The sequence below is a fragment of the Panthera leo genome, chromosome D2 (assembly GCF_018350215.1).
Source record: "Panthera leo isolate Ple1 chromosome D2, P.leo_Ple1_pat1.1, whole genome shotgun sequence".
NCBI lineage: Eukaryota > Metazoa > Chordata > Mammalia > Carnivora > Felidae > Panthera > Panthera leo.
Genome location: NC_056689.1, coordinates 8,487,338 through 8,618,291, shown reverse-complemented (window position 1 = coordinate 8,618,291; position 130,954 = coordinate 8,487,338). Strand labels below are relative to the sequence as shown.

At 45.3% G+C, this 130,954-nt stretch overlaps 2 protein-coding genes across 6 annotated transcripts; both read left to right on the top strand.

The window, feature by feature from the left end:
• The first annotated feature begins 54,011 nt into the window (after positions 1-54,011).
• On the top strand, positions 54,012-105,171 carry LIPA (lipase A, lysosomal acid type). 5 transcript variants are annotated; one of them, XM_042907526.1, is made up of 11 exons: positions 61,898-62,028; positions 65,109-65,220; positions 66,961-67,078; positions 80,043-80,241; positions 81,340-81,449; positions 83,116-83,252; positions 88,603-88,749; positions 89,563-89,634; positions 93,585-93,656; positions 94,389-94,664; positions 105,087-105,171. In XM_042907526.1, exons 2-10 carry the CDS (start codon positions 65,110-65,112, stop codon positions 94,620-94,622), a joined length of 1,200 nt encoding a protein of 399 aa, XP_042763460.1. In that variant the 5' UTR covers positions 61,898-62,028; position 65,109; the 3' UTR covers positions 94,623-94,664; positions 105,087-105,171. The 5 variants fall into 5 exon arrangements, with proteins under 5 accessions (XP_042763456.1, XP_042763460.1, XP_042763458.1 ...); XM_042907524.1 differs by lacking the exon at positions 105,087-105,171 and adding an exon at positions 95,684-95,902; XM_042907522.1 differs by lacking the exons at positions 61,898-62,028; positions 105,087-105,171 and adding an exon at positions 54,012-54,097 and having other exon boundaries at positions 94,389-95,902.
• Positions 105,172-105,544: 373 nt separating this feature from the next.
• CH25H (cholesterol 25-hydroxylase) lies at positions 105,545-107,021 on the top strand. Its single transcript, XM_042907527.1, has one exon. The coding sequence runs from the start codon at positions 105,558-105,560 to the stop codon at positions 106,371-106,373; it is 816 nt and encodes a 271-aa protein (XP_042763461.1). The 5' UTR covers positions 105,545-105,557; the 3' UTR covers positions 106,374-107,021.
• Positions 107,022-130,954: the final 23,933 nt, after the last annotated feature.

Here is a 130,954-nt window from a genome sequence, read left to right as displayed (position 1 = left end):
GCACCGGGCGTCTCTGAGGCTGGGAAATTACACAGAGCACGAGTGAAACCTATTCTCCACGACAGGTAGTTCCATCCTGGAGATAGCATTATTTATGGTAGGCTTTGTATTCATAGGGGTGGGTGCAAGCAACAGCTAGGTTCGTTGACAATCCTCTGCCCTTTTATCGGGACACACAGCCAAAGCTATCCCGATTGGAAACCCTTACTTTTAGGTGTCATTCAGGAGTTACCAGTTCTAGTATGTATTTATAGAAATGCATGTTAGATGTACAAGAACCACTGCAGAAGGAAACTAGGAACATTGTAAGGTTTGTTGTTTGTATTGAATCTGCATTCAAGAAAACTATTGGACAGAGGTGTTTAAATCTTACTATACGGGTAGCAGGTTGGGGCAAGCAGGCTATAGCTGTGTTGTGAAATGCCCGGAACTATTGTTCTACTCTTTGGAAATCTATCCGGCCAGTGGCTTTGTATAATGGGTTCATGACACGATGTACCAGCTGCTCTGGCAGCCGGGGTAGTGTCAGAATATGCACTGTGGATGCAAAATAGAAACTGAAAAAGAAAACCCAACTCTCTCCTGGTAATATTTCTATTTTGAGAAAAATGAAACTGAACTCACTGAAGAGTTGCGATTATTCTGGCTCTTACAACTATTGATGTGTCTGTGTCCAGAATACAGGGTCAGGGCTGTCCATGTCTCAGCCTAGACTAAGGGAGAGTCCTTGTTTGCCGTTCTGAGAGTGGGGAGGGCCACCTGAGTGGCTACATCAAGTGCAAAGTGGTATAATACTCTAGTTCCCATGTTGCCATCAGACACAAGAAGTATCAGCATCCAGCCATCAAAAAGAATGGAATCTTGGGGCGCCTGGGTGGCGTAGTCGGTTAAGCGTCCGACTTCAGCCAGGTCACGATCTCGCGGTCCGTGAGTTTGAGCCCCGCGTCAGGCTCTGGGCTGATGGCTCGGAGCCTGGAGCCTGTTTCCGATTCTGTGTCTCCCTCTCTCTCTGCCCCTCCCCTGTTCATGCTCTGTCTCTCTCTGTCCCAAAAATAAATAAAAAACGTTGAAAAAAAAATTAAAAAAAAAGAAACTGTGAAGCTTAAAAAAAAAAAAAAAAAAAGAATGGAATCTTGGCAATGACATGGATGGAACTAGAGGGTATTATGCTAAGTGAAATAAGTCAGAGAAAGACAAATACCACATGATTTCACTCATATGTGGAATTTAAGAAACACAACAGATGAACGTAGGGGAAGAGAGGAAAAACAAAAGAAGATAAAAACAGAGAGGGAGGCAAGCCATAAGAGGCTCTTAAACACAAAGAACAAACTGAGGGTTGTTGAGGGGAGGTGGATGGCAGATGGGCTAAATGGGGGATGGCCATTAGAGAGGGCACTTGTTGGGATGAGCACTGGGTGTTATATGTAAATGCTGAATCACTAAATTCTACTCTTGAAACCAATATAAAAAAAAAGGAAACTAAAAAAAAAAGTATCAGCATCACCCTGGGATGTGCCACAAATGCAAATTCGCAGGCTCCATCCTGGACAAAACGCATCACAAATTCTAGGAGTGGGGCCAAGCAATCTCCGAGCTAGTAAACCTTCCAGATAGTTCTAATTCATGCTAAAGTCTGAGAACTACATACTGTTTTGACTGTAAGTAAAAATACTAAAAATACTTTTTAATTCCATAAGGCAAAACTCTATAGGTTTTTCTTGAGATTTAAAAAAAAAGAAAAAAAGGCCTTCTTTTTCATTCTATGTCTCTGTAGAGAATGTTTAAGTTTTGTCCACTTCAAAGAGTTGGTAGCTAGTTCAACAGAGGACTGCTAGAGGACTCTTCACACCCCGAATATCCACAATGTACCCTTCTTCCCAAACACAGAACATTCTCAGGCCTTTCCCAAGAGAGTCAGCCCAGAGACAAGGCAACCACTGTGCCCAGCTATACTCAGGGATCTCTCAGTGATGTACCATTGCCCTCAATGGATGGGATGTGACTTCCTGTGGTCTGGTGAGAAAAAAACCTAAAGGACTAGATAAGATTAGATAACTCCTGGGCGCCTGGGGAGCTCAGTCAGTTAAGCGTCCAACTTTGGCTCAGGTCATGATCTTATGGTTCGTGAGTTCGAGTCCCACATTGGGCTCTGTGCTGACAGCTCAGAGCCTGGAGCCTGCTTCAGAATCTGTGTCTCCCTCTCTCTCACACCTCCCCAGCTCACACTCTGTCTTTCTGTCTCTCAAAAATAAATAAATAAACAGTTTAAAAAATTAGAAAAAAAGATTATATAACTGCTGTGTGCTGTGTGCAAATGGTGGAGCCCGATAGCCGTGGTAAACACTCCCAATGGAAGAAAGGGAACACGAAGTGAGCCTAGAGGTGACGAGTCAGAAGCAATGACGTAAGTCTGCTGGACAGGCACTTGGGAGGTTCTCTAAACTGAAAATGGTGGCAGTTTCTTCCTCAGCCCCAGATTCTGCTCCCTGATGGGACCCTTACCATCATTCTCCATATTCCTGGCTCCACCCCCTGGGAGGCTCTTGGTGACATTAACTCTTTTGTCCCCACATCCTCTGCCATGGGCTAGGGTTCTGTTTTCACCTTGTTGGCTCCAGAGACTCCTGTGCTCAAGTGGAACCTTTGCAGATAGTATCCTGTCGTGGACTCTAAGTCTAAAGTTCTCTTTTGTCTAGCAAAAGAGCAGACACAGGATTAAAAAGAGAGATGGCTAATGTCCAGGAAAAAGACAAGAGCCCCAAATAAGGGTCCTTGCCCTATATTTATTCAGATCAGAAGGCTTGCAAACGTGATGGGTGTGTACAAAGAGACAAAGAACCTAGGAACATTAACTTGTGGATGTGAGGGGGAAAAGGGGATTTTGAAGATATACAGTGTTTGGGATTTGGGTCACTATAAAACAAAATCCAGGTGCCGGGCAGATGGGTAGATGGCTGTTAACAGCAGACAGGAGGCACCCTGCCTGTTTATCTTTGCCAGCCTAGGGGATGAGACAGGGAATAACCTCAGGGTTGACAAGACACCTTTTCTTTTGTTAACCATCTCCACTCCGGGCTGCTTTGCCTGCAGCGCAGCGGTCCAAAGTCCAATTCACCAATTTACCTGACCTGGCCCTATTCTCCTATGAAAGCAGCTTTCTGCTGTAGTACCAAACTTGGGGTGCTTTCACCCTGAATCTCTAATCTCGTTATTCCTGTGTGTTGGGCACCTTGGCACCGATTCTATTTCAGGCCTTTGCCTCTCTCTATTTTGGAGGGTTCAGCACCCCCTCCCTATTTTGGGGTGCCTTTGCACCTCCCTATTCTCGGCACCTTTGTGCCTCCCTATTCTTGGAGTGCCAGTCTGGTTACCCAAACTCGGGTGTGAGCATTTTATGACTTTGTGTTTATGCCTTGTTAACCCATTGCTGTAGGCCCCGGGTATTCCTAAGCTTATCCCCCATAGTATCCCTCGAAGGAGAGCATTTATCCAAAGCCACAATGCCTTCAAAGAATGCCTCAAATATCTGTCAGGGTCTGGTTCTGAGAATAAGAAGTTTTAAAAGTCGATTTTCGTGGAAGCATTGGTAGGTGAAAAGAGAGATGAAAAGGCCACACGAAGGTATAGGGGACAGCAGGGGCCATCGGAGGAAACGTGTGGAAATGCTTCTCTGCGTCTGTATCGATTTCTGGTTCTTTTTGCAAATTAGCAGCAGGAGCTTTGCCATGTCTCTGGCCAGCTGCTCTGCTGGGTCTCTTGGAAGCAAAGCCTGTGGCTACTTCAAGGTTTCCAACCAGACTCTGCACCATCCTTCGGACTCCTCCTGCGCTTACTAAAGGGCCGCAGGCAGAGATGCCCGTAACACGCAAGGCCGAGCGACACAGGCTAAAATTGCCGCTCCGTGTCAGGACAGCCTCACATGAACCCTGGCCGCCGCCTTTCTGGGGTTGACCATCTTATCTCAGGTTGAAGTTCGTCCCTCTAGCGGCAGAGAGGGGAAAGCCGCAATGCCGAAAAGCACGCGGCTTGGATGAAGCTCTTCCTGCTTTACCCGGAAGGACAACTGCGTGGTGCGCGCGGTGACAGAGGCACGGTGCAGCAGCGTGAACTGCCGAGGAGCCGCGCCTTTCGTCTGGGTGCATTCTCATTCATCACGTTACTTGATGCCTTTTGGGAGCTCAAGAAGAGTTCGTTGCATGAAAAGTACATTCCTGGACACTTGATGATGAAAGGGACAGCAGAGAGGGACAGGTGGAGGAGAGCGGCCCGAGCAAACGTCCAGGAGATGGTTACACTCTCCAAGATTGGTTGTGATGGACGCCATGACGGATTGGTGAGGAGAGCTACAGAACACGCTGTAGTTGTTGGCAGTGGGGTGAGTGGTGGGTGGTGGGAGTAGAGATGAAGACGTGGAGGAAAACCTGGAAACAGAGACCAGTCGATTATGTGCAGAGATTTTCAAACATTGATCAGTGTGGCTTGTACCCTGTAAGAACGGTGTGCAGAGTGGACACCAGTGGGGTGGTCATGGCACTCTGGCATGACCATCTTTTGTTTCGTTGCATACTTTATTTGACTAAGTGATATATGCTCTGGGTATCAAATTCAAAATTTAAAAATATATATTGTTGCAAGTAAGTCTTCCTCCCACACAGACTCCCAGACAACCCGTTCCCTCTCTAGCAGCTACCCTACACAAAATATACCCTTTCCCAAATATTCTATGCACAATGTGATATGCAGTTTTTCCTTTTTCCCTCCAACCCCTCCTTCCTTCCTTTGAACATGTTAGCACACTGTACGCCTCTTCTGAACTTTTATTTTTCTATTTTTTAATATATCTCAGATAGTGTTCTATATTTTTACATTTAGAACTGCCTTATTTTTCATAATAGCTGCATGCTGTTCCGTATATGAAATATTGAAATTGAATTAATGAGTCCCTAGTGATGGGTCGCGGTCAGTCCTTTATTATTATAAACACAGCTTCCTGAGTATCTATGTATACATGTCTTTGCATGCATGTGCAAATACAGGATAAATTAATGGGGGGAATTGGTGGGGTGAAGATTCACGTATGCTTAACTGCCGTCAGCAAATTCTCTCCACCTACGCAATTTAGAATCTCAGCGGTGATGCATGATGGAGCCGGTTGCCCACATCCATGTCAGTACCTTCTTACAAAAGGTGTTTCTTCTGTTGACCTGAGATGGTCTCTTGCATAGTGTTGGTTTGCTTTGCTCTTAATAAGAGTGCCATTGGCAATCATTTCACATATTTAAGTCATTTTAATTTCCTGACCTTTGCTTATTTTCACAATGAGTTGATTTTTCCTTATTGATCAACAGGAGTTATTTTAACATTAGGGAAGGAAATTCTTTACTTGGTAATGTATTGAAACGGTATTTAAAAAAATTTTTAATGTTTATTTTTGAGAGAGAGACAGAGCATGAGTGGTGGAGGGGCAGACAGAGAGGGAGACACAGAATCGGAAGCAGGCTCCAGGCTCTGAGCTGTCAGCACAGAGCCCGACGCGGGGCTCAGACTCATGAACCACGAGACCATGACCTGAGTGAAGTCGGATGCTTAGCCATCTGAGCCACCCAGGTGCCCCTAAAACAGTATTTTTAAGTCTATCATTGATTTTGACTTTCTGAAGGCCTTTCTTCTATGAAACATGTTTTTAATATGGTTGAATTTCTTAATATTTTTTGCCTTTTGTGTTTTGTTGCATACTTACCACTTCCAGACCCTGAGATTTAAAACATCCTCTCGAGAATTCCTGTAGAAATTGTGTGATTTCTATTTTTTAAACATTTAAAATTGTGACCTGTATGGAATTCATTTTGGAGCTTAACGAGTGAGGAAAGAAGACCAGGCCTCAATGATGTTCCCTCAGCAATGTTGAGTGCCTACTGTACGCGAGGCCGTGTGCAAAGTGCTGGGCAAGAGCTGGGGAACCTGGGTGGGGCAAACTGAGAATACACCAGAATCCCACAGTCTCAAAGCAAGCGCTTGCCCTCAAAGAAGTTTTTGCTCAAAATATCCATAGGACAGAGGCAAAGTGATTCTGAATTTCCAGGTCTGGATGGGAGAATTTGGGAGACCCCATTTGCAAAAGAGCAAAATGAAGAGGCCCAGCCATCGGGCCGGGCTCCCGCGAGCTGCAGCTCTTATGTCTCCCTGTGTCCCCGTTCCCCTCCCCTGCGTGACCACCTAAGCAGGCCTCCTACCCTCCTTCCCTCTTGCTCTCTGTCTTCTCTGTCTGAAGGCCTGAGGCCCAGTCATGGACTCTCTCTAGGGCCTTCTGCTCCTCTGTCATTTCCTTACTGCCCTTCTCAGCCCAAGGAGCAGGGGGCACTGATCTGCCAGGGTCCGAGGGTGGACCGACCAGCGGGCACCCCTTTCCGTTCAGCTCACGGATGAATCTGGACAGTTGCCAACCCACGGCATCAGAGGTGTTTTCAGAGAGTTGGTTTTTTTGGCCATTTTTCTTAGGTTCATGATCAGCTTTTCCTTCTTGGTCGAGGTCCCGTTGATGTTCAAGCCATCCAGGTGGTGGTGGATGGCATCATCCTCGGGCATCCTCTGGTATTGCCAGAAGTTTCTGTAGCACAGGTGGAGTACTTGTCTCTCAGCTGGAGGCAGATCCTTGCTGAATTCCTTCTGGAAGTAATACTCTGCCTTATTGTCCTGCCCCGTTATGCCAGAGAGGCAGACAAGGTCCGAGCAGGCTTGAGGAAGGTTGATATTCAACGCGACGACTTTCTTAAAGTGACGCAGGATGCTTCACCCCCCACAGCTCCTCTTATCTAGCTCCTGGTATACTTCCTTGACCTCTGTGTTTGTCTGCTTTTTGCCCTGTAGCGGCATCCAATCTGCAGATGTTGATAGACATTGTTTGGCATGGACTGCAAAGCCATTTCCCACTTTGTTAACATAAGACGGAGTTTCTGGAAGCCTGCTCATGTGATAATAGACCCAGGCGTAGTTTCCCCAGGTGACCAGACTTCTGATTTTGCTTTGGCGGGCCTGTCCCTTCTGCTTGCTGTGAGTATTCTGGAACCTCCTTGTGCTGGCCTCTGAGGTGTTTAACATAGGCAAACAGATTGTTTTGAATTCTTGGTTTAGAAACTGTAGATGATCACACACTCTGTTTTCCAAATCATCTAAGGAACACTCTCTGTCATATGAATTCCAGGTGAAATGGCATTTCAGTTGTAGTAAGGTATTTTCCGAAGAAGGTTTGGTGATTTCACTGTCAGGGAAGAAAAGCAAACATTTGGGGGATGTGAGTGAACAGATGTACACAGCAACAGGTTTAGGGCCTGGCCATTTGACCACGTCCGAGTGGAATGTCCAGACAAGGCTGGCACTCTGATCTTGGGCTTCCAGTCTCCAGAAATGTGAGAACGAATTTCTGTTGTTGATAAGCTACCCAACCTGTGGTATTTTGTCATAGCCGCTCAATGGATGAAGATGAAGGGATGGCCCAGAAAAAAGGGACACCCCACTTCGATTTGTCTTAGAGAAGCATGTGCACAGAGGTCCTGGAGCCCCTATGGCAAAGGAGGGGATTTCTCTGTAGAAATGCAATTGGAGAATGGTATGGGAGGTGAGTTGTAACATGTAGTGAGGGTTTTTTGTTTCTTTCCTCAAGCATGGAAAACAGGCCGTGACGGCACGAACAGCTAGAAGGCAATGGAGACATGCCTTCCAACAACTGTGAGAAAACAATTTTAAATTTAGAATTCTAAACTTAGCCAAATAATCATTTAAATGTGAAGAAAGTGTGATGACCCTTCCACACCTGGCAACAAGAAATTTATGTTACAGACACTGTTCCTCGGGAAGCTGGGAGGAGATGCCTCATCACAATTAGGAGTAAATCCAGGTAGTAAACAAAGAAATGGGATTTAGGAAACACAGGACCCGATGTAAGAAAAGGTCTTCCATAAGAGGGAGGTGAAGGGAAAACCCCATGTGGGGGAAGGGAAATCTCTATACTTCACCCCCAGGGTAGACAGGAGCAGGTCAAAGGTCGTGTGAGTGATTTCCACAGAAATGTGACAATGAGAGCTTGCCTAAGGCTTGAAAATGTGGAGAGGAAGTTTATTCAACTAGAATGGAACTTGGGGCTGAGATGGTGGTAAGTACTTAGAAACCAAAGTAAAAGAAACAAAGAACGAAACAACTTTTGTTTGTTTGTTTCCTTTAACTTCAGAAAAAATGAACCAAAATACAGGAAAAAGAGAGGGCACTGCAGAACAAGACATGGCTCATTTGTGAACAGGGTTTATGTGGTTGTGATAATCCAAATACTGAAGATCAGTCTAACCCAAGTCACAAAGTGATATTGGGATGGGAGAATGGAGGAGAGGAAAGGTGTGTAGGTGTGTGTGTGTGTGTGTGTGTGTGTGTGTGTGTGTGTTGGTGTTGGGGGGGAATCTATGGTGCAAAACATAGAAAATGACTAAAATTTAAAAAATCGGGAACTTCCAGTGGAAGCATATTATTTAAGTATATGGAGATAAATAGCACAGTTGTTACTAAAATAATTACTGGTTGCCTCAGGTGTGGGAATAAGGTGGGATGGTGGGTGTGGGGACTGCTCTTCCTCCCTGCTTGTAGATCACGGTGACTATTTAAATGGTGTGAATGCATAAATTTGATTATAAAGTAAGGAATCTGGAAGGAAGGAGGGATGGAAGGAGGGAAGAAAGAACGAAGGAAAACAAGGAAGAAATCATGATACATCTATATTTTGCAGCATTATTTGAAAGCCTCAATACTCATGATAGTGAAATTGTTTTAATAGTAATAACACAATATAGTGCTAAGTGAAAAGGTAAGATGAAACTTTGAAAAGACTTTCCCCCAAATCTGTTAATAAAGTACATATATATCCAGTGTTGAAGTATTTTATTTCTGCTTGGTTAGGTGGTATAAGATTGAATTTTTTCCCTTAGACTAACTGGCATTTTCCCAAAGTTCTTTAGTGTGTTCACAGTATCTCTACCCTGAAAACAGTCCTTCATGATTCTAGTTGGTTTTGTTTGTTTGTTTTAAATTTTTTTTAATGTTTATTTATTTTTGAGACAGAGAGAGACAGAGCATGAACGGGGGAGGGGCAGAGAGAGAGGGAGACACAGAATCGGAAGTAGGCTCCAGGCTCTGGGCCATCAGCCCAGAGCCCGACGCGGGGCTGGAACTCACGGAGTGCGAGATCGTGACCCGAGCTGAAGTCGGACGCTTAACCAACTGAGCCACCCAGGCGCCCCAGTTTGTTTATTTTTTTAAGACCACCGAGACCACAAACCAAAGACCACAAGCCAAACAGAAAAGGAAAGCTTGGGTACCAGATGGTTCAAGGCCAATTTCTCTGGAGGCTCCGGGGAACCTCAGAGATGTGGATTCTGGTTTAGTACCCGACTGTGGTTCTTCAGGAAAGAATTCATTAAATTCAGCCCATCCTTTATTAGGGCATCCAGTGCTGAGCTTATAAAGAGTGTGCTTCCCTTAAAAATGATAAAATCAAAAAACCCCAAGCTCCTGACTTTTCCTTTCAAATGAAAAACAGAAAAACAAAAGCTTGTAAGAACATTTCCATCTGGTCTGCATCCTTCACTGATGAAAATTCACCAGCCACAGAATGAAATACCTTTACTCTGCCCCCTTCCCCCAAAGCCTTCTGTACCTTTTCTTCCCCGCTCCAGGCTCTAGCTACTTCTTGCTTAGGATTTCTAAAGTCTTCCCCTGGGGAGAGCCTGTGTGTGTCTGGAAGTACTGCAAAATATAAGACCCCTGAAACAATTATTATCAAGATTTAAGGTATATTAAATATTTAAGCAAACACCGAAATCTGGCACTTAAGAAAAATCCATCTTGAGATTTTCAGAGACACTAGGCACAATTTCAAGACATCAATGCAAGAAAAAAACCTATACCTCATGGTTGGAGGCTGAGTGCTGCCCATCTCTCCTGCAGGGTTCTGGCAAAGGCGGATTTGCTGCTTAGACGTTGGCCTCCGCTCCTCTGGCCAACCTAGGAGTCTTTAGCAAACCCTCCTAGCCTGCATGATTGATTAACTAAGCCTTTCTTCCTATAGCAATGGATCACGCATTCTTGATAGAAAGAATAGAGCGTTTCTGCGTCTCACCAGAGCTTCTGAACCTGCCCTGGGCCACCCGCCCCCCTCTCCCCCTCCCCACCCCCACTGGCACCAAGGAACCAGACCCTCTGTCGAAACTTCTGAGCACCGAAATGACATCTGTAGCTGGCACCATGGCGCCTGCACGTCATCAAGAGATGTTACAGACCACTGCACTCCCTTAACTGATGTAACTGCCCTAACCCCCTTTATAAATCTCTGGGCCAGGCAGAAACGGTGGAGTTGGCCTTTGGGGGGCAAGAGTCCACCTTCTCCCCCGGCCAACAGAATAAAGCTCATATTCCTTTCCATTCAAAACTCGAATCTTAAGGATGGGCTTTTAGAGCAACGTGCGACCAAACTTGTCGGCCACAGCTTGCTGAGGACAAGTCGCTGGGTGCTGCTGCTGACGGGTGCCTTTGTCTGTACTTGCAAATAGGGCGTGGAAGTGTATCCTGGTGAGCACAGCTGACTTCAGCCTTGCTGGTTTCCTGCTGGGGGAAAGGGAGACTTCAGCAGGAGGGCTTTGATCTTTCTGATGGGGGAACTCAACTGGGACGGCATGCTTTGGAGGAAGCACTTTGGAGGAAGCACGTGTAAGGAAGTTTGAGGTGGAGGAAAATTTAATGGAGGGAGGACCCACAGTGTAGCAGTCAGAGAACTAGAAATCTAAGTGACCGCTGCACTTGTGCGGCTTCAGGAGGACTGTGGCCCCAGTAACACCACCACTAGCCGGTACTGACGGAGAAGCTTTGCTCAGGGCTTTGTAGCGCCAGTTTACTGCCTGTGACCGCCATGTGAGAGATGGCCATTTCCCAGATGAATGAAAAAAGACTCGGCATGCTCACGCAACAGGCCCAAGGAGGCAAGTCCAGGTCTGTCAGACTTTTAAACCTCACTCGTTTGATTGTGAGGCTTATGAGCAGAGAGTCTCTTGAGCTAAACTGCATGGTTCACTTACTCGCATGTAAGTTGGTGCAGTCACTGTGGAGAACAGCATGAAGCTTCCTCAAAAAGTTAAAAATTGAATGACCATGTGACCCAGGTATCCTACTTCCGGATGTATATCTGAAGGAATCAAAATCAGGGTCTCCAAGAGATATCTGCACACCTATGTTCATTGCAGTATTATTCATAGTAGGCAAGATATAGAAACAACCTAAGTGTCCATTGTCAATGAATGGATAAAGAAAATGTGATGCGCACACGTGTGTGCATGCGTGCACACACACGCAGTGGAATATTTTTCAGCCATAAGACAGAAAGAAATGTCACCATTTGTGACAACATTGGTGGGCCTTCAGGGCATCTGTGCTAAGTGAAATAAAGAGAGGAAGACCAATACTGTATGAACTCATTTATATGTGGAATCTAAGAAAGCTGAACTCATAAAAGCAGAGAGTGGAATGGTGTTTACCAGAGGCTGGAGGGGTGGAGGGAGTGGGGAGGTGTTGTTTAAGGGTACAGACCTGCAGCCAGGTCAAAAAATATATTCTGGAGACCTAATGCCCAGCATTGTGATTATAGTCAACAACACTGTATTATAGACTCCAAAGTTGCTAAGAGTTGAGGGGGTGAGTTGGTTAAGAAGGTGCTCCCAGAGAGAGGCGGTAAAGACAAAGCCTGCCCAAACGAGGAGAGTTAGCTTATAGTCTGTGTTTCTTTCTGAGCTCCCATCCAGTAGAACCAGGCTTGCTGACCAAACTTGGAAATATAGTGTTTAGATTGAAGGCATTTTTTTTTTTGTGGAATTACCTACCTATCATTATCATTCTAACTGAACTATTGATGATAACTAAGAGTGTATGTGTGTAGACAGAAAGACAGGGAGATGTATAAATATGTATCTTTATAAATAAAGATGCATGTGTAAAAATATATGGATACACAGATATTTATATACATATTTACATCTCAATTGTCTATCATCTATCTATCTATCTATCTATCTATCTATCTATCATCTATCCATCTAACTAATTATTTATCTGTCTCCCTCTCTATCTGTAAATCTGCCTGAAAATCTTTACCTCAGACTCAAGAAATTCTTTCAATAGATTACTGGCCATCCTCACCTGGGGTAATCATAAGTTGGGAGCTAGCAAACTATACCTTGTGGCCCCAATCCATTCCTCTGTCTATTTTTGTATAGCCCTCAGGTTAAGAACACTTAAAAAAATTTTTTTTACAATTTTAAAGAGTTGTAAACACACACACACACACACACACACACACACACACACACACACGTGACAGAGACCATCTACAGCCCACAAAGGCTAAAATATTTACTATCTGGCCCTCTGCAGAAAAAAAGTTGCTGATGCCTATCATAAGTGAATTTAGTAAGTCTAAAATAGAATTTATTTTTCTCCACAAAACTCCTCCTCTTCCTCCTCCTCCTCCTCCTCTTCTTCTTCTTCTTCTTCTTCTTCTTCTTCTTCTAGTCCCTATATTCATGAAAGGCCCCATAATTTATCCAATTAGGCCACCTCATGGATTAGTAAAAATCTGGGGGAGCGTTTCATATTTACTGCCTGCCATATCCAGATTTGCTTAAGGGAAACTTGTTACCATCAGAATACCCTTTTCTCAATGGGATGCCTTCTTCCCTCTTCTCCGTCCTCATCTATGAGCCCCACAATAGCAGCCACTCTTGGTATGTAGGACATGACGTTGTCTTCAGAGTTGATTTCAAGTGGCTGAGAGATGCTGTATTGCAGACGTAGGGATTGTTCCCATGTAGGACTTAACCCCTTTCTTAGTTCTTTCTGAAAGTAGCCTTTTGCTTTCCACACTCCACGGTCTTCGTGTCCATATGAGCTGATGTCGTCAGACAGCAGGTATTCTCACTGGACTCCATAGCTGCCTTTAAAGAATTTAAACCACTATGGAAAACAATATGGAGTTTCCTTAAAACATTAAAAATAAAACTACATGTGATCCAACAATTCCACCTGTGGATATGCATCTGAAGAAAAGGAAGTCACTATGTTGAAGAGATATCTACATCCATTGTTCACTGAAGCATTATTCACAACAGCCAAGACTTGGAAGCAACCTAAGCGTCCATTGCCGGATGAATGAGAAAACAAATGTGGTATATGTATGATGGAATATTATGCAGCCATAAAAAGGGAAATGCTCCCATTTGTGGCAATATGGATGGACCGTGAGGGCATTACAGTATGTAAACTAAGTCAGGGAAAGACAAATACCATATGATCTCACTTCTATGTGGAATCTTAAAAAAAACCCCAAACTCATAGAATAAGAGATCAAATCTGTGGTTACTGGAGGCAGGGGTACAGGAGAGTTGGGTGAAAGTGGTCATAAGTACAAGCCTCCAGCTATAAGACAGATAAATACTGGGGATATAATCTGCAACATGACTACAGTTAACACTATGCAGTGTGGTACTTTGAGAGAAGATCCCCAAAGTTCTCATCACAAAGGCAAAAATTTTATTTATAACTGGATGAGGTGATAGATGTTGACTAAACATTGTGGCAATCATTTCATAGGATGTAGGAATGTCAAATAATTATGCCGTACATCTTAAATAGTGTTGTCAATTATAGCTCAATAAAATTGGAAGAAAATAAAAATAAAGGAACCATATTGAAGAACATTGATGGTACACCTTAGAGTCTGTTCAATTTATTCATTCCCATATGCTTTTGCATTTTGAATTTGTTTGGCTTTCTCCCCAGAGTAGTTCCAGATCTGGAGAACCAGGTAAGCTATTTTTGGTAAGAATTCATCAACGCTTTTAAGTGATTCAGAGCTTTTTCCAGATTTCCTGTGCTGTGTTAAACTTTGCCTGCACTAGAAAGTACATCTCTTACTATGGAATGTGCATCAACCCTCTATTAGTGACCTCTCTACTTTTTTCCTCATGCTGCTTCTGAAGTTTCAAGGCGAAAATAATTTAGGGTATTATTTGTTAAGATTCAGTTCAAAGAGCCTTCTCAGGAACTGGAGGGATTTCTCTGTTGGTTGTCCCTATCATTCTTTGTCGTTTGGCTAGAATCTCTGGTCTCCAACCCAGGGTCATGGCAGGACACTGGTCTTTGCCAGTGCATTTGGAAGTCTGGAATCCTGCCTGAAGATGGGAACCTTCTTCACTCTCATTTCACCCTGTTTTCCACATCCGCCTCTCAGAGAGAAAGTTAATCCCTGGATGTTTCTCCAAAACTGTCCCCCGACCTCATGGCTGCCCAGGGCCGCCTCACACCCTGCATCCATCCTGCTCTAAGAGGGAAGAAGGTGGCTCATATCATAGAAAAGGACAGGGAGGGCAGTGGACAGCCAGGTTTCTGTTCATCCCTAAAGCACTGGACTTTGAAGTGAACATATCACACCAAACAAAATATCATGGCTGGTAAGTTTGGAACAATTCTCATCTCCTCTTCTTTTCAAAATTGCTCCATTTCTAATAATGCAGCTAAAAATGGCAGCTATTTTTCTGGGGGTACATGATCTTCTAGATAACAACTGATCCTTCACGTAAGCCATGTTCTTTGTTTTTTTAATGTTTATTTATTTTTGAGAGAGAGACAGAGACAGAGACAGAGAGAGAGAGAGCAGGGGAGGGGCAGAGAGAGAGGGAGACACAGAATCAGAAGCAGGCTCCAGGCTCTGAGCTGTCAGCACAGAGCCCGATGCAGGGCTCAAACTCACGAACTGTGAGATCATGACCTGAGCTAAGACTGACGCTTAACTGACTGAGCCACTCAGGCACCCCCACATAAGCCATGTTCTTAAGCATATTTTATATGAGTTGCGGTAAAGCAGTTGACAAAAATCTCTTCCATTCTGTCTGTTTCCATTGTATATTCTTTTATAATATATTTGATATAATATACTATTAATTTATTTAGAACATGATTGTGTATTCTTTTAAATGATATTACATGTAATATTTAAAATTAGCATTATTTTATATTATATAGTATAAATATTTATATGTAAATACAGTATTGTTATAGCAATATTTAAATATCGCATATACAATAAAAATGTATCAGAATATTGTGTAGTATTCGTATTATTATCAGAATATATTTTCTATATAATATGTAAAAGTGGACATTCTATCACACATTACATAATATTCTGTTATATATCTATATAATCTGTGTTTTTTTAAGTTTATTTATTGTGAGAAAAGGGAGAGCATGTGCAGGAGACGGGCAGAGAGAGAGGGAGACAGAGAATCCCAAGCAGGATTCACAATCAGCAGAGCCCAACTCGGGGCTGGAACTCACCAACCATGAGATCATGACCTGAGCTGAAATCAAGAGTCAGATGGTTAACTGACTGAGCCACCCAGGCAGCCCTATATTCATATAATTTGTATGTTTGTATCAATGATATATATTCTATGTGCTTCTATTAGTACTTTTCTTAACCTAAACTTTATATTTTTCACAGTTTAATTATATTTTGTGAGATTTCTTGCCTTTTCCAAAGCATGAAGAACTATTTGGGGCCTGTATTTATAAGTCTACTTTTTTTGGGGCTAATATTCCAAACTAACATAATCTAATTATTGAGTCCTCTAGACCTGAAGTAAAATAGGGCGATATTCTAGCTGTGTGTCCTTGGGAAAGTTACTTAACCTCTCTCTGCCTCTGATGCTTATCATATTTGTTTGTATAGGGATTAAATGAAATTAAAAAAAAAAAAAAAAAAGCTTGGTGCCTGGCAAATTGTAAGCCGCTGATCAATGTTAATTCCATTTTATGATTGCATGGCCATTACGCGGGCCTCCTCCAGAGCCCCTGACACACTGAAGCAGAGAGAGAGTTCTCTCCTCAGTCTTGTTTGTAGGCCTTCTGGACACAGTGACGACATCCCAGCTATTCTTGTTTTGGACTTGAGTTTTGGAGTCAGTCTAGCATGGCCTCTCTTGCTTGTCAGAGGTCTTATATAAGGAGACCACAAGCCTTGTCCCCTCTTCTCTCTCTTCCTGTGTAGATGGGACATCACTAGAACTGAGAAAATTAAACCACCCTTGATAATACATACTGCCTGAGAAAGAAACTCAGAAATTACTTTGGTAAGAATCATTCTTTCTCTTGTTGTCACCCTCTTGCTGGTGTCTTGGAGACTCTTGGCCCTGAGCCTGATTTACACAAAGATTTATTCTGACCCAGGAGAGAGGGACTGAAGAAAAGAGGCAGATTTGTAGAACTGGTCCTCAAGACATCACCGTGCCCTCCACTTTTATGCAGTGTTCTGTATTTTCAAGTTAGCTTTGTAATTCAGCTAAGACAGACTGGATCCCTTAAAAACAAAACAAACCAGGGATACTTGGGTGGCTTGGTCGGTTAAGCATCTGACTCTTGATTTCGGCTCAGGTCATGATCTCATGGTTCATGAGATCGAGCCCTGCGTTGGGCTCTGTGCTGAGAGTGTGGAGCCTGCTTGGGATTCTGTCTGTCTGTCTGTCTGTCTGTCTGTCTCTCTGCTCTCTCAAAATAAACAAAACCAAAACAACAAGTGGGGGCATGCTCCCATAGGGAGAGTGGGAAGGGACTGTTATTTGTGTAAAAATGACCATAGAATAAAAGACACTGGGGCGTGGGGGGGTTTCAAACTGCAGTGTCTGCCTTGTTTACCTGGAAGGGATGCATGAATGAAGGGAGGCACCCGCTGCGCCCAGTCACAGCCCCAAACCCAGTCATGGGCAGAAAAGCACCTTCTAAGTGATTTCCTCTGCTTAAAAATAATCATCAATAAGGGATCAATGATGGTTCCCTGTGTTTTGTCTATTTTTTTCTCAAGTGCTGAGGGGAAATTCAGGGAAACTGAACTCGGAAAACATATTGTGTCCATCCATCCATCCATCCGTCCATCCATCCACCCTGCATCCATCATTTCTCTTCATTGTTAATTCAGTCAATATTTACTGAATTTCAACCATGTGTGAAGCATGGTTCTATACCTCTAATATTTGAATAGAATACAAATAAAAGTAAGGATAGCTAGCATTTATTGATCCTTAACCACTCTCTATGAATTCTTTTAATTGTTCTGCATGTACCATTGTATTTCCTCTCTGAAACAGCTTTGTAATATGTCTTGTGATTATCCCCTTTGTAGAGATCAGGAAGCAGACTAAAAGGGATTAAATACCTGCAGAAGATCAATTTGCAAGCGATGGAACTTTGATTCAGTCCCTGTGGTCTGACTCCGGAACCAGAACTGGGGCTAGGGCAGGTGAGTGAGGATCTACGGTGTAAAATTTAAGGAGACGCTCGGTCTCAGGGTGGTATAAACACTGCCCTTGCACGCATGACCTTTAGTGTGAGTGTTTCCTTAAATGATGGGCCCAAGTACATCCACACTCCTCTCACCCTATCTTTTCTGAGCCCTGCCCAGCACCTCCATTTTCAAACACTGCCCTTTGTAGATGAACTTTCTCTCCACAACGATGCTCTGGAATAGAAAGGTCACACTGTGACCTGAGCTGGCAGTGCTGTCACACAAACTTGGAGGTTGAGGGCTGGCGATAACGTGGAAATGAATGAAGTCATAACAAAGCCTTCGTTCACTGCAGTTAGAGGGTTCTTGCTAAAGCACCTGGCATACCTCGGCGGTTTGATAGCCTCTGAGTTGGGATGGGATGTAAATGGATCCCTTGGTAAAACTTAACGTACTTTAAATAAACGGAAGCCTAAAAGGGTAAAATAATTGTCAAGACTAGAATTGGCAGAAATAAAACTAGATCCATGAATTTCTGAGTCCCTGGTTTCACGAAGTGTGTCTGATTATTGGTCGGGGTTCAGTGAGAGAAATGGAGCCCCTGGGAGGTATATATATATGTATATCTTATAGGAATTTGGTTTTATGCAGTTGTGAGATCTGGCTAAACAGCCTCTGTGGGGCTCCTGTCTTCTTGTCTGATGCTGGAGCATAAAGTCCGCATGCGGGCAGTGGAGAAAGGAAGGTGGACGTGACACGGGGAGAAAGGGACAGTCTGGGGCCATGCACTCTGCATCCCCACAGCAATGGACTGGATTCCAAGCCAGCTGTCACTGCTTCCCAATTTCTTCTGGAGGAGAAGCTGGTGTCCTTAGCAAGGAGCTAAGAGCACACTGGCCCAAGACTCGGAGAAGCTGAAGGAGGATCCAGGGCAAGGTGGAAGAGTTGTGGGTCTGGCACACCAAGGGTTTGAGCCAGAAGATTAGCAACAGTGTGCCATGAGCTACAAAAACACCTGCCCTGCCCTTCCAAGCATCACAAGCAAAATGACTTCTTTTCTACCCCCCAAGTCGCATACAAAGATGTGTCCTGAGACACCCTGCCTGGGAACATGCAGAGAAGGAAATTATGGGAAACGGTTCAGTCTAGTCAAGTTGACACATGACAAAGCCCTCACAGTTCACAACTATCCCTCCTTTTTGCCTAACTCAGTCGCTACTATGTGAGCCTGTATGCAGTGCCTCCTAAAACTGAATGCCTTTTCATCTTAGAAAATGTTGAAGAATAAAAGTGCATTTTTGATTTCTGGGATGATGGCAGGAGTCGTAGCACTGGAAGCCAACATATTAGGATTAATGTGACTATAAAGATGAGAAGTCCAACAAAGAGACCCTTAGTAGTTGACCATAACTCTCTCCAAACCAGGAATATAACCAATCATTGAGAGGGGGGGGGGGGGATCTTGTGGAACCTCAGTTTGATCCTTCATATCTTTTAATAGCCCTGTGACATTTTTGATAATCTGGGATGTATACACAGCACTCTGTTTTAATAATGGCATATGCACCATCTCGTGTTGCTGTTAGGACATTGAAAGCCATTCTGTTTTGTAGAACCACTTTGTGTATCTGTGCGACTTCAGTATTACATAAGGAGAAGCTGTTCTGTGAATCAGCGAGTGCCTTTAGGGTGTATTTAGTAAGGGCTTCCATAAGCCAAATTACACTTTCAAATTACAAATGGAGCAAAAATGGACACCAAATGATCATGCCATTGGAAAACAGACCATGTCCATCTTTGTTTTCAATTGGGAAGATTAGCTGGGGTAGGGACGGTTTTCATAACACACCCATGGGTCCAGGCAAAACCTGAGGTAGGACGACCTGTCCACCTTGGAGGAAGCCAGAGTCACAGGTTATCCCACATAACCAGCGGCTTTCATTTCAAGCTGGCCATCTGATTCCAGGTCGCCTTATCCAACCAGTAGCAAACCAGTCAGCAGCCTGAAGCAAAATGGTGTGAGAACAACTTTCTAATGACAGCCATCCTAAATGTCACATGCTATTTGCCCAGGTATCATATGTATGATTTCTTTGCTCCCAGCATAAAATTGACTTTTGACTGAGCTATCCAATGGTGGGTATGAGCCATAAATATGCATCCCAAATTTGATATGTGCCATCTGCAGTATAGCGATAAGTAGCATTTTGGAACTTAGGCACTTGTTGGCAGGAATCAATTTGTGGGTTTGTAAGGTTAGCCAATATTTTAATAGTTTGAGGGTATGAAAAAGTCTGGTTATGTCCTGGTAAGTTCCATGTCCTATTGATCATGGGTCAGGAAGAAACATTCTGATTAGTGATAGATTTATCATGAAACGTAGTATCATTATGTATTATTTCTGAAATATAAGTATAGAGAGAGTGTCAATCAGTGCCTTGTAAAGGGGAAACCCACCAGGGAGGCCCGGATGTACTTGACGTGGGCAAAACTTCACATACCCAACAAGCTGTTTGATTTTGTAGTTCAGCCCCTTGTAGAAAGGAGTTGTCAGCAAAGATAGGTGAAAACAAAGAGAAAATATGCAATCTTCATCATCATCTGGAGAGGAATTTAAGATCTTCTACAGGTGCACAGGAGTAAGAAGACACTTTGGTTTGCTCATTGGTTTCCTGAGTGCTCACCCTCTGTTTCTCTTTCTCTCTGAAAAATAAATAAACATTAAAAAAACATTTAAAGTATGGTTAGTTTTCCCTACCTTCCCAGAGGACTGTGGATGCCAGGCTGAACATTGAAAATGTTTAATTTTTAAAAACAATTTTTATGTTTATTTATTTCGAGAGAGAGAGACAGAGCGTGAGCAGAGAAGAGACAGAGAGAGAGGGAGACACAGAATCCAAAGCAGGCTCCAGACTCTGAGCTGGCAGCACAGAGCCCGATGTGGGGCTCAAACTCACGAACCACAAGATCGTGACCTGAGCCAAAGTCGGACACTTAATCGGCTGAGCCACTCAGGCGCCCCTGAAAATATTTAATTTTTAAAGCTTGTGCTATTGTTGAGTTTTTGCGCAGTAGAAGAAGGACCATTGTCACTTTGGAAGGATTGTGGAAGGCCAAATCTAGGAATAATTTCTCACAACAAAACTTTGGTTACTTTCATGGCTCTTTCAGTTTTTTTTGTGGAAAGGCCTCAATCCATCCAGCGAAAGTATCCACAAACACGAGTAGGAACTTACAGCCTTTGCAAGGAGGCATTTGTGTGAAACCAAGCTGCCAGCCCTCTCCTGAATATGATCCACGCCTTTGGATTGGTTTCAGACGTGGGGGAGGGCAGAATGTGCCTCCCGGATTTTTACTAGGACACAAACAATACAGGATCAGCAGACCTGTTTCTTGTAGTCGTTAAGTTTACTCCATCAAATATATTTTTAATTAGAAGCTTTCAAGCATTTTTGCCCAAATGAGTAGCCTGGTGTAAACCCCGTATTACCTTCCATTGGTTATTTTTGAGTATAAAGACTTTCCCTTCATTAGTAACAAGCCGGTCCCGTGCATTTTTGCAATATCCTCATTCCAGGGCTATGCGAATTTCCTGGTCTGAAAAGACTGGAGTCTATGGACTTTTTTGGCATTGAGGCTGGTATCAAAGTTAACATTTGTTTATTTTGTGCTGCCTGTTTGGCCGCACAGTCTGCCAGATTGCTTCCTTAAATTCTAAGGTCATGTCCTTTGGATGTCCTTCAAGGTGAATTACAACTACCCCCTTTGGCAGGTGGACCACCTCAAGAAGAGTATGATTTCAGGCCCATATTTGATTGGGGAGTTATGGCTTGATAACAGTCCCCTTTCTTTCCAGGTTGCTCCACCGGGAAGGTGGCACCAGAAAAGCATATTTGGAGTCAGTATAAATATTAATTGTCAGGCCTTTTGCCAGTTCAAGAGCACGAGTTAAGTGCTATTAATTCAGCCTTTTGAGCAGAAGTTTTTACTGGAAGGGTTTTTGCGTCAATGGCCTTAATTAAACTGTAGTCTGTCCAGCTTTTCTCTCTCCCTTATCGATGAGGCTACTGCTGTTATGCCCAGTATTCGTGATCCCCAAAGACCACTAGGGAGCCGAGTCCGATGCAAAAGCAAAAGAGCCTTTATTCGAGCTAGCTCAAGCTCAATCCCCTACCTGCACCGATGCAGCGGTGAGATACTGGGGAGAGAGAGCGAGTTTCAAAAAGACAAAGGTTTTATTGGGGCCTAGGGGCAGTTGGTGAGGTAATGGCTGTGGCCTTAGCCGATTGGCTTGGGGAAGGGTCCGAGTCCTGTTAGGCAGGTGAGTGGGAGGGGGGGGTGGGTTACTCAAGGGGAGGAGGTGTGTTCAAGGTGAAGGACACAGAACAAGATGGAGTCGGCTGGCGTAGGCCCGCCCTTTCACTGCCATCAGTAATCCCACTGTCATCTACATTTTCAGTAGGGGAATCTTTGAAGTCTGATCGGGTGGACTAAACAAGATAAAAAATCTGTGAGTGGTCACGGTCTCACCCAGGAGTATGGTGGTCAGGCCCGGGCATCAGGGTATCTGGGTTCAAAGTTGGACAGGTTGTAAGTATTATTTCCGGAGTATCTAAAAGCACAGCCTGGTATTTAGGAAGTGGGCGTCCCACCATCCATTGGTGGCCCTTGGTCTCTAGGACACCCTGGACCTGATGTGAAGTCATACTGTCAGGGGCTTGTCCCGTGGTAAGTTCTGAAGCTTCTTCTCCCAGGAGAGCTGTTGCAGTCACTGCTGGAAGACAGGCCGGCCACCCTTGAGCTACATTGTCAAGTGACTTTGAAAACTAGCGCACGGGTCGTTTCCTTTCCTCACTTCTGGGTAAGAACCCCCAAAGCTTGTCCCTGTGTTTCTGCTACTTGTGAGGTGGAAGGTTTTTCTAAGTTTGGTAAAGCCAAGTTCAGCTTTTAACATTTGAAAGGCCGTCCGCTGGGCTTTAAGTCCCAAGTAAAGCTTCCTCATCAAGGCCTTTAATTCATACAATGGTTTGGCTAAGAGCCCAAATCTGGGAATCTGAGGGCAGAAAAAAATCTGCCATACCTAGGAAAGTACGGGGTTGTTTTTCTTTAGGTTGGGGTACAAGATCTAATATAGCCTTTTTCCTGTCATTAGATGGGGTACGGTGACCTGGTGTTAGCGCATTTCCCAAATATTGTACTTTCTGTTTATATATTTGCACCTTTTGAGGGGAGACGTGATACCCTCTGTCTGCCAAGAAATTAAGTAAAGTTATAGAATTGTTATCAGACATTTCTTTTGTGGGACTACAGATTAAAATATCATCCACATATTGAACTATAGTCCCTTGAGGTAGGGAGATATCACCAAGACATTAAAAAAAATTTTTTTTAACATCTATTCATCTTTGAGAGACAGAACATGAGCAGGGGAGGGGCAGAGAGAGAGGGAGACACAGAATCTGAAGTAGGCTCCAGGCTCTGAGCTGTCAGCACGGCAACATCATGACCTGAGCTTAACTGACTGAGCCACCCAGGCACCCCTTACTTATTGGGCTTTAAGAGCCCATCCTGGGACATCACAACCCCAGACCTGTGGATTTACTTCCTTCCAGATATTAGAAGGGATGTCAGGGTAAGGTTTTAGCTCTCTGGGTGTTAAAGAGTACAAGCCGTCTCCTTCTTTTGTAAGAACCTGCTTCCCAGGTTATACGTTAAGCCGCATCCAAGTAATGGCATGGGACAAGATGGAAGGATTAGAAAAACATGAGTAACTGATTGACTTTGATATTTACAGGTCAAAGGCATTGTCTGACAGCACGATTTAGTTTCCACTTCTATGCCAACAATTTCATGGTTAGAAAGACAAGTAGGGCCAGAGTCCTGAGTAAGAACAGAGTGAGTGGCTCCTGTATCGATAAGAAAGTTGGCAAACTCACCTTCCACATCCAGGGTAACCCGGGGCTCTGATGTCAAAGGGAGTGGGACCAGCCTCAGGGCCACCACGTCATGCCGGACCCCAGGCTCCTGCTCTCCAGCAGGGAAGTGAGTTCCTGTCCTCCCCTGTCTCTGGAGATGAGGACAGTCTCTCTTCCAAAGTCCTTTTTTCTCACAGACAGGACATGGTCCTGGGGGAAAGCATTTTTTCGGACATTCTTTTCTTTGATGTCCAATTTGGCCACACCCATAGCATGGGGCCTTACCTGATCCTTGGTGTGATCCTGGCTTTTTCTTCAGCCCCTGGTTAGTCTGGTGTTGTGGGGAATCCACAATATGGCAGCCAATACTTGAGCCCATATTTTACCCTGAGATTTAGCTCTGCAGTCCTTTTCTTGTTTTAAGACCACATCTCTATCATGAAAGACTCCGGTCACTACTTCTACTAGGCGCTGCGTTGGGGGTTGAGGGCCTACAGCCATTTTAGTCAGTTTTTGGCGGATGTCAGGTGCTTATAAAATTCACCTGTTACTTATAAAATGCATGCTTAGTATAGTTTCCCTTCAGGTGAGGTTGGGTCCAGACCCTGAAATAGAGCTGGATTGTCATCATTTACTTGACTAACTTCCTGAATTTTACCAAAGTTTACAGGTTTAGAGAATTTTTTTTCCATCCCTTCTATTAAACAAGTGATCCTATGACCGCATCTCTCCCTTCCCTGTCTAGCCTCTTGGTAATTCATTCCAGTGTGGTTCAGTATTTGGGACAGCAGCGCCCCCTACAGGATAACCTTTCCTATCTCTTGTTGACAGATTATCCGTGAACTCTTGAGCCCCTGCACAGATAGGGTTCTTCTCCTCAGGGGTGCAACAATGAGTTATTATGTTATATATATTGCCAGATCAAATCAAACATAATAGATAATTGTTGAAAGCCCTCAATAAATTGAGAAGGGTTTTCAGAATATCATCCTAATTGTTGTTTTATCTGAGCTGGTTCTGCCATGGAGAACAGGATGAGGACTCTGATTGTGCCATGTGTTTCTCCATTAGCAACCTCCCTAAGAGGTTGCATTCCAAACTTAGGTGGGATTCCTGGAAGATACGGCGTCCTGCTCCTGATGTGTCCCATCTGGGCTGGGAGCAGAGGGGTCTTGGGGTTTATAAGGAGGAGGGACAGCAACAGAGCCAGTGTCCTCTTTGTCTGGACTGGCCAGTGATTCCTCCAGTAGGAGGAAGGGACCTATTTCGACAGTCATCATCCAGTTTGTCCAGAGGGGGCTTATCAACCTGGTTGGTGGTTAGACACGTTCTGCAAAGGCCTTTAGATTGGGATCCTGATTTAGGGCCATGAAGGTCTGGTCATAGGGCACCTCAGTCCATTTTCCCTGCGTCTTGCAGAAGAGATCTAAGTGATAGATCGTACTGAAGCTTAATGTCCCACTAATGGGCCATTTTCCCTCAACTCCTAGGAGTACTGAGGCCATGCAATGTTACAGAGCAGATCAGTTTTTTTTTGTTCTTAGATCTTGCAATCTGAATTGATTCAAGTGGGTTAAAAGGCATTACAAGGGAGAGTCCTGGGGGACTGAAGGAAAAGATCCCATGCTCCTAGAAAAGTAGGGAAAGTCCATTACCAAAAATCTGCCCCCCCGCCCCCAACTACTGGGTGGTATCTCATGCAGGATATGTCAGAGGTTCCTGGTGTCAAAGAGACCCAAGGTGTCCCTTGAATGAAATTACTATTGACCATCATCCTGCTGTAAAGGGCCTGTAGGAGGGATGCTAGCTAGAACCCCTATGCTTCCCCACCGTATCCTGGGCTACAAATGGGTGCCAGTGAATGGACCAAAATACTATCATTTGCCTTGCCTTGAAGACTTGCCATTTTTAACCCATGAGAAACACTAGAAAAGTTTTACAAAGGGAAATTACCCCATTTTATAATCTAAGTAGTCAGTAGGGCACACTGATGGAAAACAGTAAGGACAGAAATCCATCATGATCTAAGCGACATTCCAACACATGTAGTGTTTACCGCCAGCTTCCCTAGGAAACGGTCCCCGGGTGGGTTTTAATTCAGTCAGGTATGGGTTTCGGCCGGCTCTGAGTGGCGGTCTGGGGGCAGAAGTGGCTAGACCAGGGATGTGGAGGGGATCACATTAGACCAACGAGGAGGAAACCTCACGTGGGAGTCTTAAGATAAGCAGCTGACCTGGTGACTTAGGTGGCTGTCCCTTGCCCAAGACAGACAACTTTATATAAAGGCAGGAGTAAAGAGAGGGCATCAAGTTTTGGGGTCTTATTACCATTCTGGCCAGGGTACTAATTTCCAACCAAAAGGTGGGCTTTCTCCTCCCCGTAGAGTAGCCATGGGCTAGAGGATTGCAGCCTGAGTCAGTGTTCCAATAAGAACATACTCGTTAAAAAGCCCCTGAAGTCAAAGTAAAGGAAGAGAAGAGGAATTACTCACCAAGTTTACACCGAAGCTCAGAGTCCAGATGATAAAACTCAGGCCCCTCCCACAACTGGGTGCCAAACTGATGTGGTCAGAGTCCAGATGATAAAACTCAGGCCCCTCCCACAACTGGGTGCCAAACTGATGTGGTTGGGAGTGGGGTTCTGAAGCCAACGGCCAACAAAGAATTCTTGAGATGTTTTTGGTGCAAAAAGATAGTTTTAATTATAGCATGGGAACAGGACCCAGGGACAGAAAGAGCTACATTATATGTGTGAGGGGTGAGTGATTATGGAAGGTTTTCTATCCTATGGAGGGGAGGGTGATGTTAGGGCTCCAGGAAATTGAGTCTTTAGGTCTCTGGAGGTCTGGCTACTGATAAGATTGCTTTTTTCCTTCTAAATCATTAAGACAGTTGTAAGCTGATGGAGATGAATCCCTCATGGCTGTGATCTCTATCAGCTAACCGTTTGTTTTTCCCTTTCCTTTGTTCTCGGGCAGCAGCCCAGCCGGGATTGCCTGAGGAGTGTCACACGTAGATCCACCTGGGGGTGGTGGTGGGGGTTATGGGATGTTAGCTTGTGATCTGCCCTCAGCTTGCCTTCTGCTCCCTCATCACTAGAACAGATGCACCGCACTGCCTGTTTGCACAGACTCCCCACCGCTGGCTCAGCAGCCCCTGGAGACTCCCCTTAGTTAGGGAGAGCGGTGCACACTCCAGGGGGGGCTGAGAGAACCACACGCCCTCTCCTAAGACTGCTCTCTGCAGTTTCACTGTCTGCACCAAACATGTGCTCCAACTGGACAGGGGGCCAGTTTCCCAGCCGCTCCCTGAACACCCCCCTGAACTTTCTGGCCTCTGGGCTTTGGCTCCTGCCAGCCTCTGCCCCCTCCCCTGGTAGCCGGCCACTGAAAAGCCTCCTGTTCTTCCTGGTCTATGGCACTCGGGCCACACCTCTTTAATAACAACTGCTTCCTGTTGTTCTGGGGCTGGCCTTTCAAGGCCATGTCACAGCTCCTCTGTCTGATGGCACCTTGTCTCAGCCCTCCACCCCCCAGCCAGTGGGCTGCTGCTCCCTGAAACTGCTCTGATAAATCTGTACAGGAATTACTGCCTTATTGCTCTTGGTGATAATAACAGCTACTCTTTCGGAGAGATTATTATGTGCTAGTAGCCGTGCTAATCACCTGGACACTTTGCGAAACTGATGCCTTTCTGGGGCGCCTGGGTGGCTCAGTCGGTTGAGCGTCCGACTTCAGCTCAGGTCATGATCTTGTGGTTCATGAGTTCAAGCCCCGCCTCGGGCTCTGTGCTGACAGCTCAATGCCTGGAGCCTGCTTCGGATTCTGTGTCTCCCTCTCTCTCTGCCCCTCCCCTACTCATGCTCTGTCTCTGTCTCTCTCTCAAAAATAAATAAACATTTAGAGAAACTAAAAATAAAATGATGCCTTTCCATTTTCATGATGCTCAGGAACAGATATATAGGCAGATGAAGGGCCCAGACCTCACACTTTTCTAGGTCCCTCACCAGCAGTGTGGCAGTTCCATTTACACAAGGGTAGGTCAACCAGCCAAAGAGATCTGAAACTTGCATCCGTGGGGTCGCCCCAGGGTCCCAGAAGGGGGAGAGCAAACCCTTTCTGCTGCCCAGAGCAGCATTTCTTTGGAGGGACAGTGTGGGATTGGGCTGCCAGAGTGGTGCCGGCTCACTTGGGAAGACCCATGTTGTTTATCTACACGGGGCACCCGCACAAATGTTTGCTCCCGGCCTACAAAGCCTAGGGATGACCCTGCCTCTAAGGCCAGCCTGGTTATGATTGCCCTTTTATAGATGAGAAGATTGAGGCTTAGGGAAGCTGAGAAATCCTCCCCAAAATCTCCCAGGAGAGCTGAAACTTGCATATTATCTTTGATGCCAGAATGCAAGCTCTTCGCTCACCCACGACACTGTCCTTCTCTTCCTCTACAATTTCAACGTGTGCTCTCTCTCCCCAGGTCTCCTGTGGGCAGAGGCAGTGTGCCGGAGCCCTGTGATTTCCCGGGTCTGCCTGGCACGGCGCCCTGCACGTGATAGCTCGGGAACGGCAGTACTTGGTCGAAAAGCTAGAGCATCCCCCCACAGTTAAAGTCAACCCAGTGAGATTTCCTGATCTCCAGGATTCTTAACTGCTCCATGGTGCTCTGTGCTGGCTGCCATAGCAAACCATCCCCAGCGTGGTCGCTCGAAGCCACGGACATGTATTCACTTAGTTCTAGAGGCCACAAGCCAGAATCAAGGGTGTTGCGGCACCAAACTCCCTCCGAAGCCTCTTGGGGAGAATCCATCCCTGCCTCTCGTAGTGTCTGGTGGCTCCCAGTGTTATTGGACCTGTGGCTGCATTATCTGGTCTCCGCCTCCACTTCCCCATGGTCTCCTTCCCTGTGTGGCCCTGCGTCTTCTCCTTTTCTGTCACAAGGACACTGTCGTTGGATTTAGGGCTTAGCCTAACCGCGAGATAATCTCAAAATCTTTAAGTTGGAGAAAAATAAAACATAGTAGCCCCAGGCACCGCACTCATACTTCATCTCATTCTCACAAACACTGTGCAAAGTCAGGGGTTATTAGTCCCATTTTAAAGATGGGAAATGTGAGACTCTGAGAAGCTGTCCAAAGTTTTAGAGCTAGAAACTCACAAATGTGGCCAGGTTTACGTAGCATAGTCCTCACATCCTTCTCCCTTCCTCCCTCCCTTCCTTCCTTCCTCCCTCCCTCCTTTCCTTCCTTCCTTCCTACCTTCCTTCCTTCCTTCCTTCCTTCCTTCCTTCCTTCCATAAGTATTGAATAACTACTGCATGTGAAGAACCATTCTAGGTGTTGAAGATACAAAAAAACAAAAACAAAAATCTCTGCATGAGGCTGATATTCTAATGGGAGAGACAGACATTAAGCCATCATGTAAAATGCATTGTATTTTGAATGACATTGCTATGGAAAAGTTTTAAAGCAACGTGCGTACCTTGTTTGGACTTTTATTCAAACATATCGACTGTAACAAGACATCTTTCAGATAACAGGGAAATTTGAATATGAACTGGTATGTGATACTGTTAATTTGTTACATCTGAGGATGGCATGGTAGCTATGTTTCTAAAATGTAACTAATTGAAAGACGCAGGCTGAAATATTTGTGGAGAAACCAAGATTGCAAAAATGTGGCTGATGATTGATGTGCGAGGATAGATTCCTACCGAAGGGCCTTTACACTCTTCTAATTGTGTAGATATTCGAAAACTCCCATAATATAAAGTTTTGGATAGGAGTGGCAGGTAAGACATGTAAGAGATGTTGTAAGACCCCAACAGGTAGATGAGGTGTTACAGCAAAGGGTTGCATGAGGCATGGAAGGAGCCATGTGACTCTCTGAATGTTCCAGGCAGAAGTGGGAGACAGGCAGAGCTCTGAGGTGTGAGGGGTGAGGAGGCAGGGCTCCACCCCAAAGAAACTGGGCCAAACCGTAAATAGGAAATGAAAATACGACAGCTATAGCTTCCCCTCAGCTTTATAGATGTTAACAATGTACTTTATTGTGTGTTATGTAACAGGACATTTTCACCCAGTATCACAACACTACGTAAGTTGTGGCATCATTTGAGACCAATCCTTCAGACTTTAAAAAGGAATTGAAATTTTGAATGTAGACATCATGACTCTTCAAAAGCCAAAAACAGTGGCCAATTTTCAAACTAGAAAAGGCCACTGAAGGAGCCTACATGTTTTAACATCTAATAAGGTAAGTGTAATTTGCTAGAATCCACAGAGTCAAAAAGCTCTTTGGGGTCCTTAACATTTGTAAAAGCCTGAGGGATTTTTGAGACCAAAAAATGAGAAAATCACTGTGGATTATCCTCAGCCTTGACAGGTCTGTTTCTTTCTATGACCTCACACGGAGCTATTGTTTTAAGAATTCCAAGGACCAAACCCGTTTCCTGGCTGGGCTTGACCCTTGTAGATCAGCAAGCAGCTTTTCAATGACCTGAGGGACTTTAACCAAAATTAGCTGTTTCCTCCTCAGTGTTTTTTTGTCTGGTGGTTATTTACTTACTTTTTCTTTTTCTCATTTTTTTCTATTTTTCATTTTTTTCACTTCTAAATTCTCCTTCATTATTTTCTTTTTCCTTTCTTCTTGGTTTGTTAGTATTTGTTTGCTTATTTGTTTTTTTTTTGGTCTGGCATTGTGTTTTTGATTCTGCCATAAAGACAAGTTCATCAGGTGAACTTTGAACTGATTCGGACCAAACTCCTCACCAGCTTTTGCCAAATGTAAGGGGACCTCAGGACACCCTGAATTCCAATTGCAGTTGTTATGCCCAGAATTCGTGATCCTCAAATACCGTCAGGGAGCTGAGTCCAATGTAAAAGCAAAAGAGCCTTTATTCGAGCTAGCTCAAGCTCAATCCCCTACCTGCACCGATGCAGTGGTGAGATACTGGGGAGAGAGAGTGAGTTTCAAAAGGACAAAGGTTTTATTGGGGCCTAGGGGCAGTTGGTGAGGTAATGGCTGTGGCCTCAGCCGATTGGCTGTGGAAGGGTCCAAGTCCTGTTAGGCAGGTGAAGGGGGCGTTACTCAAGGGGAGGAGGTGTGGTAAAGGTGAAGGACACAGAACAAGATGGAGTTGGCCGGCGTAGGCCCGCCCTTTCACAGTGAACATCCGACACAGTGACACATTTGAAGGAGTGGAGGCTGAAGAAACACTCTTACTAGGAAGGGTGCTAGTGGAGGGGAGGTGTGTGAGCACCTAGCGACTTCTGGCGGGAAGGAAAAGGGGTGAAGGCCGATGCCATCAGATAGCATCTGCTGTGCAAGCCGTCACCAGAATTATATTGTCCATAGAGATTTAAAGGCAGAAAACCCACTTTTGGGTGCTAGCATGAATATCAAGATTGCGTACTTTGGCTTCAGTGGCAAACACATCTTTTACAATAAGTTGCATACCTTCTGTGGACCCCCCCCCCCCCCCCCCCCCGCCATGCTGCCTCCAGAGCTCTTCCAGGGTCCAAAGTACAACCTGGTGGGATGTATGGAGTCTGGAAGTCATCCAGTATACATTGGTCAATGGATTCCTGCCTTTTGAAGGACAGAAACTCAAAGAGCCCCGGGAGGGGTACTGAGTGGAATATATCCCATTGAGTTCTAGTCAACGGAATGTGACAATCTGCTCGAGAAGTTTCTCATTCTCAATCCCAGCAAGAGAGGAACTTTGGAGCAAATTGGGAAGGCTCCGTGGATTATTGTGGATCATGAATACGAGGAACTAACACCCTGCATGGAGCCGTTTTCCGACTACCAGGGCCCTCGGCAGACTGAATTCGGGGTGTTCGTGGGTTACACGTGGAAAGAGAGACCCAGGACTCACTGACAGGCCAGAAATGCAATGGGGAAGTGGCCACGTATCTGCTCCCGGGTTATAAGAGATCCGAGCCTGAGGGCTATGCCACCACCCTGAAGCCTGAGCCTTCAGCCGATTTAACCAACAGCCGCTGTCCTCACCATCCACCAAGGTACAGCATGGGCTCTTTGCCAGCCACAGGCTGCACAATTTCAGCAGCCAGCCCTTCCCACCCTAACTGAGATTACTCTGAGATCACTCAGAGGAGCCAGGCAGATCCTGAGGAGGCTCAGGGGACAGGGTGCCAGCTCCCTACCCAGCTTGCAGGGAAAGAAGACCCCTGCCCCTCCCCCTCCCCCCGCCCCTCCTGCCCCCACCGCCAACAGTGACCTCTCCACCGGCGTAGATCAGAGCAGGAACTCCTCACTTCTGGGGAGAGCTAGCCTTGGCCGGGCCAGAATGGCAAAGACAGACGAACTGTGTCAGGTTCCCACAGCTTCTGCCTCTGCCACGGTCTCCCAGCACCCCTGCTCCAGGAGCCCAAGCAGGCCTCTGGGCTGCTCCCCACAGAGAGCACCTGGAGGATCCTCCACCCCAGCAAAACCCCCGCTGTGTTTCGGTGGCTTCTCGTCTGCCCACAATGTCAGCGAGGGGGTGGAGACCCGGGGGTGTCCGAAGGGACCTCCACCGCCCAGACAGATGCTTTGCCCTAAGGTGAGACCTTCGCCTCTCCCCACGGCAAGGTCCACTGCTCGCAGGGGACCGCCGGGAGCTTCTCCGGGAAGTCCAAGTTCAAATCTGCAGGCAGAAATCTTTGTCCGAGGTTTTCCAGAACAAAACTCCAAGGAACCTGAAAGCAAAGACAGAGGGAAAGCACTTCCCTCTCACATGGCGGGCAGCTGAGGCAGCGATGCAGAAATGAAACGAGTTTCCAGTGGCCAAGCCACACTCACTACACTTCAGGTGGGGGATGAAGGATCATCGGCTCTATGGAGCCCAATGAGCTGACGTGGGAGACAGGCTAGTGATTCACGCAGACCAACGCCAGAGCAGCTGCGGCAGGCCTGGGCTGCCCAGAACCTTCCAGGACGGCCTCCCCACCCCGGGGCAGAGCTTTGCCTCCAGAACCATGACTGCCTGGGGGACGAGGGGAGTCGCCTGGCCGCTGCAGGCCACGCTCTGCCCACCTAGACCAAACAACAGCCAGGCCCTGAGTGTTTCCCTGGAGCATCAGCCCCTCTCCTGTCCTTCTCTGGCTTCTCTTCTGCCTTGCGGGGGAGGGGAGATGACACTGTGAGGTAACCAAATAAATTCCGGCAAGGACAGCCAGCAGCTACTTGCTGGAGCTTGCTGAAGGCAGTGAGCCACCATCCCTGGCAGAGACTCGAGGCAGCAGGGCACTGGGAACCCTTACTGGGGAAAAGGCAAGACTCCACACCACGCTGGTTGGAGACTGTTGGCCCTGGGAAGCTGGAGGAGGGCTAAGGAGAGCAGGACACCTCATGTGACTGTCCGGGGAGCAAATGTAGCTTTCTGTCGCTGGCCCTGAGTTGGGAGTGTGAATATAGGGAGGAAAACAAAACAGGGGCAGTCACTGATCTAAGTTCTGGTGCCTGTTGCTTTCCTGGATTAAGGGGCCCAAAGTGGTCACCAATTTCAGGTTGCAGATTAATGGAGCCACAAATCAATGAAGACCTATGACTCTGGACACGTCTTCCTCTGGGGAAAATTAACATCCAGAGAACAACCTCTGAAAGCTCTTCCACCTGGAGGAATCCCCATAACCCTTCAGAACCATCCCGGAATAGGGCTGGGGTTCTGCAATTGTCCACTTTTGGGGACACTGGCACATCATGCAGAACCACGTATCGACTGGCCCAAATAGTCTCTTCCTTGGTCAACCGGTCACACGGAACTCCCCACGAGGACGTAAGTAATGACCGAAAAAGAAGAGGGTGTATTAGGAATGTGGGTTGTGGGATCTTGCTCGTGGGACTTATTTTGCCTGTAGGTCCTACAGAGGCTCAGTATCATAGGTGTCTTTCCACTTGATGATGCACGGCTCTTGTGCACACCCAACTTGGTAGTCTGCTGGGTCAGACTACTTCTAATTTATCATGAGTAGCAAGCCATATATAACTTGGGGGTCCCTGGGCAAGCACTCAGTCTCTACTGGAGCCCCAGAAAAGCTAGACACGGTTCCTCATAGGAGAAAGTAATTTGCAGGGGATGTATAGCTGTGTTTTAAGATCCTAAAGCTGTGTTCTGTGATTCTCCCAGCAGAGGCCCCACAGAGCACCCCTACCTGCCCTAGACACCTCGGGCACCATTTAATCTGCTGAGTCACCTGGCAAAAGTCCCGGAGCAGCTCGCCTGCAGCTCAGACCGGTTGCAGATCCTTCTCTTTTGCGGGCCCACTCAAAACCGGCAGCCTTTAGGGTAATTCAGAAAATGGGTCAAAGTAGCAGGTGCGAATGAGGTACATGTCGTCTCCAAACTCCAAGGAGCCCTGCTAGGCTCGGTGCCTCTTTCTCCGTGGTCCTAGAAATGTCATTAAGGTGGCAGACCTCTAACATTTTAAGGGGCTCATTTCCCACCTGCTGATACACAGGTGTCCTACCCAGGAGTCTAGAATGGTTGCAACTCCTGCTTTCCACGTCCACATCAGCATAGTAGTGCCAACACAGTGGGCCAGCGTGATGTCTTGTCAAATGGAAGAATGATCGGTCTCTGCAGGGGCAGTAGTGACAGAGGACTGGAGAATTCTATATCCCTGAGCTTGGGCAGGGAAGGTGGATTTCTGGTCCTACCAGCTCAAAGCAAACTGTTTTTGTGGGTGTTTACCAACACAAATAGATAATGCAGCATTGACCAGATACCCAGCTACATAGCACACGACAGAGAGCATGTTGACTTGCTCTAAAAACGAAAAGACTTCTGGAACAGCAGCTAAATTGGAGTGGCCACCTGAATCAGCTGATAACAGACTGTCACCAAAATTCACCTGCCTTTTGTACAGACACAATTGAGCAATTCTTTCAAAAGGAAGACATCGGCATTATGATTGCACAATAGGGGTGCCTGGGTGACTCAGTTGGTTAAGTATATAACTTCAGCTCAGGTCATGGTGTCATGGTTGGTGATTCTAAGCCGAGCATTGGGGTCTGTGCCAACAGCTCAGAGCCTGGAACCTGTTTCAGATTCTGGGTCTCCTCTCTGCTCCTCCCTGCTTGCACTCTGTCTCTCTTTCTCTCAAAAATAAATAAGCATAAAAAAAAGATTGCACAATAAACGACCAGAATTCAAATCCATCTGTCTGGTTCCAAACTTTAAGGCCGCCCCCCCCACCCCCGGCAACATTAGACCTCAGAGGCTTTCTGGTCACATTCCACCCTCCCCCACGCCCCCCCCCCCTCCCGCCAAGTCTAGACCTGAAGATTCATGACCAGGAATAGTCTCGTTTTTTGGTAAACAAATTAAAAAAAAAAAAAAAAAGATTCATCTTCTTACAAATATTAAGTAGACTGCGAAGTAGTTACCCCAAATAAGACCCAACCCTTCCGCAAACATTGCATGGTTTCTGATGGACATCCAAATGGTAACTGGCTGTCTCGATGGCCGTTTGGTACCTTTATCCTCAGCGGCCACGCTGGGCGCGAGCAGCGGGTGCTGGGACCTTGGGGGGCCAGGTGTCCGCCACTCACCGGCCGCCCCACGGGCCTCGCTCCTCTCGCGCCCAGCCCCGGGGCCTGGCCTGCAGCGTTCGCCGAAGCTGCGGGATGCGCGCAAGCCCCAGCGGAGAACCTGCGCAACGAAAAATTCATTTTCAAGCTGCCCACCAAGGATAAAAAGACCTTAGGCTCCGTGGCCAACCTGCAAACGGCCATCGCAGACCGTGAAGGGCTTGGAGGAAAACGCGAAGGGGTTCACGGTGCTGGGGTACAGCCCAGGCGAGAAGCCACCGCGCGGGGGGTGTGCACACAGAGGAGGCCCAGAATGCTGAAACTCACACGTAACGTGCCATGCCTCGTAGGTAACAGCAGGCCTTCTAGAACAGCGTAGCCCAAACAGGACTGTGCACTCCTTCACCAGGGAACAGAGGCTTCCCAGGGGTGAGGGCGGCGCGCGGGGGCGCGGGCGCGCTCCGCACGCACCCGAGGCCGGTGCGCGCCTCCCTCCGCGGCCACTTCGGAGCCCAGCACATTACTCCAGCTCTGACAACCTGCTAACTGATCGTTTGAAAGGATCACAAGGGCACGCGGTTGCAACCGAGGTGAACACCACTCGGAAGAAAATACAAGTACTGTCACCTGACTGGCTTCATGGTGGAAGTCAGCGCGCAGAAGAAGCCTCATCCATGAAAGTGCTAGGGACTCGGTGCCCTCACTGTACCAGTTGAAGACAGAGACATTGGCCTTCCCAACAGAATGATTCATCTTCGGGGGAAGGGGGTCCCGTTTCCCCAGGAGAAAGAGGGCGCAGGGGTAAGAAATGCCTGGATGACATCACAGCAGCCAGGCCCCTACCCATTCCCCGTGTGCCTATGCAGCCTTCCCTAGAAAGAGCGCTTCAGGACCGGCAGAAACAGTCATGAGGAGATGCAAAGCAAGCGCACAGAACAAGAATTAGCTCAGAGACGGAGTTCAAACGCAGAAGAGCTACACAGTCCAGAGGGGACAGGACAGAGAAGGGATGGAGAGCATTACCACGTACTGTGAGGACAGGAATTGGGCTCCTCTGACTCCCTCCCTACTGAACTGTGGTCATCCTATGGGCTTTGTAACAGCGTTAAGGTCAGTGTCAGATGATGTTGAGGGCAGGAACTTCATGAAATTACACCGAGGAGCCTACAAAAAATGCCCAGATATCTGTCAAAAGATGACTTTCAGGTGTTTGAAAAGTGTAATGTTCGAAAATTGTGTTTAATCATACCGTATTGAACTTACAATTTTTTTAAACGTTTATTTATCTTAGAGAGAGGGCGGGGGCACGAGCGGGGGAGGGCCAGAGAGCGAGGAAGACACAGAATCCGAAGCAGGCTCCAGGCTCCGAGCTGTCAGCACAGAGCCCCACACGGGCTCCAACCCTCCGATTGGGACATCATGGCCTTAACCGACTGAGCCACTCAGGCACCCCTGCACTGTGTTGAGCTTTGGTACCATGGCATGGGTTGCTCTGAGTACCGCTTATAGTAGAGCACTTTCTTTTTTTTCTTTGAGCCAGATGAAAGCAGGTGACCGCTGTTTGCCTTATTCTCACCTTTGTCATATTCTTTATTACATTTCTTCCAGTGAAAGACTTCGTTGTGCCAGGTGTTACGTAAAACGAACTAGGAAGACGTAGCTCTTTTTTTTCAATAAAGAAGGGAACAGTCTGGAGAATTTTAGGCATATTTTCGTAAGGTTATTGAGCTATTGGATGTGAAGAACCTGGGAAGAAGCTCATAGAAAATGCTTACAAAAGTTTATTTCCCTCTCTGCCTTCCCTTAGGAAGAATGTTCTCTTTCTTCTGGTTGGACATAAGGGGTATTTCTACTGAAAGCTGGAGCATGAAGGGTCTGTCTAGGTGACTGGATTTTCCTGGAGGACACTGGGATCTGGGAAACGTCTAAGGTGAAGGAAGTACCTGAGTTTATGCTCTTCCTGTGTTGAGTACATTGACGTAACAGATAAGTTCATTTACCCGACGTTAACATTGGGAAAGGAAATCCATATTTTCAAAAGCTAGAGTTGAATTGCTCTTGCCAATACAGCACTTTAAATTTCCCCCAGAGGGACATACATAACATACAAGTAATAATGACATAGTATCTTCCCTGATTTCTCAGTCCCTTCCCCATTAACAGCTGAACTATTTTACAAGTCTGAGCACAACAGACATTTGAGAACTGGCAACTTAGGAGAAGCCAGCAGAAAAGGTTTGTCTATAGTCAAGCACCCAGGTACATGACCCAGTCACTGGCCCACTCCCTTGGGACACCTACTTTCTTACTTTGTACCAACATGATTTATGGTGATGATGGACAAAAGTCATCTTTTCTTTCTCTCTCTTTCTTTCTTTCTTTCTTTCCTTCCTTCCCTTTCTTTCTTTTTCTTTCTTTCTTTCTTTCTTTCTTTCTTTCTTTCTTTTCTTTCTTTCCTTCCCTTCCTTCCTTTCTTCTTTTTCTTTTTCTTTCTTTCTTTCCTTCCTTCCTTTTTTCTTTTCTTTTCTCCTTCCTTCCTTCCTTCCTTCCTTCCTTCCTTCCTTCCTTCCATTTGGACCAGGAAGAGATGCCTCCCCTACTCTCTACAAGTAGTGTTACAAAGTAGTAAGTGTGCAAAAACTATCATGGCATAATGCAAGACCAGAGACAATTCTTTGCCCTGTTCTATTATTGTGTTAATATTTACTTAAATTATGACTCACAAAATGGTACTCTCACAGATGAAGGAAGCATTGGTAAGACTTAAATTTTTTTTTTAACGTTTATTTATTCTTGAGAGGGAGAGACAGAGCATGAACGGGAGAGGGAGGGATAGAGAGGGAGACACAGAATCCAAAGCAGGCTCTAGGCTCTGAGCTGTCTGCACAGAGCCGGACGCAGGGCTTGAACCCACAAACCATGAGATCACGACCTGAGCTGAAGTCAGAGGCTTAACCAACTGAGCCACCCAGGTGCCCCAGTAACACTTTACATGGCAGAGGAAGTACCTTATTGGCTTCTACAGGATTGTGCAGGTATACCCAACACAATGACTCTAGCAGCATCTCATGAAGGGGAGAAGCCATAAGAATCCCCTGAGATTTATACACGGTAGAAACTGAGGCTCCCTGGACCTGCATTTTTCATGCTCATTAAGAGTATCTTGAGGGAACAAGCCACTGCAGTAATGTGGTTTGTTTTATGCTATCAATCCAGTGCTAATCATGAAATGGTCTTTCATTAAAGAGCTTCTAATTTTATCTAAGGGTCAAATATATAAAGCTCTCTGCTATGAGGACCTGAAACTGCCTGGAAGGTTCAGCTAATTTTATCCCAGCTCTTGCCTTCTCCTTAATAGCATTTGGAGAAATAGCAGTTTCTCTGATCGCACTGCATACACAGCAAAGAGTCAAAATAAGAATATGTGTAACAGTTTTGAGAAAAATCAGCCAATCTTGCAAAATATTATCAGTTGTCTATCGTATGTTCTGAGGGACACTGAAGTCATATGCCGTAGTGAGAGTGCCTAATAAGGTATCGTTTATTTGACCGCTTAATGCTGAGTCCTATATTTTGGCCACAGTAATACTAAGCAGTTGTCTATCTGAACGGCAAGTCACATCTGGCAAACTTGCATTGGTGAACACTTTTGATTTTTTATTTTTATTCTTATATATTTTTAATTTTTGACCCTTTTTGCTGTTTACTTTTAATTTTTAAAGTTTTTAGGTACAGCTAGTCAACATACAGTGTTCTGTTAGTTTCGGGTGTACAACATAGTAATTCAACACTTCCGTACGTCACCCAGTACTCATCAGGACAAGTGCATTCCTCAATCCTCATCACCTGTTTCACTCATCCCCTCAGCTGCCTCCCCTCTGGTAACCATCAGTTTGTTCTCTATAGTTAAAAGTTTGTTTCTTGGTTTGCCTCTCTTATTTTTTCCCCTTTGCTTGTTTGTTTTGCTTCTTAAATTCCACATATGAGTGAAATCAGATGTTATTTGTCTTTCTCTGACTGACTTATTTCACTTAGCATAATACTCCCTAGCTCCATCCAGGTCATTGCAAATGGCAAGATTTCTTTCAAAAAAAGAATCCTAACCCTAATTTTTTTTTTCATTCAACAAATATTTGTTGAGTACCCACTAGGCATACTTAAACAAAACAGAGATCACTGTCTTTGTTTTAATATAATTTATTGTCAAGTTAGCTAACATACAGAGTGTAATGTGTGCTCTTGCCTTCGGGAGTAGAGTCCCATGATTCACTGCTTACACATCACCCAGTGCTCTCCCAACAAGTGCCGTCCTCAGTGCCCATCATCCATTTTCCCCTCCCCCCTGCTCCCCATCAACCCTCAGTTTTCTGTATTTAAGAGTGTCTTATGGTTTGCCTCCCGCTGACCCTAACTTTTTATGGCTGAATAATATTCCATTGTGTAACACACACACACACACACACACACACACACACACACACACACTCATCTTCTTTATCCATTCATCAGTCTATGGACGTTTAGGCTGCCTTCATAATTTGGCTATTGTAAATCATGCTGCTATAAACATAGGGGTGCCTGTATCCCATTGAATTGGTGTTCTTGTATTCTTTGGGTAAATACCCAGTAGTGCAATTGCTGAGTCATAGGGTAGTTCTATTTTTAACTTTCTAAGGACCCTCCATATTGTCTTCCACAGTGGCTGCGCCAGTTTGCATTCCCACCAACAGTGCACGAGGGTTCCCTTTTCTCTTTCTCTTTCCCTTTCTCTTTCCTTTCCCTTTCTCTCCACATCCTCTTCAGCATCTCTTGTTTCTTGTGTTGTTGTAGCCGTTCTGACAGGTGTGAGGTGATATCTCATTGTGATTTTGATTTGCATTTCCCTAATGATGAGTGATGTTGAGCATCTTTTCATGTATCTGTTGGCCATCTGGATATTTTCTTTGGAGAAATGCCTGTTCATGTCTTCTGCCCATTTATTAATTGGATTATTTGTTTTTTGGGTGTTGAGTTTTATAAGTTCTTTATATATTTTGGATACTAAATCTTTATCGGATATATCATTTGCAAATATCTTCTCCCATTCTGTAGGTTTCCATTTAGTTTTGTCATTGTTTCCTTCACTATGCAGAAACTTTTTATTTAGATGGAGTCCCAGTAGTTTATTTTTGCTTTTGTTTCCCTTGCCTCAGGAGACGTATCTAGGAAAAAATTTGCCATGGCCAATGTCAAAGAAGTTCCTGCCTCTGTTCTTTTCTAGGATTTTTATTGTTTCAGGTCTTACATTTAGGTCTTTAATCCATTTTGAATTTATTTTTGTGTGTTTTTGGTGTAAGAAAGTGGTTCAGTTTCTTTCTTTTACATGTTGCTGTCCAGTTTTCCCAGCACCATTTGTTGGAGAGACATTCTTTTTCCCACTGGAAATTCTTTCCTGCATTGTCCAAGATTAATTGGCCATATAGTTGTGGGTTCATTTCTGAGTTTTCTATTCTGTTCTATTGTCTATGTGTCTATCTTTGTGCCAGTACCATACAGTTTTGATTACTACAGCTTTGTGATATAACTTGAGGTCCAGAATTGTGATGCCTCCAGTTTTCTTTTTCTTTAAAATTTTTTTAAATATTTATTTATTTTTGAGAGAGAGAGAGAGACAGAGACAGAGACACAGTGTGAGTGGGGGAGGAACAGAGCCGGGGGGGACACAGATTCCAAAGCAGGCTCCAGGCTCCAAGCTGTCAGCACAGAGCCTGACAGCTCAAACCCGCAAATCGTGAGATCATGACCTGAGCTGAAGTTGGACGCTTAACCAACTGAGCCACCCAGGCACCCCTCCAGTTTTGCTTTCCTTTTGGAAGATTGCTTTGGCTATTTGAGGTCTTTTGTGGTTCCGTACAAATTTTAGGATTGTTCGTTCTAGCTCTGTGAAAAATGCTGCTGGTATTTTGATAGGGACTGCATTAAATGTATAGATTGCTTTGGGTAGTATAGATGTTTTAACAATACCTATTATTCCAATCCATGGTGAACATTTTTAAGTTGTGACAGCTTGTTGTATTTACCTAGACCTGTAGGCACCATCTTTTGAGTTGGCAAACTTTCCTAATGTTTAACACTAGCCCTTGCATATAATGAATGCTCAATATGTGCTAATTGACTCAGTGAACACTTTAAAATGCAAGAGAAATTAAAATAATTCAAGTTCAAATCCTCAACAACAAAAGTATTCTTTCTGTAGCTCTTGGTTATAAAGTTTAAGGTTACTTACAACTTATTAAAAATGCTTTTTCACAGAGGCACCTGGGTGGCTCAGTCAGTTAAGTGTCTGACTTTGGCTCAGGTCATGATCTTGTGGTTCGTGAGCTCGAGCCCCATGTCGGGCTCTGTGCTGACACCTCAGAGCCTAGAGCCTACTTCCTATTCTGTCTCCCTCTCCCTCTCCCTCTTCCCCCTCCCGTTTGTGCTCTGTCTCTCTCAAAAACAAATAAACATTTAAAAAAATTAAAATAAATCTGTGCTCATCAAGTGATTTGTGGTGAATCATAACTTTCTTTGCATGTTTGTTTATTTCCTTTGGAGGGTTGAAGGACAGAAATAACTCCTACCACGGTGAACAGAAAGAATCTCAGAGATTGGGTTGTTTTCCCGAACATAAAACTAACCAAGGATCCGAGAATATTAAACTTGATATCTCTAGTTATTTGGTAGCAATCCATTCAAAGATCTCTTATACAGTCTCTCACAAAATAGAACAGTGCACGGGTAAAGTCCAACACTGAGATCACAACCTCCTTTTGCTTTTCTGGTCTTTCTTTCTAAAGTTGGAAGAATATTTGGACACATGTCAGGTTGGAACAAAAACAATGATCCTTGCATGTAAAAAGCTTAATAAGTTTTTGTCAAGGTTTGAGAGTTCAGAGGCAAAGTCACACCTGGGACAAGTATGGAGAAGTGGAGGAAAGCAGATTATGAAACTGGAGTCTCAGACAGAAGAATTACTCCTAATTCAGTGCCCCTGAATAAACTTGTAGGAAGAAGGTGACCATTGGTGACCATGCCCATGAATTTAAAGAAATGCCACAGCTGGTCTCAGTTTCAGTACCCTCACTCTTGCTAGCAGACAGGACTTAGATTCAGAGCTTCAAACTTTATTTTTTTATTTATTAAAATTTTTTTTAACATTTATTTATTTTTGAGAGACAGAGCGAGACAGAGCATGAGTGGGGGAGGGGCAGAGAGAGGTGAGTACACAGAATGCAAAGCAGGCTCACAACTGTGCTGACAGCTCAGAGCCGACGTGGGGCTCGAATCCGCAAACCACGAGATCATGACCTGATCCGAAGTCGGACGCTCAACCGACTGAGCCACCCAGGAGCCCCTGGAGCTTCAAACTTCAGATCAGCTTCCATCTACCCATCAGTGACCTTTCCCAGCTTTGATTCTGAGAGAAAACAAGCTGAATTGGACCTCCCTTTTATGGTACGAATTGGTTCTGGTGACCTGATCAGGAAAGTTTCTTTGGGGCTTGTCCAAACAATAGCATCATGGGCCAGAATAGGGCCTATTACTTGTCCCTTCCTTCAATTGTGTGAGGGAGAACTCCTGGAATGGTGGATTTTCAAGCTGTTCACGGCTTGTGTCAAGGCAGAAAACTGGAACAAGATCACCAACCTTGTGGCGAGACTGAGCCTGTACCATCTAGCACTGGGGACCAGGCTACACCATCACATATCCATGGATTACTGCTGGATCTAATAGGCTTGCTTTTCACTCTGGACACTTGGGCAAGGGAGTCTTAGAGGTGGCGGAGGACAATTAGGTGGAGGAGAAGGGAAAGTGAAAGCCAGATTGGTCCCAATATCCTGACAGTGATCTCGCTTGGGAAGAACAGTTCCAGCAAGACATGAGATAAGAATTTGTAAAGACCTGTAGGAGTCTCTTGCCTTAGCTGCCAGCAGTGATGGGTCAGCCTTCTTCTGTAAAGTGCAAATGTTCTTGGACTTGTCACTGTCCCCCGAAAGAGATGGTCATTGGGAAGAGAAGACACACTGGTCAAGAGCCCCCTAGAATTTGTAGTGAAGTGTGAGTCAAGGCTTTGGAATTGTTTTCATGAAATTTACCAGAGTAATATAGAAAATATTTTTGATATACAAATGAATTTCTGAATTGGAATCTTATAAAGTGTGCTTCTCAAACACTCATCGTATGAGTCACCTGAGAATCTTGTGGGTATACAGATGAATCAGTAGGTCTGGGGTGGGGTCTCAGATTCTGCATTTCTAACACTCCCAGGGGATGTCAACGTTCTGCCCTTGGGACTGCACTTTGTACGTAACAATGTCATAAAGGTTGGGACAGGCTGGTGACACCAGCAAAATGGAGATAGGAGAAAATCAAGGTGCGCTTGGAAAAGGTAGGACTCAGACAGGAAGAAAAGAACTGAGATGCTGCCACGCTTCCATCATCATGGTGCCAGATAGGGGCCTTAGACTCCTGCAGACGGGGACCAGGACAGAGAGCCTGTAGCGGATGCTGAATGGGGAATGGAGGGACCGAAAGAACCGCTGTGAACAGAGTGCAGACCCAGACCGAGGCCACCGAGGAAAGGGCCACCAGAGACCCAGTCCCATTTAATTCACACCTTGTGGCCTGCATGGTGGTGTGCATGAATTTTTGTTTTGAAGAGCTCATCCAGTCGTGTGTGCTAAATGAGAGCTCACGACGGAATGCCTGCCCGTGGAGGATACAGAGGGCCTACAAGTCCTCGGCACAGTTGTGTGAAAAAAAACCAAGCTCCTCTTTCTGTGATTTCATCTGATTCTAGCTTGGAGGGGCCACAGCAGGGATGGGGGTAAGCGATAGGAAGAGCAGGAGAAGGGGAAAGAGCAGAGCACCGCCCCCTTCTTGAGGCTGGGTTCCGTCTCCAGGCAGGTCTGAGATGAAGGAGTGGGGGATTGACATTGGAATTGGACTGGTCGGTCGTGGCAAGGGTCAGCCCAGCGGACTTTTGAGGGATGGGGAGGTGCATTTCAAACACAGCCCCTTGGAGCGCAGTAATGTGGTTCCCCCCTGTCCCCTCCCAGGCTCGGCCCATCAGACATGAACTAGTACCAATGCACAGGTTTGAACAAGGACAACTAAGAACAGACTGGAAAAGGTGAAGGGTGGGGAAGGCAGAGGCCTTTTCTCTGCACTGCAGGGTGGCTGAACTTGAACTCAACCCTGGAGTTCTCCTGCAGCTCCAACGGATTTATTCCTTTGCAGTGGAGAGCCAGCTTTCTCCCTGCACTCACTGAAGCCTTAAAGTCCCGAGGGCTTTAATTTTCTGGAAGTTCTGACTCACACAGGAAGGGATGGGTTTCAGGAAGGGGTGGAGGGTAAGGAGAGATTCTAGAACACAAATAAGGAGCAAGCCAGCAGATGTAAAGGTGCAGAACATCTTTTAAAGCTAATGTTGCATCTGCTGGTTCCATCTGTAGTTGCTTCCTGAACTGTGTGTAGATCTGTACTCTCTAGAAAAGTGCACATGAATTCTGCAACACCTGCAAAGACGTGATCTTATGCAGTATCATTGTGGGTTTGGCCCTGAATCCCTAGAACTGGCTGGAATTTCGAATTGGCTCTGCCTTCCATGCTGCCAGGGTTCATAATGTAACCAGGATCCTGTGGGAGAACCTGGCACGACTGGCCACTGGGCCCACTGTGGACTTTCCTGGGGCTCAGCCTGCCCCTTTCTCTTCTCCTGAAGGTCTCAGGGATTTGGCCTAGTCCTTGCCTTCTCTAGAAGATTCCTTCTCTGTATTGAAATGAATGGTACAGACTAAAAGCCTAATGCTTACTCTTTCTCTAATAGCTCTCCTGAGGGTTTTTTTTTTAATTTGCCTTGTTTTATAATCACAAATCACTTTTTAAATGATAGTATATTTTTTATTTTTTAATATTTTTTAGACAGAGAGAGAGAGCAAGTGAGCATGCAAGCAGGGGAGAGTTAGAGAGAGGGAGAGAGAGAGAGAGAGAGAGAGAGAGAGAGAGAGAGAGAATCTCAAGCAGACTCCACACTCAGCATGGAACCCCACGTGGGGCTTGATCTCACAACCCTGGGATCGTGACCTGAGCCAAAATCAAAAGTCAGACACCCAACCAAGTGAGCCATCCAGGCGCCCCTAAATTACATTATAGAGCTCCAACAGAAATTTGTGGATTATAATGTGACACGGGATAGAAGACCCTTAGACAAATAGGTGAAAGACATAAGCACAATTTTGTTGTTTCAAAATACTGTGTGAGTGTATAATAGAATGACCACCAACTCCTCAATAATAACCAATATTAAAATAAGACAATGAAAACATTTCTTTTAAGATTTTTTTCTTTTTTTCTTTTTTAATTTTCTTTTTAATTTTTTAAAATTTACATCCAAATTAGTTAGCATATAGTGCAACAATGATTTCAGGAGTAGATTCCTTAGTGCCCTTTACCCATTTAGCTCATCCCCCCTCCCACAACCCCTCCCGTAACCTTCAGTTTGTCCTCCATATTTATGTGTTGTCCCCCTCCCTGTTTTTATGTTATTTTTGTTTCCCTTCCCTTATGTTCATCTGTTTTGTGTCTTAAATTCCTTATATGAGTGAAGTCATATGATTTTTGTCTTTCTCTGACTAATTTATTTAGCACAATACCCTCCAGTTCCATCCACGTAGTTGCAAATGGCAAGATTTCATTCTTTTTGATTGTCGAGTAATACTCCATTGTGTGTGTGTGTGTGTGTGTGTGTGTGTATACACATATATATATATATATATGTATATATGTATATATATATATATATATATATATATATATATATATACATACATACATACCACATCTTTATCCATTCATCCATCGATGGATATTTGGGCTCTTTCCATACTTTGGCTATTGTTGATAGTGGTGCTATAAACATGGGGGTGCACGTGTCCCTTCAAAACAGCACACCTGTATCCCATGGAGAAATGCCTAGTTGTGCAATTGCTGGGTTGTAGGGTAGTTCTATTTTTAGTTTTTTGAGGAACCTCCATACTGTTTTCCAGAGTGGCTGCACCAGCTTGCATTCCCACCAACAATGAAAAACAGATCCTCTTTCTCTTCATCCTCACCAACATCTGTTGTTGCCTGAGTTGTTAACGTGAGCCATTCCGACAGGAGTAAGGTGGTATCTCATTGTGGTTTTGATTTGCATTTCCCTGATGATGAGTGATGTTGAGCATTTTTCATGTGTCGGTTGGCCATCTGGATGTCTTCTTTGGAGAAATGTCTATTCATATCTTTTGCCCATGTCTTCACTGGATTATTTGTTTTTTGGCTGTTGAGTTTGATAAGTTCTTTATAGATGTTGGAAACTAACCCTTTATCTGATGTCATTTGCAAATATCTTCTCCCATTCTGTCAGTTGCCTTTTAGTTTTGCTGATTGTTTCCTTTGCTATGCAGAAGCTTTTTATTTTGATGAGGTCCCAGTTGTTCATTTTTGCTTTTGTTTCCCTTGCCTCCAGAGACGTGTTGAGTAAGAAGTTGCTGCGGCCAAGATCAAAGAGGTTTTTGCCTGCTGTCTCCTCGAGGATTTTGATGGCTTCCTGTCTTACATTTAGGTCTTTCATCCATTTTGAGTTTATTTTTGTGTCTGGTGTAAGAAAGTGGTCCAGGTTCATTCTTCTGCATGTCGCTATTCAGTTTTCCCAGCACCACTTGCTGAAGAGACTGTCTTTATTTCATTGGATATTCTTTCCTGCATTGTCAAAGATGAGTTGGCCATACGTTTGTGGGTCCATTTCTGGGTTCTCTATTCTGTCCCATTGATCTGAGTGTCTGTTCTTGTGCCAGTACCATACTGTCTTGATAGTTACAGCTTTGTAGTATAGCTTGCAGTCTGGGATTGTGATGTCTCCTGCTTTGGTTTTCTTTTTCAAGATCTCTTTGGCTATTTGGGGTCTTTTCTGGTTCCATACAAATTTTAGGATTATTTGTTCTAGCTCTGTGAAGAATGCTGGTGTTATTTTGATAGGGATTGCATTGAATATGTAGATTGCTTTGGATAGTATCGACATTTTAACAATATTTGTTCTTCCTATCCAGGAGCGTGGAATCTTTTTCCATTTTTTTGTGTCTTCAATTTCTTTCATAAGTTTTCTATAGTTTTCAGTGTATAGATTTTTCACCTCTTTGGTTAGATTTATTCCTAGGTATTTTATGGTTTTTTGTGCAACTGTAAATGGGATCGATTCCTTGATCTCTCTTTCTGTTGCTTCATTGTTGGTGTATAGGAATGCAACTGATTTCCGTGTGTTGATTTTATATCCTGAAACTTTGCTGAATTCATGAATCAACTCTAGCAGTTTTTTGGTGGAATCTTTTGGGTTTTCCATATAGAGTACCATGTCATCTGTGAAGAGGGAAAGTTTGACCTCCTCCTGGCCGATTTGGATGGCTTTTATTTCTTCGTGTTGTCTGATTGCAGAGGCTAAGACTTCCAATACTATGTTGAATAACAGTGGTGAGAGTGGACACCCCTGTCTTGTTCCTGACCTTAGGGGGAAAGCTCTCAGTTTTTCCCCACTGAGGATGATATTAGCGTTGGGTCTTCCTTATATGGCTTTTATGATCTTGAGGTATGCTCCTTCTATCCCTACTTTCTTGAGGGTTTTTATCAAGAAAGATGCTGTATTTTGTCAAATGCTTTCTCTGCACCTATTGAGAGGATCCTATGGTTCTTGTCCTTTCTTTTATTGGTGTGATGAATCACGTTAATTGTTTTGCGAATATTGAACCAGCCCTGCATCCCAGGTATAAATCCCACTTGGTCGTGGTGAATAATTTTTTTTAATGTATTGTTGGATCCAGTTGGCTAATATCTTGTTGAGGATTTTTGCATCCATGTTCATCAGGGAAATTGGTCTATAGTTCTCCTTTTTAGTGGGGTCTCTGTCTGGTTTTGGAATCAAGGTAATGCTGACTTCATAGAAAGAATTTGGAAGTTTTCCTTCCATTTCTATTTTTTGGAACACCTTGAAGAGAATAGGTGCTAACTCTTCCTTAAATGTTTGGTAGAATTCCCCTGGAAAGCCATCTGGCCCTGGACTCTTGTTTTTTGGCAGATTTTTGATTACTAATTCGAGTTCCTTACTGGTTATGGGTCTGTTAAAATTTTCTATTTCTTCCTGTTTCAGTTTTGGTAGTGTATATGTTTCTAGGAATTTGTCTATTTCTTCCAGATTGCCCACTTTATTGGCATATAATTGCTCATAATAGTCTTTTATTGTTTTTATTTGTGCTGTGTTGGTTGTGATCTCTCCTCTTTCATTCTTGATTTTATTTATTTGGGTCCTTTCTTTTTTCTTTTTGATCAAACTGGCTAGTGGTTTATCAATTTTGTTAATTCTTTCAAAGAACCAACTTCTGGTTTCATTGATCTGTTCTGTTTTTTGTTTGTTTGTTTGTTTGTTTGTTTCAATAGCATTAATTTCTGCTCTAATCTTTATTATTTCCTGTCTTCTGCTGTTTTTGGGTTTTATTTGCTGTTATTTTTCCAGCTCCTTAAGGTGTAAGTTTAGGTTGTGTATCTGAGATCTTTCTTCCTTCTTTAGGAAGGCCTGGATTGCTATATACTTTCCTCTTATGACTGCCTTTTCTGCATCCCAGAGGTTTTGGGTTGTGGTGTTATCCTTTTCACTGACTTCCATATACTTTTTCTTTTCTTTAAAAAAAATTTTTTTTAATGTTTATTTATTAGTGAGTGAGAGAGAGACAGACAGACAGAGTGTGAGCAGGGGAGGGGCAGAGACAGAGGGAGACACAGAATCCAAAGCAGTCTCCAGGCTCTGAGCTGTCAGCATAGAGACTGACGTGGGGCTCGAACTCACAAACCGTGAGATCATGACCTGAGCCAAAGTCGGACGCTTAACCAACTGAGCCACCCAGGCACCCTGACTTTCATATACTTTTTAATTTCCTCTTTAACTTCTTGGTTAGCCCATTCATTCTTTAGTAGGATGTTCTTCAGTCTCCAAGTATTTGTTACCTTTCCAAATTTTTTCTTGTGGTTGATTTCGAGTTTCACAGCGTTGTGGTCTGAAAATATGCACGGTATGATCTCAATCTTTTTGTACTTACTTAGGGCTGATTTGTGTCCTAGTATATGGTCTATTCTGGAGAACGTTCCATGTGCCCTGGAGAAGAATGTATATTCTGCTGCTTTAGGATGAAATGTTCTGAATATATCTGTTAAGTCCATGTGGTCCAGTGTATCATTCAAAGCCATTGTTTCCTTGTTGATTTTTTTATCAGATGATCTGTCCATTGTTGTGAGTGGAGTGTTGAAGTCTCCTACTGTTATGGTATTACTATCAGTGAGTTTATGTTTGTGATTAATTGATTTATATATGTGGGTGTTCTCACATTTGGTGCATAAATGTTTACAATTGTTAGTTCTTCTTGGTGGATAGACCCCTTGATTATGATATAATGCCCTTCTGCATCTCTTGATACAGTCTTTATTTTAAAGTCTAGATTGTCTGACATAAGTAAGGTTACTCTGGCTTTCTTTGGCGACCATTATCATGATAGATGGTTCTCCATCCCCTTACTTTCAATCTGAAGGTGGCTTTAGGTCTAAAGTGGGTCTCTTGTAAACAGCATATAGATAGATCTTGTTTCCTTATCCATTCTGTTACCCTATGTCTTTTGATTGGAGCATTGAGTCCATTGATGTTTAGAGTGAGCACTAAAAGGTATGAATTTATTGTCATTATGTTGCGTGTAGAGTTGGAGTTTCTGGTGGTGTTCTCTGGTCCTTTCTAATCTTTGTTGCTTTTGGTATTTATTTATTTATTTCTATACACACACACACACACACACATATATATATATATATATATATATATTTTTTTTTTTTTTTTTTTTTTTTTTTTTTTTTTCCATCTTGTCTCTCCTCAGATAGTCCCCCTTAAAATTTCTTGCAGGGCTGGGTTAGTGGTCACAAACTCCTTTCATTTTTGTTTGTCTGGGAAACTTTTTATCTCTCCTTCTATTTTGAATGACAGCCTTGCTGGATAAAGAATTCTTGGCTGCATATTTTTCTGATTCAGCACACTGAATATATCCTGCCACTCCTTTCTGGCATGCCAAGTTTCTGTGGATAGGTCTGCTGCAAACGTGATCTGTCTTCCCTTGTCAGTTAGGGACTTTTTTTCCCTTGCTGCTTTCATGATTCTCTCCTTGCCTGAGTATTTTGTGAATTTGACTATGATATGCCTTGTTGATGGTCAGTTTTTGTTGAATCTAATGGGGGTCCTCTGTGCTTCCTGGATTTTGATATCTGTGTCTTTCCACAGGTTAGGAAAGTTTTCTGCTATGATTTGCTCACATAGCCCTTCTACCCCTGTTTCTGTCTCTTCCTCTTCTGGGACCCCTATGATTCTGATGTTGTTTCCTTTTAATGAGTCACTGATTTCTCTAATTCTTAAATCATGAATTCTTAAATTAATTCTAAGTTAATTCTAAATTAATTCTTAAATTAATTCTAATTCTTAAATTAAGAATTCTTAAATCTAAATCTTAAATCATAAGTTTGTCCTCTATATCGCTGATTCTCTGTTCTGCCTCCTCCATCCTTGCTGCCACTGCATCCATCCATGAATGCAACTCAGTTACAGCATTTTTAATTTCATTCTGGTTATTTTTTACTTCTTTTATCTCTGCGGAAAGGGACTCTAATCTATTTTCGACTCCAGCTAGTATTCTTATTCTCGTGATTCTAAATTCTGGTTCAGACATGTTGCTTGTATCTGTGTTAGTTAAATCCCTGGATGTCGTTTCTTCATGCTTTTTCTTTTGGGGTGAATTCCTTCATTTTGCCATTTTGAAGGGAGAAAAGGAATTAATGAGGCAGAAAAATTTAAATAAAAAAATTAAAATTAAAAAAATATTGAAATTAAAAAATTAAACACACATAGCAATCGAATAAATGATGCTAGATCTTAGGTGTGTTTGGTCTGGGTGTTGAAAGTGGTTTGACAGATTAGAGAAAAAAAAGGGGAGGGGGAGGAAATCGTTTGAGAATTTGAAAAAATGAATACACTGAAGTAGACTACAATGAGATGATGGAAGTAAAATAGAATTTGAAAAAATATACACAAAAGTAAAGAATATAGTAGCAAAAAATTAAAGAAAAATATTTTTAATAAAAATTAAAAATAAAAATGATTTTTTTCTATACTCAAGAAAAAAGAAATGAAAAAGAGAAAAAAGAAAAAAGAAAAAAGGAAATCATTTGAAAATATGAAAATGTGAATACACTGTAGTTGACTAAAATAAACTGATGGAAGTAAAATAGAATTTGAAAAAATTTACATAAAAGCAAAAAGTATAGTAAAAAAATTAAAGAAAAATATTTTTTAATAGAAGTTGAAAGTAAAAATGAAATTTTTCTTTCTGCAATCAAGAAAAAGAAACAAAAAAGAAAAAGAAAAAAAGGAAATCATTTGAAAATTTGAGAAGGTGAATACACTGAAGGAGACTAAAATAAAATGATGGAAGTAAAATAGAATTTGAAAAAATTTACACAAAGTTAAAAAATATAGTAATAAAAATTAAAGAAAAATATTTTTAATAAAAATTAAAAATAAAATTTTCTCTTTCTATATTCAAGAAAAAGAAGTGTAAAAGAGAAGAAAAAGAAAGAAAATTGAATACATGGACCTGCTAAGAGATTGAAGTAGGACTGAAATTATTTTGTTTTCCCCTAGAAGTCAGACTCTGAAGGGCTTTATAGTCCATAAACTAAGCCGGTGGTGAGACTTGTGTTCAAGGAGGGAGGTTGGCCCAGTTGGGCGGGGCTCAGTGTAACCACTCCGCCCTCCACTAGATGGCGCTGCTCGCCTTCTGGGGTGGAGTGTTGCGGCGCTCTTGGGTGCGTATGCGCATGCGCGGCAGAGGTGCAAATGGCGTCAGCCACCTACCCGGTCTGTTCTCCCAGGTCAGCAATCACTCACCCGTCTCCTGTCCTCCGTCTTCAGCTCTCGGCCATGCCCCGCTTTCTCACTGTCCGTGACCAGGCCCCGGGCAGTACCTTTCTCCGGAGTTCTGTCTCAGATGCGGCTGTTTTCCCTGGCCCCTTACTTCTGAAGGACCGCGGCTTTGACCCCTTCCGCCCTCTGCGGGAGGGTCTCAGCCAGCAATGGCCGAATGAGCAATGGCCGAGTGTCGGCCGCACCCAGGAACGCTTGCGGGACCCTGCTGCTGCCGGTGCCCGAGACTGCGGCCGGGTGCCAGCCGCCCCAGAAAAAGTTCGTGAGATGGTGTAGCAAGTGCTTTTCAGGGATTATGGAAAATCACAACACACATCTGGCACCAGGCTTCAGCCTTAAGGACCTTGTCCCCGCCCCAGCGAATGTGGCCGTTTTCTGGGGTCTGCCGGGACCAGGGGGCTTCAACCGTCTCCACCAAGTATCCTTCCAGCAGTGGAACCGCTTTTCCCCGTGTGGCCCGAGAACCTCCCGGACCCCACCCTGCTCCTGGGGATTCGCCCTTCCCATCAGAGCACCGCCAGGTAGGGAGCTGCGGAGTTGCAGCCTTTGCGTCCCCGTTGTTTACAGTCTTAATGGAATTGAAACCCTCTCCTTTCTCCTTTTTCCCTTTTTAGTTTAGTCCCTGCGGCTGTTTCCAATTTTCCACTTTCTCTCCAGCTGCTTTTGAGGAGGGGTGCTTTTCCTGTATTCTCCCCCCCGCCCCCAGTCTCTGTCCTCTCTCCGCTTGCGAAAGCACCTCCCTTCCTGTGCCTTCTCGCTCCCCAAATTCACCTCTCCGCGCCGCATACCTGCTGAATTCTGTGGTTCAGGTTGTGCAGATTGTTGTGTGAATCCTCCAATCAGTTTTCTAGGTGTGTAGGATGGGTTAGTGTTGGTCTGCCTGTGTTTCATGGATGCGAGACGCACAAAAAACTTGCATGCTGTTCCGCCATCTTGGCTCCTCCCCTGAAAACATTTTCAAATCAGTTAAAGCCTAAGTTCTCACAAGGATTTATGAGGTCATGCACGATGGCCTCCCCATGTCCTTACCTTCCTCCTCTGCCTCATTGGCCCCCTGGATGGAACATGCTTGGGGCAGTCAGGCCTCTGCACCTGCCAGGTCTCCGCCTGGAATGCCCCCACCCCCACCCCCACCCACACCCCAACGTCTACAGGGCTAGCTCACCCATTTCCTTTAGGGCTTGGCTCTATTGTCCCTTCTCTGTGATGAAGTAAACAAAAAAAAAGTTTCAAACAGAGGGAGGCAAACAATAAGAGACTCTTAAATACAGAGAACAAACTGACGGTTGATGGGGGGCGGGGGAGAGGGGGAAATGGGGGATGGGCCCTGAGGAGGGCGCTTGTTGGGATGAGCACTGGGTGTTGTATGTAAGTGATGAATCAAGGGAATCTACCCCCAAAACCAAGAGCACACTATACACACTGTATGTTAGCCAACTCGACAATAAGTTATATTAAAAAATAAAAAGACCTGCTGGTGGCTAAACTACTAAGAAGGAATGGAAAGTTGTAATAGAAACCACAAACTTAGAGTCCCCAGATTCGTAAAAGTGATAAACCGCCAGGCTACACCCTGATGTGTATCACAGCTCAAATTTTTCTGACACCAGTTTGCTTCAACTCACACATGGTTTTTAGCAGCTTTATTGAGATGTAATTCACAGACCGTGTTATAACATTCACCCCTTTCAAGTACACAGTTCAGTGGTTTGGCATAGAGTCACTAAATGGTATGGGGTACAACAGTCCCACTATCTGATTTGTTGAATTCCAGAGCAGTTTCATCATCCCCCAAAAAAATCCCGTACCCATGAGCCGTCACTGCCCATATCCGCCTTGCCTTTCCGCCTGCCAGCTGGGAATCTACTTTCTCTTTCTATAAATGGAATTAGACAATATGTGTAACTGTGAACGGCTTCTTCCACTTAGCATGTTTTCAAGGTTTGTCCACACTATAGATGGATATATTACCCGATATCTGTCTATTGTATGGATACATCCCATTTTTATCTACCCATTGGTCAGCTGAAGAACATTTAGGTCATTGCTACTTTTTGGCTACTCTTGTAACTAAACCAAGTGAGAGCTGTCCAGCTGATGAGCAGCTAGCTAATGGAAAAACTGACACAGCGCTTTGGTGGTGAAGCAAGATAGGCTCCTGGTGTGGCTCCAGCGAGGAGAACGGGGAGCTAATGCTCGAAGCTCTGAACTCCCGGAAGGCTAACAAACAGGTGATTTTAAAGGGTGAAAGTTCAGGGTAAGGGTCTCGGCCTCGGATCATGCTGACTGATGAGAGGTTAGGTCAGCTGTAGTATTTTCTTTCTCTGGTCATCTTGTTCCTTTGGGTGTGATTGTGGTGAGGGGGTCGTCCTGCTTCAGGGCCCTGGACCTGCAAAACATTCTTGGCCGACTGCACCAGTGATGTCATCTGTGGGCACAAGGGCCGAAGTGCTACATCCTGTGACTCTTACTAACCTGCAAACTGCCATTATGCTTTTCTCGCAAACTGCACATTGTGTTAACTTCAGGCGGAACAGCAGTCCACAGATTCTTGGGGAGGCAACTTTATATTGTTTCCTGACGCAATTTTACACGGTTCTTTAACCGTAACTAAGGCTGCATGACTCTGGCCAGAGGCAACACCGTAAACTTGTATTTTCCCTAAGTTTACTTTTAGACAGGACACTAGAAATAAATCGTACTTAAATCTCAGAGATATGTCCAGAAAAATCAGATGACCTGATTAAGTCAAAATAAATTAGAACTAACACACACTCTCACACACACACATACACTCACACACACACAATCCCCAAAAGTTAGGGTATAAAATGTTATATATAAAGTATTTCATTCTGGGAAGATATAATCATGTATGCAGGAAATAGATCTGGAGAGATAGATAGTAAATGTTACCAACGTTTTTCTCTTAGTGAGATTATTGTAGATTTTTGTTTATTTTATTCTCATTTTCTGTTTTTTGCTTCAATTAACTTGGGTTACTTGTGGAATTACAAGAATAGTACTTATGTAATAGAAAGAAATAACAACTGATAACGAATGATTACTTACTATTTTCCAGACAAAGTTTAAACACTTCCTATGTATTTTAAAATATAAGACATGGGAATGTATAACTCCTTTAAAAATTCTTAAGAGCCCTAGTAGATGAGGACTCTGATAATCCCCCATTTTACAGCTGAAGAAATTGAGGCAAGGAAAGGCCCCAGAAACAGCTGAAAAGTGAACAAAAATTACTAAAAGATGCACGGTGTCCACCAAGTTACTAAAGCATGAGAAAAATATCAGTTACTCGAAATATTGATTTTGACCAGTGTTTTATTTTAACAATTTGTTGTTGACAGACTCATCTGGAACTGGTGTATCTGGGGTGAGATAGGAGCATGTGAAGTGGAGAAACAGATTTTCTTGAGAAGGGATTGCTTGAACCAAATCTTCGAAGATGGCTAGATGCTCACCAAGTTGGCAGGCTGGGGGTACAGGATATGGGACCGGCGAAGGCATATCATAGATGAGATATAGAAGATATAAGGTTTTTTACATTTTTTAAGAGAAGCCAGAGTGATAGATTTTTATGCAAGCTCCTTTGATTTTTCATTGGCATCCACTAATTCAAATTTCTAGAACATTCTATGTTCTATACCAGCTATGTTGGCAGATGAAACATATCTGCAGGCTTTTGGATCTGACCTCTGGACTAGGCACCATGCCAAGTTACTGAGGCACCGAAGGCTTGGACTCATTCATTTTAGTGCCCTCAGCTGGGGATGGTCTTTAGTAGGTATCTACAAATGTCACTAATTGGATTCGAAGGTAGTTGTGTGCTGGGAATCAATGGCTCCTTGTAAAATCGTTTCCAGAAATTCTTCTGGTGCTGGAATGTGCCACTGCCAGCCACCATTTGCTTTTTGTGCTGGAACTAACTGGAAAGCCCAAAAGAGGAAAAGGAAGAGGCAGAGCTCGATTCTGCCCTCTCAGGTCAAAGCCTGGGGCGTCCCGGATTCCTAAACTCCATCGATTCTCCGTGACAGCTCCTTCCCCTCACCCCCAAAGCTACTTCATTTGGTAGTATCCACTGCCTACCAATAAGCATCTTCTCAGAGACAGAACAAAACAAGATATGTTTAAACGCCCTCCTTTTGGGACGTGGGACAGTCACTAGAATTTATTGAGCACAGAGAAGTGGAGTCCCCTGGAACCTTCAGCCCTGAAACTTGTGTAGGGATAAAAGGTGGAGAAAACAGGGCCAAAGGCCTGTGAGACCCTAAGGCCCTAAGCACCAGATGGGACAGGACCTCCCTGTGTGAGTCCCAAATGTAGAACCAGTTTTCTGGGGGAACTTCTGCCACCTATTGTCCATGAAGGGAGAGACACCATTCTGAGTTCTAAGGGCTGAAGACTCAGCCTATCTTTCTCCATATGGTACCTAGACTCTTGACCACAGGCTAGGAGAGCTGGGCTAGGAGAGTTGGGCCTTCCTGCTCTGAGGTTCCAGTTCCCCACCTCCTCGCCTCCTGCACTCTACTCTGAGGGAAGGGGCCGGTGTTGTCTACTTCTGAATCCTGGACGCCCAGGAGGGCACCTGGCCTTCAGAAAGACAACGAGAACGGGTTACTGTTAAGTGCTAAGTGGTTAATGATTCAAGAAGTTAGTTTCTGTAAACTGTTTAGTATCTGGCACATAGCAAGATCTCAGTGAATCGACGCTCTTCAGTTTTTTAAACAGGTCCAGTTGAGGTACAACTGATGAAGGTTAGGCTGCACACATTTAAAGTGTACATTTTGATGAGTTTTGACATATGTGCATGGCTGTGAAACCCTCACCACAATCAAAATAATAAATACATCCATTCCCTCTAAAAGTTTGCTTGTGCCCTTTTGGAATCCAACCTCTTCTCTTCTCCAAAAGATACTCCCCTGTCAAGCAACCAGTAATAGTCTTTCTGTCACTGTGGATTAATTCACATTTTCTAGAATTTTCTACAAAGGAAATCATACAGTGTGTACTGTTTTTGTCTTCTTTCCCTCAACGTAATTATTTTAAGAGCCATACATGTTGCTACGTGTATCAATATTTCATTATTTTTTAATGTTTATTTATTTTGAGAGAGAGAGAGAGAGAGAGAGGGAGGGAGGGAGAGAGAGAGGGAGGGAGGGAGAGAGAGAGAATGAGCAGGGGAGGGGCAGAGAGAGACGGAGAGAGAGAGAATCCCAAGCAGGTCCCGAGCTGTTAGCACAGAGCCTGACTCGTGCTTGAACTCCTGATATGTGAGATCATGACCTGAGCCCAAACCAAGAGTTGGATGCTACTTCTCATCCATGTCTGCACTTTTTAATTTTAGCCATTCTGGTGGGTAGAATAGTGGTGTCTCATCATGACTATAATTTGCATTTCCCTGATGACTAATGATGGTGAGCATATTTTCACGTGTTTATTTGCCATCTACGTATCTACTTTGGTGGCACGTCCAAACCTTTCGCCCATTTTTTTTTTTTTTTTTTTTTTAATTTTTTTTTTTCAACGTTTTTTATTTATTTTTGGGACAGAGAGAGACAGAGCATGAACGGGGGAGGGTCAGAGATAGAGGGAGACACAGAATCGGAAACAGGCTCCAGGCTCCGAGCCATCAGCCCAGAGCCTGACGCGGGGCTCGAACTCACGGACCGCGAGATCGTGACCTGGCTGAAGTCGGACGCTCAACCGACTGCGCCACCCAGGCGCCCCCCTTTCGCCCATTTTTGACTGGGTTTTTAGTCCTGTTACTAAATTGTAACAAGTATACCTTATCATTTTTATAAAGTCTTAAAAACAGTGTATTGAGGTGTAATTCATGTACCACACAAGTCATTCTTTGCAATGTACAATTAAATGACTTTCAGTTTATCCACAGAGTTGTGCAACGAACGCCACAATTAATTTTAGAACCTTTTCATCACAGCAAAAAGAAAGCCACAACCTTTAGCCGTCAACCCACATTCTCCCAATCCCTGCCCCCACCAGCCCGAGGCAACCACTAATCTGCTTCCTGTTGGGATAGACTTGCCGATTCTGGACATTTCATGTAAACGGAGTTATTTTCCCTTTTTGGTGCGTGTGACTGGCTTTTATCCCTCAGCATGTGTACAGGGTTCATCCATGTCATAGCATGCATTAGACATTCATTTTTTTTATTATGCAATATTATTCCAGCGTAGAGATAGATCACATTTACCCATTCATCAGCTGGTAGGCATTGCGCTGTCTCTACCTTTTGGCTGCTCTGAGGGATACTTCTATGAACATTTGTGGATGGTTTTTACGTGAGCACGAGTTTGCATTTCCCTCGGGTGTATACACGGGATGGGAATTGCTAGGTCATATGGCAACTGTATGTTTATTGAGCCTTTTGAAGAACTACAGGCTGTTTTCTGAGGCAGCCGTCCATCTTATATCTCAGCCTGCCTTGTGTTCTCCACATCCTCTTCCACGTGTATTATTATCTTTCTTTCTTTCTTTAAGTCTCTTTTAAGGTTATTTGTATTTATCTTGAGAGAGAGAGAGTGAGCATGAGCGGGAGAGGGCCTGAGAGAGAGGGGGAGAGAGAATCCCAAGCAGCTCCGCACTGTCAGCAAGAAGTCTGATGTGGGGCTCGATCCCACGAATCGCGAGATCGTGACCTGAGTTGAAATCCAGAGTTGGTCACTTAACCAACTGAGCCACCCAGGTACCCCTCTGTCTTTTTTATTATAGTCATCCTAGTGGATATGAAGCAGAATCTCACTGCGGTTATGAAGTATTTTTTGAAATAGAAAAAGTTTTTTATTTTGAAGAAGTCCAGTTTGTTAATTTTTTTCCCTTCATGGGTTGTGCTTTTTATGTTCTGTTTAAGAAATCCTTTTGGCAAACCCAATATTTTCTCTGATCTCCCCATAAATTTCAAATTTATGGTGATGGTTCATTTTGAGTTAATTTTTTAAAAGTTTATTTATGTTGAGAAAGAGAGAGAGAGAGCATGAGCAGGAGGGGCAGAGAGAGGGAGAGAGAGAGAATCCCAAGCAGGCTCTGCACTGCCAGCATAGCCCAAGTGGGGCTCAAACTCACGAATTGTCATATCGTGATCTGAGCCAAAACCAAAAGTCAGACATTTAACCAACTGAGCCACCCGGGTGCCCCAAGTTAATTTTTGTATACGCTGTGAGGTAAGGGTGGAAGTTAACTGCTGTGCGTGGAGCCATCCAGTTGTTCCCACACCATTTGTCAAAAAGATGATTCCTTCCCACCGTACTGTCTTGTGAAAATCAACTGAGGGTCTCTTTCAGGACTCTTACTTTTAAGCAGGCTTACTTAGGGATAATTTTGCCCCATGCTGAGGCAATAATATCCTTCTGAGTCTACTAAGTGTCTTTTATATTATAAGGTTTTTCCCTTCTGGTCTGGTATCGCCTGAACTAGTCTCAATCCTTTGTAAACTTGGGGGATTTTCCCATTTGTTCCTCTCAGGTGTCTTTTTCCCTGGTCTAGTGTAGTTTCTTCACATACAGACTCTGGGTAATACTCAGCCCAGGACTTGAGAGGAACCCTTGGTAGATTACTGGAGTGCTCGTGCTCTCTCTCTCTCTCTCTCTCTCTCTCTCTCTCTCTCTCTCTCTCTTTCACACACACACACACACACACACACACACACACACACACACACCACCTTGTACCTGCTGTCTTCTGTAAAGCTTTCTCTTTATACTAAATGTATGGGTCATCTGCCAGTCACTGTGGCTTACAATGGCCCAAAGCAGAAAGTGGGGAAAATCCTCCCTTACTTGGATGAAGGGGCTTCGTGGTTGGATATTTGTTTGTTTGTTTGTTTGTTTATGGATGAAAAACCTGGACTTAATTTGCCTGGGCTGCGTCTCGGACCGCTTTACCCTCTACTTTGTGACTTGAGGCGATATATTGAACCTTTCTAACCCTCCATTTACCCACTTGTAAAATGGAGTTTTGGAGGTAGTTTTGACAGTTGAAGGAGATACTCTGTGTAAAGGGCTTAGCACAACATCTGACACAGAAATATTGCTAAATGTGATGCTCATTCTTCAGTGCTCAAGTGTGGGCCAGTCATCTCTCTCTCGACTCGGTCTCACATCCAACAGGATTCTCCAAACTCACTGTCGTCTCAGTTTTTTCTAAAAAAGTTTATTTATTTATTTTGAGAGAGACAGAGTGCAAGCGGAGGAGGGGGAGCAGAGGAGGGAGAGAGGATCTGGAGCAGGCTCTATGTTGACAGCATAGAGCACGATACGGGTCTTGAACTCGTGAACCGTGAGACCATGACCTGAGGTGAAATGAGACACTTACCTGACTGAGCCACCCAGGTGCCCTCTTCTCAGCTTTCGTATCTTCTGAGTCTCTATGTTATTTTTTGTTATTTATGCTTCCTCTCTGGGAGACCTCATACAGCCTCAGGGCTTTAAACACCATTATAAGCAAATTATTCCGACGTTAAATCTCCAGCCTGGAACTTGACTTTGAACACTGGATGTGTACATGCCAGTGCTGATCTTTGCCAGTTTGTCTCTGGATCCATTCTCTGTCCGTCCTCTGCTCTGTGTCTTGGAGGGTGAGGGGTCTGATCCCTGCAGCCTGCATTTCTTAGGGTCCTCGGTCAGCCAGCGTCAGGTTGCATTTGACCCTAAGGAGGGACTAGTGGGAGACCGGAGGGCGGGAGCCAGGGAAAGCCGCAGGATGTGTGGTTCTCCTCTCTCGGCCGTGGAAGTGTCTCTGGCAGAGACTACTGCTCGACGCAGGAACCTCCGGTCTCTGGTACCACTGTCTTCCCCCGATAATGCCTCAGCCTTGCCTGCTGTCACTGGTCTCTGCGGGGCTTGTGCAAACCCTGTTTGGCTTCCTGGAAATTCCGCCACCTGTGTAACCATTTCTTCTGTTTGGGATCCCTAGAGTGAGTTCTGGTTGCCGGCAGAGCCTTGGCGGAGAGAATTCTCTAACGAGTGTCTCAAAATCAACACATCTAGAACAAACACTTGATTTTCCTCCCAAGCTGCTCTTCTCGGTGCTTCCTCCATTTGAATTCATGGCACTTTCTCCATTTGAATCTGAGTATTTTTCTCCACCTCCACTGCTCCCACTGCCCCAGTCCAAGCCATCATTAACTCTCGCTTGGACTATTGCAGTAGCCTTCCAATTTGTCTCCCTGTTTCCATAGTTGACCCTAGCCGACAGAGTGGTCTTTCTAAACTATAAACCAGAGTATGTTGCCTTTCTTTGGAAAACCTTCCACTGGCTTCTTCTCTAAAATTGTCCTGCAGGGCACCCAGCTACTTCTAAGACTTTGTGTTCTACCACTCTCTACTACCCCATTTGTTCTTCTTAGAACCCTTCAGGATATTCTGCCTCATGGCCTTTGCACGTGCTATTCTCTCACCCCAGAATGGTCTTTCTCCAATATCCACATGGTTCTTAGTCACCTTCCTGTTTGTGTTCAGTGGTCACTTCATCAGAGTCCTTTTCTGATTACCTTACATATAACATAGCATCTTCCTTTATTGTCTCTTTACTGTTTTATTGTTCTTTGTAGAACTTTCTAGTACTTTATATTATATATTTATTTATGGTGTCTCTTTCCGTTGGAATGTAAGCAGGAGAACAGGGACCTTATTTGGTTGGCGGCTACACTGCAGTGTCTTAATGGTTGGCAGTTTAGAAATAAAAATAAAATGTACAGCAAGATTGCTTTGCATCAGACACATTGTTTAGCGCTTTATACTGAACATATCATTTCTTTTCACTTAGAGAGCCCATAGCCTTATGGCAGGTGCAGAGGGTGCCAACCCTGCAGGAGCTCCTTTGGCAGGGCTCAGGCAGCCTCCGCTGTCTGATGATGTCCCTGGGCTACTGCTGGGTCTGGGAGGCGGGGCCTCCGCCCCGCTGGGGCCCGCCCACAGCGCATGCTCTGCGGGTCCGGATGCTCGGAAGCACAGGGCAGGGCGGGGTCTCTGCCGCACTTCCCGAAGGCCCGCGGCTCCGATTGGCTGTGCACAAAGCTTAAGCTGGGGAGGGGGGGAGCGCCTGCCCTCGCGTCTGGCCCTCCAGGTGCCCGGCTCCACGTGCTGGCACTGCGGCTCTGGACAGCTGCAGGGGAGGATCAGTGCAGGTGAGTGGGGCTCTGGCTGCGCCGCCAGGTGAGGTGCGGCAGCCCCTGCCTCCATGTGCGCCGCCGCACTCCCCCCGCCCCCCCCCCCCCCTTCTCGCCGTGAGCCTCTGCAGGCTGGCGGGACCCCCTGCTCTTGGCGCCTGGAGCATCCCACCTGGAGCACCTTGTCTGGAGCATCTGCGGGTGCCCCTTCTACGGGCGGCGCGGTCCAGGTTTCAGGGTGGGGGGTCCCCCTGAAGTTGCCCGCCCTTCTCCGGGAGCCCTTCGATTTCCTGGACGCGAGCGGCCGCCGATCAGCAAAGCCGTCCGGAACCCGCGGACTGCGGTGACAGTCGGGACTCCTGATTCCCAGCTACCCCCTTTCCCCTGGTCAAGCTTCCCTCTAAACCCGTTGCCACTTTGCTTCCGGTACGTAACCTAGGTGCAATCCCAGCCTCTCTCGAAAGAAGATTTAACGGTACCCCCCAGATTTGCGCAGAGTAGTTCACACAGGTCTGCAGCGCTGCCGGCGGTTGTCTGGCGCGTAGCGCAAGTTTAAATGGGAACCGAAATTATTGGTGGTGGTGGTGTCATTATTAGAAAGCAAAATGGAAGGCCGCTTTGCGGTTTTTCTTTTCTCCAGCCACTGAACTTTTGGACCACTCCCTATCCCGTATTCCAATCTGAACTGTGCATCCAATATTTGCCTGGCATCTCTTCAGGCCCTAGGGGTTCAAAGTTGAGTCAGACGCCAGCTTTGCACATGGGCTGGGGTGAAATGAGGGCCAGCCGAGCACATACTTGGATTGTTACAATGTAGAAAGACCCGAGATAAAAGTTGCTAAGAAAACCCAGGAAAGCACACAGAATCCAGCCTGGATGGGGGCTTTTTCTCCATTTAAGCTTCTCAATCATCAGCCTTCCGGGAATCCCTTGACTCCTAGGTTGAGAAGCTTGCTTAATGTTGTGTCGGAAGGAAAAATTACCTGGGTGATAGATCCTGTCGCCCTCCTGGAGCCTCTCCGTGGACAGCTGGCCCAGGTTCTGTAGGGCAGGACTGAGTGCAAACAGTCTGCTGCCAGATGATTCTTTGTTTTAAATTGTGGGCACAACTTTTCCGTTTCCTTTTCAATCTACACCCCATTCCCTAGTAAAAATGGATTTTGGGGAGGTTGAATTTATGGCTCGGGACGAGGCAGCCCTTCCCAACCACCACAAAGAAGTCTACACTTGTGAGTAAAGGCCAGTGAGTTTGCTTTGGCGGTGCAGATTCAAGGTAACATGACTTTTTTGTAGATGTTCAGGGGTCACTGCTGGTTGGATACTAAGTGCAGTGCTTGCTTTGGCAGAATTCACTATTTGTAATCTCCTGAGAACCAATGCCCTAAGATTTGTGGATTACTCAGTTAAGCACAAGTCTCAAAAACAGCCGTATTATTGACATACAATAACAAGACTTTTTTAAGTGAACAATTTAGAAATTTTGACATATGCATACACCTGCAAAACCATCGGTAAATTCAGTATAGTGAACCTGTCCATCACCCTTCTCGTGCATACCCCTTTGCAGTCTTTTCCTCCTTTCCCTTTTCTTCTCAGGCAGCCAGCCCTAGATCTGCTTGTAGAGTTTTCTATAAATAGACTCAGATGTATTTATTCTTCTTGTGTTTTGGTCTTGCTTTCATTCACCATAATTAGTTTGAGATTCATCCGTGTTACTGTGTGTTCATTCCTTTTTATTGCTGAGTAGTATGTATATATCATGTTCGTGTCCTATCCATAACCATTCACCCATTTTGGACATTTGCGCTTTTCGAGTTTTTGTTTATTACACACAAAGCTGTTTTAAACATTTTTATACAAGTCTTTGAATAGGTATACATGCATGCATCTTTTTTTTTTTTTTAAGTGATTATATTTTTAAAAATGTAGGATGCCTAGGCTGTAGTTCCTGCTTTGCTTCTAATCATCCAGGTTCCTTGGGGAGACTCACTTTACTTTGCCTTTAACATCCATCCCCGAGGTCTTTGCTGTGCTGGCAGAAGCTAGATCATCTTTGTTGGTGTTCTGGAGGGTCTCAGAAGGAGAAAGGGATGTTCTTCTATCCTGTTTCTCTTGCAGGCTTCCTTTTCATTTCAGCTTTTTCCTTGGATGACCTATTTGTTTTATTTATTTTTTAAAAATTTATTATTATTTTTTAACTGAAGTATGGTTGACACAATGGGCCATTCATTTCAGGTGTACAACATAGTGTTTCAACATCTTTGTGTGTTATGCTATGCTCACCATAAATGTAGCTACCGTCTGTCACCATGTAATTCTATTCCAGTACCCTTGAGGACATTCCCTACCCTGTACGTTTCATCCCTGTAATCTATTCATTCCATAACTGGAAGCCGGTATCTCCCTCTCCGCTTCACCCATTTTGCCTGACCTCCCACCTGACAGCCACTAGTTCTCTGTTTTTATGGGTTTGTTTCTGCTTTTTGTTTGTTTATTCATTTGTTTTTTAGATTGCACTTATACGTGGAATCATGTGGTTTTTGTCTTTCTCAATCTGGCTTATTTCACTTAGCAGAACATTTGGGTGACAAATTCGAATCCCGATGTGTAATTTTGGGCAAGAACGGAAATAAGTAGACAGTGGGAGGCATGCACTAATACTGCACTTAAAAATGAGAACTTAAAAATGTTAAATCATTATTAGAAGGGAAAAGGTGGGAGGTTAACCGGTTCTGAAATTTTGTGGATCTTCCCTTTTTTTTCAGCCTATTATCCTCTAAGTCCTCTTCTCTGTTATTTCTCTGGAACAATTTGTTGAACCTTGTGGTGAGAGGGTGAGTGGGTGTGCTGGGCTCCAAAGGTCACATGGTAACCTTGTGGAGGATGGCAGGTAGAGAGGTTTCTTAGTAAAAAAAATAATAATTCCTCACTTTTTTCTGTTTCCAGATAGGGCCGGAGTCCTTTGTCTCGTGTTTGCCCCTGAACCTGACTTTGACTTGCCCCTAAGCCTGGTTCAGAACTTTTTATGGGAGCATTAATCTACCAGCATAATTTGTGCAGTGAAATTCAGACAAATAACAATAGACTACTTTATACAGAATGAAAATGCAGCTCCTGGGGTTGGTGTTCTATTTGGTCCTTGGGACCTGGCAGTGCGAGGCGTTCAAAGGGAAGCTGGCAGCTGTGGATCCCGAAACAAATATGAATGTGGTAAGTTTCTCAAAATCTCAAATATGCTTCAACATTTTTTAAAAAGTTTTATTTATTTTGAGAGAGACAGAGACAGCATGAGTAGGAGAGGGGCAGAGAGAGACGGAGAGAGAAAATCACGAGCAGGCTCCACACTGTCAGCGCAGAGCCCGACGCAGGGCTCAAACTCACGAAACTGAGATCGTGACCTGTGCCAAAACCAAGAGTCCGACACTTAACTGACTGAGCCACCCAGGCGCCCCTGAAAGATGCTTTTAAAATGCATGTGACGGGGGGCGCCTGGGTGGCTCAGTCGGTTAAGCGTCCGACTTCAGCTCAGGTCACGATCTCGCGGTCCGTGAGTTAGAGCCCCGCGTCGGGCTCTGGGCTGATGGCTCGGAGCCTGGAGCCTGCTTCCGATTCTGTGTCCCCCTCTCTCTCTGCCCCTCCCCCGTTCATGCTCTGTCTCTCTCTGTCTCAAAAATAAAAATAAAACGTTAAAAAAAAATTAAAAAAAAAATAAAATGCATGTGACAAAGGTCAGTTATTTTCTGAGATTCGGTTAAGTGGGCCACATGAAGCCACCAACTCACCTCTTTGAAGGATGAAAACGTATTAAAACTTTGCAAGAATGCTACTCCCGAGTGCTGCTGTTACAACACAGTGAACAAGAAGTGTGATTAGCAGTGTCCAGGGAGCACAGTTCAATATAAAAATCAAAATGTCTGAAAAAAAAGTTTTGTTAGAACAAATAAGCAAAAACAATTTGTGGAGTAATTAATACTTCAAATTTGAAATTAACGTTTCAAGGTTATTAATCTTAAGGAAACAATAAAACCTGGAACTATCTCATTTAGGCCTAAAACATTGGGAAAATACAAATGACTAGAGACAGTGGCTACTTTAAAATAGATGAAGCAGAGACCCAGCTGAAGAATCAAGACACCACGGTTAGAAGCTAATAAATCCAAAGTGAGTCAAGAGAATGTAACTTGATCAGGGTCTTAGGGTCAAGTTTTAGTTCTTGTCCCCAATTTTTTCTTATTCCTCCCCTCCTTTAATTTTTTTTTTTCTGTAAAAATGAAAGAATTAAATTCTTTCAGATACTTGCAGAGGAAAGGATAGTGAGCATTTACTTACGTTAAATCTAGATAATTGAATTATCCATATTCTACTGAGCTCCTGGTTAAGAGTTTCTCCATGGACTGTTCCTTATGGAGAAGTGAATTTGATCACAATCTCCTGCTTTTCATCTTTTCTTGACCTCCAACTCCACCTTGCCATTCTGTATTTTACTAGTGTAATTTCATTAGTTCATTGATAAAAACAGATTAATGCTACGCTTTGTTTCCCAGGAAGGGACCTCTGAAAATAAGGATATTTTATGCGTGCAGATCACAATATTAGCTGGCATATTTAGAAAACAAATGAAGAATGTTTACTTGTACCTGGGAGCCAGGATGGAAACAAAGAGGCCCAACGTGGTGGTGAAATTAGACATGTGTGGTGTAGAACATGTTAGAATGTTGAAACCAAGGTTAATCAAACACCTGTGAGTAGAAGGTATGCATAAGACCAGTGGAGGATTTACTCTTGCGTGGGGGGTGCTACTAGGTTGAGCACACTAAAATGTCACTAATAACTACCTGATTTCTTAAAGCCTGGAGAATGCCTGCTGACATTTTGTCTTCTTTGCCTGTTAATGTGGGAGATCTTGTCAGATTCTGTGCACAGAAATTCCATTATTCTTTTTCTCTGTAGACTGAAATGATCTCTTACTGGGGATTCCCTAGTGAGGAACACTACGTTGAGACAAAAGACGGCTATATTCTCTGCCTTCACCGAATCCCTCATGGGAGGAAGAATCGTGCTGACAAAGGTATGGGTGTCTCCTGTGGTGAGGCAGGAAAGCTCTGGAAAGTACCTACACTGCTGGAATTTGGCTGGTTTTTGTGTCCGTAATCAAGTTGAGATTTAACCTGAAAACATTGAAATGGGGTTATTTTTAGGCTAAAGTACTGAACATGTTACATTTATGCAAGGCATATGAAAATACTGTCTTTGAAGAAGTAAAGACAGGTTATGTAATTTCACATTTTGCTTAACGATTTGAAGGTCAGTTTTGTTTGATGATATGTGAAATCTTTGCTTTCCTTGTTTTAAGGAAGCATCTTATTAGTGAAATGTCTTGAGCATTAAGTAAATCGCTTTTGCTGTTTGAATATTGATTTTTTTGAATGGGCAATATATTCACATAGTTCAAAACTTAGAGTAAAAAGACATATAGTGAAATACCTCCCTCCCTCCTCACCCTTCACCTCCCTAGTTTTGTGTGTATTCTTCCAAAATCTCTTTAATTTCTTTAGCTCTAAAACAAAATTTCTTTAGAAATGGATACAGACATAGGTGACTATTTTTCCCTGCTTCCGATTTAATACAAAAGGTGGTATATAGTGTCAATTCTTCTGTTACTTGAATTTTTTACTTAATATTATGCAGATAGTTCCATATAATGCATAGAATACTTCACCACTCAGGGCACCTGGGGGGCTCAGTCGGTTAAATGTCCAACTCTTCGTCTCGGCTCAGGTCATGCTCCCATGGTTCGTGAGCTTGAGCCCTGTGTCTGGCTCTGCACTGACAGTGTGGAGTCTGCTTGGGATTCTGTCTTTCCCTCTCTCTCTGCCCTCCCTTGCTCATGCTCTCCCTCCCTCCCTCCCCCCTCCTCAAATAAATAAATAAACTTAAAAAAAGAGAATACTTCACAGACACTTGGTATTCCGCATAGTTTTTCCATGATTTATTTTACAGGTGTCCTAGTAATGGGCATTTGGGGTATTTCTAGTCCTTTTGGTAGAAGGAAGATACTGCTGCTTAATACAACCTTGTACGTGTGCAAGTTTGTTTGTAAGATACATTTCCAGAGATAGAATTTTTGAGTCAGAGGATATGTACATTTATGATTTTGATAGATACTGTTAAATCTCTTTTCAGGCAATCTTGTTCCGGTAATTATTCTCACTAGCAAGATATGAAAGTTCTTATAGTTTTGGAGATACGTATGTCTATATCTTCCCATAGCGAAAGTGCCATTTCCATGAGATGAATGAATTTCTTTCTAGGCAGGCTATTTGAAATTGTGAAACATATGTCAGAATGAAGATTGATCCCAATGCAATCATCCCTCCCGATGTACCTTATTCTTTAACATTTTGTTTCTAAAGATTTTCCTTGGGGGCGCCTGGGTGGCTTGGTCGGTTAAGCGTCCGACTTTGGCTCAGGTCATGATCTCACGGTCCGTGAGTTCGAGCCCCACGTCGGGCTCTGTGCTGACAGCTCAGAGCCTGAAGCCTGTTTCAGATTCTGTGTCTCCCTCTCTCTCTGCTTCTCCCCTGTTCATGCTCTGTCTCTCTCTGTCTCAAAAATAAATAAACGCTAAAAAAAAAAAGATTTTCCTTGGACAACTAAGGTTGAGATTAAGGTAATTTGATGACTCAGTGTTCTTCAATTACAATTTTATATGAGCAGAAGGGCCTTTTTGCCTCAATTCCTTCCCAAATTATTCAAAGCAAACTTAAAAACCTGTGTTACATGACCTTTGTATCATTGTTTGTTTTTTTTCTTAATATAATCTGGTCTATTTTCCCCTGCCCCCCAGATTGTAACTATAATAAGGGATTTTATAACACTTAAGTGGCTGGGACAGCCAGTGCTGTTTTTGAAATTTCATTTCTCATTTTTTTTTAAATGTTTATTTATTTTGAGACAGAGTCGGGGAGGGGCAGAGAGAGAGAGAGAGAAAGAGGGAGAATCTCAAGCAGACTCTGTGTTGCCAGGGCAGATCCTGACATGGGGCTCAGTTCCATGAACTGTGAGATCATGACCTGAGCCGAAATCAAGAGTCAAGAAATCAAGATGACGTCAAGATGCTTAACTACCTGAGCCACCTAGGTGCCCCTCCTTTCTCATTCTTGAGGTTTTTATGATTTATAGATTCATGTTCATACTATTAAGCTTCCTTTTTATAAGTACGTTACAAAAATGTGTAGTGAGCTGAAGTGAGGGCTTACATTTCTTTTTCTGCTCAAAACACGCAAAATGTATATTTTATTCCAGAACAAACATATGATCTTAGTTTCCTTGTTTTTTTTTTTTTTTCTTTTTTGGTAAACCCTTTGATTTCAGATCCCATATAAAGAAGAATATGTACTGATCATTACTCTCTTAAAAGTGATTGGGTAACTAGTATAATTAATAATGCGAATCATTGTTAGAGCACCTGGGTGGCTCAGTTGGTTGAGTGTCTTGACTTCAGCTCAGGCCATGATCTTGTGGTTCACGGGTTCGAGCCCTGCATGGGGCTCTGTGCTGACAGCTCAGAGACTGGATCCTGTTTCGGATACTGTGTCTCCCTTTTTCTCTGCCCCTCCCCAACTCTCACTCTGTCTGTCTCTCAAAAATAAATAAGCATTAAAAAAAAAATGTTAATCGTCGTTAAAAGATGCAGGGAACCTCAGTGAAAACATGCTTGGGGAATGCTTCTCCTCTTTTCTCCATCGCCCACCCCTGGAATTCACGCCACAGTTAGAACAGATGGTGCCCCCACCCACGTGTGCGAGCACCAGCACTATGGTGCGGGGCTGTGCCCTGACAGGTGAGGAAGCGAACAGGAGCCTAGATGTGCTCCCCGGTGGCAGGAAGGAGTCAGGGCAGCTGAGCGTGAGATCTCTGTCAGCGGCGAGGTCCGTGTGGGCGTCCGCCTCCGTGCGCCTTGGAATCTCCGTCCGCAGGAACAGTTGATTGACTGTGATGGTCCCAGTGTTCCTCTTTGTCACTCTGGTTCCGTGGGTTATAGTCCACACTCTTTTTTTTTTTTTTGGCAGGGGTGCATGGTGTGCAGCAGGGGGTGGGTACTCGTGGACTTTGGAATGGGGAACACAGAGGGAAAGCATTCTCAGTGTGGCCACACCGCTAGGTCCACACCCTCTTCCTCTGTAGGCATCAGTGAGCGCTGCGTAGACCCTTCTCTGACGGTGTGCACACCCGTGGTCCAGAGCAGGGACTCCTCATTGTCCCCTCAGCATCCTCAGGAGCAGTCTCGTCAGTGGTGTTACTTCGGCTCATTTAAGCCAAATAGACAAAGAAAGAATTCCTAAGAGCCCTTCCCACCCAGCGTGGAACTTATCCTCTTATTCAGGCCACCCCCCTCCTGACCTCCTCCCCTATTCATAAGATCATCGTCCTCCTGCCCTGGAAATGCAGAATCCTTCTCGAGTCCGGTGCTCCGGTGGCCGACCCCACGTTACCTGGCTTCAGTCCATCCCTGTCTTCTCTTGGCCAGGCCACCACCCTCCGTGTGCTCTTGTGACCATTCAGCTGGGTGCCTGAGAGAAGCTCAGAACCCGAGGGAGGCTTTGCTTTCATTTTTGAGGCTTCCCGTGTATTAGAGGAAGGAAGAATTTCAAAACCAGTCTATGGAAACTGCTGATCTTTTAAGAAATTAATACTTTTAATACGTACAAAAATAACACCTGGCATCTGTACCAATTACAGGGCGTTGCAAGATGCATTAAAACAACATCTCTTCATTTATTGGGGATGAAGTGAGACCGTCCCTCTTGCCCTTTTCAGTGTGGTTTTTCTCCATTCTTGTGCTGTCCGGAAGTGCTGCACAAGTTGAGTGAGAGCTGTATGGGCAGCGTGTTCGGGTCCTGTTTGAGTGGCCCACCTGCAGATTTGTTGGGGGGGGGGGTGCTGTGTGATCACGTGGCCTGGCCACACCTCTCCTCTTCCTGCTAGCTGTGCTTGTCCATCTTGTGTAGTTTTGCAGGGTAAGAACCCAGCGGTTGTTGTATGGTACCGGCCATTCAGCAATCTTCAGGGACCTAATAAATGAAGCTATGTACCTTTCCTTGATATTCTTTCTCTCTGTTGTCTGTACCACTCATACAGCAGAGGAAATTGGAAGCTTCCCACGGGTATGTGCAGAGACCTTCGTGATTTGGCACATCAGTGATTACAGTTCTGAACTGTGGTGTCTGTGGTGTCAGTGTCTACTTAGAATGGGGTGGCATACCTCTTTCATGACGTTTATGAGGAGTGCTTAAGCACCATCCGGGTTTATTCGTCATCTAAGAAAAACATCCATCATTTTTTTTAAGTTGATTTATTTATTTTAAGAGAGAGAGAGAGTGTATGCACATGTGCGGAGGAGGGGCAGAGAGAGAGAGGGAAGGAGAGAATCCCAAGCAGGCTCTGCACTGACTTATTTGTGTACTTCTTCCTGCCCCCCCCCCCCCCCCCGCCCCATGCCCCTTTGCTCCCTGCAGCCGCTCCTTGAAGGCAGGGGCTGTGTCTCTGTCTTCTTTGTATCTCTCAGCACGGTGGGTGGCACTGTGTTCCCTGCATGGTCAGCCTGAGTGAGGGTTATATGAGGGCAGTCTTCAGGATTGGGGTTCTTAACTGGACTAAGACAATGCACCTTCTGTGTAGTGACATAAAATAGAGCCCTGTGTACACACAGATACTACATACATTTGTAGAGAGTTGATGGACCCACTAAGATGACCCTGTTTACACATTTACCTGTGTCGTCAAACTCCTACTAACTAGTCAGCTTGGAACACACATTTAGAAACAGACTGAGGGTTTTGAACAAACTGAGGGTTGACGGGTGTGGGAGGTCGGGGGGCGGGGTGGGGAAAATGGGTGATGGGCACTGAGGAGGGCGCCTGTTGGGGTGAACACTGGGTGTTCTAGCTGGTGAGGAATCACAGGAATCTACTCCCAAAGCCAAGAGCACACTATACACACTGTATGTGAGCTAAGTTGATAATAAATTATGTATATAAAAAAATAAAACTCTCATACAATCCAAAACAAAAACAAAAAAGAAAGAAAGCTCTTAGTGGCCTGGTGAGCATGTGTGTGATGCTTCCCAGTGTTAAGCAAACTTCTCCATCAAGTGTTGTACTTCCCCTGCTTTGCGCTAACTCCAAAAAGGAATTGAAAGTCATCCTGAATAGGGAAGTGATTCTGGTTTCGTGTGCTCAGCCGTATCTCCGACAGTCATGGGATGTTAGCACTAGAAGGATCTCAGAGTCCTTTCTGAGCCGGAGATTTGGAGAGTTTGCATGTGTAACATACTCCCTGGTGGATTCCAAAGTAAAGTCCTTGAGTTCTGGAACCTGTGTCTAGATGAGCACCCTCATTTTACTGGGTGAGACAGCCAGCTTGAGAGAGAAAGGGAAAGAGGTTGGCTTTAAGGCAAAAACTAGTGGCCTAGCCAGTCTGACTCCAGAGTCTGCGATTTGAACTAGAAGATGCAGTCTTATGTAATAAGCATTGACCAAGTTGTTCCCATGATGTTGATTTTATTTGACTAAAACAAGGAAATACATATTGTCTTGCCTAAAATACATCAAACAGCAATGGCTACAAGGCAGACTTCTTGCCAAATTGGGAAATAAATTGTTCAGTAAATCAGTTGTCAAATAAAGCAACAATAGTGGGTTGTTTCCGATATACATGCATGTCTATCCGTAAATATACGCATACACATACATGTATATGATATATAGGTATCTGTTGGCCTAATGAGGGCAGTGGTGTTCTGTGATCTGAGTAATGGTCTTCAGGCATTTTGAACTTCACCTTGGCAAAGACTCCAGGGCTTGCCCCTTAAGCTTTTTAAGTCATAATTGAAAATTCACAACCTGGCTTGGGAAGTAGGTCTTTGGACAGAAAGGCCGCTGGCCTGTGTTTTCCTTTGCTTATTTTAGGATTCTGATCATTTCTGGATTTTCCATTCTTTCCTTCTCTGCAGTTCCTAGAGGAGCTGTCTTTTTGAATAAATGCTGTGCTCTGACATGTCCCCAGAGGTCCCGTCGGGCTGAGATGCAGCTCCTTGCCTCCTGGTGGCATGGAGCAGGTGCAGGGTCATTCCTGGGTGCCGGACTTGACGGCACCAGCTGGCTGAACTCATGGCCAGGTTCATTTGGCTCTGATGGTGCATCAGGTGCAGGACTGTGTTCGGACCCTTGACCTAATGGAGAAGCACAAGCCAGTGTCAGCTGCACGCTGACTCCTGTGTGCAGGGTGGGGCTGGAGCCGAGAGTCAGGGTGGAAAGGACTAGGGTGTGCTGCCAGAACCTCTGTCTCCTGCGGTGCTCCCCGTTGTCCTCCCGGCTAGCCCATCTTACCCGCTGTCCGTTGTCATCCTCAGTGTCAGTTCTTCAGGGAGCATCCCCGGCCGCTCACCCTGGGCCAGCTCCTGCTGCATGTTCTCTTTGCTCTCTGGGTGTTTCCTTCCTAGCACTTAGGACGCTAAGGCTGAAGCTCCTCTTGATTATTCGATCATCACTCCAGCCAAGTCTCTCCAGGAGCTCCTCTGGGCCTGGGCCCTCCTGGGATGGGGTTGAGCAGAGCATCGACAGTCGGGGCCACACTGGTGAGGGATTCCGTACTCCTGAGCTCAGACAGCCGCAGACACGAGTGTAGGCCTTCCGGTGGTGGGTAGAATTAGGGGCATCTTGGGCAGAACCAGTGGAGCTGTGGCTTCTGTTTTCAATGAAAAAAAAAATCCTTCTGGATTCAATGGTAGTCTCTGATGTCTGCTTCCTCTGTACCCAGTCCTCCCTGATGGGGAAGGTGCTGTAGGCCGAATGTTTATATCCCCCCGGAATGCAGGTGTTGAGTCCTAACCCCCGTGTAGTGGCGTCTGCAGGTGGGGCCTTCGGGAGGTGACTCGGGCCTGAGGGCAGAGCCTTCCAGAATGGAATTAGTGCCCTTATCAGAAGGAGACCCCAGAGCTCCCTTGTCTGCCTTCTGCCAGGACACAGTGAACAGACAGCCGTCTGTGAACCAGGAGGTGCCTCACAAGGCACCAGGTCTGCCAACACCTTGATCTTGGACCTCGCAGCCTGCAGAAGCATGAGCTAGAGTTTCCTGTGTTCACAAAGCCATCCAGTCTGTGGTATTGATACAGCAGCCTGAATGGACGCACGCACAATGCATTCCGGAGAACAAGGACAGGAGAAGGATGTGTATTTCAGGATGTGTTTGCTGCGTGCAGGAGGTCCTTAAAGGAGAGCACGATAGAGAAAAGCGTATCTGGGGGTCAGAGTCAGCGTCTCTGGCCAGTTGCCCTCTGTTGTGCACTTGTCTCTCTGGGCCCCTCTGTTCCTTCTGTTAGTTGAGAATTTTGGACTACAGCTATGTACTTGCCCAGGGTCGGGCCAACTGTAAGGCTCCATGAACTGGAGCGTGGAGATACCACCGTGCGAAGCCTTTCGAAGGGCAGCCAGGGTAGCAGAGGCAGGGAGGGCAGAAGGCAGTTTGCGTGGAGGTGAGGCACACTTTGCCCTCACATGACCTGAGGTTGGTTCCTGGTTCCACCGCGTACTAATCGTGTGTCCTGTCCTGGGGCACTCATTCCTTCTCTCTAGGCCCCAGAGCCCCCATCCGTAAGGTGAGAAGAGTGACGTGTATGGCCCAGTGCCACCCTGGGCACGTAGAAAACTAATCAAGGTGGTGCCTGGGAGGTGCACATGGCGTGCGGGCACGTAGTAGGTTTTCTTTCTTTGCCTCGTTTATTCCTTCGTTATTGCATTTATTCATCAGATTTGTCACGAGTGAGGACCACAAGCCAGACTCCACATTGGGTGCTGGGGACGGGGTGGTGGGCAGGACCACCAGGTCTCTGGCTTCATGTTGCTCGGGGACCAGAGTGGCTGTGGCCGGTGTGTGTGTGTGTGTGTGTGTGGGGGGGGGGTTTGGTTCTCTTTCCTGTCTGTGATCTGAGGGCTGTTGTGTTCCCTCCTGCAGAGGCCACTCCTCTTCAGCAGGGAGGCTGAAATGTGAGCACGGCGACCTGGACCGTGGCAAGGGGTGTGCACCCTTCCAGGTGTGTCTTGGGGACGGGCTAGGTTCTCCTGTGGGTTCTCAAGCAAAGAGATCTCCTGCAGTGCGTACCTCTGTTACACATGAGGAAACCAGGAGTTATAGGGTTCGATGAATTTGCCTGTGGCAAAGACAGGATTGACGGGGCTTAGGGCCGAGTTTCTACCCACTGCGGTGATGTCCCCGATAAAGCCACAGTGGGGAGAGTGCTCTGTTTAGGTAAGCTGTGCAATAAATGCCTGGAGATAGGTGCCTCCTTCTTATTCTCTCCAGGGGCCATAAGTGTCGTGACTCCGGCTTCCCACGGATGTTATTTGCTCATCTTGCTTTGGGCTGTGTTTTGAGGCCAACTCTTCCAACCAGAATTAGACTACAGAAATTCACTCAGGAGCCCTTGCTTTGGATCAGTGGAGGTCTGCTCTTAATGATTCTTGGGAAGGAGGCCCTAGAACTCCCTCCAGGAGCCTGTCAGATGTCAAGCAGGGCTCTGCACACCTGGCCTGTCTCCAGGCTGGGCCGGCCTGGTAGAGCGATGGGCGGCACGTTCCCCTTCGGATGACTCCTCCTTGAACCCAGCTGTGGTTGGGCTCCTGAGAAGAGCTGATGTCAGACTGACCAAGAAGAGCTGAGGGAGCTTGTGGAAAATAAGTACTTCCAGGCTGTGCCCCTGGAGTTCTGGATCCCCTACCTCAGAAGTTGGGCCACAAATATGTGTGTTTTTTAAATGTTCCAGGTAGTTTTGATGTGCATGCATTCAGTTTGGGGAAATAGTGCGTGGCTTGCTTGGAAGGGGCTGGGTACAAAGGGAATACTGGAAAAAAATTTAAAAAAAATTTATTTATTTTTGACAGACAGACACAGAATGTGAGCAGGGCAGGGGCAGAGAGACAGGGAGACACAGAATCTGAAGCAGGTTCCAGGCTCTGAGCTGTCAGCACAGAGCCTGATGTGGGGCTTGAACTCACGAACTGGGAGATCAGGACCTGAGCCGAAGTCGGATGCTTAACTGACTGGGCCACCCAGGCGCCCTGAAAGGGAATACTTTCAAGCACATCTCTTCTCCCCTACCTCTTTAGTTATTAATGAAGGATTTTTTTGGAGTAGTGGTTAAAAGCAGGGGCTTTGGAATGAGACCAGGAAGGCCACCCAACCTGGAGGGATGTGCCCCCTATAAAGCCCTTCACGTCTGGGTCAGACAGGGCATTGACCTTCACCTGCTTTGTGTCTGCCTCCTGAGGGAGCCACCTGTGTGTGCCCCGTGGTCCTGTCTGGCTGCGGCCTGGGACAGTGTCACTTCTACAAATCCAGGGTCCCTTTTCTTCTCCAGAACCCTCTGTGGGGTGGTCTGTGTCTCACTCAGGAGCTGGCAAACACGTTCCTGCCCCTGGCCACGTCACTCTCTTTCCTGTGGGGTTCCCTGGGTGCTGATCGGGCTTTTTCACACTGGCCTAGAAGGTAACTGTGGGACTGTCTCCTGGGCTGGACTGGAGCCTCTTGGGGGCAGGGAGCGGGGCTTACCCTCCTTTGTGTCCCCCACAGCTGGCGCAGTGGCTGAAATATCATAGGTGCCGGGAAGGGTTTATACAAGATGTGGAGCCTGAGCACACGCTTCAGCGGGCCGTCGGCCTTTCTGGCTTCGAGCTCACCTCCTGAGAGAGTGCTAGCGGCTTCTCGATGCCTCTGGGAATCCAGGAGTTATTTACCGGTAGTGTTTAAAGAGTTTTCTGGTATGCCTTCAGTCTGCCATTCCCACATTTCTCCTCCAAAGCTCCTATAGGTTAGGGAGGGAAATACAATGCACAGAGACTTCAGGGGGATTTTAAACGCTCCCCACTTAAACGTTCCCCAGGGGTGCCTGGCTGGCTCAGTCAGTTAAACGTACGGCTCTTGATATAAGCTCAGGTCATATAAGCTCACGGTTTGTGGGTCTGAGCCCTGCATCCGGCTCTGGGCTGACAGCTCAGAGCCTGCATGGGATTCTCTCTCCCCCTCTTTCTGCCCCTCCCGTTAGCTATGTCTCTCTCAAAAATAAATAAAAATATTAAAAAAATGTTCCCCAGTGTAGAAAACCTGCCTGGTCCCCACAGGCTGACCCCTGCCACCCCTTCCAGCCTCAGTCCTGGCTGCCCTGCCCCCCCCCCCCCCCCCCCCCCCCCGCCCCCCAGCTCTGCCTTCCCATCTAGATCATTCCTGCCTTTCTCAGTGCTGGGCCCTGAGGAGTCAGCTAAGCAGACACAGGTTTTCCACCAGGTGTCTGAAGAAGCACAGGTTGGGGGAAACAGCAGGAGTTTGGCCACCTGCCATGCTTCTGGCCCCACCAGACCCTCTGTCCCCAGGGGAGACCGCTCCAGTGGCAGACCATGGTTATGTGTAATTGCCTCTCGGAGCACAGTGGTCCTGCCCGGCTCATGCCCGTGTGCTGTCAGACTCTTGCCTCCGTCAGCCTGACTTGCTGACTTCGCTTAAGGCCAAAAAGTCTTACTCCTCACAGCCCAGCCCCAAAGCACCTTCGATGGGAGAGAAGTGACCTAACGTGCGGAAGGGACTCGTCAGCACCCTGGTGTGGCTCCTGGGGGTCCCTCACACAGAGACTCAACAGTCACCGCGGAGCGATGACGCCTCTTGTCACCGTCTCCGCAAGGCAGCCTGCTTAGGAGCGGGTGTCATTTAAAACACATTTCATCAGCTACAACTTAATGATGAGTTGATCTCAGTAATCCTTATCACATCCCTGAGGTTTATGTGAACTTTTTATTTTTACGATGACTCTTATTTCCACAACTGGATTCTGATCTTCTTCACCAAAGGCGGGGAGCCAGTTCCGCAGATTCTGTACGTACCACACTGCCTTGTCCGAAGCACTTTCACAGTCAGTTAGCGTTGGTCACGTAGCACTAAAATGAACATTCGCAGGCAAGGAAGTACTCATAAGGCTGCCCCAATCCTGATCTGTTTCGCTCTTTTGTCTCCCCGCTGGTAGAAGGTCACCGATGTGGCCCTGGCAGTTCAGAGGGCTACTGTGTGTGATTAGAAAGTCACAGGAGTCGTTTCGGACCTTCACTTGATGGCTGTCCCACTGTCTTTACAAATAAGGGGAGCAGCACCCACCTGGCATGGCTCCAGGGGTACTGTTCATGCTGTAGAGAATTTGGACGGTGCCTCCTGGGGTTGTCTATACAGCCCACCTTGCATCATCAGACGGACAGCCACTTCAATTAAAAAAAATTTTTAATGTTTATCTTTGAGACAGAGAGAGACAGAGACTGAGCGTGAGTGGGGGAGGGGGCAGAGGGAGAGGGAGACACAGAATCCGCAGCAGGCTCCGAGCTGTCATCGCAGAGCCTGACGCGGGGCTCCAACCCATGAGTTGTGAGATCATGACCTGTGCTGAAGTGGGATGCTTTACTGTCTGAGCCACCCAGGAGCTCTGGGACAGCCATCTAAAAAGCAATTAGTTACCAAATCCGCATTAGGACATAAACAGAAGAAAAATTTGTCAGTTCACTTCCCATCTGTTTGGACGAATCTTACTTCCCATTTTTCCTTGATGTTTTACACTCCTCATTTGCCTGCATCATTGCTGCCTAGCTATGGGTCTAGTGTAGGTTATTGTCTTGTACTTTGCTTTCTTTCCACCCTTCAAGGCTGGGTTATAAATTTTTCTGGGATGCCACAGTCCTTGTCATTGGTGATGATTTAATTATTGCAATCAATTATTTGACGTCTCAACAGTTAGCTCTTTCCCTTAGCACTTCACTTTCTTTCTTTTTTTTTTACTCAATTAAAAAAATTTCTTTTTTGAGCGAGAGTGCGAGTGAGTGAAGGGCAGAGAGAGAGGGAGAGAGAGTGTGGAGCCTGAAGCAGGGCTTGAACTCACGTACTGTGAGATCATAACCTGAGCCAACGTCAGATGCTTAACCCACTGAGCCACCCAGGCACCCCCACGTTTCACTCTCATAACGAACAAGCAGAAGGCCAAAGGAGCTCTTACTTGTTTGTTGTGATCTATGTGTCTGTCATTATGCCAGACACTTAATTGCCTCATTTATTTCTATTAACAGTTACTGATGGAGCAGAGGCCCAGACTGGGTTAATGTTTATTGAACTCTCGCTGTGCTGGGAAGCACTTTGCGAAGAACTTTTCACGCAGTGTCTCCCAGTCGTTGCTCTTTATAAAGTGCCTGTTGCATTTCCCTGCTGCAGGTGATGATTCAGGTTGAAGGGATGTTGGAGGGATGTTGAAATATTTTTGCACCCAGTGGCACATTCGAGGTTGGAGAGGACAGACTCGAGCCCAAGTGCGTCTGTCTCTGACACTCGTGGTCAGTCTGACATCAGCTCCGTGAGGGTGAACCGTCTTCCTCCTGGTTCTGTTCTCTGCTGTGTCACCAGTGCCGAGAATGCCAGCACACAGTCGGTGTTCAATAAATGCTTGTTTAATGAATGACTAAATGGTCTTAACATGATGCAAGCAGCCAGAGGTTATGTTTCTTTGTCTCCCGAGTCTTTGTTTTTCCACAGCATCACTGTCCCAGGTATAGGTGAGTAGAAAATTTATTTGCATGTGTATACATAAAAGTAGAAATATATATGTAAATAAAGGAATATGTGTATATATATTTATAAATTTGCGTACATGTAATCTTTTCCTGTCTTTTGGTTTATTTTGTTAGGATACATTGTAAGAAATTCGATTATGGGAGCAAATACAGTATAGAAACATTTCATACAGTCTTAAGAATACGGTAAAAAGTTTTTTATGGTCACATCTACACGTCTTGTTATTAGATACACGAGATAGCCTGTTTTTGCTGCTACTTTGCCAGCACTGTTTAAAAAGATACTTTTCACTGATGTTCTGTTGGAGTGCATTGCTGCCTCGCTGTTCTTGCATCTGCTTTATGGCTGGGTGCTGCTGAGTCCTAAACATGGATGTTTTTCAGGTCCTAAGCCAGTTGTGTTCCTGCAGCATGGCCTGCTGGCCGATTCCAGTAACTGGGTCACAAACCTTCCCAACAACAGCCTGGGCTTCTTCCTGGCGGACACGGGCTTTGATGTGTGGATGGGGAACAGCAGGGGAAACACCTGGTCTCGGAGACACAAGACTTTATCCCCTTCTCAGGACGAATTCTGGGCTTTCAGGTAGATTGGAATTGATGGTGACGGGGGCCTACTTCCTTAGTACCCTTACCACAGACACACGGGGAGGCAGGTGGATGGGTAGCTCAAGGTTATCAGAGAGGGGAGACGGATGCCTGGGGAAAGGTTTTAAACCTTACGAGGAATTGGGTAAATCACAGTGAAGTACATTATAAGTAATGATTACATTTAAGAATTAGATTCAACTATGGACTTTTAGTTACTTTGGCATTCCGGGTCCTGTGGGAGTTGGTGGGCAAATTGCGTCCTGGAAACTTCTTCTTTCCCCCCATAAACATGCACACCGAATGTCTGCTTTTCCATTTCCAGAAATTGTCCTTTTTCTATCAATCCTGGCTGTACCTATTAATCCCCGCGTGACACTGGGCATGCTGCATAAGCCTTCTGTGTCTCAGTTTCCTTGTTGTAAAATGGGGTAATAACCGCCAATCTCCCGAGGCCATTGGGGGATCAAAGGAGAGGATACGAGGAGAGAGCCTGGCACGCTGCAGGCAGTGGTGACAGTCCGCTTACCCATTTCCTGATGACGAATGGCACACACACGTGTAACGTGTCCCGGGCTGTGTCCTGCTACCTGGCATGAGGGAAGGTCAGAGCTCTGGACTCCTTCAGGCTTGTGTCCCGTTTGTGAAACCACAGCTTACCTACACGCGTGAAATGCAAGAATGACAAATTTTACCAAAGGAATATACTTGTTGGGCCGCCACTGGTAATAGTGAAAAGCCAGAAACTACCAAATGCCCATCAGCCGCGAATGGACAGATGAAGTGCCGTGTATCTATACAGTGAACATCCCACGGCTCTGTGACAGCATTACTATTTGATCTCATTTATAGAAAGGTTCAAAAATGGGTATAACATAACTTATGGCATAAAAAATGAGGACAGGACCTTTGGGAGGGAGGCAGAATTAGAAAGGGGCCCGCGCAATCCTGTTGATGTTTTCTGCGCTCAGTTCTGTGCTGCTCTACGCAGCTGCGCTCAGCTTATGGTTATTCATCCCCCCGCACCCTTCTTGTTAGCGTGCGGTTATGTTTGTGTGCAGCGTCTTAATGAAAGGGTTCCTTTTCTGGATTACAGTTACGATGAGATGGCAAATTATGACCTATCAGCTTCCATTAACTTCATTCTGAATAAAACTGGCCAAGAACAAGTGTATTACGTGGGTCATTCTCAAGGCACCACAATAGGTACGTATGTCATAAAGCCTGGTGGTGGATACAGTGTCTTCTTACAGAGTTTTTGCCCGTTCTTGAAAGGGAAATAGTAACAAATCATGTTAGTGCAAACAGAGGTGTTTGTTTTTTGCTTTATTGCCAAGCAGAAGTGATGAATAGGGGAAGGGCAGGAAATTCGGGGTAATATTTCACGTTCTCTGAAAATTCAGACTTTCATGTAAATGGATACACATGGTGTATGGTTCCCTTGACCCAGAAGTAAGCCTCAGCCTGGTGCATATTTTCCTGGTTACAGCAGTATGGGGATGTGAGAAGGTAGAAAACAAGAGGTATTATAAGGGCAGAGGCTTTTAAACAGAAAACAAGAAAATACACTTTTTTTAAAAGTTTTTTTTCTTTTTTAAAAAAATTTATTTATTTTTGAGAGAGAGAGAGAGGGAGGGAGGGAGGGAGGGAGGGAGAGAGAGAGAGAGAGAGAGAGAGAGAGAGAGAGAGAGAGAATCCCAAGCAGGGACGCTCGATGCAGGGCTCAAACTCACGACTGTGAGATCATGACCTGAGCTGAAATCAAGAGTCAGATACTCAATCGACTGAGCCATCCAGGAACCCCAAAAATACAGTGAGTCTTAAAAGTTAAGTGGAATAAAACTAACTACAAAGATGGCATGTTATGCTTCATTTCTGAATAGTTTCTAAAAGCTCTATGCATTTTTTATTTATGCCGATTATAAAAAGAACGTGTGTTCACTGTATACAAAAGTAGAAAATTTGGCAGAGTTGAAGGAAAATAAAAATTGCGTGTAATTGTAGCGAACAACAGTTCCTCTGATGAGGAACTAGGGACCTGTCCCATAATTTATGCAGTTCCTCCTTTTTGTGTGTGCTCTCATCAGTAGCTGTGTTTAAGTCACACGGTCTCCTTAGAATACATTCCTAAGGAGGAGAATCACTCCTGAGCGATTCTTAAGTGTCTGGATGTACTATAGTTAAATGTCTGCGCTCTGCTTACTGCCAAACACTCTTAACCAGTTTGAGAGACGACACACAGAAAGTAGCATGTAACACAGATGCGTGTGCCATTCTCACGCGTCAAGAGAAGTGTTTTCGCTCATTTTTGGTCCTTCTCCCATGACTTGCCTGCTTGTGTCCTTTGCCCCAGTGCCTTCTAATGTGACACTTGGGGGGCCAAGTTCAAAGCAAGAAGTGACCTGAGAGAAAGCTAAAAGGTATTTTAAAGCTAGAACATTCTGCATGTGCAGGTTCCTCTGGAGCCCTTGGCGACTGATCTCAATGCCCCTGTAAACTGCTCCCAGGGGCCGGTGGACGGGCGCTGGGGCTGGGTGCTGGGGCTGGGTGCTGATGTGGGGCTGTTAGGGAGAGTCCTTCCTTTGCTCGGCTTCCAGGATGAGAGGAACAGGGGCATCTTCTGATTTCTGTAGGTTAAAAACTGAATCAAGCACTTAACAAGTACTTGACTGACTAGTTTAATCAGACTCCGTTTGCGCGGAGAAGCTTGGAGAAGCTCAGAGGCCCCCCCATGTGGTTGCCTCCTGGTGGTGGCGTTGCCTGCATGGCTCTCAGATCGCCACTAGAGGGTGCGATGTGCGACCGCCTTTGGTTTTTCAGAGAAAGTCCTAGAAGATGGAAACTCCTGTTAAACTTCTTTGTGTTTCTCCAGGTTTTATAGCATTTTCACGGATTCCCGAGCTGGCCAGAAAGATTAAAATGTTTCTTGCCCTGGCTCCTGTGACTTCAATCAAGTTCTCTACTAGCCCTCTAAATAAATTAGGAAGCTTTCCAGATTTTCTCTTCAAGGTACTTGAACTCTCCCCAACCCCCCTGGAGCCCCACCAACCACATTTCAGACCTGAAGAACTGGCCTTTAGAGGAGCATCTGTGCCTTCCTCCTCTGTGTTTCACTGTCAGTGGAACAGTGGCTCCTCTCCCCGCAGTGTTTCCTTCCCCCTTCACCCCTCCTTCCAGATCCTGGGGAGTCAGGGAAGGTGAATCACTAATTCTACCCGAGAACACCAACTTCTCATGTTCGGCATGTCAGTGCAGCTGTCCCCACACCACACAGAGGGAGCACAGGCGGTCCAGAGTTGCCCTGTACCCCACGCGGTAGCCTGTGCTTGGGCGTAGGCAGGAGACGGGACGCGGGAAGCGCGTCGCTCCCACACGCCTGACCGTGGCCACACCGAGGGCCACCGAAAGACACCGTTCCTGTGACATTTCATAATGTGGCCAGTAATATGGTTACAAGCCAGTGACCTCCCTGAGGCTCAACCCTAGAACTGTGTGACCCCCGCGGCCCTGGCTCTGTTCACAGAGGAGGCAGTTTTCATGAGGAGGAGTTGAGAGCCAGCTGAGGCCGGATGGCCCATTATGTGCGCTCTGTATGCGTTCCATGTGTGATACGTGTATACGCACACACGCAGTTCCACACAGGACGTAAAGTTAAAATGAGGTGTGACATATCCGCCATCTCAGAGACGTTCACAGGAGGTACAGACTGTATACCTCAGAATCCCGACCCACACCTCAGATGGATTCTCGGAACCAGTGACCAGACATGCAGACAAGACGTGGCCCCCTCTAAGCAATTTTAGCTCTAATGCCTTGGGTCATAGAAGCCTCCATTCTCACTATAGACAGTTCAGAGATTCCAAATAAAGTATCCCTCAGTTACCAAGGCCTCTCTTACTCCTTGCTCAGAATTAAAACAGTGCTCAGTGTGAGGTTTTCCTATACACCTTGTGTGTGAATTTAAATACGTACAAACGTCCTGAGAGAAATTTAGTGTTTCGTGTTAACGTAGATGGTGGCCCGCTATGTGTCTCGTTCTTCAGATGACACGTTTCGCTCTTGGTGAGCTGCCCCGTTAATACATACAACTCCCTCTGGTTCTAAACTGCTGTGTAGTAAGTATTCTGTTATCAGGAGCTACTGTCTGGTAGACGTTTAAGGTTGTTGCTGATTTGCCATTGCTGCCTCCCTGTGTCCTTAAAAAAAAAAATTTTTTATGTTTATTTATTTTTGAGACAGAGACAGAGCATGAGCAGGGGAGGGGCAGAGAGAGAGGGAGACCCAGAATCCGAAGCAGGCTCCGGGCTCCAGGCTCCAAGCTGCGAGCACAGAGGCCGATGAAGGGCTCGAACCCACAAACCGCGAGTCTGTTTGGACCTGAGCCAAAGTCGGATGCTTAACTGACCGAGTCACCCAGGCACCCCTCCTTGTGTCCTTTTTCATAAAGAACTGAAACGGCCATCATAGGGATGTTTTGGATTTAATTTAACCCTTGGAGATTGTGATCTGGTAGCTTTGTAAGGATACCAACTCCCACTCCCCACCTTGGAGATGGTGTCCTTTAAATCTGGGGTGGGGCCAGGAGCTGCGTTTCACAGAGCACCCTGTGGGGTTCTAAAGTAACTAACCAGACCGGTAGTTGAGAACCACTGTCCCAGACAGCGGTGTTTCCTAATATCCTGGGAGAATGACAAAGTGAAAAAATAAATGTCCATAAAGCCTTTGGATTAGCTGCCCTGGGAAATCAGTGCCGCTGCCATGAAAGTTTAGTACCCTCTCAGCCTGCAAAAATATAAATTCTAAAGTCATCAAGATTGATCTGGGCAGGCCTGTAAATGTGTAAGGTGAAGTTTTCTTTCTCCCTACGCGCCCTCCTGCTTTTACATGCTCTCGGTGAGCGCTCAGCTCTGAAGGACAAGGTCAACTCCACATTCTTTGTCGGCCGAAAGGAAAGCTTGGCTTCTCATGCTACGAGTCGGTGATACATTGTCCTCTTGTTTTTAGTAGAGAACCTCAGAAGTATATGCATTTATCTATCTATCACATGTGACCATTATGTAGACTCAAAGCCAGGAGCCTTTTCCTTCCCTGCGACCTTGTCTGCACGTGATACTTCTTGATTCTCCCCAGCTAATCTTACTGGGCTTCGTCTGCAGAAGAGGAGCATTTGAGGAGACCCGGTATCTGTCCGTAGATACTGGTTGGCTATCTTGTGGTAGGCAGATTTGATAGAGGTCACAGGCTGTGTGTATGTGGACAGCATTTGCCTGAAGAAGTGCCGAGTATGGCCCATACAGTTTTATGACTTCAAATTAGTTGCAGCCTTTAAGCAGCATATGTAATGTTGGAATCTTGATCACTGGTTGTTTGGAGGGTGTGGGGAGGGGGCGGGAAGGGGGGGTGGGAAGGGAGTGAGAAGGGCGCCGTGCACCACAAAGCAGTCACACCCGTAGGCTGAGCGTAAGCTTTCCAGTTCATCATGGTTCTTAACGCTCCCTAAACATCCCTGTGGGCAGGGTGGCATTTAACACTTGCCACTTTAGGGCGTGCCTGGGCGGCTCAGTCGGTTGAATGTTCGACTCTTGGTTTCGGCTCAGGTCATGATCTCACGGTTGGTGAGTTCGAGCCCCGAGTCGGGCTCTGCGCTGACAGTGTGGAGCCTGCCTGGGATCCTCTCTCCCCACCCCCTTTCTCTGCCCCTCCCTCCCTTTTATTTTATTTTATTTTATTTTATTTTATTTTATTTTATTTTATTAATTTTACTTTATTTTATTTTATTTTTATTTTTATTTTATTTTATTTTTTTAAATTTATTTTATTTTATTTTTTTATTTTATTTTACTTTATTTTATTTTACTTTATTTTTTAATTTTTTTTAAATTTATTTAATTTTATTTTATTTCCCTCCCTCCCTTTAAAAAACCCCGAAAGCGTTTGCCACTTTTACACATTTGCATTTTCGTGCTGCCTATGTTAGTTTGCTCCTATATTAGTTTGCTCCTCCCGTGAGGAGGAGGCTGCCCCCTGCCTCGCCCTGGCTTCTGGGGGCTTGCCTGCCATTCCTGGGTTGAGAGGAGCATCCCTTCACCTCCGGCCTTCACCTCCACACGTGTGCGTTCTCCCTGTGTGTCTGTCTCTGCTCACGTTTCCCTATTTCTAGAAGGACCCCGGTCCTGCAGAGCGCCCACCCTGCCCACCACATCCTCACTTGATTGCCTCTGAGAAGACCCTGTCCCCAAATGAGGTCACCTGCTGAGATAACTGGGAATTAAGACCCACCCCCGAGGTCTTGGTAGGCATTTGAATTTTTTCACTCCTGCTTGTCCCTCCAGAGGGTAGGCATCAGCAAAAGCGTAAATTATCGGCGGACAAATTTGGGTTCAATATAAGGAAGGTTGTTTTTCTGTTTCCCATTGCACAGGTGTGTGAATATCCTTGAGGGTGTAGTGACAGCCCCGGAAACACGTGCGCACGGCTTCGGTGGCCATTGGTCAGGGCTTGTGTAGATCAGGAGTCGGCAAGTTTTCTCCAGAGGTCCGTATGGTAAATCTCATTGTCTTTGCGGATCATATGGTCTCTGTTGCAACTGCTGAACCCTGCCGTTGTAGTGTGAAAACAGCCTGAGAGACAGCATAGAAAAATGAGCATGCCCGTGTTCCAATAAAACTTTATTTATAAGCATAGGTAGTGCTGGTGGAAGGAATGAGGAGTTACCATTTAAGGGGGAGAGTTTCAGCTTGAGATGTTGTAACAGCTCTGCAGATGGATAATGGTGCTGGTTGCACAATAATGTGAGTGTACTAATGCCACTGAGCTGAATACTTAAAAATGGTTAAAATGGTAAGTTTTGTGTTACGTGTGATCTATCACAGTAAAAAAGTATTAGAAGAAAAAGACAACGGGCTGGAACCGGCTCACTGACAGTAGAGTTGGATTGGATGTATGTGCCCTACATAGACGCATTGTTGACCAGTCTTGGTTTAGACTCTTTCTTGGAAGTCACTACCAATCTTCCAGCCAGTAAACTCTTTGGGGATGGTCCTGGGGCGAGTGATCATTAATTGCCCCTTCTTGCTGTGAAAAGTCTGCTGTGAACTTACTTGGTTTTCTGCCCTTTTCTTCACTGGAGACTTAACAAATTTTTTTTAATTTAAATTCAATTTAGTTAATGTACAGTGTAGTATTGGTTTCGGGAGTAGAACCCAGTGATTCATCTCTTACACAGGACGCCCAATGCTCATCCCAACAAGTGCCATCCTCAATGACCATCAGCCATTTAGCCCATCCCCCAGCCAACACCCCTCCAGCAGCTCTCAGTTTGTTCTGTGTTTAAGAGTCTCTTATGGTTTGCCTCCCTCTCTGTTTTTATCTTATTCTTCCTTCCCTTCCCCTATGTTCATCTGTTGTGTTTCTTAAATTCCACATATGAGTGAAGTCACATGATATCTTTCTCTGCCTGACAGTTTTGCTTAGCATAATACATTTTAGTTCCATCAGTGTTGTTGCAAATGGCAAGATTTCATTCTTTTTGATTGCTGAGTCGTATTCCATTGCACATATATTCCACATCTTTATCCATTCATCAGTTGGTGGACATCTGGGCTCTTTCCATACTTTGGCTATTGTTGATAGTGCTGCTATAAACATGGGGGTGCATGTGTCCCTTCGAATCAGCACTCTTGTATCCTTTGGATAAATTCCTAGTAGTGCTATTGCTGGGTCATAGAGTAGTTCTATTTTTAATTTTTTGAGGACCCTCCATACTGTTTTCCAGAGTGGCTGCACCGGCTTGCATTCCCACCAACAATGCAAAAGAGATCCTCTCTCTCCACATCCTCGCCGACATCTGTTGTTGCCTCAGTTGTTAATGTTTGACATTCTGACAGGTGTCCGGTGGTTTCTCATTATGGTTTTGATTTGCATTTCCCTGATGATGAGTGATGTTGAGCATTTTTCATGTGTCGGTTGGCCATCTGGATGTCTTCTTTGGAGAAGTGTCTATTTATGCCTTTTGCCCATTTCTTTACTGGATTTTTTGTTTTTTTGGGTGTTGAGTTTGATAAGTTCTTTATAGATTTTGGATAGTAACCCTTTATCCAATATGTCTTTTGCAAATATCTTCTCTTATTGCCTCAATTGCCCTTCCCTGGAGACTAAGTACACATCTGTAACATCCGCTTTTGCCTTAGTAAACACATCGTATAAATATCCTCGCATGAACGTCCACTGGTTCCCATTTCTTTTGAGTCGTATGTGGAGACACTGGGCATGTGTCTCTTCTTCTGACGCGGGTCATGGAATCTCATATTCCAGAATAAATGCTGAGATATTCTTGGTTTTCTTCTTTTTTTTTTTATAGCACTTATTTGGAGTCAGACAATTTCTTCCCCAAAATGAGGTTTTGAAGTGGCTGAGCACAGATGTTTGCAGTCATGTCATTCTGAAGGAACTCTGTGGAAATGCCCTTTTTGTTCTATGTGGATTTAATGAGAGAAACTTAAATATGGTATGTATGTTCATAATAAAACTTGCTTTAACTTTTAGCTAGTTTATTTTATCTGTGAATATGCTTATTTGTGCTGAAGGATGTGAGAAAAGCAGGAATGACCTCATCCGAGTGCTAACGGGTCTGACACTGAAGAGGTTCAATGTGGGCAAGTGCCTGGAATGTTCTCTGCTGCTTTCCTCAGGCTAGCAGCTTCCCACAGGGTGCCCGTGAGGAACTACTGAGTGAGGACATCTGTCATAATTTATGTCCCAATATTTATATTTATTCTAGTCATCTATTTCTTTTAAAAAACTACTGCGTGTATATTTAAATTTGGAACAGCAATTTCCGTGTGTGTGTGTTTGTGTGTACGTACACATTGATTTACTTATTTTTATTTCGTAAAATGTAAACCCTTGGCCGGTAAAATGCTGGTGTTTCTATGTATAGTTTGTAATGTTGCATCATGTGAAAACGGATTTTGAGATTCTCGAATGAAGGCTCTACTTTCTCGTTTCTGATATAGAAACAAGGTCTGATTATTATATGAAATTTTGGAAATTCAGAAAAGCTTGTAGCAGAAAATAAAAATGCCTAGTAACCTCAACCCATGCAGCCCTACGACTGCCATGTTGCTCTGTTTCCTCCATATGTATTCTGTGTGTGTGTGGCTGTGCAGTTTTTCTAGAACATATCTGTAGTTAGAGAATTTTTTTTCTTGTTCTTAATCTCCTATATATGAGATTATGGCTTTGAAGTGCAGAATTGATTTATTATCAATGCTTCCTTAACGCTGTACCCATCATTTATGTCAATTTATCTCTTTTGCAGTCTAGAGTGTCGGTGTATATAACACACTCTCCTGCTGGAACTTCTGTGCAAAACATATTACACTGGAGGCAGGTAGGCATTCTGGAGGGGCTGCTGGGGTTTGTATAAAATCAACGTCAGAGGGACCTGTGCCTTCCATGAAGGACTTGTCTGCGAGCCCTTTCCTTCTTGTCGCAGACCAGGCCGGTCGCTTACAAATCAGAGCTGGTTTCCTTCCCCTGAGTCCTGGGTTCCTGTCATTGTGTCATTGTACCCTGTGTGCGTTCACCAAACAGGCTATTGGGCTTGACTTTTTTCTCTCCCCTCCTGCCCCACCCCATCAGTTTCTCACCAAGTCCTAGATTTATTTTATTTCTGTGATGCTTCATCAAGCCAGATTTTTGAGCAGCTTTGAGATGGAAGCTAATGTCAGCATTAACCCGTGAGCACGGTAGGACTGAAGACACCAGTGCATAAACCAGAGCAAACCAGTCAGGAGAGTAAATGGGAGCCACTCACTTTTAAAATGCAGCTTTCATTGTTTTAGCACATACCACAAAAGTAATGCATGCCCATTCTAGAAAATTTAGAGATTATGTACTATAGGAAAAGGATAATAAAAATTGTCTTAGGGATAAAAAACAAAACTCTGCAATTGTCCGCAGAGATAGAAGATGTGTACCAGGAGATAGGAAATGTCTTTGCAGCCTACTGTATACCTCTTACTGCAGATCATTCCAGAAGGAAGTGGTTAAGGATGCAGATAGAAATATAGTTGCAAAAATAGATTAATTAAATTAATCAGGTGACTTTATTTTCGTCTACTTACTCTTTTAATAACTTGTCCCCCCCCCCCCCCCCCCCCGCCTAACAATATATCAGGGGCTTATATCTACCTCAGGACATATTTCTGTAGAAATTTCCTTCCTAACTTCTTTTTGAACATGAAATAACTCCCCATTTAAGCTCCAAACCAAGATGCTGTGGTCTTGGATAGCAGTTGCCAGGCACTGGGCAGTCACTGCCTGCAGCAGAATCACATGAGCTGCCTTTAACATTCCACCTTTTAATAAAATATTGTTTTAAAAAATGAGGGGAGTTGGATTCATAGTAGAGCTGTTGGATTGGCTATAATCTGGCTTCTAAAATATTTTTTTAAAAATGTTTTATGTATTTATTTTTGAGAGAGAGAGAGAGAGAGAGGCAGGCAGAGGCAGAGCACAAGCGGGGGAGGGACAGAGAGAGAGGGAGACACAGAACCTGAAGCAGGCTCCAGGCTCCAAGCTGTCCGCACAGAGCCTGACACGGGGCTCAAACTCACAAACTACGAGATCATGACCTGAGCTGAAGTCGGACGCTTAACCGACTGAGCCACCCAGGCACTCCTCCATTACCTAGAATTTTAAATTACTATTTTTTGCCTTTTCTTTTCCATAGTAAAACATCCTGGGACAGATGTTCTTGAATTAGAAGTGTATCCTTATACCCGAGGCACATTACTTTCTTAGGATACAGTCGTGGGAGTAGACTTCATGGTCAGAGAGATTGGCATAACTTGAAGACTTGCAATACATATTGTACTTTAGCGAGATTGAAACTGTACGTTTTCATTACCATTCAAGACCTAAGAATAACCTTCTGTCACTTAAAAAACCATCCATCCTAATACTTTAACCTTCTCCTCTGCCTCATTATCCATATACCATTATCACAGGAGTGTAACCACAGTGCATGTTCCATTTCATTTTCTGCCTGCTTCCCACTTAATAGTAGTTATGAACAGTTTTCTCTTTCTGTTGTATTATGTTTATTTGTGACGGGGCCACGCTGTTGTACGTATGGATGTAGCATAATGTATTTAACCAGATCCCTATCACTGGGCTTCAGCTGATTTCCGGATTGTTAGTGCGGTGTCCTTCACATCGTCCTCCTGCTGAAATGCCCTTTCCAGTGCGTGGCGTGAAGTCCTATGCCTCTTGAGCACAAAAGTCAACTTTGGAGTTCAGTCTGAGTTCCAGGCAGATTTTTCCTTTGTACCCCATACCGTCTCCCGTTGCTTTATACAAATGTTAAAAGACACATGTGAGAGAGTGAGAAACTGATGTCTGTCTACAGTGGTGGATTTTCACTGATAATTTGAGCTGAGAACAGGTGCCCTGATGGGTGCGGTGAGTCCAAATTTTATTCCGCTTGTTAAATTTGCTTCAGGTACCGGTGTCTGTCCTTTGCAAGGGCAAAGGCAGACGCTGAACATTTCTCCTGTAGAAGCAGCATTTTATGGCATTGCTAAGAACTGAAGCTTCGCACAAATTGAAAGCAGTCGAGATGAAGCAAGTCTAGGTTTTTGCTCTTTACTGGGCACCACCGACTGGCCCGAGCTGAACAGTTTCCGATTCATTCAGCTGGTCAATTTTGGATTTGATTCTTGGCAGTGTTTAATCTGGGGGATATAGAGGAGGTACGGATTGGTGTCATTTCAAAATTTTTGAAAAAGTGACTTTTTAAATGTTTTAATGTCACTATTCTAAATACGCATCCATTACAGTTTCACATACGGTATTATTCCATGGCTGTAGGTAGAATTGTGCTGGTGTGTGGTACGATTTGGTGATTATACTGGGCTATACTCAAGAGTAAGTGTTAAATAAAATCATTAAAGTATTGAGAAAACAATAAAAACAAGGGGTGCCCGGGTGGCTCAGTCGGTTAAGCATCCTATTCTTGATTTCAGCTCAGGTCATGATCTCAGGGTCATGAGATTGAGCCCCGCGTCAGGCTCCGCACTGAGCATGGACCCTGCCTTGGATTCTGTCTCCCTCCCCCTGTCCTTCCCCCCTGCTCACGTGCTCTCTCTCTCTCTAAAATAAAAAATAAAATAAAATATTGAATAGTTGAGTGGAGTGGATAGCTAGAAAACATGGGGATTATAAATAAATATATTAACTCATAGATTAATATAAGGATAATACAGGGGCACCTGGGTGGCTCAGTTGATTGGGCAACTGACTTCAGCTCAGGTCACGATCTCACGGCTCTTGAGTTTGAGCCCCGTGTGGGGCTCTATTCTCATAGTTCAGAGCCTGGAGCCTGCTTCAGATTCTGTGTCTCCCTCTCTCCCTGCCCCTCCTCTGCTCATGCTCTGTCTCTCTGTCTCTCTCTAAAATAAACATTAAATTTTTTTAAAATATAAGTATAATATAGCGTTTATATTATCCCACAGAGGTATGTTCATGCATAATCAATATTTTTACATACTAATCTGAATATATTATTCCACATCCATATGAATCCACCTATTAGCATTAATCCATATATTGTATGCAATACGTATTTCTTTCCCAAATAAGAGTGTTAACTCTTTGAAAAAGTTTAGGCTTCAAATCTCAGTAAAAAGCCATCACGAAGCTTATCTAACAAGTACAGTTGTCAGCTCAGTGTCCTTCGCGGCATGTGTGCGAAGCTGCTTTATTGGGTCGGACGGTAGCTCTATTCCGATCAGAATAACGTAACTTTGTCACTTAGATTCTCGGAGTACAGATGACACACAGTGTTGCACTGGTTTCAGGTGCACGACACAGTGATTTGACAAGTCACGTTGTGCTGTGCTTTCTGCCCACGTGGCCGCCATCAGTCACCACACAACTCCGTTACACTGCGAATGCCATTTTGTTTTTTCAAATTTTTTTGTGTGTTTATTTTTGAGAGAGAGACAGAGTGCAAATGGGGGAGGGGCAGAGAGAGAGGGAGACACAGAATCCGAAGCGGGCTCCAGGCTCCGAGCTGTCAGCCCAGAGCCCGACGCGGGGCTGGAACTCATGAACTGCGAGATCGTGACCTGAGTTGAAGTTGGACGCTCAACTGACTGAAGCCACCCAGGCGCCCCTGATGCCATTTTGTTTGAAATCACAGTTTGGAAATCAAGAATAAAACTGCAGACGATGTAAAATGGACTTCCGAGGATGTAGTTAACTCCTGCAGCCTGGGAGCCTTTCTTGAACTTCTGTGTCACTCAACTTTTTTCCCCCTTTTATCTTCTTTTTTAGGTTGTTAAATACCATAAGTTTCAAGCCTTTGACTGGGGAAGCCACGCCAAGAATTATTTCCATTACAATCAGGTAAAGGCTTCAAAAGTCTTTAGAATTAATGAACTGGGCTCTGAAAGCTCACCGGGGAAGCCACCTGAGTCACAGGGCTCTGGTGGGCTCGGTGCTCCCTGGCTCTGTCCCCATCACCGTCACACATCAGTCACAGTGGCCAGGAGCACAGACTTCAGAGTCAGACTAGCCTCGGCCTGTCACCTGGTCGCTGGCGGGCCTCAGCCACATTACATGGCCAAGATACACAAAGAAACGGACTGTGGTTTGAGTGCTACATGCTCTGCAGCCTGAGGCACTTTGCCCATGCTTGTCTTGTTTCGTTGTTTCCTACGACATCCGTGTGACGGGTGTGCTGGTTGTTATTATGGAAGGCGAGGAAACGGGCCTACGGAGGCCCCGTGGCACGTGTTACATGCGTGGGGGTACGACCCCAAAGCCAGTGCCCCACCACCTGGCTCCCGCGCTTTTCACATCCACTCCCCGGGAGCTCAGCGCCTTCGCGAGGGAACTTAACACTTGTTAGGGTACCCGGCGCGCGGTAACAGCCCGACCGCCGGCAGGTACCATAGTTAGGATTCTGTCACTGCGGCTCAGGTTTCTTCTCATTGTGGTCACGGTAACTTGAGCAAACGGAGACCGCTTTTCACCACGTGATCCTCGCTGGTAAATCTCACCAGGATTTAAGGAGGATCACGTCGACTGTGTGTGTTTTGTGAATTGAAACGAAGCCTCCGGTTGCTTTTATCCTAGACTTACCCTCCCCTTTACAACGTGAGAGACATGCTTGTGCCCACCGCCGTCTGGAGCGGGGGTCACGACTCGCTGGCGGACGTCAACGACATCAACATATTGTTGCTCCAGATCCCCAACTTGGTGTACAACAAGCTCATCCCCGATTGGGAGCATCTGGACTTCATCTGGGGCTTGGACGCCCCCTGGCAGCTGTATGACGACTTGGTGAAGCTGATGTTGAAACACCTGTGAGCCGCGCCGGCCAAGTTCACCATCACGCCGGGGATCGGACAGGTTAAAACGCGTTTGCTTAATTTCTCTAAAATAGTTGTCTGTCTTTCCCAGGATTTTTATATTTTTGTGTGCAATCAGATTATGCCATTGAAGGTGTTCGGGTCCAATCGTGTCTTATTTTCCCTTTTTTTTTTTTTTTTTTGTTTTTTTTTTGCTTTTTTTGTCCAGTCATGGTGTATTTGAGGCTAGTGCCTCTAACCTACCTTAGCCTTCTTAAGTTTTTTTCAAAATCCCACTGATTCATGAAAGATCCTAACCGTTGTGTAGAGCCTTACAATTTGAAACATACAAATACTGCTTTTTTTGCCTTCACACAGGACACACCGTGGGTGTGTCGGAGTTTTGAAGCCGGGTGGTTTGTTGGCAGATAACCTGACGCTGATTTGAAAAAGCTCAGTGTGTGAAGTATCTGGTTCTCGTCTCTTTGCCTTAAAGGGCTCTTCAGTCCGGTGGCTTTGTGGTCATTAGGGAGCCGAATGCCATATTCTTATGTCCTCATGCAGCAGGTGCAAAGTCAAATCCCGCGATGACCCTGTGGTGCCAGGTGTGAAGATTCTATGGTGAATGTTATCGAATCTAAAAATGTTTAAATTGCTCAGACCAAGCAGCATTGTTTGCCGGAGTCTACAGACAATAGATGGCACTCATTAAAAAAAGACTGACTCCTGTATTTTAAATAGCTTGAAGACTCATACCTGTAACCAAATGTCTTCCCGAGTTCGTAATTGTGTGGCAGGCGATCCCTCCACTCGTTTGAGAACAAGAGTGCTGTGTAGAGGCAATACCGCTCTCTTCCGTGAAATTACTGTATTCTCTTGGCCAGCTGTCGCATCAGCGCCGATGACCAGACGCAGGAGCCCAGAGGCTGCCCGGGGGGGGGGGGGGGGGGAGCATCCTAACTCATTTTCCCACAAGAGAAACAGGAGTGTGATTGTTTTGAGATCAGAGCTCAGGGAGTCTCTGTTTTCTAGTTTTCTGTGCGTCCATAGTTTTAATTCTAATTTCCGTGCCTGGTTCAGGACACCCGTATTCACCCGCTTTCCGCATTGCGCCGTTCCCTTGCGATACTGACAGATGGATGGAATGACAGTTGACGTGTTCTTCTGACACAGCTTCTTCAGCTGCAGTAATAAAGGAGATTTGGTGTTCACTGATAGATGCAGACAGCATCCTACTACTTTGTAACACTTAAAAAGCCTTGAACTTTTCAATAAAACTGAGTAGCCTCGTAGGCCTGAGGGATTGTGTGTGTATATGTGTGTTTTCTCCTTTACTTAATGGCCATCCTGTACTTCCCTTTCTCTTCTGGAGGGACTGACGCTTTTCTTCCTCATCTTCTCCCCTCCTCCTTACTCTGAGTAAGCTTCACTGACCCTGCCCTTCAACCTTTGATCCCTCACCGTGGTGAGGAGGGAGCAGTCTCAAACCTAAGGGAGGGCGGGGCATAGTTTGGAAACGCTGGCTGTCAACCTGATCTCACAGGGTTCACTGAGTGAAACTGAGTGGAAACTAAGGAGAGACCTGGGCGCCGGCTGCAGTGGGACCAGGGGTTCAAGGGGTTCAAGGACTGTCCATCCAGCGCCCTCCTCGAGCAAAAGAAGCAGCTGAAGCCGGCAGAGACGAGTCATGCTATAGGGTCCCTAAAACATAGATTTGTCGGGGGGGGGGGGGGGGGTCCTAAGGCGAGTTCTCCCACTACTCTGTGAGCTTGAGGGCAGATCTGTCTTACTTGTTTCTATGTATCCAGAATCGAACACAAACCCTGGAATATGGTGAGTCAATAAATCCACGTGGATTTATTGTGTGAAAAACGATACTTTGCCAGTCAGTCAAATGAATTTAGATGCACAAGTAACGTCTGAGAGGGTCGAAGGACTGGAGTGGAATCTGTGTTTTCCCATGGCACCCACAGAAAAGAGTCAGATTTGGGGCACCAGACGTCCAACTTCGGCTCAGGCTGTGATCTCATGGTTCGTGCGTTCAAGCCCCGTGCCTGCTTGGGATTCTCTCTTTCTGCCCCTCCCCCATGCTAGCGCGCGCGCGCGCGCGCGCGCGCTCTCTCTCTCTCTCTCTCTCTCTCTCTCAAAATAAGTGCACTTTAAAACAGAAAAGAAAAGAGATTGTACTGGGTGCAAAGGCTATACATGCACAGGAGGATACCACTCTGCTGGCTGGCTAGCTTTATGTCCCCCCCCCCCCCCCCCCAAACCCCTTCTCTGTCCTTTGACCAAGGCAAACTGGTGTGGCCAACCAAGATTCTTGGGTAGGGCTGGAAAGAAAGGGACAGTGGATAAGTGTTTTGTTTGTTGTTTTCCAGTGGGAGAGAGCTTACTGGAGCAGGAATGGCTTCAGTGCCATAGGTGACCTGGCTCTGCCCTGGGGGTTCCAGTAGAGTCCCTTGAGATGAGCAAGGCTTTCACACACCAGGTGATACAGATGAGCGGGGGTGGGGGGTGGGGGTGGGGGGGGGGTGGGGGGTTAGGGGGACGAGGTGGGGGAAGGGGGGTTGGTGCATTCTACAGAGTCCGCCTCTTACTGGCATGTGTTTCTCTTCCCCTCTTTCCAGACTTTTCTCTGTGGGACTTTTCTTGGGTGTGTGGGACAGTCCAGAGGTGGAGATGTTGCCTAGCTGTTCCTGACACAGTCCTGTCACCTTGCACATTTGCCTTTGTTACTGGCCTCTTGTTCCTGACACTGGTGCCTAGGCCCTTTGTGTCCTTATAGCCCTGGCTGGATTAATGTTTCATCATTGTTTTATTCTACTGTTGCACGAAACAGTCTTGCTTTATCTTTGGCTGAGTGCAGTGCAAGGTACGAGCTTGTGTCTCAAGACGTCCTGTAACAAGTTCGTAGGAGTTCTGACTCTCCTTTTCAAGTCGGTTTGACAAATATATTCTTTTGAGAAGGACACAAGGATGTCCACAGATCTCTAGGGCAAGAAGACTAGTTAATATTCTGCCAGCTTGGAACTCGACGATGCTGTGGTCACCCCGGGGAAAGCCACCACCAAATGAAGCTACAATGGAGAACAAAGTCATTTTTTTCATTCGCCACAAGAGGGCACTCTTGGCTTTGCTTCCAAACCTTTTCGTTCCATAAGCAGGCGTTCTCTCCTGTCTCTTCCCTGGGAAAGGCAGAGAATTTTGATTCATGGGCCAGTTGGTAATTTGAGGACTGGTGAGATCAACCATATCTCGGGTCATTTCCATCCAGGATTATGATCAATTCTTGCCTAATTCATAATAACTGAAAAATGTTGTCAAAGAATAGCTGTGCCCCAATGCGACCCGAAGATAAAATTTTGCCCAATGGGTAAAAGATAAAATTTTGCCCAATGGGTCAGACTTCAGATGTGGAAGAGGAGGTGGGGAAGGCTTTAACCTAGACCTCACGTTTATGAAGGACCACAATTTAGACTATTGACATTATCTCCAAATAATGACGGTTATTTTGTGTTTGTATTACAGATGTTCATGTGTTAAATGTGAACATTTAAAATATACTGTATTTGTAACCTTTTTCATTTTGTTTTTAAGAGAGGGAGATATTTTCAAACTGTGACCTCCCTGAAAGGCAACATTAGGTGACAATAATTATTATAATTATTCTGATTTATTGATTTATAATTTTGAGAGTGACAAAGACAGCATGAATGGGGCAGGGGCAGAGAGAGAGGGAGAAAGAGAATCCCAAGCAGGCCCCACACTGTCAGCGCAGAGCCCGATGTGGGGCTTAGACTCATGAAACCACGAGATCATGACCTGAACTGAAACCAAGAGTCGGACGCTTAACCGATTGAGCCACCCAGGGGCCCCAATAATTATTCTGATTTTGAAAAAGCATGTCACTAATTCATTCAAGGATATTTATTGAGTATCATATCGTGCTAGGTACAGATTTCGAGTTCAATTCCAAACTAAGCAACTAACACTCTTTCTGCCAATTTGTTTTAGTAGCACTGAAAAATACTTTGCATTTGACATCATGCCTTCCAATTTTTAAAACCTTCTCACAGGGCTTAATTCTTTTTTTTAATGTTTATTTATTTATTTATTTTTAAATTTTTTTTTAACATTTATTTATTTTTGAGACAGAGAGAGACAGAGCATGAACGGGGGAGGGTCAGAGAGAGGGAAACACAGAATCTGAAACAGGCTCCAGGCTCTGAGCTGTCAGCACAGAGCCCGACGTGGGGCTCGAACTCACGGACCGCGAGATCATGACCTGAGCCGAAGTCGGCCGCTTAACCGACTGAGTCACCCAGGCGCCCCTCACAGGGCTTAATTCTTACGACTTTTCATGGAGATGATTTTATATGCTTAACATATTTTATTTTTTAATATTTATTCATTTATGAGAGAGCGTGAGCAGAGGAGGGGCAGGCAGAGGGAGAAATAGAATTTGAAACAGGCTCCACACTCTGAGTTGTCAGCATACAGCCTGACATGGGGCTTGAACTCATGAGCTGTGAGATCATGACCTGAACTGAAGTCGGACGCTTAACTGACTGAGCCACCCAGGCACCCCTATGCTTTATGTATTTAAAGGGGTTGATGAGCATTCTGAAAATCTCAGTAGAAGCACACACTTATGTGGATGGATAAAAACAAAACATAAAGTGTTTAAAACTAAATATGCAGCAGCCTCAGTGTGAAATAGGGTGTCAGGGAGTCTCTTGGGGGATCTAACATCTCCCATATTCTTCAGCAGCATCGTCTACTGTTTTGGGGTGGTTAAGTAATGTTCTCTGCGGTTTTTGTAAACTTCACTATAAATGCGGCCCCAACACCAAAGTCCTTCTGTAGGACGACCTTGAAACTGACTCACGGTTCTGCTCTCACTTTGGCTAGGACTTTCTTTTTTTAAATTTTTTTATTAAAATTTTTTTTTCTAATGTTCATTCATTTTTGAAAGACAGAGACAGCATGAGTCGGGGAGGGGCAGAGAGAGAGGGAGACACAGAATTCGAAGCAGGCTCCAGGCTCTGAGCTGTCATCACAGAGCCCGACACGGGGCTCGAACCCACAAACCGTGAGATCATGACATAAAATGAAATCGGACGCTTAACCAACTGAGCCACCCAGGTGCCCCTGGCTGTGACTTTCTATTCAACTCTAACTAGTCCTGACTTTTCTGAGAAGAAGCCTTCATTTAAGAATTTTTTTAAATGTTTACTCATTTTTTTGAGAGAGAAACAGCATGCATTGGGGAAGGGCAGAGAGAGAGAGGGAGACACAGAATCCAAAGCAGGCTCTAGGTTCTGAGCCATCCGCACAGAGCCCGATGTGGGGGCTCGAACCATGAACCATGAGATCATGACCTGAGCTGAAGTCAGATGCTTAACGGAATGAGCCACCCAGGTGCCCCAAGCCTTCATTTTTACAACGAGTAAATTACATTTTAATCTTTGGGATTACTCTACTCTCTATGAGTCTTACATGTTACGGCTGTTGTAACACCGTTCTTATCTCTGATATTCGGCAATATTTGGTTTGGTTAGCTAGAGCAAAGAACATCTTACCCTAATTTGGGAAAGAAAAAAATCATAAAGGTCACATAGAAAAAGATGATGTCATTGGTAATAAATTTTGCCAACTACATGTTGTATTTGTGGAGAGTGGGGGCAGTATCCAAAGTCTTTTGGTGCTGAATAACTTCGAGACTGTGATTAAATATGCACAGACTTGATTGTTGCAGTCTGGTGAAAGTGATCTGATCTCTGGGGTAGCTGGAGAAGAAAGGAATCCTATCCTCTAACGCTGTCAGAAAGATGTTGCCAACATAAAAATGATATACAGGAACTCCAAATCAGCTGGAGAAGCGCAAGAAATAGTATGGCCAAAGTCCTAATACCGCCAGAAATCAGTTAAACCTCTCTCAGTACATAGGTTACCCTAAACCACACCAACCAGCGCTCTAGAAAAAAAAAAATTCTATTTTTAAGCCTTGATTTAGAGCTTTAAAAACGAGCACTGAATCCACAAATACATCTTGAACACTATGTGTAAGGTACAATGCTTGGCATTGTGGGAAAAAATCCTAAAAGATAGAATCTGTGCCCTAAAAAGATCTATTCGCCTAGCAAGCCGTTCAGTGTATTTTGTGCAAATGAAGTGTTCAAAGGCACACATTTGCCAGTGTGAGAAATGATGCTGCTTTAGTCCAAACTAATTAGTGTTTGATTCTATTCGGGTCCAGTAAGTGATGCTGGTTTTGGTCGCCCATAATGTGCTAACTTTTTTCCAGCACCCTCCATATGACATTGAGTGAACAGTGATGAGATTTTAACTGACTCCTTTTCCTGAGATGGTTGCATTTGTATATGGGACAAAAACTTCTGTCCTGGGCAGCTGATGGGCCGGAAAGGCAGACAAGACAGTGGCTATTTTTCAAAGTGCTGTGAGCAAGAAGGGGAGAGTCTGGGCCAAGCAGGGGGAAGCCGCGGCCTCTGGGTCTTGCTGCACAGGGCTTTACGCAACCAGCCCTTGGAGACTATTCTAACAGGCTTAGTAATAGAGGACAGAAAAACCAAAGAAGGCAAAGAATGGGCCGGTTGGTCCCGGGGCTCAAAGGAGGCAGTCCTGACGGCAATCTAATAGCTAAATCCAATTTAAAATAGCTAAGTCCCAATCTGTCGATGCCACCCACTTCAAAAAAATCCACGAGAGCACCCAAAGCATCCAAGCATGATAGCCAAAATCACAGGCAGAGGACAGCATGTTCTGGATGGAAATTTGAAGGTTGACTTAATTTCTTTCGAAGGCAAATCTGAGTGATACTTTACCTCTGAACACAATTCGTTCATAAGTCTGAGAGAGTGAGCCCTGATGGTACCTTTGGAGCACTGAGGGGTCCAAGAGGGAAGGAGATCAAGCCCTTCCTCTCCCCCCCCCACCCCCCCAGGTGCTGCTTGAGCCATACAAAGTTCAAGGGCAGGCCACGTCTACCAGGAATGGGAAAGAAGGAAGTCCCTGGGTTGCCCTCAAGGTGAATTAGAAATAGCATTGGAGGAGGGGAAGTTTGAAGAGAAGCCTGGATAGAACCCACAGGTTGTTAATGTGCAAGGAACTCCCCAGCAGGGGGCCGGGGGCCTGCAAGGTACCCATCTCTGATACCATCTAGCTCTCCAAGCAGTTAGAAAATCTGCCTCTTTCGTTGTGCACTGGCGATCATGAAGCTCAGAGCTGTTTCTGAACCTTTGTCTCATCAACACACAAGCAGAATATCATAATATTCTTGTGGCACATAGAAGTTTTAAAGAAAAAAGGCTGCAGGGCCCCTGGGTGGCTCAGTGGGTTGAGTGGCACACTCCTGATTGCGGCTCAGGTCATGATCTCATGGTTCCTGACTTCGAGTCCCATGTCCGGCTCTGCTCACTGTGTGGAGCCTGCTTCGGATCTCTTCTCTCCTTCTTTCTGGCCCTTCCCCACTAGCGCTGTCTCTCAGAAATAAGTAAACGTTAAAAGAAAATAAAAGCTGCATTTTCTCTCCTTTCTGGCCCTTCCCCACTAGCGCTCTCTCTCAAAAATAAGTAAACGTTAAAAGAAAATAAAAGCTGCATTTTCTCTCCTTTCTGGCCCTTCCCCACTAGCGCTCTCTCTCAAAAATAAGTAAATGTTAAAAAAAATAAAAGCTGCACGCAGTATGGCTGGATGCCGCAGAGAATGGGCCGTCTAGGGAATATGTGTTCCGTCTGTGACAGTGCAGGGACATACACCACTTCGGAGGTTGTGGATTATGAATTAGCTCATTATAGGGTGTGTGCATAATATCCAATACGTGATTAGATATTAACATATATATTACGAATTGGCTTATTCTGTATCATGTATGTATGCACACATCCTACATATTGCTGTATTTCTAGGTCGATACATTTATCTGTGTTTCTGTTGTGCTGATTCCTCCTAATATATGGCTTTCTGTCTCTCATTTCTCTTTATGTGGTTTTTTGTGAATTTAATTGTAAACTTCCTCAGTTCCTCTTCAGGTGAAGTGTGGCGTACAAATTTAAAATATCAAGTGTCTTACTGTGTCCGCGGTGTGGCGGGCACTCTTGCTTTTGCTTCTGTAAGGCTGGGATGGTTGTAGCATGATTCTTCCTGGCGGCATGGGGAGCCCAGCCCTTCTAAGGACTGGATGAAGTCACTTCAAGTGAAACACTTAGCTAATGTCTGGCAGACATTATATTATGGTTGTTTTCCCATTTTAATGCTTCAAATAACCTCATGAGATGGCTACTATTATTTTCCTTTGGCGGGGCGGGGGTGGGGAGTGGGGTGGATAGGGATGGGTGGAGGGTGTGGATTAGAAAATGCAAAGCTTTGGGGCGCCTGGGTGGCGCAGTCGGTTAAGCGTCCGACTTCAGCCAGGTCACGATCTCGCGGTCCGTGAGTTCGAGCCCCGCATCAGGCTCTGGGCTGATGGCTCGGAGCCTGGAGCCTGTTTCCGATTCTGTGTCTCCCTCTCTCTCTGCCCCTCCCCCGTTCATGCTCTGTCTCTCTCTGTCCCAAAAATAAAATAAAAAACGTTGAAAAAAAAAATTAAAAAAAAAAAAAAAAAGAAAAGAAAATGCAAAGCTTTAATGTTGATAGCAGCCCTCTCAACAATAGCCAAATGATGGAAAGAGCCTAAATGTCCATCAACTGATGAGTGGATAAAGAAGATGTGGTGTATATACACAATGGAGTACTACGTGGCAATGAGAAAGAATGAAATAGGGCCCTTTGTAGCAACGTGGATGGAACTGGAGAGTGTGATGCTAAGTGAAATAAGCCATACAGAGAAAGACAGATACCATATGGTTTCACTCTTAGGTGGATCCTGAGAAACTTAACAGAAACCCATGGGGGAGGGGAAGGAAAAAAAAAAAGAGGTTAGAGTGGGAGAGAGCCAAAGCATAAGAGACTGTTAAAAACTGAGAACAAACAGGGTTGATGGGGAGGGTGGGTGATGGGCATTGAGGAGGGCACCTTTTGGGATGAGCACTGGGTGTTGTATGGAAACCAATTTGACAATAAATTTCATATACTGGAAAAAAGAAAAAGAAAATGCAAAGCTTTGGGGGCTCTGGGGTGGCTCAGTGGGTTAAGTGTCTGACTCTTGATTCTGCTACAGTCAGGATCTCCCACTTTGTGAGTTTGAGTCCCGCATGGGGCTCTACACTGGTGGTGTGGATTTTTCCTGTTTTCCCGTGGATTCACACTGTTTGGGATTTTTTCTTTCTCTCCAAGTAAGTAAATGAAAGAGAGAAAGAAAGGAAGAAAGAAAGGAAGGAAGGAAGAGAGAGAGAGAAAGAGAAAGAGAAAGAGAAAGAGAAAGAAAGAGAGAAAGAGAAAGAGAAAGAAAAGAAAGGAAAGAAAGGAAAGAAAGAAGGAAAGGAAAGAAAGAAAGGAAAGGAAAGAAAGGAAAGAAAGAAAGAAAGGAAAGGAAAGAAAGGAAAGGAAAGAAAGGAAAGAAAGAGAAAGAAAGAAAGAAAAAAAGAAAAAGAAAAAAATGTAAAACTTGGGGAGGGAAGAGCCGGTCCCAACCTCATGGACCCTAGAAGAGGCAAAGCTAGCATTAGTTAGGAGTGGTCCCGCCTTCAAAGTGTTGGTCCCGAACTTCTGTCCTCTAGGGGTCTCTTGTGTCGCGCGCCGGCCACCCCGGGCAAGGCGTCTCCTACGCAGGTCCCGGGGTGGCCCCAGAGCTCTCCGGGTGCCGACCCCCTCCCGCTCCGTCCCCGGCCTGCCCACCCGGTGGCCCGCCGACAGCCGCGGGGGTGGGGCCGGCCTCTGGGCGCCCGGGCCGGTCCGCGGAGCGCGGGTTGAGGTCGAGCGGCGGGTTGGAGGCGCGGAGACCGCCGAGAGGACAGGGCAGGTGCGGCCTCATCCGCTGCCCGCACAGCCTCCCGCGGAGTCAGGTGCGCGCAAGAGTCAGCAACGCGGGTGGTTCGCTGCTTTCCCACCTCCATCCCGCGGCGACACCTAGCGGCTTTTTAGCCAGATCTGGGCACGCCCTGGAGGTTAACACCCCAACCCCCCACCATCCCTCTTTTTAAAAATGGAAATCTAACAGCCGCGTCCCCTGCGCTGTCGCCGCGCCTCCCCGTCCGGGTCGCGGGTCTGAGCCCCGCGCGCGCCGCGGTGAAACTATCCGCCGCCGGGAGTCCGCGCGCAGTGGGGTCGGGAGCTTGCGGCCAGCGTGGGGGAGAGCCCCTATCTCGGAGACTCTGGGACCGGGGAGGTTCTGGTCCCGCCCGCAGGGCGCCCTGACTTCTTGCGCTGGTGGCCGCTGCGCGCGCCCGGGGACTCCGCGGTTCCCAGCGACAGGTTACTCTGCTGCTTCGCGGCGCGTTAGACCCACGGGAGGCGTGCAGACGGAAAGGACCCGACATACAGAAGCTACGTCGCTTTAAAACGTTTTTTTTTTTTCTTTTTAAAGATACAATGATACTTCGCCTCTTGATGAAAGCACGCAGACGCAATTCTATGTATGCATTTAAAAAATGCAGATAATTCTGCACTGATTGCAAAGGCGCTCTTTATCGTGGTGACGGAAATAGTCCTTATCTCGTCCGGGGGTCACGACGACACGGAGGAATTAAGTGGTACGGTGTGTAAATTGTTGGTCAGTTGAAAAAAAAAATCGGAACATAAACGTGCACGCATGCGAAAAGTTACTCGGGAGCACTGCGCACGGCGCACGTAAGGGGGCCGAGCGGCGGGAGACGCGCGTCCGGGCCGCTAAAGCGCGGCTCGGCGCAGCTCTTTCTGCGGAGGGCCCGGCGCGGCGGGGAGAGCGGGCGCGAGGGCGGGCGCGAGGGCGGCTGACGTCACCGGGGGCGGGGCCGCGGCCGCCGAGAAAAGGCGGCGGGCGGCGCGAGCCGTCGCAGCTGCCGGGCACGGCCTCGCCATGAGCGGCCGCAACGCGTCCGACGAGCTCCGCGTCCTGTGTAGCCCCGGCCCGCTGTTCCTGCAGCCGCTCTGGGACGGCCTGCGGGCCCGGGAGGCGCTCCTGCAGTCGCCCTTCTTCCCGGCCGTCTTCTCCATCTGCACCTACCTGGGCTGCTGCCTGCCCTTCGTGCTGCTGGACGCGCTGTGCCCCTGGGTGCCCGCGCTGCGGCGCTACAAGATCCACCCGGACTTCGCGCCGTCGGCGCGGCAGCTGCTGCCCTGCCTGGCGCAGACCCTCTACCAGCACGCCGTGTTCGTGTTCCCCGTGACGCTGCTGGACTGGGCCCGCGGCCCGGCCCCCGTGCCCCCCGAAGCCCCCGAGCTGCTGCAGCTGGCGCGCCATGTCGGCTGCTGCCTGCTGCTCTTCGACGCCGAGTTCTTCGCGTGGCACGTGCTGCACCACCGGGTGCCCTGGCTGTACCGCACGTTCCACAAGGTGCACCACCAGAACGCGGCGTCGTTCGCGCTGGCCACGCAGTACATGAGCGTCTGGGAGCTGTTTTCCCTGGGCTTCTTCCACCTGCTGAACGTCACGCTGCTCGAGTGCCACCCGCTCACCGTGCTGGTTTTCCACGTGCTCAACATCTGGCTGTCGGTGGAGGACCACTCGGGCTACGACTTCCCCTGGTCCACGCACAGACTCGTGCCCTTCGGCTGCTACGGCGGCGTGGAGCACCACGACCTGCACCACTCGCAGTTCAACTGCAACTTCGCCCCCTACTTCACGCACTGGGACAAGCTGCTGGGGACCTTCCGGTCCCCGCACGCCAAGTGAGGCGCGCGCCCCCCGGCCGGCGCGGCGGGGTGGGTGCCCCTCGCACCCGGGACTGCTGGGCGCTTCGCCCTCGAATCAGGACAGACACACCCGAGCCTTTGTGTTGTTCTGTTTTTGTAAGTAATTTATTACCTGATGGAGATTTGTGGGTAAAATCTGACGTATTTTCACAGTCTGACCAAGTAATTTATATCGTTTTTGCGTGTTGAGGATTGTACTCGGAGTCTAATTCTAGCTCACTAAAGTGCCGTTGATTCCTGGATATGTATATATGATATATGTCTGTCACTGGTGTATTTAAATCATCTCTAAAACGTTTGTTTGTAGGACAAGGACTTTCTTATTTTTCAAAGTGTCACAGAAATAGGCTAAAAGAACATATTTTTATGGAAAATGTGAACAGTGAAACATACTCCTGCTGGGCAGTGATCACAGTTATTGTACTTTCCCCAATTTTTTCATATAACTGTATATTTATATTGAATGAAATGTTATTTGTGCTTTAAAAGTGAAAAAAAAAAAACCCCACCTAAATCAAACAAGTACTGGATGCTGTTTTTTTCTGGCATTTTGACTGATAAATACTAAAATTGGAAGAAGGGCTGGGGCAGGAGGTGTCCTTCAGAGTCTGCATCAGCCATAGAACGAGAGGAATCCGGTGGAGGGTATTTTGGGGGGATTGTAGGAGAGACAGTGGGGAGAAGGGGTCAGTTAGTCTGTTTTGCTCTAGTAACTTCACAGCGTGGGGGGGGCACTATTGTTCTGGATGCTTTTCAGTTTTTCAGCTGATTTCCACATAAGAAGCAAATCAAAGAATTACCTTCTAAAGTTTTAGAGAGATTAACGCTGTTCGACCATTTGATTATTTGGAGGAGAGTGGTGCTGGGCGGGTGTGCCTTGCTTTGCAAAACTAGTGAGTGAGGTGTGTGCATTAGAAGGGTGCAAAGATACAGAAAGAGATTCTGAGAAGCCCTCCTCTTCAGGAAGCCATCTGGTGTAAATGGCCATCACACACATAGCGTCTGAAATTGGGGATTTTTGCATACTCCCTTTCCTTAAGTAAAGACCTGCATGCAGATTGCATATCCCTTTCTCAAAGAGAGAAAAAGGGGAATTTGGCCCCAGGTCCCTGGTTCCTCAACTGTAAAGGGAGATGGCGTTCCAGATGTTCTCACAGATTACCTGAGATCACAGTGACAGTAAATGTCCCTGTTACTGGCCACACACCTGTTACCCATCACTACCCGAATTGGTTTCATGTTATCTTTGGAACAGAGTTAAGTAGGGTAAAATAAAACACCAAGGCAATTTAGACAGAAAGGTCTAAAGAGTGGCAACTTTGTATGTAGTTCTAGGCTCATTATGTATGAGCCAAGCTGTCTCCTTTAAAAGTGAAACGTTCTTCTCAAGACCCGGTATCCATAGCCTGCCGGATGAGACCTCCCGAGAAGTAGGTTCAGGCTCTCCCAATCTTTGGCAAGATGTAATCAGAATGCCCGGATGTTCTGCTGATTTCCACCCCACTCCCGATACGTGCGCTCTTTTGGTTTCTTCACCAAAGCTACCTCCTCCTCTGTCCGCAGCAGAAGGTCCATGCCGGGTCTCAAAGATTATATTGATATATGAAAGTGGGGTCGCCCCCGAACTGCCTGCGCATCTTGGATCAGGACAGTGTATCACAGCTCACTCAGAGGATTTTTTAAACGTCTCGTGTCGCCTCACCGTATAAGGGAATGTTGCATCTTGGGGAAACTTGTACCCACAGAAGTTATTTGGGTTTAGAAACACTTTCCCTAAACTGATGTTTTAATGCATTGGAAGGTGAAGTAGGGGAGCAGAGAGGATGAGCAGGTTTTCAGATAGTTTGAGAGCCTAATGATAATAATCCTAGTGAAGTCTTTCACATCTGCATGGCCTTTTCGCGCATCTCCCCACTGGTTCCTTACACTCCGAGGGAGATAGGACGGTTGCTGTGATTATCGTGATTACTCCCACCCCGTATCGGGGATGGAGAACTGGTACCTCCATGGAGAACTGGTTCCCCACAGGGGAAGCGACGTACGCCCGATTATAAAGCACGAGGAGCTAGAGCCTGTTGAACTCTGCTCTTCTGATGCCTGTGGTGCTCTCCACGGCTCCCGGGGAGACAGAAACCCTGCAACACCACCAGAGGGTCTCTCTCTGCTATTCCTCCTCGGCCACCGCCTCTCGAGCAAAATTCCCCCGCCTGGCCCCCTGCTTTGCTTGGACATCCCTGGATTCAAAGCCAGGGAGAGTGGGCGAGGCCAGCCTAAACTGGACCCGAGTCAAGGGCTCTGTTTTCTGTACCCCCCTCCCCCCCCACCATGTATCAGCAAGAGCACACACAGGGCAGCAAGACTACCCTGAGGGAGGCTTGACTCCGGGACTCACTAGCTGAGTGATGGTGGACAGATCACTTGACCTGTCTTTGCCTTGGCTTCCTCATCCGTGAAATGTGGATCATCACAGAGCCTGCCTCACGGGGCTTCTGGGTTATCCCTGCGTGTGCAGGGGTAGGAGGGCTGGAGGTCACGGACCGTTGGTTTGCTGCCGGGGACGCTTCACGATGTGAGCACTGAGACGGCCGCGCGGGGACAGGGATCTCCCGTCCACACACCTGAGCTCTCCCACCGCACGGGGGACCAAATCAAGCAAGCCCAGGTTTTGATCCCGCCTTTCCCTGGAAGCTGATTCTCTTGTCCTCCTTTCAAGGCTAAAAGACTTGGAAAGAGACAGAAGTCTGTGTTTGTCTGGTTCTACTTCCTTACCTCTGAGTCATGCAGCCCCCACCTCTTCCAGAAGCGTCCACACCCGGCTCCCTGCTCCCTTCCCAATGATCAAATCTAGTGACTTCTTCCTCTTGGGTTTTCATCTTTCCAGCATTTTTTTTCTTTTCAAAGGGTATTTGTTTTTGCTAACCCGCCTCTTCTTAGAATGATTTTAGTAAGGTTTCTCCAAACTGCTTTCCTTCCTAATTCTCTAGCTTCCTTCAGGGGGCCCACACTTTTCTCAGCTGGGAGGCAAGCCCCCAGGTGATGCTCTTCTTGTTGGAAAGTATCTGTTCTGCCTGCGACGAATGTCCTTCGTGCCAGCTTCTACCGCACTCTCCAAATCTCTGCTCTCATTGCATTCTGAAACACACACACAACATCTAATAACTGCATGTGCATATACACACTATGTGTATGGCCATACACAGACCATAGGTCCGCCCACTATTATATGTCCATAGGCATGCATTTGCACACATACAACACACCCCATATGAATATACACATACACACACAGACTCATATACATGTATGCACGGACATATATGCATTACATATGCACATTATACACACACACACAGTAGAGGTATGTACTCCCTCCCCTCTCTCTCCCTCCACACACACAAACACACACACACACACACACACACACACTACACATGTTCCCATTTCTGTCTTGCTTACCATTTATTTTTGCCCCTAGTACTATTCTCCTCCTGGATATGTACCGGTTCGGTGTTGCATGAATCCTGGAAGCAGTAGACACAGCTTTGCCGTTAGCCCTGTCTTCCTTCCTCCATTCCATCCCTCACTAGTCCAGGCCAGCTTCCTCACTAAGGTCATGCTCACGACTCATAATCTCTGTCCTACAACAGGTCACAGTCTGCTGAGAGAGACAATCGGGCCAGGAAATGCATCCAGTGTGATGCAGTCCGTGCCCCAATGGTGGGAAAATGGATCGGGGCGTCAAGAGAACCCAAGGGAAGGGGGCTCATTGGAGCAACAGAAACCACGAAGGATTTGTAGGCGTTTGCCAGGCAGGGCGAAGGGCATACCTGTCAGAAGCGACAGCCATGCAGAGCAGAGAGGAGTGGAGAAACTTGGCGTGCTTGAAACGAGGAGGGGAGGCACAGAGCACCGTGAGAACGAGGAAGGAATGTCCTGCCCCTTGACAGGCTGGAGGACCTGTTAGCTCCCCTGCCTGTGCGCAGGGGTTTGGGGAGACGTGTGTCAAATTGCTTCAAAGCCCGTGTTAGGGCTTGCTGTTATTTGTTGGTTTGTGATGAGTGCGTGGATGAATGCACTCAACACTGGGCTTGGAAATGACATTCTGAGAAGCTTAGGTTGTGTTCTCCAGTCACCTATCCCTCAGGGTGAGGGGAGGGCTCCCCAGATCTTAAGCAAAGGAGTGATGTGATCAGACCTGGTGGAAGAAGGTAACTGGCGGCAGAGAAGGGTGTGGGGGTTCCACCTAGGGGGCCGCTGGGTTCCAATCCTGGCTCTCCGGCTTAGGATGAACTCTGTGAGCTTCAACAAGTTCCTCCATCGAAGACTCAGTTTCCTCGCCCGTAAGAAGAGGGTGGTAGTACGTGCCTTTAGAATTATGGTGAGCAGGGGCACCTGGGGGGCACGGCCGGTGAAGCGTCCGACTCTTGGTTTTGGCTCAGGTCCTGATCCCACAGTTCGTGAGTTCGAGTCCCCCGTTGGGCTCCGTGCTGGTGGTGTGGAGCCTGCTTGGGATTCTCTCTCTCCCTCCCTCTCTTGGTGCCCTTCCCACATGCACTGTCTCTCTCAAAATAAATTAATTAATTAAAAAAAGAATTATGGGGAGCAGTAAGGAAGATGTTTAGAGAATTCAGCACTCTGCTTCCCATACAGCAAATGCTCTGTGAGTAGTGGTCGCTCTCCTGTGACAAGTTACGAAAGCCTTAGGACTGCAGGCAAGATAGAACCCGCTTGCTCCCGAACAAGTGGGGATAAGGTGGAGAGGAAGAAACGGGTCTCTCTTTCGTCATAACAGCAACACAGGCTCATGGAAAAATTTCGACCGCTAGGGAACAGCGTGAAGTAAAGAGTACCTTCCGCCCCCATTGGATGAACTGATTCCCGCTGCAGATACAACCAGCGTCAGCCCTTTTTTGGGTACCAGACCAAAAAGCCAGTCATTCAGCGTTTCTGTCCTCTCCCTCTCCTTTGCAGCTAGGATTGCATTAAATGCATCAAAAGTTAAAAAAAGAAAAAAAAAAAAAGCAAGTTGATGTGAACGAAAATTTTTAGATAAAAGCCCAAGGGCATTTCCTCCCTCTAAATATCCTTCGCTTATTTCCTTTTTCTGTACTGTTTGATCACGACTCACAACAAGAAGAGAAACTGAACTTGTCTGCCTTCCCCGCCGTCCGTGGAAGCCGTGCCTGGGGCGCGGCAGAAAGGGCAGGTCACAGGAAGAGCGAGCTTCTCCTGCTCCCTGCGGCTGGGAGTCTCCCTGTCCCCTCTCTCTCATGCCCAGACCCCTTTCCCATCTGGGGGAGATCACTCGAGTGCCCGTGGACATCAGTTTCCCTCTCTGTGAAATGGGTGGAGGTCGGGGTGGACGGGAAGGAGGTGGCTTCCGACTGGGGAGGTAGCCCGGGGTACGATGCTGAGGTAGGAGTGAGTGCTGTGTGAGCATGACACGGGGTCGTGGGTGTGCTAGGAAGGCACTGAGGCGCTAAGGCTCCTGTCCCCCTCCTCTCCGCCATGGCGATACTGCCTCACAGATGCCCCCAACAGTCCTGCCTCCAGGGCCCGTGCCAGCGTCCCTTCCTTGAATTGTCTCCTCCGCGCGCCCTGGTCCCTGCCTGTCTGCTAAGTGTCAGGAGAGCACAGGAGGGGAGGGAGCTCTGCAGACACCAGAGAGAGAGGGGGAGAGAGAGAGAGAGAGGGAGAGAGAGGAGATCGGAAGCGGAGTTTGCAGAAGGAGCTGAACGCAGGTGCCGCCAGAAGTGGTGTTGCTCTCAGATGCTCCAGGAGAGGGCCCTGCCTGCTTTCCGTGACCAGGACGACCCCCAGCCACATAAGTAGCATGAGGCAGGGCGGGGCTATTGAAAGAAGAAACCTGGGGCGGGTCGGACACTAAGTGGAGAAAAGCCACCCCCTCCTCGGCTCTTTGAGTTCCAGTTAAATGGACAAGAGTGGCTCATCGTGGCGGTGGGTTTGATCTGCCCGAGACCCAAGAGCCGGGGGAAGACGGCTGTCGAGCTGACACTGTCGAGCTAGGTTCTCCGAATGCTAAGGCTGAGACACCACTATTCAGTTTCCCTATTTTAGGAATAAGAAAAGTGAGGCTCAGAGATGGGAAGTGATTTTTCCTGGGTCACACGGCTGGGCTAGAACTGAGGATCCGGACTCCCCCTGCCTCCCTGCTGATTCCCTTCCACCCCCTGGGGCCTCAGAGCCATTGCAGACTGCCTCGTGCCTGGTTGCAGAAACATGGTCATTTAAAATGTTTTTAATTTAATTTTAATTTTTTTCATGTTTATTATTTTTGAAAGAGAGAGAGAGCAAGAGAGAAAGAGACAGACAGACAGACAGAATCAGAAGCAGGCTCCAGGCTCTGAGCACAGAGGGAGACACGGAATCTGAAGCAGGATCTAGGCTCTGAGCTGTGGGCACAGAGCCTGATGTGGGGCTCGAACTCACAAACTGAGAGATCATGACCTGAACCGAAGTCAGAGGCTTAACCAACTGAGCCACCCAGGGGCCCCTAAGTTTTATTATATTTATATATATATATATATATATATATATATATATATATATATATAGAGAGAGAGAGAGAGAGAGAGAGAGAGAGAGAGAGAGAGAGAGAGGAGGGGCAGAGGGAGAGAGAGAGTCTTAAGCAGGCTCTATGCTCAGCATGGAGCCCAACGCTGGGCTTGAGCCCATGACCGTGGGGTCATGACCTGAGCCAAAACTCAAGAGTCAGACGCTCAGCCAACTGAGCACTCCCAGAAATGTGGTTATAAGACTGCCTTGAAATTGTTGCAATCCATATTCTTTGTTAATCATTTGCGTAAAAACAACCTTAACAGCTCTGCTGATTTTTAGCAACTTGAGTGAAGTGCTTATTCCACACTTGGTTAAGATTGATCCTGCCACACACTGTTGTGGGTAATTGATGGAAACTTTTATTGTATTCCCATGAAGTCGGAAAATCTCTGTTTACAGAGTGATTAAGAGAGCATCCATATAACAGAATACAATCAACTCAGCAATTGACGGGGAAGGGAATGCTTCGTACATGCAACAACAAGGAAGGGTCTGAAAAGAATTATGATAAGTAAGGGAAGCCAGACAAAAAAAGTGTGTGCGCTATGGTTCGATTTATGTGAACTAGTGTGTCCACTAAATGATTCTGCTGACATAAAGCTCCAGGAAACGCAAGTGAGTCATGAGTCCACTGTGACAGAAGGTATGGACACGTTCACTGTCTTGACTGTAGTTCTATCTTGATTGTAGTTTTCATATGTCAAAATTTATCAAACTGTGTGATTTAAACATGTTTAGTTGATTGTAGATCAACTATACTGAATAATGATGAGGATGATGACAATGATGGTTAATCATTTATGAATTTTAGCTTTGAAGCCAATTTGCCATGAAAAAAATATGTCGGGGGTCTCCATGATAACATCGTAAACACACACACATACACACAGAGTCTAAGATCTATCCTTTGCCCATCTGTACTCCTGACCTATCAGAAGGAAAAAGACCCATTTCAAAGTGGGTCTAATGAATTAGACCCACTAGGGTCTAGGGCTAGACATCACTCCTTTGCTTAAGATCTGGGGAGCCCTCCCCTCACCCTGAGGGATAGGTGACTAGAGAACACAACCTAAGCTTCTCAGAATGTCATTTCCAAGCCCAGTGTTGAGTGCATTCATCCACGCACTCATCACAAACCAACAATATCTAGCCCTAGCCTACAAAATCCAGACCCCTTTCTCTGAGGACCTCCTCCCCACCCCCACATACACACAGACAGGGTAGGCTCCTGCAGCCACGTTGTGCTGTACGATCCCACTGTTGTGGCCACAGCTTTGTGGACCTGGGTTGGAAATCTGTTCCACAGAGGAATAAATAGCCCATCTCCCAGGAATTCAGGTTATGTAAACAAGGGAGTGGACACGACCATGTGGAGGCCACCATCTTGTGCCATGTGAATGTCGATACAACAGAAACTCGTCTGCAGATCAAAGGAAGGATGGGCAGATTTTCAGGGAGGAGGGATGAGCCACACATCCCTGGAAAGAGAGTGAAAACAAGGAGAGTAAAGGGAGAAGGCAGATGCTCTCGTTCCTGAGGGATCTACAGGCTGGGTTCTGGGTATTAAGTCTGCCGTAGTTACTGCCTTTGTATTCTGTGACTTTCCGTCAGATTTCTCTGCTTGGATGTTTAGATGCCATTCTGGTTCTTGTATGCAAAGAGCACCTTGGTTAAAACACAAGGGTTCTGTGATGTTCTTCTGCCTTTAGGTGGAAGGAGGAAATCCCTTTGGTGCAAACCGGTCTAGGAGTCATGGGTGGTTGTCACCAATGGACGCAAATTGGTACATCCCAAGCGATGGCCAGAGGCTGTATGGATGGAATCACATAATGTGTGGCCTTTTTAGTCTGGCTTCTTTCAAGTAAAATAATGTGTTCAAGGTTCATTCATGTTGTAGCATGCTACAACGGTACCTCTTCCTTTTTATTGTCAAATAATATTTCATTGTATGAATATACTACATTTTATCTATCCATTCATCAGTTGATGGGCATTTGGGCTGTTTCCACCATTTGGCTGCTATTGGGAACAGTGCTTCCCTGAACATTCATTAATTTTTTTTTGTGGGGACATATATTTTCATTGCTCTTGGGTATAACCAGGAGTGGAATTGCTGGGCCATATGGTAACTATGTTTAACACTATTGAGAAACCATTACACTGTTTTCAAAATAAATGCATCATTTCTCATTCCCACGAGAGATGATGCATGAGTGTACAATTTCTTCACATCCTCCCAATATGTGTTGTTTTCATTTCTTAAACGTTTATTTATTTTTGAGAGAGGGAGTGCACGAGCGAGGGAGAGGCAGAGAGAGAGAGACAGAGAGAGAGAGAGAGAGACAGAGAGAGAGAGAGAGACAGAGAGAGAGAGAGAATCCCAAGCAGCCTTCATGCTGTCAGCACAGAGCCTGACGCAGGGCTTGATCTCGTGAACTGTAAGATCAGGACCTGAGCCGAAATCAAGAGTCAGACGCTTAACTGACTGAGTGACCCAGGTGCCCCTCATTAAAAAAATTATAGACATTCTCATGGGTGTAAGGTGGTCTTTCACTGTGGTTTGATTTGTGTTTCCTTAACGACTGATGATGTCAAGCATTTGCTCTTGTGCTTACTGGTTATTTGTATACCTTCCTTGAAGAAATACCTACTAAAGTCATTTGCTCCTTTAACAATATTATTTTTGGTCTTTTGTTATTGAGTTGTAAGAGTTCTTCATATATTCTGCATACTAGACCCTTATCAGATATGTGATATATAAATATTTTCTTCCATTTTGTAGATTGTCTTTCTTTTTCCTCTTCAAGTTTGAGCTGCTCTAGTGAATTTTTTTATTTTAGTAGTTTAGTATTTGTGCTCTTTAAAGCCAGAATTTCTATTTGGTTCTGTTTACAATTTCTTTCTCTTAGAAATATAATGATAGTGTTCTCATGATTTCCTTTGATTCTTGGTCTATGTTTTTTATTTTTTTTGTTTTGTTTTGTTTTTGTTTGTTTGTTTTTAGCTTTCAGAGCATATTTGAGACAGTTGATTTAAAGTCTTTGTCTACTGGGAGCCTGAGTGGCTCAGTTGGTTGAGCGTCCAATTTCAGCTTGGGTTATGATTCCACAGTTCGTGGGTTCGAGGCCCGCATAGAGCTCTGTGCTGACGGCTCGGAGCCTGGAGCCTGCTTCGGATCCTGTGTCTCCCTCTTTCTCTACCCCTTTCCTGCTTATGCTCTGCCTTGCAAAAATAAATAAACATTAAAAAAATGGTTTTTTTAAAGTCTTTGTCCACTAAGTCCACAACGTGTGCTTCCTTTGGGACAGTGTCTCTTAGTTGCTTTTCCCTCCTGTGAACAAGCCATACTTGACTGTTTCTTTCATGGCTTGTAGTTTTTGTGAAAAGCAGACATTTCACATATTATGCCGTGGCAACTCTATAAACGATGCTTTTGCTCTCCGCAGGTTTCATTGTTCCTGCTGATTGTGCTTGTTGAGTTTGGGTGGTAAGTGACTTTTCCAGAGCCTGCATGCCTGGAACCAAAAAAATACCCCAGTCATTGCCAAGTGGACTCTCTATGTGTGTTTGGAACGCTTCCAACTTTCAGCCTGGCAGTTTACAGCTCTGTCTTCACCTTTATTTCCTGCCTGCCCAGAGCCTGAAGGTCGGTCAGAGGTGAACGCGTAGGGCCTTTTCAAGTCATTCTTGAGCATACACAAGGCGTGGGCTGATGTATGACCTTTAGAGTCCCAGGAATATTTTGGAACTTTTCAGAGTCTTGATTCCCCAAAGCATCTTTCTTTTCCTACCAAGCTTTTGCTTAGTTGATCACCTGTTGAACTGCCGGCCATTGTCCTGAGCGGCTGTGACTGATACGTTTCCCTGTAAATGTTATGGACAAATTCCACCCACTGGGAAGTTGGCTCAGCACTGGGGGAGCTCCAAATTTGACTTGATAAACGCAAGTATTTGGGGCCTATCTTCAAGGGATACACAAGACTGGTCAAAACAAACAACCGTGGTTCTCTGTGAGTCAAGTCCATTCTTCTTCTGCCTTGGACCTTGATCTGTACTGGGAACGTGGGCTGTTTCTTCAAGGCCACTGCTGAGCTCCGGAGGAGGAGTTGAGACTAAAGTAAGTTAAAATGATATAAACTCTCTGTTCTTATCAAGATTCAGTCATTTTTTTTCTTGGTTAAGCATTTTTCTGCTTCTTGCAAACTTTTGGTTAGTTCCCAAAGTTTCAAAAAAATAGTTTCTGATGGTTTTTCCCATGCCTTACGGATGGATGGATACATTTTCATCGATGACATCCACTTTGTACGTTTTGAATTCCTCTCTCGCCCAGGATGGGGTCCATCTTGGCAAATGTTTCGTGTGTGCTCATATTAGGCAGCTTGGGCTACTCTAACAAAATACCATAGACTTTGTGGCTTCAGTGACAGACATTTGTTTCTGGAGGCCAAGCAGTCCAAGATCAAGGGCCTGGTGGATTCAGCTCCTGATGAGGGCCCCCTTTCTGGCTTGCAGATGGCCACCTTCTTCTTATGTCTTCACATGGTAGAGAGAGAAGAAGCTCTGGTCTCTCTTCCTCTTAGGGACATTAATCTCATCACGGGAGCCCACCCTCATGACCTCATTTAAGCCCAATTAACTTGCAAAGGTCCTACCTCCAAAGACCAACACTTTGGGGGTTAGGACTTCAACATAAAAATTGGGGGCTGTGTTTGGGGGGGGCGGCGCCAACATTCAATGTATATGTATTCTATTGGGTGGAGTGTCTGTAATGATCAATGACAGCAAGTTGATTAAAGTGCTATCCAAGACCCCTATATCTTTATTTTCCTTCTACTTGCTCTATTAATCATTAAAAATTGGTTTTGAGGTCTCTACTTTATAATTGCAGGTACATCTGTTTCTTCTTTTAGCTCTACCAGTTTTTGCCTTGTGTATCTTGAACTCTGTTACATGAGGCATAGAAACGTCTAGGATTGTTACGCACTCCTAATTTACTGAGCACCCACTGAGCCGCGATCTCAGTTTTAGAGAGAGAAAGAAAGCTCATGCACAAAGTGATGAGGAAACCCACCCAAAGTTGTAGCCAGCAGGAGAAAAAAAGCCCAAGCACTTGGAGGCCAAAGTCCTCAGTTTCCACTGGTGTGTTAATTTAAGTGTGGAGGAGGGAGTCCAGCTTTGGGCAAGGCCAGGGGAAGGAATTGGAAGGTCCCTTGAAAATTCGGCCTTTTGTTGTGGTTGAACGGGTTCCAATTTTGGCACATCACACACGCCTATTATCAGATGCAAAGACAACACACACTTCCCGGCAAAATAGAAGTACTTAAGGTTGGAGCCAATTTTTAAATTCCACATTTCTGTTTTTCCCTTCTAGTGATGTGTGTGGCCTGACAACTGGTCTCTCTCTTCTTGCCCCTGGGTTGCACAAAAGCAATCCCAAGGTGGCTGATGAGAAGAAAAGGAAGCATCTTAAATAGATGTTAGTGAGTTCATAAAACCCTCTGCCAAAGCAGCTCAGCGGCTAACCGTACTTTGCCAGTTCACCTTCCTTCAAGTGCTTCCCCTAAACCTGTTTGTTTCTTGAGGAATCACTCAGAGGTAGGGCGTCGACCTTTTAATCAAAAGCAGGGATTTGAGTTTTGGCTTTTCACTTCCTGATTTTGTTTCATTGGGAAAGTGACTTAAATCATCTATAAAATGGGTCTACTAATAGTGCCTAACAAAAAAGGCTACTTTTTAAATATTTGAGTTCTAATTCATTATTGGTTCTAAGTATATTATTTATTATTGTTAGCATTCTTTATTATCTCCTTTTATATTTTTTTGAGTATTTTGTTGTTTTTCTTTTTTTTTTTCTATTCCTTTAAATTTTTTTTTTTAATTTTATTTAAATCTAAGTTGGTTAACATATAGTGTAGTAATTGCTTCCGGAGTAGAATTCAGTGATTCCACACTTACATAGAACACCCAGTGCTCATACCAACAAGTGCCTTTCTTAATGCCCATCCCCCTACCCAACACCCTTCTAGCAACCTTCAGTTTGTTCTCTGTATTTAAGAGTCTCTTATTGTGTGCCTCTCTTTCTGTTTTTATCTTATTTTTTTCTTCCCTTCCCTTAAGTTCACCTGTTGTATTTCTTAAATTCCACATATGAATTAAATCATAGGATATTTGTCTTTCTCTGACTTATTTCGCTTAGCATAATACACTTTACTTCCATCCACATTGTTGCAAGTGACAATATTTCATTCTTTTTGATTGCTGAGTAATAATCCATTGTGTGTGTGTGTGTGTGTGTGCGCGCGCGCGCGTATCACATCTTTTTTTTTTAATATTTAATTCCTTTTATTTTTCATTAAAATATTTAACCGTCACACTTCACTGGTGTAAAAACAATCAGTGGGAAAGGAGACAAATACTGATGCAAACTTGAATACTACAGTACAGAAAATAAAAGGCCATGCTTTTTGATGAGGAAATGGAATGGAGTATATATTTTTACTGTAACAACAAATTAAAACTTCCTTAAAATTTAAGGGAGATGAAAGAGCCAAAGTTATGCAGCGAAGGTAGCATTAACTATTTTCCTAGTTGTCCCAAGTACTTGTATTTACCTTAAAAACATTACATTAACTTATTTAATACATGTTATTAAAGCCAAATTATTGATCTGGTTAAAACAAAATAGATTTACTTTTGTGAATTATTTTAAAAGCAATTTAAAAGTAACCATATTAAATTAAAAATTAATCTATGAAAATTTGCAATAGGCTAATGAGTTCATATTAGGCCATCAAAGTGGTTTGGAAATGTATCTTCATTTCTCTGAATCCATTTATTTGACAAATAACTTAATAGGTGAAAATAGAACTCTCTAAGACAACATCATCTAACATAAAAAACAAAACAAAACAAAACAAAAAAAACAAATGTAAGGTCTCCACAATGGAAAACAAAGTGAGAGATATCCAGATCCTTAACTATAGAGGACAAATTGATGGGTACCAGTGGAGGGGTGGCAGGGGAGGTGGGTTAAATAGGTAATCACATCTTCTTTATCCATTTGTCAGTCGATGGACATTTGGGCTCTTTCTATAATTTGGCTATTGTTGATAATGCCGCTATAAACTTTGGGGTGCATGTGCCCTTTGGAATCAGCACTCTTGTATCCTTTGGATAAATACCTAGTAGTGCATTGCTGGGTTGTAGGGTAGTTCTATTTTTAATTTTTTGAGGAACCTCCATACTGTTTTCCAGAGTGGCTGCACCAGTTTGCATTCCCACCAACACTGCAAAAGGGTTCCCCTTTCTCCTCATTTTTGCCAACATCTGTTGTTTCCTGAGTTGCTATTTTTAGCCATTCTGACAGGTGTGAGGTGGTATCTCATTGCGGTTTTGATTTGCATTTCCCTGACGATCAGTGGTGTTGAGCATCTTTTCATGTGTCTGTTAGCCATCTGGATGTCTGCTTTGGAAAAGTGTCTGTTCGTGTCTTTTGCCCATTTCTTTACTGGATTATTTGATAGTAATATGTAAAATACTACTTCAGTATGAGGTATTATTCTAATTATCTCTATAAATAAAAGAAAACTGCTTCCTTCAGTGTCTGCTTGGCAGTGGGAGTCAATAGTGGTAATTGTCATTTCTAGGTCCTTCCGTGGATCAGGCACTCTTATCTACAAGTTCTCACATGGCCCTCATTTAACCCATCAACCTTGTAGGATCTTTTTCATTGCCACCTTTTTACAGAGGGGGAGATTGAGACTCTGAGAGGTTACATGACTTGCCCATAAGCATGCCCAAAGTGTATATGGAAACCAGGATACAAAGTCAATTTTGAGCCAAGTCTCTTTCTTCTACATACTTCCCCTCTACTCCATCCCTGCATGATGGAGAGGCTCTCCTGGGCATGCCATGCCCAGCCATGCAGGTTGCACATCGAACAACTCCAGGGAGTGTCATTTTCAGAGGTATCACTCAAACGGCGCCCCCTGGAGGTGTGCAGTGCATAGTCGCAGACACGCATGAGGAAGGTCTGGAGCAATTAATGGGTCTTGTTCAGAGAGCAGAGAAGACTTTGCCACACCATCTTCAACCCCGTGCTCCTTGCAATTGTTCTTGGAGGGAACTTTCTATGCTTTTTAAATTCGGAGTAAATGACCTGAAGGGGCCTGACCACACTACATCTTACCATGTGGTGTGACTTTCTCAAGGTGATCGTGATGGACACGCCTGTGTTCGTAGTATTCTTTGGGTACATACCTTCCACCTGTGCCTACATGCCTGCCACCATCCAAAAAGTTGCTGGGAAAGAATTGCCTCCCTGGATTTGGCGTATGATGCCAGAACATGGGCAAAAGTGACCCTCTTTTCTTTGAGATCATCTGGGAAGATTCCTTCAGGCACTTGTTTTACTCAAACCACTAAAAGTCTTAGAGGCAGACTTCTGTGGAATAAACTCCCTCATGTCTCATTCTAGAAAATGTGGCTTAGTGCTGCTAAGCCTTTGGCTGTGAGAAGTGCCTTTATTCATACTTGAGAGGAAATGTGAATTTAGGGGTAAGTTAGAAGACATGAATAGCTTTCATTTGGGTGTGTTTCCTTTTTCTCTAACCCAACTTCCTAGATGCTCTGGCAACCAAGCTTTGATAATGCCATTTGCCTGCAGAGGAGGTAGTAGAAACACTAATTTTCAGCGGATCTGAGCAAGGCCTGTGGTCTGGGCTGGGAATATTTCACGATTTTATTTAATTACCTCAGTAATCGTTACAAAAAGATTACTCCACTTCCCTTACAGGTATATAGGGTTTTATGGAATGCTTTCACGGTCAAGAGCTTCGATCTGCATTATGACCTTGTGAAGTTGGACGGATAGATAATTCTATGTCTTGCAAAAGAGAAATCTGGAATATGGGGCTAGAGATGTCCAGCATGATGTCCAAATTCACAAAGCAAATAAGAATTTGGACCATGCTTCAGCTTTCCTTCCCAGGATTCCCATGGCAATCACTGCATCTATTTGGAAGTGGTGGAGATTTAAATCCTTTCTTTTCTTTTTTTAATTTTAAAAAAAATTTTGAGAGAGAGAGAGAGTTCATGAGCACAAGTGGGGGAGGGGCAGAGAGAGAGGGAGACACTGAATCCGAAGCAGAGAATCTGAAGCAGGCTCCAGGCTCTGAGCTGTCAGCACAGAGCCCGACTCAGAAGCTTGAACTCATGAACCTTGAGATCATGACTGAGCCGAAGTCGGAAGCTCAACCAACTGAGCCACCCAGGCGCCCCAATCCTTTGCTTTGTTTCCATTCCTAAGTGAAAAGATTCACCACGACAATGTGCAGAACATTCAAAACCTCCCCAAATGATTACAGTGATGTTAAGCTAGGTCCAGTGCGCATCCCAGAAGGATAAACCCATGTCTTTGTAAGCTACCTCATCCAGAACCAGCCCTTGCTGTGATTCCCTATCTCATCTACATGAGTCAACATCAACACTAAGGGGCACAACTCCAGCTGTCGTCTCTTAAGAACTGCTTTAACAAGAACTACCCCAAGACCAGGCAGGTGTTTGTAACCTGATGTGAGTTCGTGGCTCCTGTGACCCACAGGGAGGTAGAGCAAAACCAGCCCAGCCTGTCGATTGTCACTCAGCCAGATTGTGCTGCTCTGTTCATTCTCAGAGACTTGGCAATAACTTTATCCTTTCAGAAACCTGTGCTTACCCCCCGCCGAGTGGTCCCCTCTCGTAATTCTGTCTTAAAATGTGGTCTCCGGAGGGGGGCACCAGTCCTTTGTATCCAGATGTGTATGTTGAGAGAACCATATGCACTGACGCACATTGTTAACTGATGACAAAGGGACCCTTCTTGTTCTCTTTCGACATCTGAGTTCTTGTGAGCAGCTGAACAAACTTAAGGGTAGGCTCTTGATGTGAAAAGCAAATATTATTTTTGAAAATAGGTATGTTGTTTTTACAAATTTTTACTTAAACTCAAGTTAGTTAACATATAGTGTAATAATGGTTTCAGGAGTCGAACCCAGTGATTCATCACTTACGTATGACACCCAGTGCTCCTCCCAACAAGTGCCCTCCTTCATGCCCATCCCCCATCTTGCCCATCCCCCACCCAACACCCCTCCAGCAACCCTCAGTTTCTTCACTGTATTTAAGAGTCTCTTACTGTATGCCTCCCTCTCTGTTTTTATCTTATGTTTTTCTTCCCTCCCCCACCCCCTTCATCTGTTGTGTTTCTTAAATTCCACATGTGGGTGAAATCATATGATATTTGTCTCTCTCTGACTTATTTTGCTTAGCATAATACATTCTAGTTCCATCCATATTGTTGCAAAAGGCAAGATTTTGTTCTTTTTGATCGCCAAGTACCATTCCATTGTGTGTGTGTGTGTGTGTGGTCAATCAATGGACATTTGGGCTCTTTCCATGGTTCGGTTATTGTTGATAGTGCTGCATTGGGGGTGCATGTGCCCATTTGAATCTGTATTGTTGTATCCTTTGGATAAATACCTATTAGTGCAATTTATCCTTTGGCTAAAAACCTATTAGCAAATAGGGTAGCTCTAGTTTTAATATTTTGAGGAACCTCCCTACTGGTTTCCAGAGTTTGCTGCCCCAGCAGTGCAAAAGGATTCCCCTTTCTCCACATCCTCGCCAACATCTGTTGTTTCCTGAGTTGTTAATTTCAGCCGTTCTGACCGGTGTGAGGTGGTATCTCATTGTGGTTTTGATTTGTATTTCCCTGGTGATGAGCGGTGTTGAGCATCTTTTCATGTGTCTGTTAGCCATCTGGATGTCTTCTTTAGAAACATTTCTGTTCATGCCTTTTGCCCATTTCTTTACTGGATTATTTGTTTTTTGAATGTTGAGTTCGATAAGTTCTTTATAGATTTTGGATACTAGCCCTTTATCCGATATGTCATTTGCAAATATCTTCTCCCATTCTGTCGGTTGCCTTTTAGTTTTGTTGATTGTTTCCTCTGCTGTGCAGAAGTTTTTATCTTGGTGAGGTCCCAATAGTTCATTTTTTATTTTGTTTCCCTTCTGTCCAGGAAAATAGATATGTCTTTTAATTCAGTGGAGGCTGGGGTTGACCCACAGCTCAAGGAGTAGTTGAGCACAGATCAGACGAGGGCAGGTTGGGATAAAAGAGAGAATTCAGGAAATGTAGAGTTAAGGTTTGAGGTTTCCAAGTTCCTCATATGGCTTGACATGGTTCCCAAAACTTCTTCCAAGTGAAATACAAATGCAGTAGTTCCACTGAAAATCAGTGTTTCTAGCTGCCTCCAGCTCCCTTGAGGATACACGCCTTTAATAAAATCTTAGCTAGTGGGAAAAGAGTTTACAACATGTAGGTGCCAATTTGATGTGTTCCCTCCCTCGGGTTAACCAGAAACATCAAAAGACATGAAGGGGACAGTGGGAGATAACATTGGAAACTCTTTGTTGGAGAAAAATACTTGAAAATATATCTGTTCTAGGGCGATGTTTTACAGCCTTTCTTTCTTGTCTTAATTGAAATTTCCTGCAGACATGGTGTAAAAAAATAAATAGGACAGCTGGAGCTGTTGTTGGTTGACTAGGAGGTGCCGACACAGAGCCTTGATTTGTCACCCATACATCCTCTGGGGAACACTCGAGGCACTTGAAGAGCTGGAAGGGACACAGTGAAAACCCAGTGGACTAGGGAATTTCTAGAATTTCGTTCTGGAGAATGAGGTGTTTATTCTTTAACAATTGTCAGAGGAAGAGAGGATTGGAGTGTGAACTCTTGATGGGAAGGGTTCGAACTTATTTATTTCTGTGTAGTTGGTGACGAGCACAAGACCTGGTTCTTGGCAGGTGCTAACTAATTCAGCAATTTGTTAAATAAATGCCTGTATTTTTAAAACCTGCATCTGAGGGACAAAAATACTTAAAACCAGGGGACCACAGGCAAGTAAGTATATTAAGGAGAATGACTAGTGGGCCTTATGTGACTTGATGTCCTCATAATTGCCTACCTGGAGAAAATGAGGTCATTTCCCTGTGAATTTGATCCATATGAGGAATGAAATAGGTTAACATTACTGAATTTTCCAGTTAATGAAGCTCTACCTTGATATATTGTCAGGTTTCGTTCATATATACCCTTGAGGCTGGCTGTAAGAACCTGTAAAACTCCAGTTTTCAAATTGTAGAGTGCATTAAGAATCACTCCAGGAAGTGGTAAACAGCATACATTTTGGGTTGTACCCTGAAGGTTCTGGTTCAGCTGGTCTAAGGTAGGAACTGGGAGTCCTTGTTCAAATGATTCACAGGCCATAAACTGACAAAGCCTGATTGCCATGGGCGAAAGGCACAGGAGATCAGCGGTAACCGTGTGTTCTTGAGGGTGACCACTATACTTCTAGATTCTGTGAATTCTGGGCAGACCAAGAATCTTTGCACCAACTTTGAAGGCAGACCCCAAAGCACCCCTGTTCCTCCAGAGGATCTCAGAATGGGATCCAGCCTTCAGGCTTCCGGCTCATGCCCTGCTGTGGGGCTTGCTGGGCAGAGGCCTTGGGAAGTTGACCCCAATTGCGACCGTCGCCTGGATTTGCTTTCTTGACACATTTTGATTGGCCCTGGGTAGCCCCAAAAGTAGTAGTTGGAATGTGTTCAAAAGAGACAGTGACAGAGGCTGCAGTGCAAATCTCTGTAACCAACACTCTTTCAAAGAAAGCCATTTTATTAGCAGTCCGTTGAAATCTACCAGCGGGACGGAATGGAAAAAGCAAATTCCTGTGTGATTATGATATTTTCCTACTAGCTAAATATTATGACTATATAGGCATGACCTTTAGATGGTCATGAAAACTGAGATTTGTATAATACGCATTTACAAAGGGCTCTTCTAATCGATTAGTCCACAAAGAAACCTTGAGAGGCAGGTATAGCAGATTTGATTCTTTGAATATCAGGTCATTTTCTTTTATTTTAATTCCAGTGTAGCTAATATGCTGCGTTATATTAGTTTCAGGTGTACAGTAGAGTGATCCAACATTCTATACGTTTCTCAGTGCTCATGATGATATGTGTATGCAATCCCCGTCACCTGTTTTACCCATCCCCCCAACCCCCTCCCCTCTGGTAACCATCAGTTTGTTCTCTATAGTTAAGAGTCTGTTTCTTGGTTTGTTTCCTTCTTCCTTTGTTTTTTTTTTTTTTTTTAATTTTGTTTCTTAAATTCCACATATGAGTGAACTCTAGAATATTAGGTAATTTTCGAAACAAAGAAACATCATCTTAAATGACATTGGTCCCAATGTCAAAAATTCTTTTTAGTACCTTAGAGGATGGTTGCAATAATACGTAGCAGGCAAAAGTCTCTGAAGGCAGGTTAGAAAGGGAATTCCCCTCCCCCCACCACCTCCAGAATGTTCTGAGCAATGGTGGCATCTCTACGGGAGGTGTGAATCAGTCACACCATGTCTCGTCAAAATGGATCACTTGTGGTAGCTCTTGTTTCCACAAGATACTGAACAACCAGTCTTTTTTTAAAAGGAGTTTTTAGAAAATTTATCTATGTATTTTGAAAGAGTCAGAGAGTGAGTGGGGGAGGGGCAGAGAGCGAGGGAGACACAGAATCCGAAGCAGGCTCCAGAATCTGAGCTGACAGCACAGAGCCTGACGAGGGGCTCTCGAACTCACAAACCGTGAGATCGTGACCTGAGCCGAAGTTGGACGCTTAACTGACTGGCCACCAGGTGCCCTGACACTTAGAGTTCTTTCACTGAAACACTGTTTTTCATCTTTTGGGAACATTTATCTCCCTTTTAACTAACACTAAAAATCTCAAATTCTATCTTTGATGCCTCCCTGCTTTCTTCCTTTGAGAATCACTAAATTTCATGGTTGAAATCTTCTTTGAACAGGGTTCTTAGAAATAATCTTCTGCAAGCGGGGAATAGAATAAAGCTGGGTGATGAAGGCCTCTAGAGTAGAAGTTAAAAAAAAAAATGTTGAGTTTTATTCACCCCATGACCCTTACCCCATCAAATACAGCCTTGTACAACCTCCCTCCCTCTTTGGTCTCTGGTGTGTGTTCTGACATTTTTCATTGAAGAACCACAATCTCTTATTTCCTTCCAGCTCCGACATATTTTGTTTCACCATGAGAAATACAACAGAGTTATAAATTGTGATCACGACTGATGGGAAATGTAAAGTAGCTGGCTTCTTTCCCAGTCAGATCATTTTCTCCGGTGGGACTCTGGAGAGCAAGAACACTGTATGGGAACGAGGGGGAAAATGTATCAAGAGTCAGATCAGTGCTAGTCTATTATGCAGAAAAGCTCTAGCCCAGAAACGTGGATGCCAGCGTCTATATCTAGATAGAGATAGAGCCACATTAGTCCAAGGGGGAAACCACTATTCCCCTCCCCAGAAGCCTGAGCTCTGCTCAGATTACTGCTGTGAATAACTTCATCCGTGACAGAAGATCTACTGTAAAGGGAAGGGTCTGGAAGCATTTTCTCTCCTTGGCACGTAGGTTGAGGCAGTTTGTGGCCGTACCCCGGGCAGAAAACACACGCGCTGCGTTCTGACAAGCATCGAGTACCTCTTGCCCTCTAGATTGCCGGCTGGCCTGCTATCCTGCAGCTGGCTGATGTGCTAAACTAGAATCAAGCAAGGAGAGTATCAACTGAGGGCTCCGTGGAGGCTGAAAAATGGCGGCAAGAGTCACAGGGCTGGAAGTTCCTTCTAGACAAGTGTTGGCATTTGTATGGAATTTGGCCTTGACGGATACCTGCCTTCCGATGCTTAAATGCCCTACGGGTAAAACAACACTTAAAATCGTTACACTAGGACATCACTGGGAAACCAATTATTTTCCTCACCAAAGAATCACCACACGTGTGTTTACCACTAAAATTATATACAAGCGTCTGTGACATTTGTAGATACTTAAAAAAATGTAGTTTGTAGTATGTCAAGTCAAAAAAATATACACCTAAGTTTTTAAAGAGGAAATCTGGAGGATAAGATTACAATTGCTTTTTATTCCTATGCTTTACAAAAAAAAATTTTTTTTTTTAATTTGAGAGAGAGAGAGAGAGTGCGAGTCGGGGAGAGGGGCAGAGGGATGTCTATCATCTATCTATCATCTATCGGGAGAAAGAGAATCCAGGCTGAGCCTGGAGCCAAACAGGCTTGATCCTATGACTCTGGGATTATGACCTGAGCCAAAATCAAGAGTCGGATGGATGCTCAACCAACTGAGCCACCCCCGGCGCCCTTCATATATATACAGAGAGAGAAAGAGAGAGAGAGAGAGAGAGATTTATTTTAAGGAATTGCCTCATGTGACTATGACAAGTGGGCCAGCTGGAGACCCAGAAGGGTCAGGAGGGAGTTCCAAAATACTCTTTAACTTCCAATTTTTCAAAACATAAGCATATATTATTTCCAGGTTAAGAGAAATGTAAATGTTACTCAAAAACAATATAATGATACTTCTTCACAATTTTGGAGACCTTTTCCTGTGCAGGGTTCTGGGCTCTAAACTTTGCGTGCATTGTCTGTTTTAATTACCTTTGAGAGTGGAACTTGCATTATTCACATTTAACCAACGTAGAAGCAGCCTTATCAAGGTGCGGTGACTTATCCAAGGTCGCTCGTGGTAAGTACATGCAAAGCCAGGATTTGTACCCGGGTGTTTTGAGACTGGGATCTTAGGACTAAACTCATTAATAAAATCAGGACACTTCTTCGTTTTTCCATTGCTACCAAACCCTAAAGCTCTCAATGGTATCTAATCACTAAAACAATCCTAACACGGCAAATCCTGGAGTTTCAGCTCAACAATCAGATTTTTTCTTCACTTTTTACCACTTTACCTTCTCTCTCTCTCTCTGTCGTTTTTAACCTGGAACCCCAGGAGGGACTTAGCATTTTGAACAAATCACAAGAGACATAATTCTGAAACTCAGTCTTGTTTGTTAGGATCCTAGATGACCTAGGACATTGGCTGAGAATTCACAGATGTCAGGATATTAGTTACTTTAATAAAATCTTAATTTTTGTTGTGAGTTGTCTCTGTCTCTGTCTCTGTTTCTCTCTCCCTCCCTCCCCCCCCACCCCTGCCTTTTTTTTTTTTAAAGGAGACTGCTCACAATTTTGATCGCATCGAAGTTTGTCGGGTGAGTTGTGGTTAAGGGAGGACTTATTTTATTTCCTGGAGGGAAGCCCAGACACCAACCAGTCATTTTGGTAGACTTCTGTGCTCTGGAGGCTCCTGCCTGCCTCTCAGCTAATAAATAAGTCTAGAAGATAAGTCTAGAAGGATGAGTGAGGGGAGAACAGAGCAGCCAAGGTTCTGGAGGACACTCAGCCTGCAGGGCTACTAGCTGTTTACTAGAGGACATGGGAACACTGTTGATTGTCCTTATTTGGGGCAGTCGTGGGCCGTAAGGTTGCCGTGAACTCTGAATTAGCCGATACTGAACCATGGCTCCTCGGGGAAATACAAAGTTAGGTCCCAGGAGCCTCTGGTCAAAACATTTTGTCAGCCGATCCGTAGATAACCTTGGTTTATGCGTGTTCCTGCTCAAAGATACCTTATTTAATATGCGTTATTGATTCATTCACACCGCTCGTGGCCAGCTGCACGGTAGCTCAGCCCTGAACGAAGCTTGCTTGCTCCATGAGGCACATCACAGCCTTTCTGAGCTCAGGATCGCCAGCACTCGAGCCCTATGGCTGGCTGAAACCACCCACAAAACCCACAAAAATGGAAACAGTGTAGCACTGCATAGACCTCGAAAGGGACACTTGTGTGCAGCGTGCGCGCCGAGACAGGAAGGCCACACGTCACCTTGGTCAACCTCAGCCGGGGACGTGAGTGTCAGTTGACTGAAAAATTTTTTCTGCTCTGCACGGGCCCACAAATAACTCTTTTTTTTTTTTTTAACGTTTATTTATTTTTGGGACAGAGAGAGACAGAGCATGAACGGGGGAGGGGCAGAGAGAGAGGGAGACACAGAATCCGAAACAGGCTCCAGGCTCCGAGCCATCAGCCCAGAGCCCGACGCGGGGCTCGAACTCACGGACCGCGAGATCGTGACCTGAGCTGAAGTCGGATGCTTAACCGACTGAGCCACCCAGGCGGCCCACAAATAACTCTTAAAAGGCCAGGAGAATTGATTTTGGGGTTAAAAGTAAATTTTGGCAAGGAGGCAAATTTGCAAATACAGAATCTGTGAATAATGGGGACCGATTGTATTGCAATATTTTTATGTATGGTGAGGCCATACTCGTGCATGGAGCTGAACCGTGGCAATGGTGCATGATCCCATGGCCTGGGGCAACGTGACCTTGACCTGTGAGGCTGACCTCCATACTTCGCTTCCGTGCCTCTGCCCTGGCTACTTCTTCGGTTTTGGCAAATTACCACTTCCTTTTCCCAATTTTACCATTTTCTGCAGGACTTTTCCATTCCTATAAGCCTGTCAAATATTCGACCTCTTCCGTAAGGTCACCCTGATAATCTTGGGCAGTGTTAGCCTCTCCACTCCACCGACTGTCGATAAATATCAGTTATTGATGATCGCTTGCTTCTTAACACTAGGGCTCTTTCTTCTAAAAGTTTTTTAATGTTTATTTACTTTTGAGAGGGAGAGAGACAGAGGGCAAGCGGGGGAGGGGCAGAGAGAGGGGAGACACAGAATCCGAAGCGGGTTCCAGGCTCTGAGCTGTCAGCATAGAGCCCGATGTGGGGCTCGAGCTCACGAGCCATGAGATCATGACCTGAGCTGAAGTCGGACGCTTAACCGGCTGAGCCACCCAGGTGCCTCTGGGGCTCTTTCTTCTACAGCCACCTCAGGGTTACTCAACAGAGTGGCCCCTTGGGGACTGTGGTCTGTCCCCTGCAGGTCTCTCCTTCCCATCCTCCTATTAAACTTAATTTCACAGAGTTTAATGAAGTTGATTTTCATCCAGTCATGGAAC

What these genes read in the sequence shown, in the direction of transcription:
- LIPA (XM_042907526.1), top strand. Translation starts at nt 65,110, where the DNA reads ATGAAAATGCAGCTCCTGGGGTTGGTGTTCTATTTGGTCCTTGGGACC. An exon ending in ATGAGAGAAACTTAAATATG is followed by an intron (nt 88,750 to 89,562) that starts GTATGTATGTTC and finishes TCTCTTTTGCAG; the next exon opens with TCTAGAGTGTCGGTGTATAT. An exon ending in ATTATTTCCATTACAATCAG is followed by an intron (nt 93,657 to 94,388) that starts GTAAAGGCTTCA and finishes CTTTTATCCTAG; the next exon opens with ACTTACCCTCCCCTTTACAA.
- CH25H (XM_042907527.1), top strand. Translation starts at nt 105,558, where the DNA reads ATGAGCGGCCGCAACGCGTCCGACGAGCTCCGCGTCCTGTGTAGCCCC.